At 37.0% G+C, this 118,395-nt stretch overlaps 2 protein-coding genes and 2 long non-coding RNA genes across 10 annotated transcripts; all 4 read left to right on the forward strand.

Annotated features, from left to right (window-relative positions):
• Positions 1–16,263: 16,263 nt before the first annotated feature.
• On the forward strand, positions 16,264–33,357 carry LOC106063915 (1-deoxyxylulose-5-phosphate synthase YajO-like). The gene is made up of 8 exons (XM_056006791.1): positions 16,264–16,428; positions 20,933–21,075; positions 22,487–22,640; positions 24,012–24,185; positions 25,536–25,633; positions 27,839–27,993; positions 28,801–28,940; positions 33,225–33,357. The coding sequence occupies exons 1-8, from the start codon at positions 16,264–16,266 to the stop codon at positions 33,333–33,335; spliced, it is 1,140 nt and encodes a 379-aa protein (XP_055862766.1). The 3' UTR covers positions 33,336–33,357.
• Positions 33,358–47,004: 13,647 nt separating this feature from the next.
• LOC129922170 (uncharacterized) lies at positions 47,005–80,218 on the forward strand. 7 transcript variants are annotated; one of them, XR_008774148.1, is made up of 10 exons: positions 47,005–47,189; positions 48,699–48,787; positions 51,223–51,428; positions 58,434–58,644; positions 62,103–62,171; positions 64,895–64,924; positions 69,736–72,630; positions 73,136–73,194; positions 78,208–78,518; positions 79,880–80,218. XR_008774148.1 is itself a non-coding variant. In XM_056007074.1 (9 exons), the coding sequence occupies exons 2-7, from the start codon at positions 48,739–48,741 to the stop codon at positions 69,801–69,803; spliced, it is 687 nt and encodes a 228-aa protein (XP_055863049.1). In that variant the 5' UTR covers positions 47,006–47,189; positions 48,699–48,738; the 3' UTR covers positions 69,804–72,630; positions 78,208–78,518; positions 79,880–80,218. The 7 variants fall into 7 exon arrangements, 4 of the variants coding, with proteins under 4 accessions (XP_055863049.1, XP_055863051.1, XP_055863052.1 ...); XR_008774149.1 differs by having other exon boundaries at positions 58,434–58,562; XR_008774150.1 differs by lacking the exon at positions 58,434–58,644.
• A 4,404-nt stretch (positions 80,219–84,622) lies between these two features.
• LOC106074198 (uncharacterized) lies at positions 84,623–89,124 on the forward strand. The gene is made up of 2 exons (XR_001218897.2): positions 84,623–85,022; positions 88,328–89,124. It is a non-coding gene; the product is annotated as an uncharacterized LOC106074198 (long non-coding RNA).
• A 20,159-nt stretch (positions 89,125–109,283) lies between these two features.
• On the forward strand, positions 109,284–113,874 carry LOC129922159 (uncharacterized). The gene is made up of 2 exons (XR_008774135.1): positions 109,284–109,840; positions 111,658–113,874. It is a non-coding gene; the product is annotated as an uncharacterized LOC129922159 (long non-coding RNA).
• Positions 113,875–118,395: the final 4,521 nt, after the last annotated feature.

Below are 118,395 nucleotides of genomic sequence, written 5' to 3' on the forward strand. Positions count from 1 at the left end.
TTTCCACAAAGCACAAGCGCTACAAAGTCAGTCAAAAGGACAAATATTAACAACACACGCAAAATCAAGAAGTAAGCAAAAGAAAAGTAATAAATATGCAAGTGGTAATATGATTTAACTAATTGATGACACCATTCTTAAACATTGAATGGGTTATCTAGCACCTAATAACATTTCAAGCCATCAACATAGCAACATACTATATGAGAATCGTGAGATTAATGTACTAATTTTATATTGTTACAACGTGAGATTTAACGAAAGTAAATAACTCACCGTGCTCTCAGGATCGCAGGTATCTCTCCGATTGCAGAAGCACAATCCAACTATGATCAATTAATATCCACGTTCAAAAGAAATAATATTACAATCTCCAAATCGAATTTACATGTCTCTATTCACTAGCTCAATAGAAAAAAAAAATACTCGATCCCGAAATCCAAACTCATAACTCCTCTGTTAACACATCATCACACCCCTCAGGTCAGTTTCCCTCCAAGCACAAACACAACTCAAACAAATTTTCACGTGAAAAAACAAAAGTTCAGTCGGGGGGGGGGGGGGGGATAAGTTTACAAAAATATATTAACATAACAATATAAAATTCTATAGCAAAATGTAACTTCAGAGAGAGCTTGAGAAAAGCTGCAGTAGTTAATGTGAGATTCTAATGGGCTTGCTGTCCTCAGATCGTCCTCATCTTTAGAAAGGCGACTTATAGCGGGCATGTTCTGTTCACGTCTTGTAGCGGGACTGTTCTGTTCACGTCTTGTAGCGGCTCTGTTCTGATCACGTCTTGTAGCGGGACTGTTCTGTTCACGTCTTGTAGCGGCTCTGTTCTGTTCACGTCTTGTAGCGGCTCTGTTCTGTTCACGTCTTGTAGCGCGACTGTTCTGTTCACGTCTTGTAGCGCGACTGTTCTGTTCACGTCTTGTAGCGGGACTGTTCTGTTCACGTCTTGTAGCGGGACTGTTCTGTTCACGTCTTGTAGCGGGACTGTTCTGTTCACGTCTTGTAGCGGGACTGTTCTGTTCACGTCTTGTAGCGGGACTGTTCTGTTCACGTCTTGTAGCGGGACTGTTCTGTTCACGTCTTGTAGCGGGACTGTTCTGTTCACGTCTTGTAGCGGGACTGTTCTGTTCACGTCTTGTAGCGGGACTGTTCTGTTCACGTCTTGTAGTGGGACTGTTCTGTTCACGTCTTGTAGCGGGACTGTTCTGTTCACGTCTTGTAGCGGGACTGTTCTGTTCACGTCTTGTAGCGGAACTGTTCTGTTCACGTCTTGTAGCGGAACTGTTCTGTTCACGTCTTGTAGCGGGACTGTCCTGTTCACGTCTTGTAGCGGGACTGTTCTGTTCACGTCTTATAGCGGGACTGTCCTGTTCACGTCTTGTAGCGGGACTGTTCTGTTCACGTCTTGTAGCGGGACTGTTCTGTTCACGTCTTGTAGCGGGACTGTTCTGTTCACGTCTTGTAGCGGGACTGTTCTGTTCACGTCTTGTAGCGGGACTGTTCTGTTCACGTTTTGTAGCGGGACTGTTCTGTTCACGTCTTGTAGCGGAACTGTTCTGTTCACGTCTTGTAGCGGGACTGTTCTGTTCACGTCTTGTAGCGGGACTGTTCTGTTCACGTCTTGTAGCGGGACTGTTCTGTTCACGTCTTGTAGCGGGACTGTTCTGTTCACGTCTTGTAGCGGAACTGTTCTGTTCACGTCTTGTAGCGGGACTGTTCTGTTCACGTCTTGTAGCGGAACTGTTCTGTTCACGTCTTGTAGCGGGACTGTTCTGTTCACGTCTTGTAGCGGGACTGTTCTGTTCACGTCTTGTAGCGGGACTGTTCTGTTCACGTCTTGTAGCGTGACTGTTCTGTTCACGTCTTGTAGCGGGACTGTTTTGTTTACGCAAACAAACACAAAAGTCAATATTACGATGGTACGTTATTCGAGAGAAGTTGGTTTGCACTGCTGTAAAAACTAGATAGACTCTAGATTCACGTTGGTTTCTTTAATAGAACTCGTTGAATCTGATTCAAACGTAGAAAAGGTCTAATATGACGATAAAACGACGTCACATAATTAATATTTTTAATTGGTCTTAAAATTTTTTAATGAAGGCTTTTTCTTCTAATTAATACTTAAATATAAAATCACTACAATGCAAATACAATCAATGTTTGTTCTTTAAAAAAAAACTGCCATTGCGTCCCACTTGTTATCACGTAAATTTTTGACATTTTTACCAATAAAAAGAAGAAAATATCTTATATATGTGTGTGTATATATATATATTGTTATAAACCTCTTGGTGGCACAGATGATGGTAGTGGTGTGTGTGTAGTCAGCGCTAGACGAGTGGTCAACCGTGACGAGTTACGACGGTCAGCCGAGACGAGTGTCAACATGAAGGTTCGAGTAGGATCGGCGTCGTGAACAGAGCTCAGGAGCGTCACGAGGGATGTAGTCATATGACCACCCAGAATGATCGAGCGACGTTCTGCCCGGTTCTAGAAGGCCAGCAGGGTCCCTATATAAAGAGCGAAGGTATCAGAGACGAGTTAGTTACAACATCCCGATCTACAGTTCGTTACTACGGCTCACTACAAGTCCGAGACAAGACAGAGAAACCAGAGCAAGAGTTGATACGGCGGCACGGCTATTAACAGGAAAGATATTTGTACAGTCTTGTGTTACGTGCTGCCAATTGTACAATATTGGCTGTTATTTTATTGACATTAAACTATTACGTTATTTGGAGCCCTGAGTTGTCAAGTTCTTTATGTTGATTGTGCATGGTGCCTGGATAGTGAGATTCGTAACAATATATATATATATATATATATATATATATATATATATATATATATATATATTTACGTCGCCCGACCTTGCAGGACATGCATCATGGATAGATAACACTTTTATTTAGATCACACTGAGTAGCAAGAATTACCAAAAGTATTAATCTATCTACGAAAATTGTTGACCTCAAGAAATTATTAATTAGTTTGAGGAAGCTTGTTTCACTAAATTCCACATATACGGGTAGTGCATAATGTCGTTTTTTTATCGCGCGTAGGATTGGCGTTTTTTCCATATTGAATGACAGCCTGAAATAACAATTTTGTCTATATTTCAGAAGATTTGTATGAGTTTTCAAAGTATTTAAGATACGATAAGATAAGATAATTTTTATTGATCCAATCAAATGGAAATTCAGTTTGACAATTGACAACCTCAGTGTAACTACTGTAACAATAAAATTATAGATGCAAATACGAACAACATTCACACACGAAACACCTACACACTCACAACCAGCGCTTTATGATTTTGACTTTTATGAACTTCTCGATGATGACAGATGATCTTGTAACACTCTGACCGACAGTTGGGTGAAGGAGTTTTTAAATCTTTCTGTTTTAGTTCTAAAGGAAAGGAGAGGACCACTTCGTTCAGATCTTATGTAACAGTGGTTTAATGGGTGAATGTTATCTTTAAGAATCGTGAGTGTTTTGGAAAGGCATCTTTCATGAAAAAGCTCTTCAAGAGATGAGATTTCCAGGACTTTTCATATACTTTTCAATTTCAGGAGATTTTCCGGAGCTCCTGGTAAACCACGAGGACGAGGATCAATATTACAATGTCATAAAATACTAAAAAAAAGGAACCTACTTTTAAAATTTATTGTTGCATTCAGTCTATTGATAGGTTATCTAGGTTTTTTTTTTTTTTTTTTTTTTTGTTTGTTACATAAATCTTAAGTAAATTATATCTTAGTTAATCCAAATTTATATTTAAGATATAGATCTTAAGAGTGAAAAATCAGAAAATTAGTTTAGGTAGATCTACATCCTTAATCTAGTTCAATTAAAATGAAAATGCCAATTGCTCTGTTAGTAACTGTGCTGGAACATTGAGCAGCCGTTGCCGAAGCTTGATACCTGTTCTTTTTTTTTTTTTTTTTTTTACAAATTAATTCCAAGAGATGATCTAAAATCGTTCGTCTGAACTATTTTACATATCCGGTAGTTGTCATGCAGTAATGTGTAATATATCTCTTTATCAATATTAGGCTATTAGTTTGTCATTAAGTTCAAATCAATGTCTGGTCGTGCAATTAGCTCGCTGGACTGATGATCTCGACTGTCCCGGTTTTATACATTGCTCGCTACCATAACCCGTCGACCAGCGGGAGGTTTTGACAAGGAAGTAAATTATCTTAAACTTTAAAGAAACATACAAAACATGTAAAACATTTTACAGAAAAAAAAATTTTCACAACGCCAAAAATATATTTGAAACATTATTACTTTTGACAAGCTAATCAAAATCACGTCTTGAATATTCCTTGCCAATAGGCGGAGCCGAAAGGGATCCGACTCTGACGGTGACGGCTCTGAGTTTGTGTGATAATACAAACTCTCTTTGTAATCTTGTTTTATATTGAAAATGTGGTTTTTAGCTTCAAACCCCGCTGGGGGAGGGTTTAAACTCAAAACTAGATATGGGAAACGAACCGAACCCGAACCGAACGAACCGAACTCGAACCTCACTTATGACCGAACCGAACCGAACCCGAACTTTGAAACTGCTTGGTACGAATCGAACCGAACGAACCCTTCTTTTCTTAACCGAACTAATTTTGCAATTTGTACATCCTTTTTTTATATTTTTGATTTTAAAAAATATAAAAAATTACTTAAATATTTTATTTAAATCCTAATGATTCCATTATACTTTGAAAACTTGGGAGGGGGGGGGTATTTTGAAAACTTTAAAAAGAAAAAAAAAGCGGCGCGCTAAGATTCCCATGGGTTTTTCCGTACGTGCCGACTCCCCCATGGCCTTGAATTTTCGCGGGCTGTTTTGCAGCATTGGTTTTGAGTCGAATAGGCGCCCTCTAATTAGATCTAGATCTAGACTCTAGTTACAGTCTAGTACCTAGTAAGTACAAAGTCAACATTAAAATATTGTCACTTTTATTTGAGATGGCTGTTAGTTGAGAGTAGAATAGTTTTTGCCGATTATAGAGTGTAGATATAAATCTACAATAAGTTCATTTCTGTTCTAGTTTAAAATAAATTTTAATTATCTTCTATTTAGTGATTTATTTTTATAAAATTGTGAAGTATTCCATATTGGAATATTATCAGTGGCGTAGCAAGGGTGGGGGAGGAGGAGGAGAAATGTAAAATCCCCCGGGCCCCCTTTTGAGGGATCCCCAAATGAGTGTTTTTTTACAATAAATATTCAATATTACGCAAAATGCAGGGGCCACCAAAGAGGTCCAGCCCCCAAATGATGAAAAATTCCTAGCTACGCCCCTGAATATTTTTACCATTATTCTGTTTTGCATTATTGATCATCAGTATTTTTAATGCAGCGTTTCTTAAACTTTGGGTCCTCCCCCGTGGGTGGGGATGGCGAGTACCTTGAATTGGGGGATGGGGAGACGCAACTTCCTGACAAAAAGGAGTGTCATAGAGTGTGTGTGTGTGTGTGTTTCCTGGTGGCGGTAAGAAGAGGTGTTTATGCATTGAGTATGATGAAATTAGCGTGCTGCAAATGTGAAACGGCAGACAATCTTGAGATATGTTTTGTGGTGACCTAGATTTCGTTTAAATATCAGTATATTTCATTAATATTACATCTCTATCTCAAGTTAAGTATGTAAATATTGTAATAACAGTTAGGCTATATTGAGTTGTTCACAATAATAATAATATTAAGTTTAAATATTATTATAAGGCTTGTCTTCGAGTCCGAAGATTAGTGAGGAATGCAGTTTTTCCCATGGCTGCGCAGTCCCAGCTGTGACCTACATATTTGCCACATCCAGGGCAAGCATAACCACTGTCTGCAGGTGGTCGATACATGCCCTGCCCAGCGTAACTGTCTTACCATAAGAAGTCCCTCTATACTTTCCTTACCGGTAAAAATATAAAACGCCTTTATTGGTTCAATTGTACTAGCTGTTTGTAAGCGACAAACCAATGACCAACTAACAAGGAGAGGGGGCGTCGAAAAAAATGCTTTATTTTCATTGCAACTTATCTGAATATTAGTATAAATACATGTTTAAAAATTAAAATATATTAAGTAGGAGATGTCATTTTATCTTCTAATAAGAGCTTGTCAACTGAAGTCTGCTTTTTGCGAGGCGCGTATGCACAATATGGGTCAAAACGTTTTGAAGTAAACATTTTAAAACATCTCCGCTATTGTGATTCTTCTGCATTTTTTTTTTGTCTCAGAATAGTCGAATTTCTTACGTATATTGCAATTTATTATAGTGACGACGTATGTGTGGAAAAAAAATCCTCGATAGAGACGTCTTTACACGAAGAATATTTGTTTAAAAAGATCACGCCCATTATAGAAGTACGTGCGCAATATGTAGGCCTACCTAGAATGTCCCTTGCATAATTCTATTGGCCAGGTCTGCCTCTTTATTATTAGATTTCATATGGCCCTCGACTTTTTTAAATTATGATGAATGGTGCTTTGTGAAAGAAAGCACATCGAAATTAGTCTTTTAAAAAAATAATATCAGGTGACCGAGCCTCGCTCGGATGAATAATTTGTGAAGGAAGGATATATACCCGAAGTCATTTTGGGAATATTGTTGTAATTACGAAAATGAACGATGGGTAAAGACTCAATCCGAAGAGTAGCTTTTTCGTTCTGTCAGTTCTCAATGTAATAGTACATGGCGATTTGAATAGAAAGTCCCCCCAACAGTAGGCCTATAGAAAACCACAGCTCACGTCTTAACGTTTTACATTGCTTCTTTCGCGTAAAACTATTGGGCTATTGTTGTAATTACGAAAATGAACGATCAGATAAAGACTACTAATCTGAAGAGTTGCTTTAGTGTTCTGTTAGTTCTAAATGTAATTGCACATGGCGATTAAATATAAAGTCTCTTAAGTCCTCCTATAGTCTAGACCAACCACATCTCACATCCGTCTTATAGTTTTACAATCCATCTTTTGCGTAAAACTATTGTAGGCCTACTATTATTGGCTTGGAAGAAAGTCTTTGCAGTGTTACTTCTCAGATGGTTACGTTCAGACATTTAATTATGGAATTAGTATACATTCATTATGGCTTTAGTACGAAACATCAAGTGGCGCAAATCTCTACGTTATAGGGTAAAATAGGCACTTTGTGACAAAGTAAAATGGCAAATTTTTTCTTAATAGGCTTAAATCATTGCATTAGTTTTCTAAAGAAACGTTTCCGTGGGGCACCTCTGTTACGCCGAAAAATATGTTCGTCCCCCATACGGGATACGTGCCCTGCCCAGCCTGACTGTGGGACTATAAGAAGTTCGCAAGTAAGGCGCAGAGAAGCTGTGTTATGACCATTTCCTTTGTTTTGGTACAGGACAGTAGACACCGAAGCATGAACACATGGTAATAATTCACCAGCAAAATAATAATAATAATAAGGCTTGTCTTCGAGTCCGAAAATTAATGAGGATTGCAGCTGTGACCTACATATTTTGCCACATACAGGGCAAGCATAACCATTGTCCGCGTTGATCGATTAAGATTTTCTTTTAGCGTCTGCGTCTGTCCTCGGCAGCAGATTTTATTTTGGTCTCAAATGTGTATCCGCGTCCTTTGTATAGATGGAATTCTTTAAGTCCGACAGTTACGCTGGACAGAGCAGTATCCTGTATGGGAGACGAATCTCAGACGAACGCATGCCAAAGGCAGTCTTTTTTGGTGAGCTAAAAAGTGGTCGACGTAACACCGTAACGCTTAAAAGACCAGTTTAGGCGCCAACTTGCCTTAGCTGACATAGAAGAGAGCACCTGGTTGCATGCGGCTTTAGGACGAGACAGCTGGAGGTCACCAGCAAAATAAACAACAATGTAAAAGGTATCTACACCACTCTACGCAATTAAAGAGTAAACAATTTATTAAGCACTTAAAACACAATAACTAATCATACATCGGCACATTTAATTTCATTACTTTTCTTTCATAGTTCTATAATAAATCAATCTACAGTAAGATGGTGCGCAAATGTTTAATTAGGTCTAATGGTTCTTTAAAACTTGTTCTTGTTTGCAAAGAAATATTTTAGTGTACTGCGATAAGCCTAGTTACGTAAGCAGCGTTTTTCCCGTTTACGTCATGGAAAATTTTCATTCATAAAACATTCTAGCCAAAATTAATTTTTCGATAATGAGGCATTTTCAAACCGATATAACGGTCGACCTCGAGTTTTCCCGATGTGGCCAATGAGTTGAGAATTTTTTTCTCACTATTATGCACATACCGTGAACTTTTAAAAAAAATCGTTAGAGCCGTTTTCGAAATAAAATTTATATATATATATAAATATAAATATATATACATACATACATACATACATACAAGAATTGCTCGCTTAAGAGTATAGGATATCATTCTTACTGAGAGAAAAAGGTTACAATACGCTTAGCGCTGAGTCACGCCCAAAATTAAACCACTTGCCGACTTGAGCGAAAACCTGCCGCATCTTCATTTCTATCTCCATGAAGAAATTTTTACAACGCTTAAAATGTATGTAGGCAACATTATTTTGGAAAAAGTATTGCCAATAGGCCTATTATATGTTGCAAAGTATTTGTTTAATTTGTTTTATGTAAAAATTCAAATGAAAGTGTTTTAACTGATAAATTGTATTAAACCTTATAACTTAATTTTGCTATTACATAATTTCATAACATCGAACCGAGCCGAACCCGAACCTTAGACCTGACCGAACCGAACCGAACCCGAACTTTGCTCGTCATTGAACCGAACCGAACTCGAACTTAAATCTGACCGAACCGAACCCGAACTTTAAAAGTTGGGTTCGATTCCCATCTCTACTCAAAACCCCCCTCATAGAATTTTTAGTGTATAATTTGCTTTTTTTTATATTGTAGATTTGGTTTTTAGCTTCAAACCTCTGTGGAGAGGAGTTTTAGATATAAAACCCCTCTTGGCTACATGGCTACGCTTTTAGAATCTGGTGACTGATTTTTTCTTTAGTATTATATTGAAGCGTGGTTTTTATCGTTAAAAAAATTTAAGGGGGGGGGGTAAATCTAAATTTCCCTTACCTATGATCTTGGAATTTGGAGACTGTCGTTTGCGTTATTTTTTTTTATGGTTTTGTTTTATAGAAGAGGGGGGTCTAACTACAAAATCCCCTAGAAGGTGATTTTAAACTCAACCTTCCCCCTGATTGCGCTGTTGCAAATTATGGTTTAATATTAATATCTACTTTAAAAAAAAAAATCAAAGCTAAAAATCTTTCTCCCCAAGAACTTTCCCCCTGGCTACGCAGATGGCACTTCGATAGATTTTGTGTAATGAAAGAAGCTAGCGATGAATGGGATAGAAAGTACATCAGAAAGTGTAAATTCAAAAATATAAGAAACGAAAAATCATATGTCATCAGATGGCAATATGTCAGAAAACTCTCTGAGGAATTGTTCAGCGTTGGTGTACTGTTCTTTCGACAAGATCGTTTTGACTTCTGTCAGAAGTTTAGTAACCTGCGGTTCACTGGACTCGAGTCATTCGTCGGGGTTTTCACTGCTACAGTTTCTTATCATCTCAAGAGCATGGCAGCCAGCGAAGGTGCTACCTTCCCGTAAATGTTTCTTAGGGATACTTTTGGTCTTTCCCAATCGTGACTAGTGTCTTTCCTACTGCTATCCCATTGTGGTTGGTGACCAAGCTTTCTACCAGCGCTGTTCTTGTCTTGGGATAGTCGTCCTTAATTTTCCCACCAAATGATCATTTTAGACTTAGCTAGCAATGTCGTATTTTCTACCAACTTAACCCTTCTGACACGGCCATCTTCTTCATTCTCATCACCAAGCAAGGGTATTTCATGGTCCTCCACATTGTAAAGTGTCTCCGCCGATATTCAAGGAAAAGCCATATTTCATCATGAAGTCGAGCCCTATTATGCAGTCATCTGTGACGTCAGCAATCAGGAATTCGTGTTTGAATGACTGATTCCCGATCTCGACTGTTATGTCGATCAGGCCTTTTATGAGCATCAGTTCTCCACTGGCTGTTTTCAACGAGTAGACCCTAACTGGGATTTTCTTGCTATTGTCCACTTTATCCGTCCGGATGACTGATCGTGAGGCACCAGTATCTAGGAGGAAGTGATAATTTTGACATCCAATTTTTCCGATGATTTTTAGACTCTTACTCTGTCCTAGCACGTTGACCGGGATGATGGTTGTAGGGGCTCTCATTGTCTGTGTCGCCGGGTTCCACCCCTTGAAGCCGGCGCGTGCTAGTTTCCCTGGTAGCCCCGGGAACTTGGTCGTGCATACCTTTCTGATCTGTGATGGGTTCCAGTTAGTGGAAATTTTCTAGTGCAGCTTCTTTGTATATGAACAAGTTCGCCACAATTCCAGCATCGTACAGGAGCCCTAGGTTGACTTTCTGGTATCTGGTTTGTTCATTGTTCATCTAGTGCCTCTATCACCATTCTAACAAGTTGTGCGAATTCACCCTCTTTGACTTTCAACTTTCGGCCTTGAGTGCTCCCAGATGCGTCTTTAGTGGCTTCATATGAGAGAACGTATACGAGGGCTTCGCTGGCATTAGACTACCACTAACTCTGGTGGCTTTCTTTAACTCGGGGTCTCAAAGCTCATCAATGAAGGCGTCTGTGATAATGACTTCCAGAAAATCTTGTGCGGCTGTTGAGTAGGCCAGATGTGCGAGGCGTTCGATGTCTGTCTCTAGTTCCTGTAGTGTTTCATCGGGGCGCATTTGTCGGGTCTTCAATTGCACTCGATAAACTTCTTGCAGATGTTCATCTCCGTATCGGAGTTCCATAGCCTGTACTAGAGCGGCGAAGTCTTGCTGGTTCGGTAAGGACTTTGGCAATTTGGAGGCTTTTCATCTTAGAGATAACACAAGGGCAGTTGCTTTCTCTTCCTCACTGTTCCATTTGTTAACTTTAGCCGCTGCGTCAAATTGTTTTTGTACACTTACCAGGACACGGAACCATCAAATACGGGGAGCTTTATTTTTCCGGAGACTTCAGGCACAAATGACGTCATATTAGCTTCCTGTGCATTAGTGTGCTTACTGTGAACTTGCGTTTTTATTTCTTCGATTGCCTTCTCCACTGCCTCGACCCTCTGATTCATCTACTCGTCAATGTTAGTGATTCTTTCCTCCACAGCTTGTATGCGTTGGTTCATGGCCAATAACTCTGTTTTGATTCCCGAGTCCTTGGCGTATATCTTGTCATTGATGTTTTCTAGCCCCGAGTTCATCTGTTCTCGCATAGAATTGATCTCATCACGAACAACTGCCAATATGCTCCTTTTTACTACTGGTGATCTCTTCTTGCATGGAACCAATCTCCTTACGAACAGCTGCCAACTGTTGTTGCATATCCAGTTCGACTTCAAAAAGATATGTGTCCGGATCTGCTTCTTCCTTCATCAGCTCTTCTCGAAGGCGTGCTTGTAAGATTTCTTTATCTCCGCGTGTCTTCAGATCTCGACCACGGAGTTCTTGCCCCAGTTCCTTCACAAGGAGTTGGTCTAGCGTTTTCGTAGTAGCCATAGCAGATCCCACATCTGACGCCAGTGTTGCGTTCTTCTCTATCAGGCCTCCTGCAAACACTGCTAAACACAACAGCACATCTAACACAAGAACTTGACAACAAGAGCTTCAATAAACAAGATGGCCGTTTATTTACAATTACAGAAAAAGCCAATACAACACAATTGACCACATCAAATTAAAAGGCTTTCTTGTACAATAGAACTGCCTACTAAACACTACAAGTCTTTTTCTGTCTACTTCTAGACTCGTACAGCTACATTTTCAAGGACTCACTTTGTAGCACACAGTCCTTACGGCTTGCTGTCCTGGACTCTACAGTCTATTGTTACACACTGTCGCTAGTCCGTGAAGGCTCTCGATAACATGACCACAACATGGGTCATATTTGCGTGAACTAGCAGTAATGTCGCTTGTTCAACAGCCCTTGACCTGTGTGATTGGCCTGAATCATGTGTCTCAGTAGGCCGCATACACATTAACCCTTTCAGTCCGCCACTAGGGTTATAACAATATGTATATATATATATGTATGTTTATATATGTAATATCGGAGTGACCTTATACAAGCTCAGTACAAAACATTAGACGGACTGACGGAGTTACCTGATACAAGCTCTATACAAAACAACAACAACAAAAAATAAATAAAAAATATCAATGTGCAAATTATTAAATAATTAATAAATAGAGAAAAAAAATTAACACTTAAGAAAAATTAACCGAATCTGATGCAACAAAAGATTTCATTTGACTGAAATAGATATAGAATCTGAACAATACACCTAAGAACAAGCTCTAGAACTAGAAGGAAACAGATATTCTAACCTTGCTGACGTTATTACACACGGCACAGTAGATGTTGTAGTAGATGACTTCTGTCTCATTGTCTACAGCTCTCATAAATGTGTCTGTCGTTGTTTCTGCTATCGAGACATCTTCCTCGCACAGTTTCTTGACTTCAATGTTTCCATACTCTTTGGGACACGATCGAATGCATATAAAATAATAATTGAGCAATGAAACCTCGTCACAGTATAGAGCTGGTGATGAGTGAGCGAGCGAAGATGTTGGACTAACGGAGATGTCTTCACAACAAATACCATAGATTTCACAAGCAGGTCTCTTGCATTCACATTCTAAGCATTTAATATTCAAGTTGCTTTTACTTCTAAATACTTTCACTCCATTGTCACATCTGTCAGCACAGACTTGTCCGTTGTAGTCCATGGCTGACGTTGTTGTCTTGTTCCAAATATAATGATAATTCAAGTCTGGGTTGTCGTGGTACAATAACTCTTTGTTGGGATCTCCAGGAGTTGCAAACGAAAGGTCACATGGCTGCCTCTTTTTTATATTATTAATGTCTGCCAAAGTGAGACTCAACAATAAAGTTATCTGGATTGTCAACAGAAATATCTTCTTTATGAATGGTGAACACATTTTGTATTTAAATATCTGTGGACCAAAAAAATGAATAATTGAGAAATATTTTAAAATGTATTTGAATCTATAAGTGCAATGATAACAATACACATATCGCTAGTTCTCCCACTTGTCGTGGACGAAAAAATAAGAAAATTGAACCTGTTACTATTTACCTTGGATCTAGAAAAAAAAAAAGATAAGTGGCCGATCTATTGTAGCATGCTCAAAAAAAAAGTAAGATTTGTCATTGGAATTAAAAAAAGGGGGCCTAAAGGTGTGAAAGCGCTTGTTTGTCTGTGACAGGGGGGTCCAGTTCAGGTCAAAGCAGCAGAGAATATTTCGATATTGAATTGAGATGTCGGAGAAAAATCAGCAATCATAAGTAGTACTAGCTTTGTTGTTATGGGGGGGGGGGCAGATGGAGGGGAAGAAGCGTCAAAGTAAAAGTGATATTAGAATTCACGGGCAAAGAACACACAAAGTGTGTGTGTTGGGGGGGGGGAGAGGATTATAAAGAGGGTCGTTCAAACCGAGAAATTGAGAGACAGAGAGGAGAAGGAGAAAGAGTTAAATTGTGACCCGTTTATTCAAAAAATACATGATGGGATGTTCCAGCAATAATTAGCTATAACGAGTTCATTGTGTAAAGGATGGATTGTAAATGTGTAATGCTAGTTGCTTTATAGTTTTTATACTTATAGTAATTATAGTTATTATAGTATTGCATAGTTTACATTAAAAAAAAATAAAACAGACAAAATGAATTTTTTTTAGAGTCAGAAAAATCACATATCCAATTAAGACTTTTTGATATGTAATCGGTTTTATACGCATTATATCTTCTCTGTAATAGATTGCATTAAAAACATATTTATAAGTCGCTCTATTACAACTTGTACATAATAGAAGAAATTTGAATACTTTGTAAAATTATAAATGCTATAGAAACTTTCAATTAATACAATTCAATGTTCACTGAAATAAAACAACTTTTTAAAATTATCAACTATATTCTCAGCTAGGAAATTGTTAGTATTGTTATAAACCTGGTGGTGAAACAGATGGGGTAAGCTGGGTGTGTTTTTAGGGTGACCGGTCACTTCATCCCCGATCACTTCATCCCGTTCATTTCATCCCCTGGTCATTTCATCCCCTGGTCACTTCATCCCCCGGTCACTTCATCCCCCAGTCATTTCATCCCCTGGTCAGTTCATCCCCCGGTCATTTCATCCCCTGATATTTTCATCATCTGATCATTTTATCTAACAAATTGTAATTTTAAAAAGCATTAAATGAGCAATATTTAATGTATTCCTTTTTTATTTAAATGACAAAATTGTAACACTTTAGATTAGAATAAAATTAAAATTAAATGCCATTAAAAAAATAAAAAAATTTAGCATGTAAAAATAAAGAGGTAATGTAAAAAAAGTGTTTTTGTGTTCATCTACATCAGTAAGATAGATAAGCTATCAATTGTAAGTACAGAAGACGATCCATCGATTCATATTGATGAACAATGTTTGTTATTCTCTTAGCCAGTGTTGCTGCATATTTCAAGACTAAAAATGATTTCGCCCATTTTCAAGAAAGAGCGATTGAAAAATAAAATAAAGTGAAACATGGTCGTACTTTCACCACACCTTGGCCTTTGATGATAAGTTAGCGGCACGGTCATAATTATTCTAATCGCACTTCAATCTCTCAAAAGATTTCCACTACTTGCACCACACCTTGGCCTTTGATGATAAATTTCCACTACTTGCACCACACCTTGGCCTTTGATGATAAGTTATCAGCGGCACGGTAATAATTATTCTAATCACACTTCTATCTCTCAAAAGATTCCCACTACTTGCACCACACCTTGGCCTTTAATCATTACGCTATAGATAAGTACACATCCAGATTAACCATATAATATTAGATTTCTCATTAAGAATACAAAGTGGAAGAGGAAACACCAAAAACGCATTAGTAATATTTCATAAAATATAAAAAAGAAAGCATTCTACATAATCATATTTGTATATAAAATATTTAATTGGGGATGAAATGACCGGGGGATGAAGTGACCGGGGGATGAAGTGACCAGGGGATGAAATGACCAGGGGATGAAATGACTGGGGATGAAGTGACTGGGGATGAAGTGACCGGGGATGAAATGACCGGGGATAAAGTAACCGGGGATGAAGTAACCGGGGATGAAGTGACCGGGAACCGTTTTTAGCCTACGCAAATCGCCCCAGTCCAGCGCTAGACAAGCGGTCAACTGTGACGAGTGACAGTACACGCCAGTTTGGCGAAGACCTGTGCCACGGCGAAATTGATCAACAAAAGTGGTCAAGCGACGTTCTATACGGTTTAAGAAAGCCTGTAGGGACCCTATATAATAGAGAATGTGTTGGAGTCAAAGGACCTTACGTTACCTCGCAATGTTTTATTTTAACAACGTGAAATGACTTTTGACATAAAGTAGGTCATAAGCTCAAGCATTAATTAAAAAAAAATGTTTATGACTATACACTTAGAAGTAAAAAAAAAGGCGTTTCTCCAAAGTGCTCAATTGTCTCCAAGTAATACAATCTAGATAAAATTTCAAAGGAAACCTCATTTTTTGATGATATTACTACATAAAAATAATGAAGACTTTAGAAAACTTACCAGACTTTAGAGTTGTCTTATGGCACGCCCTAAACTGTGTCAGCTCTCTATTGGTACGCGTATAAATAGGCCTAGGAAGCCCAGTATTTCGAATCTGTTTCTAGATTGTTCGATCTTGAACTCACTAGATTCGCCTGGCAATTAGTTTGCACTCTGATCTCATTAATATATTTTTTTTCTTTTCAAAACTCTTAACCCGGCGTGTGGACGTGTTTGTATGTGTGGGTATATATTTGTGTGTTTGTATATGTGTCTCTCTTACATTCTTTCTTTGTTGTACCGTAAATCTGTTGAAGATGATTCAACAAAAAATGTTAATGTCTTTAATGGCGCCCATCAGAAACTCACAGAGATGCACACGTACTACAAACGTTTTATAACAGTCTTTTTGTGGGCAATATTGTTAGTCATAAAAATGAATTGACGCATTTCTGAACAACTCATCTCCAAACTCCGCCTATGCAAGTCAATGCATTAAAAAAGAAACGTGCGGGGTGTGGGGAGGGTGTTGCCTAGGCGATTGTTTTTCCTTTGGCTGGCTGGATGATTATTGTCTGATCCAATATGAGCATGACTCAATAGATGGTTATTTGTCTGGTCCAGTATGAGCCTGGCATCAAAGATGATCATTGTCTAGTCCAGTATGAGACTGGCTCAAAAGATGAACATTGTCTGGTCCAGTATAAGCCTCGCATAAAATATGGTCATTGTCTGGTCCAGTGTGAGTCTGACTCAAATGGTGATAATGTTAATCCTGTTGAAGGTTAAACTATATAAACAAGAAAAAAATCCTTTTTAAAAAAACTTATATCTGTATAGCTTATATCACCACTTCAGTCTATTACAATTTCAATCCTTTGTTCCAAATACCAAACAAAATAATATAATACCAATAGTTAATTATTAATTGTGTTGTGTTTTTTTAAATCGATTCTTCTGTTGTCAGGTAAAAGAAATAATTGTGCTAAATTTCAGCTTGACCCGAGATTGGGTGTGGGAGAAAAAACGTCTACAAACTTTTTACTAGACAGACAGACAGACAGATAGACAGACAGACGGAAAGAGTGAAAGAGTAAGCTGATATAGCCTTTCTAAAAGTAAATAGCCAATCAGTCTTTAATGGCCTCTGGTTTAAGTTCTTCGCTTGGCTAAAATATCTGAATTTAGGAAATTTAGGCACCGGATATTTAGGCACCGCAAATTTACGGATAATTAGGCACAGGATATTTAGGCACCCGGAAATTTAGGCACCCGGATAATTAGGTACCCGGAAATTTAGGCAGCGAATAATTAGACACTTTTAAACAAGGCGGAAAATTAGGCACAGGAAAATTAGGCACTCTTTAATTAGAGACCTTACATTTGAAAATCATTTTAAAATGTTAACGTATATTTTATCCTTAGGCTATGGGCTATCAGTGACGTTATAATAAATAGCAACTATAACAATTCTAACTAAAGAAAAGCTGACAAAATGGGGAAAATGACAATCATGAGAATGTGTGGAAAAAAATGACTCCTGAGTCATTATATAATATAGACATTACAGGATTCAGGGGAGGTTAGGTAGAGATGATTCTCCGCTCATGCTTCCCTCCATCACCAACCCCTAAGGTTGACTGGTGAGTTTTTTTAATTGATGATTATGCAATTTGTGTAAATATTTAGTTACTAATGTAAATAGTTTAGATTAAAAAGTATAATAAAATATGTTTATAATGTCGGGGAGTGTTGGCGATAAATATAATCGCAATCGCCCTCTTCTTGTGGGAAAAGGAGGGGTCGTACATTTAAAACGGGTGGTGTTGGGGGGGGGGGGAGGCAAACACTCCCACTTAAAGGAAATGATTTCTCGCAGGTAGATGTAAACTTGGTCCGGGTGCCTAAGTATCCGGTGCCTAAATATCCGGTGCCTAAATTTCCAGATACCAAAGTATCTAAATGGCTTTTGCTAACCCTTATATATCATTAACCAAAATGTATGAACACTAAAACATTGCGTATTTATTCTTGCTTCAAGAATGTGATTAATATGTAGGCGAAGTACAAATTACGCTATTCCTTTTTTCAATCAAAAATAGCGAATTGTGTAAATGATTAGTTACTGATTTAACGGAAAAGGGCGGAAAGGCGACACTATTTCCCGTAGCCCCAAGCCTAACACCCTGAGATGCTAAAAAACACCAACATCTAGCGATTCCGCTTCAATAAAGAACTTTTCATTAGCGACACCCGTACAGAAAGATCAGCCTCCTTAATAAAACTATGTACTTATGTACCGTTAAAACGGGGAAATAGAAAACCAGCTAACCAGCTAACAAAAGAAGCTCGCTCCACTGAGGAAACTAAGGATGACGTACACACACACATACACAATAATCTAGACAACAAAACGCACCTAATGCAAACTACTTCCAATACTCTAAAACACAAATATTAAACTGTTGTGGGCTAATCTAGTCTGACTTCGCTTCTATCTCAATTATTACTTCACATTAGCCACAGAATATTACAAGTTAAAAATATACTTGATAGCAGCTTTCACTGTTTTAATTAAAATCACACCTTTATTTATCACTGGGAAGACGTCTAGTCTTCATAAACGTCGCTTTTACTAACATCCAAAACAAACTACTTCTACACTATTGCCATGTTGCTCTCTTGTTTGTCTGTTCTACTACGTCATTCGTTTGTCTTACTACGTCACTACTTTTACCGTCGCTAAAAACAGTACACAATATATTTTGTCAAACAAAATTAACATACTCTCTAAACTAGTACATAACAAAACGCAAAAGGAAAGCTTTGCGCGCGCACGACAAAGCCAACAATATTTGTTCTGTAAAGAAAGTTCGGCTGTTCTAAAAATAACATATAAAGGCATTATGAAACAAATATGACGGCATTCTTGGTTTGAGTCACCCCAAATCGCCCGGATCTCCGCCCAAAATAAAATATTGGAAAAAAAAGCCATGTTGAGGCATTTCTCTTCACAGTTAGGACTCTAGAGGTGTGCTGCAAGCCTCGAAAGTTGGGATTGGGGCAAACCCCCACGCCAAAAGCGTTTTCTTGCATTCTTCATTGCAGAAACGCATTCTCCTGACATCTACAGCTCATAATTCATCCTATTAAAAAGGGAACTTTTAAATAATGTTTTACTACATTGCAAATGCAACCTCTTGAATATAAATAAAAGCAAATTACTCACTCTTAAATCTATGAGCGTAGCCAAAGGGGTTTTGAGTTTAAACCCCCATTCAGAGGAGGTTGATGCTAAAAATACCTCTTCAATATAAAAAAAAAGCAAATTACACACTAAAATTATTTGAGCGTAGCCAAGCCAATCGGGGGTTTTGAGTTTAAACCCCTCTTCCACAGATGGCTTTTTTTTTAAAGTTTAAAACCCCTCCAGATGGTTTTGAGTTTAAAATCCTCCTACAGAGCATTTTGAGGTGGAAAACCCCCTACTTCTCTTTTCGATATAAAATCTAAAGCAAACTACAGTCACTTAATTCCAAGAGCGTATTCAAGAGAGGTTACACATTTTTACCAGTGGCAGGGCTCCATTAATAAACTGCAGAGAATAGTCATCTGCCGAAATTGAAAAACACAAAATGTGGCTCAACAAAGATGGCTAAGACAGATTTTAGGAGTCAGTTATAGAGATCGGGTTTAAATCAAGGAAATCCTATGCCGAACTGGGAGTCGACCCATTAGTAAGATTGTGAGAGAGCGATGCATAAGGTTTGCTGGACATGTTCTTCGACAAAATAAATTACGCATAAGAAGAGTTGCAATGATATCCTAGTACAACTTGACGCCACTCATTCATGGAGGTCCTCATGGCAGGTGGGAAGAGGCTCCAAACATTACCAGTGACAGATTTTTATGGAAACAGCTTGACGTCAAATGCTCTGAACGGCGCAGTAACAATAGCACATTAGGTTTTTGAAATAAAACTTTTTAATAGCAGGAAAATACAGTGTAGATACCTCAGAATATGCATTTTGTTGGCTTTCAATACCAGAATACCCCCGCGCTGGGGGAGCTCCTAGCGCTCCCCCAGACCCCCTTGCTAGTAATGGCGGGGAATCTACAATTTTATGGAAACAGCTTAACAGCAAATGCGCCGAACGGCGCGGGAGGGTCTAAGTCAGTAAGAATATCACATTAGGTTTTTGAAATAGAACTTGTTAATAGCAGGAAAATGCACTGTAGATACCTCAGAATATGCATTTTGTTGGTTTTCAATATCAGAAATAGTGCTTGGCGGCGGGGCTTCGCCCCGCGCTGGGGGAGCTCCTAGCGCTCATCCAGACCCCCTTGCTAGTAATGGCGGGGAATCTACAATTTTTCCACTAACTCATGGAAGAACCTATTCTAGGTCACAATAAACGTCTTCCGAAAGAATGAAGGGTCAGAATGTAATAAAAATTATGTACACACACACACACATAAATACATATAATTTTTGTTTTCGCGGGGGGAGGGGGGGGAAGAAAAAAATCCACCCCCCCAAACCCCCCCCCCCCCGAAAAAAAATCCTGGCTACGCCCATGATACCAGGAACAGTAGATTCGAAGCATTCTAAGCCTAGATCATATAATGTCAAAAGTGGAAATAAGGTCTACAGAAGAAACAGAAAACACATCAGAAAGTCTTCTGAGAAAGCAAACAGATTTGACAACAATTATGACTTTCCAGATGACATCTCAGAACAACCAGAACCACTAGATCTAGAGTATTCTAGAGAGTCCAAGATTACAAACTACGCTAGATGTAGAGCCGCCACTACACACTGCTTCTTCTAACACCTCTAGACCACATGAACCTTACGTAACACTCTCAGGCAGAATAGTTAACAAACCCAAGAGACTTGATTTGTGATTGGCTGAATTAATTGACTTTTTAGTTGACTAGTTTGTGAGTTATTCTGATAAATAGATTTTCTGCATTAAAGAAGAGAGATGTAACATATGTTCATTTGCACACTAGCGCGTCAGTGCAACACCGCTTGTGTTTACGTAATAAATGGAGTTCCTAATATGTCTTCCCTCTTAAACAGTAGTTTGTTATTTGTGTAATACGAATATTCTACAATACGAAAGATTTAGACATTTTATTTCCTAATAAAAAGAGAGATATAATTAGATATCTGCTGATAACGTATACGATATCTAACAGGTGAACTGTTGACACAGATGGAAGATGTTCAAATCATTTAATGTCATTGTGATGTATTTCATTGCAGTCGGGCAGACCTGGGCAGTGCGGCGAAGATTTATCCCACCAGATCATCAAACGCTTTGTCGAGTGTGGAGGCAACTTCTTTGACACGGCAGATGTTTACGGTCTAGGCGCAGCGGAGAATATTGTAGGGAAATGGCTGGAAAGGTAGAACCTTCTCTGCTGCACTTAAAAATACACCCATTGAGAATCTAGTTACAAAACAAAGATTACATCAGTGATTCCCAATGTGGTCAATATAGGCCCCCAGGGGTCTATGAAAGTGAAAAAATAAATTGGGGGTCTATGTGATGTCCACTGGGGTCTACCATAATAGATTTCACATAAGCAGGTCGTTACTTTATTTTTCACACCCCATTAATGTAATTATTTCATAAACTGCATTATGATCTGCACCTTAGTTAATCCTTTAAATATGTATTGTACTATTCAAATGAAAAATTGTATTTCATTTCAACAATTAATTAAATAGCTTAATTTTGTCCACATGTACCTAATATTTAACAAAAAGAAATGTAGATTGTACAGAGCTGATTATATACACTTTGGGATCAGCATCTTTACAGGCTCTGACAGAATGTAGCGCAGTCCTATAAAAACATAATGTACGTAGCAACGGATGATCAAACCTGTAAAAACAAACACTTCCAGTATGTTTGGTGATTCCAGTAATAAATATCAATTGTCATTTTAAGTGGTTGAAATTTAAATTTTATCCATAAAAAAAGATAGATCTCTATAGCTTGAAATGCATCTTAAAATTAGTTTTCACTCTTCGGCTCACTTCAGTTAGAAATTATGTTTAAAAAATTGCAAAAAAATACAATATAAGTTAAGCAGGAGGTGTACCGAAAACCAGAAAACATGGTAAGGGGTCTACGAGACAAAAAAGTTTGGGAACCATTGCTATAGACATTATGTTGTCTATTTCTGCAGTCTCTTTTTGATATATTGAATGCAAGCAGTAGCGTAGAGGAAAACACGTGCCAGCAAAAGGCTTCAGAGACAGCTGGATATCTCTTACAACGGCCACGTAGCATTAGAAAACTGTAGATCACATTGCGAGATCAGCACAGCCAACGTAGTAGAAATGACATCCTTCTTAATCATTGGTCTCGAATATCAACCATTTATGTTTCTAGCTAATTAGACCCGAAAATATTAAAATTTCAAGCAGTTATCGGTAGTGGTTACGGTGTAATATTATATGCCCTTAGAAAAAAATGATAAACATTAAACAAACACAATTCCATAAACAATTAAGTCTAAAATTCAGGATTGCAAGGTAAAAACGTGAATCTCACAATTTTATTACTATTTTAATGTTAAAGTATGTTTCTTTGTCAGAGAAATTGATTGCAGTTAGACAAGCGAAAGTAAAAGGTTAAAAAATAAACTCTTTCCTAATGCTCTCAATAACAATCAGCCAAGTCTAATCAGTTAAGAAGTGATGTTTTAAAAATTTCTCTGTTATCAAATTTGAATCATTTTGTATTTATTAAAGTATATTACAACATTTAGAATAGAGTTTGATAATAAGCGATGATGTTTTCTTAAGGCAATCGAGAGAGAAATTTATTATCGCCACCAAAGTTCGATTTAACATGGGCGATAACGTAGCCAACAATGTGGGCCTCAGCAGAAAACACATCACCTCCAGCATTGACGCCAGTTTAAGACGCCTTCGAACAGATTACGTGGACCTTTACCAGGCGAGTGTGTGCAAGTATCTCAATATATACTGTTGTAAATCTTAGGCAGGCAACCCAACGAGGTTCTACAGTCAATAAATACTGTGTTTATTCATCAGGACAAACACATAACAGCCTTCTAAATACAAAAAGTCTTGTTCCTAATTCTACCAGTCCTTTCTCCACCAAACCTGAATATGAACCAACTGCAGTCTTCCCCGCTCCGCTCCAGGTCCCTATTACAGTCTTCAGGCAACACAAAAGACGGCTCCTTAGTTCCTAACAATTCAGACACTTCCTAGTCACTTGATCCACTGTTTTGTTTTTCTCATACAGTCTTTTGTCCTCGTTCAATAGTGCGCTCATCCGCACCACAAGCACTGGTGCAAGGCAGGGTTATAAAAACACAAACTTAAAATTGTCTATTCCCATTGATAGACTTAATAAAAATTAGACCCTCTCGCACTTTTTGGCGCAGTGGGTGGCGTACTATCTCCAGAGACATCTGTCACCAGCAGTGTTTGTAGCCTCTTCCCAACTGGTGTCCACTACACTGAAATCCTCCAGGAAGATGCAGCACTATGTTAAGTGAGGGCATTTTGACTTTTATTCGGCCTCCAAGTTATTTCTCTCCTTGGTGCGAGCGATTCATTCAGTCGGAGAGCATGTCCCTCAAACCTCACGCTACGCACGACATCGCTAAATGATCGTTTCCCGTTGGGAATAGGATGTCTAAGTGACGGACCCTTATGAAATTGTAATGCAGATATAAACTACTGTTCTATTTTTACGTATTGTTATTTTCAATCTGTTATTTCCAATCTATTGTTTATTTTCGTATCATCCGAGTTCCACAATAGTTTAAGGAATTCACCTTTTTTATTAGTTGCGAGATAGATTTGTTAATTGGCTTAGACATCCTTCCACCCCAAACAGACATTTAATTACCTTTAACTTAAATCCTCCCTTGTCATTCGACCATTAAACAATATAATCTTCAGATGTTTAGTTTTCTATTTGACAACGTGCTTGTCTTATTGCCATACCGTGTTACTAATGTACGTCTGAAACTGACATGTTAACCCTTGACCTCAACTGGAGTCTTAGTTGGATTTACAACGTATTCCTGGATGTCTATAAGGTGGCCACTCCGGGCGGTGTGTACACATACTTTTTGTTTTCTTCCTATTTGGACCATATTACATACTTAAAACTGGTATCTCAAACATGAATAAATGTGAAATTAACAAGAAAATAAAAAACAAGACAACGTTGATGAAAATAATTTAGAAAGAAAAACAAATGTGAATACTAAACCACAGACTACATTTTGTGTTTTCATTTCCAACAAACTAGTGTCAATGTTTTACAATATATTTTCAACGTCTTCAGGCGCATGCCTTTGACGACGGAACTAGACTTGAAGAAACTTTACGTACTTTCGATGACCTGGTCCGTGCTGGTAAAGTTCGTTACATTGGTGTCAGCAATTTTACAGGGTGGCAGCTCCAGAAACTGGTGGATACTTCAGAGAGACTCGGACTGAACCCGATAGTTAGCTTACAGGTTATGTTTTATTATGAATTGTAGCTTACAGGCTGATATTTGCCTTATATATGATATTAAATATTTACCTAACAGTGATCTTCACATAAAAAAAAAATGTATATCTAATTTTCTTTTATACTATTTAAATAATGGGTATTTAGATGGCTGCATCCACAGAATGACTCTCGCTACGTCTACAATTCACATCACCCCCATTCCAAAAAAATAACTACTAAGCCCCACTGCCTTTCCTCTATGTTTGAGAATGTCGTTCCAGCCAAATAAATAAAAAGAAAATATAGATGTAATTGTTCTTTATTACAACAAAAACAAATAAACATAAGATTAAAATTGTTTTCTAAACCAAATAAATATTTTTTTTTCATTTTCAAGCCACCGACTAAGCCTGAAGTTTAAAACTTGATTATTGTTGTATCCGGTGCTTACTTTTTACAAAGCGTATTTAAACTCACCTTGTCTGTCTGTCTGTTCGAGTGGATTTTATTACAGGTTTTATCTCTGACTTACTTTTCTCGGATCAATTGAAATTTCGCATAATTATTCACAGTTGAAGACAATATATGAATCAATCAAAATATTAAACAATTAGGACATCCATTGGTTGTAATTAAGTTATTTTGATTTACATAGAAAAATGTGCGATAGACAATGTAGTATTGAAAGAAAAAGAGGTGATTTTGCGGTGCTTGCCCTGTATAAGTTTTGTTTACCAATAAAAAGTATATTTTGTATTTTGCTTAGTACTCTACACATATTGTATTTTGCTTAGTACTCTACACATAGTCTCCCAACCTTACCCTACAAATTTAACACACTATTTTACAAAACAATATATTATTATATAGCGCTACTTTCATGCTTATAGCATGCTCAGAGCGCTTTGGTCCAATCTCATTTGTGGACCGGTGGGGGGGGAGGGGGTATCTAGGAGTTGGTTTTCCGTGCTGCCTTTAGGCGCTTTTAATTTTCAGGCGTGGGAAGCGTGGTCGTGAGGCTAAGTGCGCTTGAACTTGGCTTGGCTACCTAGAAGGGGGCTCGAGGTTCGACACCCCACTCGGGCAGAGTTGTGTTTACTGAGCGCCTAAAGGCAGCACGGAAAACCAACTCCTGGATACCCCCTCCCTCCCACTGGTCCACAAATGAGATTGGACCAAAGCGCTCTGAGCATGCTATAAGCATGAAAGTAGCGCTATATAAAAGCTATAAATAAAAGCTATAACTAAACAAATAGACCTAGAGTGAATACATCAACATTGACATTCAAATTATGTTGCGGTGTGGACTTTTGTTTTTTTTACTATGTTGTGTCTTATTCAATTCAAGTTTACTTTTTTTTTCATTCAACAGCAGCAGTACAGCTTGCTGCACAGAGAGTCTGAGTTTGAACCTTTTCAAGTCTGTCAAACGTCAGGCCTAGGCGTGTTGCCATGGAGTCCGCTAAATGAGTATTTCCCTTTTTAAACATATTTTCTTTCATTTGAAGACATTTTCTTTCCTTTGCACTACCTATTTCTTTGACTTTTTGTCATTTTTATCTAATTTACTTGACATTAAATCTTTTTCCTTGAAAGGACATTTTTTTCCAGTGTCTTTCTCTCCTTTAACATTACATTTCTGTATTTGACCGAATTTCTCTTTTTAAAATAATTCTCGTCAAAATGTTTCTCTACTGTATAGTAAGTGTGGATAAGAAACAGTCAAATAGAATAACAAATTAACAAGTCATCTTTAAAAACAGTCAAATAGAATAACAAATTAGCAAGTCATCTTTAAAACAGTCAAATAGAATAACAAATTAGCAAGTCATCTTTAAAAACAGTCAAATTGAATACTTCATTCATTAGAACACTTCACGTGTTATTGATACAATACATCGAGATACATCGAGATACATCGAGATACAATACATCGAGATACATTGAGATACATTGAGATACAATACATCGAGATACATTGAGATACATTGAGATACAATACATCAAGATACATTGAGATACAATACATCGAGATACATTGAGATACATTGAGATACAATACATAGAGATACATTGAGATACAATACATCGAGATACATTGAGATACATTGAGATACAATACATCGAGATACATTGAGATACAATACATCGAGATACATCGAGATACATTGAGATACAATACATCGAGATACATTGAGATACATTGAGATACAATACATCGAGATACATTGAGATACATTGAGATACAATACATCAAGATACATTGAGATACAATACATCGAAATACATTGAGATACATTGAGATACAATACATCGAGATACATTGAGATACATTGAGATACAATACATCGAGATACATTGAGATACATTGAGATACATTGAGATACAATACATCGAGATACATTGAGATACATTGAGATACATTGAGATACAATACATCGAGATACATTGAGATACATCGAGATACATTGAGATACAATACATCGAGATACATCGAGATACATTGAGATACAATACATAGAGATACATTGAGATACATCGAGATACATTGACATACAATACATCGAGATACATTGAGATACAATACATCGAGATACATTGAGATACATCGAGATACATTGAGATACATCGAGATACATTGAGATACAATACATCGAGATACATCGAGATACATTGAGATACAATACATAGAGATACATTGAGATACATCGAGATACATTGAGATACAATACATCGAGATACATCGAGATACATTGAGATACAATACATCGAGATACATCGAGATACATTGAGATACAATACATAGAGATACATTGAGATACATCGAGATACACTGAGATACAATACGACACACACTATTATGGAAACTATTTTCCCAAATGGCAAACAGCAGTATGTGAAATTAAAAACTCTTGTAACACCCTTGATGTTTGAGCTATTTTGCAAACGCAACAACAGCATTCCAAAATAAATAAATAATTTATATATTTGGAAGCTACCAAGGAATTGACTTAGTAGCCTCTTGTAATTAGCCATAGAAAGTTGTCTCTCTGCTTGTTAAATTTTTTTAAAATCTAAATTCGATGTTCAAATTGTTCATCTTATCTTACAAATTACAGACGTTCTTTTAAACGATAAGATAATAGCGTTACTACACGAGTACCCATGAGTCGATCTATTCATGTATGTAAAAAGTGACAAACTCTGCTAAGTCATCGGTTCTCCTGGTTAATTCACTTGCTCTAATGACATTAGAGAAGAAGGAGCACGTGTACGAATTCGTCCTAGCTTATGAACAATGAAATGTGCTTTTATCTTTGTGTTATTTGGAAGATTTCACTAGCTTGTGTTTTTTTGTATTTGATTTGTACGTGTTTTTATATATTTCTACTTTACTTTTTCTTATTCTTCTTTTAAAAGATTTTACTGATGGTGTTTCTCTAGTCAAATGTTTGTTATAAATCTCACTGCTTTATTTTGCGTCTAGTTTCTTTATGTTTTCTTGAATTGAGAGTCACAAAGTGTGGCCGATTTGTTATTTAGGTTCTTCTTTGCTTTGTTAAAAGCATTTCAAAGAGTTCATTTTAAGTTTTGAAGTCGACGTTGCGTGTCAGTGTAGAAAAGAAACTGCTGAGCTGTTACATGAAATTAAATATTTTTTTTTTGTATATAAAGTGGTCTGCTGACAGGGAAGGTCAAGCGTGGCCAGATTCCAACAGAGGGACGACTAGGGTGGTCAGTTGCCATCACTAAAGCCAAAGCCAAATCATATTTAAATGATAGGACGTTTGATATCATTGAGACTGCTGAAGTCATTGGTCACAAATATGGTATGGAATAGAAGTGTTTTGTCTGTATAAACTACCTTATGTGATACTATACAGTTAATAGCTCTCTGTGTACTGTATATCTAGCGGTTCATTTTAAACATTATGATTTACTGTTTGATAGTTTTTAACTTGTTAATTTTATTAATTGTTGGGAGTCTTGAAAAGGTGAAATAAATTTTCGCTAAAAAATCATGATAACCACCCATCCCATAAATTTCAGAAGGAAAGCAAACTTAATATTTCTGTCATTGCGTTTCTAAAAGAGCATACAGTATAATGCAAGCCTTACTCGTCTGATATTAAAGTAAAGCTATATTTTAAAATAATTTAAATCCCCACCCCAAATTGTAATAGACCATATTGTGTACCTGGTCAGTACATTATCTCACAAGGCATCACTATTTAAAGAGACAGACAACCATCTCTAAGGGCAACAGCACCTTTGGTTGCCTCTAATGAGTGTATAGCGAAAGTGGTCTCACCGTCTATCAACAAAATAAAATATGTATATAAAACAGTAGAACCTACAACCGGTATGTTTGGCTCCAAGACCTGAGTGTGTCGTTGGAATCATCTAAGAATTATCTGACGATTAAATGCATCTTCTTAATCCGCTTATAAAATAGAGTGGTTATACTTTGTTTTGTTTTCGTACCAAATTTCTATTACAGAATTCGCTTCCTAAACCGTGGTTTTACTAATAGTCTACCAGAGTATGTTGTTCTTGACGTTAATTCTAGGAAAACAACAGTTTAAAGACTTTGTCCTAAGTCTAACTAATTGTGTTAATATCATCCTTTGTTACAGGTCGCAGTGTTGCTCAAGTGGCGTTACGTTGGCTGCTGCAGAAAGAAGTTGTCTCCTCTGTTATCATAGGGGCCAGAACTCTGGAGCAGCTTGAAGACAATTTGGGGGCCGGCAGTGGCTGGACTTTGTCACAGGAGGAGGTAAATTGTTGCAAAAATAAAACATCAAAAAAATAAAATTGTAAAGCCATAGAGCGATATTTATGCAAGCTATGAATTTTAAATGGTGGGTACCGGGGAAATAAAATACCCGGGGTGGACCAAAGTCAAACCTGCTGCCTTGCAAGAAGTGGACGGATCCTCAAAGGCTAGGGCACCTTATCTGAAAATAAAGGCAGCTATCTAGAGAGCTGAAAAAGGCAGCCCCCCCCCCCATACATCGAGACAACACAACACAACGGTCCAGATGGTTATGCGCAGGACTTACAACTCTGTCATATAAAAAAAACTTTTACGAAAGCTTCTACACACAAGAAAACCCGGACAGATCTCAACGGAAAACGACCTAGGCCTGGAAAAGGACATGATTTTTGTTTTGCGACATGTAACGTGCTAAGCCTTTATAGAGCAGGTGCGCTAGCCCAACTTACTGAAGTGTTAAAGTAATATAGGATACCCCTTGTAGCCCTACAGGAAATCAGGTGGAAAGACTCAGACATTCTCAGAACCAAGGAGTATATTATATTTTACAGTGGTGGAAGCACTAACAACTTAGGTACAGGTTTTGCTGTTAAAAAGGAAATGGTAGGTAATGTCATTGGATTTAAACCTGTAAGTGATAGACTCTGCTCACTACGTTTGAGAGGAAATTTCTTCAACATATCATTTATCAATGTCCATGCCCCTAGTGGAGATACAGATGATAACACAAAGAGGCCTTCTATAATAGAGTGCAAAGAATTTGAAGCACCAAAGGATGACATCAAAATAGTCCTACAAGATTTCAAAACAAAAATTTGAAAAAAAAAAATCATTTAGACCAACAATTTTCAAAGAAAGCTTACATGAAGAGTCAAAATTAATGGCATTAGATTAGTAGATTTTGCATCAGGAAAAGGAATGTCTATCTGCAGCACTAAATTTCAACATAAGAATATTCACAAGGTAACCTGGATCTCACTTGATGGCAACACCCAGAATCAAATAGATCACCTACTCATTGATAAGAGATATGGATCGGATGTACTAGATATCTGTAAGAAGTTTCAGAGGAGCTAATGCTGACTCAGACCACCTACTAGTAAAAGCTAAACTTAGACAAAGAATAAGTACCATTCACAATTACCAAAGTATAATAGCACAACAATATGATAGTCAAAAACTCACAAAGGATCCACAGGTGGCAGAAACTTATAGTATTGAACTCCAAACGCAACTAACAACATTAGAAAAGGACAGTGAAAATAACATAAATATCAAAAGAACAGCAGAAGAGGTGGTTGGATTTAAACAAACGAACGTGAAAATAGGGTGGTATGATGATGAATGCAGACAAACTATAGAAGAGAAGAACAATGCCCGAATGATAATGCTACAGAGAGAAACCAGGAACACTAGACAGCAATACAATGAAGCAAGAAGAAGGGCCACAAAAGTTGTGAGAAAGAAAAAACGGGAATGGGAAAAGTCCAAGATTATTCAAATTGAGGAACTAGCAAAGGAGGGAGACATGAGAGGAATGTATATGAAAATTAAAGATGAAAAGAACGGATTTCAAGCTAGATCACAGATGTGTGAGAACAAAGATAGTCAGCTCATTACAGAAAACAGCAGGGTCATTGAGAGATGGGCTGAATACTTTGAGGAGATCCTAAATACCACTGAAGATGGAGACAATGGAGAATATGAACTGCCACATTGGGGACCAGATCCCTTAGTGAACCCTCCAACACTCATTGAAACATCAGAAAAAAATAGAACCAAGAAGAATCACAAAGCGCCAGGACAGGACCAAATTACAGCAGAAGAAGAAGTAATACCAACAGAATGGGAAACAGCTCTTTTAACCCCAATACACAAAAAGGCTCCAAGCTAAAGTGCTGTAATTACAGAGGAATCTCTCTATATGACTTATAAGATCCTGTCTAGGCTTATAACTAATGGCTTATGACAGTATCAGAAGGAAATATCTATGTGACTCAGCAGGATTTTGGAATACCTAACATGACGTATACAACTGACATTAAACAACTCAAAAAGTAAAGTCATAATTCAAGAAGAACACTCACGAGAATTGAGGATTAAACGAGGATTAAGACAAGGAGACGCACTTTCCTGCATGCTTTTCAATTTGATACTGGAGAGATTTATAAGAAATATACACATACACACAAGGAGAACTATTACTAACTACTTCAGGAGAGAAAACATAGGTCCACAACCAACAGGGACTATATACAGCCAACCTCTACAATACCTTGCTTATGCCGATGACATTGCCTTATTGGGTAAAGAAACCGCTGACATTGCTAGAGCCTTCACACAACTAGAAGAAGCATCTCGACCAGCAGGACTTGAGGTCAATGACAGTAAAAAAAATTACATTGCAATGACAAGAGACAATCAAACAGAGGGACAATATATTATAATATATATATATATATATATATAATGAAAATGTCCAAACTTTCAAATATCTAGGAAGTACAATTGATTTCAAAAATGATTTACTAACAGAAATAAAGAAAAGAATAGCTGGAGGCAACAGAGCATTTTATAGCATCCATCATTTACATAAGAGCAAAACAATATCAAGGAAAACCAAGAAAATAATATACAAAACCATAATAAGACCAGCAGCAATGTATGCAAGTGAGACCTGGACATTGACAAAGACAACCGAAAATAATACTAACTACTTGGGAACGAAATATTCTTAGGAAAATCTATGGTGCTATACAGGATGAAACAGTGTGGAGGACACGCACTAACCATGAGATATATCAATTGAATGAAGACCCAACCGTTAGTGACAAAAATAAAAAAGAAAAGTTGAAGAGGTCAACTTGAAAAAATGTCAGATAATAGAGGAGCAAAAATTGTATACAGGCAAAAACCAAAAACACCAAAAGGCAGACCCCGAATGCGATGGATTGATGATATGGAGGCAGATCTGCATCAGCTTTAGGATTAAGGCGTGGAGACGAAAGGCACAGGAGAGATCTGAATGGGAGCATGTGTGTGAAGCAGGCTAAAACCCTCCCAGAGCTGTAGCGCCATTGGAATGGATAATTAGATAGATGTCATATATAAACAATTATTGCCAAACAGATTTGAATGGGAAGGAGGGTGTGAGTACTCCAAAATAGTGAACATTTGATCGCTTTGTTTTCACTTCAGAAATTAAGATTGTATACCTGTAAAGCAGATTGCAACGAGCAAGTGGTATGACAGTTCCAAGTGGTATGACAGTTCCAAGTGGTATGACAGTTCCAAGTGGTATGACAGTTCCAAGCACGACCAGACAACCATCCATCAGATATAAACTAAACCTATCCTAGATTTCTGCTTAGCCCTCATTCTCATTATTATGTTGGAGCATTCAGATGTTTAGACCAATACATGAGATAAACTGCGCAGCAGATTCCAGATGAGGAAGCTCTCCATATAGTTTTCTTTCTATTGTGGTGTTTTGGGGCCAGTGCATTGTTATGTCCTCTTGATAAAGAATGCAGTTTTGCAGGACATGGTCAGCTTTCTCTGGTGACATTCCACATTAGCAAATTTCACTAGTTCCAATTTTGAACTTCCAGAACATATGTTGTCTCATTCTGTTGTGTCGGTTCTGAGGCGAATGATTAGACGTTGGTCTTGTCTGGATAGCTTATTATAGGTGTCCGTTATCTAGCGTTTCGAATGAGAGCTTGTTGATTTATCATAGATTACGTTCACTATTACTTTCCTAATTTCTTTTGGATAGAATGCAATGTTTAATTGTGAGTTTGTTCTTCCACACTTGGCAAGTATGCCAGCCTCCTCATTTCCTTCTAATTCAATATGTGCTGGTATCCTGAACTAGATACATTTATAGATAATTTGTTTTCAAGTATTGTTTAGAAAACTTGTTTAAAAAAATGAACATAACTTAAATTAATAGAATGAACAGTTTGTTTATTCTTAACTGTGATCTCAATACAAACATTGATACCGTAACACATGTGGGTTGTGTAGCTGCCTGGCATAAGCAGCTTGGATTCTTATCAGGGGAAGGTAGAATTCGATCCCCAGCTTTAGCTGAGTTGTATTTGCTAATCGCTAAAGCCATCATAGAAACGGTGTCCAACATACCTCTCCCTCCCCGCAAAAGCCCTCAAAAATAGGACCTTCACACAATGAGCCTGCTATAGCATAAACTATGCACTATACGGAAGCAATGCAATAAATTATTGACTAATTGTCTTGTAATATTGTACCTTCACCATGTAGATGACAGTCCTGGATGACGTTTCCACACCGCCCAGTCATTACCCTTATGACTACCTTGTCCAGAGGAACCTAGACAGACAGAACAGACACATCCAAAGTCAACATGTTTGATAGTCTGATGTCTCTCAATGACTGAAATGCATGAAATGAAAACAATATTGTAGACTGTGTTCATTTTCTTGTAATACAAAAATAAATGTATATTTCTTTTAAAATATATATGTAAAGTATATTTCATTTAAAGTATATAGATAGATAACCACATATATTTTTTTAATTCAGACCATCATCGTTTATCTCCCTTATAAACTCCAGCTAATGTTATTGATGTATAAGATATAAATATAGAAATATATGAATGTAGCTCATCAATTGCTTTACCGTTTTTAGAGGCCCCCGAAAGGGGAAAAGACGTTATTAGTTTTGTGTGGCCTGTCTGTCCGTCCGTCCGTACCGTTTAGAGAAAATGAAAATCGGACATCATGATATTTTAGATCATTCAAAGTTCTGATGCAACAGCTACTTATTTCTTTTCCGAAAGTGAACCATCTAATTTTTAAAATTATCTATACAATCAGATTTTTCAAAAAAATATACCACTTTTAAATGAAAAACTTCAGGGGAGGTAGGTCTAGAAATATAAAATAGATAGAGCGATCATGATTAGGATTAGTAAGCCTACTAGTGGGTAATAATACACTATGCTGTTCGCATGGGAAACTGTTCAGTTGTGCGGGCTAATTTTTTTTTTATTTCCTAGTCCGCCTACTCCAGTATAATTATTGACATTGTTGGGGAGAGGTACGTAACTGGGAGCAGTAGCGTCACAAGAGGAGTGCGAAGGGTGAGGTCGCATCGGGTGAAACCATTTTGGGGATGACAACCAAGTTGAAAAATTATATCTTGGCATAAGCTGACACATCGGAAAAAATAATTATATTAAAATCTTTAGATATATGCCCAAACATGCCTAGACACGTCTAGATGGTAGTTTAAGTTTAAATGACATGGCACAATGTTATACCATTTCTGTCTTAAAGTATAACCAACGAAGCCTGTTCAGGTAATGTTTAGTCTATTTCTAATTTTATTAAATATCATAGTAAAATTTGCAAAAATATTTGAATAAATGTCATAAACAGTGGTATTTTATAATAGAATTGACGCTCATTTTACATTTGAGTAAAAATCAATAATAGTATGTAATCAGCTCACTGTATTTGTTCAACAAAAAGAACTAACAAGCAATAGTGTTTATTGTAACATATTTGAAGAAAGTTAATGGGAAGGGATGACACCCAAAGTTACCGCACCAGGTGCCACCGACACTGTCAGGAATGTTTCCATTTTATTTTTAGGTGATCAGTTGGATTTCTACTTTACTTTTCCAGAAGAGTTAGAAGAGTCTTATCAAAGACGAAGTGTTATCCTGTTTGCTTTTATGTAAAAAAAAGCGCAATGATTTTTTACAATTTCATTAATTTAAACGAACAAAACAAGATTATAGCTTAAATATTCCTGATCCATTGGTTACTTTTCTATGGGGGCCGCCTATGAGTTTGTGTGATAACACAAACTCTCATTGTAATCTTGTTTCTTTGCATGTATTTTTATAATATCTAGCATTAACCCACAGGCTACCCCTCTTGATGTGTTCCCTGGCTATATATTTGTTACTTTGCCATGTAAGCCGCCCTTTTTTCTTTTCTACCGTACTTTAAATAATAATAGATAATGATAAAAAAGGACCACAAGTACAATCTCCCACATAAATTCCTTAAGTAGCGATTTGACCAGCCCATATTGTCGAGTATCTATTCCCCCCCCCTCCCAACTTAGATAGATATAGATAGATAGATAGATAGATAGATAGATAGATAGATAGATAGATAGATAGATAGATAGATAGAGATGGATAGATAGATAGATAGATAGATAGATAGATAGATAGATAGATAGATAGATAGATAGACAGATAGATAGATAGATAGATAGATAGATAGATAGATAGATAGATAGATAGATAGATAGACAGATAGATAGATAGATAGATAGATAGATAGATAGATAGATAGACAGATAGACAGATAGACATATAGATAGATAGATAGATAGATAGATAGATAGATAGATAGACAGATAGATAGATAGATAGATAGATAGATAGATAGATAGATAGATAGAGATAGATAGATAGATAGATAGATAGATAGATAGATAGATAGATAGACAGATAGATAGATAGATAGATAGATAGATAGATAGATAGATAGATAGATAGATAGATAGATAGATACATAAATAGATAGACAGATAGACAGATAGATAGATAGATAGATAGATAGATAGATAGATAGATAGATAGATAGATAGATAGATAGATAGATAGAGATAGACAGATAGACAGATAGATAGATATATAGATAGATAGATAGATAGATAGATAGATAGATAGATAGATAGATAGACAGATAGACAGATAGATAGATAGATAGATAGATAGATAGATAGATAGATAGATAGATAGATAGATAGATAGATAGACAGATAGATAGATAGATAGATAGATAGATAGACAGATAGATAGATAGATAGATAGATAGATAGATAGATAGATAGATAGATAGATAGACAGATAGATAGATTGACAGATAGACAGATAGATAGATAGATAGATAGACAGATAGATAGATAGATAGATAGATAGATAGATAGATAGATAGATAGATAGATAGATAGATAGATAGATAGATAGATATTAAAATTCATAAAAAAAATTATTCTATAGTATTTGAACATGGGCGCTTCTCTCCCCTTATTTGAACATGGGCGCTTCTCTACCCTTATTTGATCATGGGCGCTTCTCTCCCCTTATTTGATCATAAAGCCAGTCGTCTATGGATGCAGGACTCTTTCATTCTGAATGTGGCCTGACTGCTTTATGGCCAAATAAGGGAAGGGAAGCGCCCACCAGGTGGACAAAAAAACAACAACGCTTTATTGACATCCTCAAAACTTCTCTGAAAGTTTTTAGCATTGACTCTGCCACCTGGGAGTCGGAAGCACATGACAGAGCATCATGAGGTCGCGTTGTGAAAACTGGCGCACAGATTGCAGAGAACAAGAGAACAGCGCTGGCAGAAGAAAAACGCCAGAGAAGACAAGCATGGCCAATGACACTAGCTGCAGATGGAATAACATGCCCATTGAGCAGTCGAAAATTCGGGGCTCACATAGGTCTCACCAGCCACCTGAGGAGACAGAAAACCCCAGTGCAAAGCCCTCAGCCCTCTGGATGCCCAAAGTGGTCATCAACGTACCACGATGGAGGAACACACACACACATATATATATGTAGGATAGATAAAAAATATGCATGTGTTGTTTTAAAAAACGTTGTGTTGAAGAACAATGAAGTGATAGATATTTAGCAAGCGCTTTTAATGTGGCTATAGCTGACCTTGTGAGTAGAACTTCTTGTTGACAACTTTAACATTTATTTTTATGAACTAAAAATTGTTTTGTATTTTTATGACACTTAATCTTTGTGATTTTTTGAAACTACAATACGAAACAAACGAAACAAAATAAATCTAACGTCAAAGGTCAAGTCGTTTTTTTTTATGATCTGGGACTTAAACCTAGACATAAACAAAGAGTTAAACTAATGACATCCTAGACAGTGGCGTAGCTACCATAACGCACAGGGGGCCCACAAGTACCGTTTACAGTAAGAATTGAAATGGATCAATTTTTTTATTTTACATAGCGTTCATGGTGTTATATATTTTAGTCATAAATATAACATTTGGGTGAAATAACAAACTAATGTGACAAGTTGGTTGCAATAGCGTATTATTTGATCGTTATTATAAGATATATACTATTATCTTATAAGTCATATACATTATTTTTAAAAATGTCTTAATTGTGAGATATTTGAACTCCAAAAATGATCTACATCTAGTGTTTCAAGAACTTCATCAACCATAAAAAAAAAGTTCAAACTACTTCTTTTACATAAAACGACGCAATAAATCTGTAAGTCGCTGTATTCATTGCTAAGAAAGGAATAAAAAAAAAGATGTAACTCAATTATTCAATAAATTGTTGACCAAACAAAAAGATTAGACTAATATTTGCCCACATGGCAAACAAAGACTCCTTTTAACGATATCGTATCGGAAAGGCCAAGAGTTGTGCAGACTATTTAAACAGACACACCTAGCAACGAGTTGTGCAGACTATTTAAACAGACACACCTAGCAACGAGTTGTGCAGACTATTTAAACAGACACACCTAGCAACGAGTTGTGCAGACTATTTAAACAGACACACCTAGCAACGAGTTGTGCAGACTATTTAAACAGACACACCTAGCAACGAGTTGTGCAGACTATTTAAACAGACACACCCAGCAACGAGTTGTGCAGACTATTTAAACAGACACACCTAGCAAATAAAAACAATTTTAAAATAAGGTGCAAACATTTAGCTATGACGTCGCCTTCATCACAAGCAAACAATGACCTTTGAAATTTGGGCATTACTTTTTAATAAAAGCAGACTTTTGTAGTATGTTAACTGTGCAAATCACAACTTTAAAATCACGTGGTCGATAAGCTGCAAGTTTCTTTGACTTGGTTCAAAATGTGCATATTCGTTTTATTTTTATTTTTATTTTTTTTTTGCTCACAGTATATTACGATGGGCGCTTCTGCAATTCAATAGAGAAAGTTGAACTTAGAATCAAGTCCTAAACTGTGAGTGCAATCAAAGTTAGACAAGCATGGTAGAGGCTCAGCGGCAAGTCGAATAGAAATTAACAACAAAATATTTATAATGAGTAAGTAGTTTGAGAAATGACTTTGAAAACGTAAAAATTAAAATTTTATAGATACCTCGAACATGGAGTGTTTATCTACACCAGTGTCTTCAATATACCTCGAACATGGAGTGTTTATCTACACCAGTGTCTTCAATATACCTCGAACATGGAGTGTTTATCCGCACCAATGTCTTCAATATACCTCAAACATGGAGTGTTTATCCACACCAGTGTCTTCAATATACCTCGAACATGGAGTATTTATCCGCACCAATGTCTTCAACATACCTCAAACATGGAGTATTTATCCACACCAATGTCTTCAATATACCTCGAACATGGAGTGTTTATCCACACCAATGTCTTCAATATTATTGACAACTTTTAAATATATATATACAGGGCTTTATTGTGACGGTACGTAGCACTATATAATCTATATATATATATACATACATACACAGAGAGAGAGAGAGAGAGAGAGAGAGAGAGAGAGAGAGATTTAGGGTTAGTATTTTCTGGAAAAGGGTTAGGCTTTAAAAAAAAAATGACCCCAACCACAGTAGGTCCGCTCCTGCCCTACTGGTGTCCTTATCTTTCTCCCACAATAGGTTAACTAAGTCCTTGAGTGCTATCAGTCAACATAAACAATTAGTCATCCAATTAGACATATAAATGAAAGCAAGTTTCGAACTGTAAACGTAAGCAGAGAGCGCCAAAACGTTCTCTCGTGTCGTCTGCACCGCCTTATAGTCATGGCTGCTGCTTTAAAGCTATGTTCTGCCCTGCTTGTTGTCGGCCTCATCATGTCTGATGTCGAGGCGGGATTTGGTGACTGTTACGAGACTTGGAGCAGATGCTCAGAGTAAAAATTAGTTGTTTTTATTTTTAATGTTTCTGCCTTTAATAGATAAGTATAAAAAATTATCACATTTCTAAAATTATGTGTAGATTTAAAGCATTAGCTTAGTCATTTTAAAAGTATACCTACAATTTTGTTGTTTTTTAGATCTGAAATTATAAATAAAGTTGAGAATTTTGTTTCAGAATCCGAACATTATTTTTTAAATATTCTAGAATGGATTACTTGCATTATTTTTTTTACAAAGCTATAATTAACTTACTCAATCTGTCTGTCTGTTTGGGTGGATTCCATAGACATAAATAAATATAGACTGGAAGTAGGAAGTTATTTTTATTTGGGGGAAGTCAAATATGTTTTATGTACTATATCTATGTGAAAAAAAATGGCGGCGATTGAGCTATAAATTCTAGGACTAACATTTCAGCCAATATATACCTTTGATCTTTAGTTTTGAAAAGTACAAAACTGCCATATTCCCAATATTTTGTATTTGTTTCATAATCATAGACATAGGCAAATATATATAGGTTTGTGATGTGGATCTACAAACTTATCTTTTCCCAAATATTTCCGATAATAATTTGTTCTTTATCGTCCAGTCTATATATATATATGTCTATGGTGGATTCTTTTACACGTTTTTATGTGTGATGCAAATCTTGTACACGTTATTTCTACCTTTTCCCATTGACGGATCAGGTTGAAACTTTGCACAAATATTCATTGTCGATACCAATACAAGAATCAAGAGAAAAAAAACAATTAATAAGTTAATTTAGTTTAATACAGAAAAGGGGAGATACATCTCGTAGTAATAAGAAATATCGTATTAATTGGGCGGTTCCTTTATATAAGTTTAATTTTTTTATATACGTTTTTTTTTAATCTAGCTAGTTTGTTTTTAATATGTTGTTCCTGCGTTGTTTTTTATCTAGCTAGTTTGTTTTTAATATGTTGTTCCTGCGTTGTTTTTTATCTAGCTAGTTTGTTTTTAATATGTTGTTCCTGCGTTGTTTTTTATCTAGCTAGTTTGTTTTTAATATGTTGTTCCTGCGTTGTTTTTTATCTAGCTAGTTTGTTTTTAATATGTTGTTCCTGCGTTGTTTTTTATCTAGCTAGTTTGTTTTTAATATGTTGTTCCTGCGTTGTTTTTTATCTAGCTAGTTTGTTTTTAATATGTTGTTGCTGCGTTGTTTTTTATCTAGCTAGTTTGTTTTTAATATGTTGTTCCTGCGTTGTTTTTTATCTAGCTAGTTTGTTTTTAATATGTTGTTCCTGCGTTGTTTTTTATCTAGCTAGTTTGCTTTTAATATGTTGTTCCTGCGAAACGCTTTATGGATATTGTTAACTTTATTTATAGTTATGTTCAACAGGTGTATATTATCACACTTAAACGTTAAGTAAAGATGTAATTCCTTTATCAGGTGGAGCAGCGGACTGACAGGTGTTCTATGGTTGTCTTGTGATGACAGGTGTAAAGAACTCAACCATAGTGGCGGCCGTTGTGTCTTGACACATTCAGATTGTCCGCTTTCAAGCGAGGCCTACCAATGTCAGTGCTATTGATTAAACAATTTGTTTGAATTACACAAACCTAACAAAAATTAAAAAATAAAAGGTTCTACAAGATAATACATCCATAGAATACACTTAAATATGTGCCATTAATTTATATAAAGATCAATTAAAACAGAAATACTATTATGTATTTATATATTAGTTTTCTTTTTGATACAAAGATTTGATACTACATTCTTAGTCAACTTTCTTTCTGTTTTTGTCTATAATGAATTAAAAAAAAATATGAATGACAGTGACACATAGACTCGCTTTTTGGGGAAGTTTTTTACAAAGAAACCACTAAAAATATGTCAAGAATATTTGTTACAACATTCACTTCTAGAGCTAACTGTGCATTGCGAAATACGTACTGCAATACAGAGGACTCTTTAATAGTATTAGAACTGACAATACCAGTCATTGCTTTGATTGATTAGATTTCAGTCTCTCAATGTTACCTTATATGTAACCCTAAATGAAATTTCTAATCTTATTTTTCTAGTTTCACAAATTCTAAAATCATTCATTTAAACATCAATTAATACGTTTTTGAGCCAATATTGAAGTCATATTTTAATCAGTTTAGTTTACATTTTCCCCACTCAATGTTTGTGTGACAACACAATCTAATCATAACTTGCGGGTCATATTGACACATTTGATACAACAGATTTCTCAACTCTAAGAGCGGCCCGCATTTGGTTACATAATCTTTAGCAGCAGAATTTGGAGAAAATAACTATATTGACCAAACAGTCTTGTTGTTTTACAAAGATTATATGTATTCACTCTGTCTGTCTGTTAGGTCAAAAGTTACCTGACAACACAAGAATAAAAAAAAAATAATAAAATAAAACAATGTAAAAAACATAACCAATTAGTTAATTAACTATTGGTTAGTACTTATTTTGTTTGGTATCTTGAATAAGGGAAAGAAAACGTACTTGATAGATGTGGTGGTATAAACTGAATTAGTCCCATTGAGCCCTGAGTGAACATTTTTTATGCATCTATCAATACATATAATTCTCTTCATGGCTCAAGAGTTTGGACACCAAGTAATGGAAAGATTGGAAAGATCACTCTTTTATTTCTGCAAGTCGGACGAACTAGAGTTACCCTACGTAATTTTAGAGGTGAAAAAAAAAAGGGGGGGGGGGATAACAAGTAGTATTCACCCGTCACTAAATAGCAGGGCCTGACTTAACCATTGTGACAAAGAAGTCATTAAAAAGGGAAGAGGTAATCTACTCTGTATTCAACCGTTACTAAATAGCGGGGCCTGACTGAACCATTGTGGAGCCCAATGCAAAACGGATTTCGCGGGTCCAGTTGATTATGATATTATCCCTGGTCTATCAGACCATGAGATCATAAAAATACACAGTCAGATAAAAGCAGTAGCCAATACAAAACCCAAAAGAAAAATCTTACTCTGGAATAAATGTAACCTAACACAACTACACCAAGCTGCATTAAACTTTCAACAAACATTCTTATTAGAAAAAGACATTAACCAACCAGTCGATGACCTCTGGAATTTCATTAAAAACCATCTTAAAAGCATTATAGAAAATCAAATACCAACTAAATACACATCAAACAAAATAAATAAATGCTGGTTTAATAATAGACTAAAAAAGCTTTGTAAACAGAAGGAAAACCTATATAGAAAATTTAAAGAAACTAATGCAGAAAGAGTTTACAAAAAGTATATAAAAATTAAACACTTAACCCAAAAAGTAAGCAGACAGCTGCAGAGTGAATACATAAACAATGTAATATCTAAAGACAACAACAAAAACCTATGGTCATACATTAAATCTAAAAAAATGGAAACAACAGGCGTAGCGCCATTAAAAGATGAACATAACATAATACATAATGATAATGAAACTAAAGCAAACATTCTAAACAAATACTTTGCATCAGCATTCTCAGCCCCAGGAGACAAAGACATATTACTGAATTTGAACCAAGTAGACAACATAGAAGATATAGTAGTACAAGAAAATGGAATTCAAAAACTATTAGCCAACACCAAACCAAATAAAGCTTCTGGACCTGATGGTATTCCAGCTAGATTACTCAAAGAACTAAGTAATGAGCTAGCCCCAGTGTTCAAAATACTCTTTCAGGCTTCACTTAACCAGGGCAGAGTACCAAAGGACTGGAAAGAAGCTAATGTCACCCCCCTATTTAAAAAAGGAGAAAAATCTGACCCAGGAAACTACAGACCAGTATCACTTACCAGCATCACATGTAAAATCCTAGAACACATAATATGTAGCAACATCATAAACCACTTAGACAAACATAATGTCCTCACACCATACCAACATGGCTTTAGGAAATATAGATCATGTGAAACACAACTAATAGGACTAATTGATGATTTTTCAAAAGGTTTAGATAATAGTGAACAAATAGATGCTATCTTACTAGATTTTTCTAAGGCTTTTGACAAAGTTCACCACCATAGTTTGCTTAAAAAATTAAAATATTTCGGCATTAATGGTCCACTGCATCAGTGGATTAAAGACTTTCTGATAGGGAGAGAACAAACTGTAATAATAAATGGCTCTAAATCAACACCGATAACAGTAAACTCAGGTGTACCTCAAGGAACAGTCTTGGGTCCACTACTATTTTTAATTTACATAAATGATTTACCAAATTGCATTACTTCAGGAACAAAAGTCAGATTATTTGCAGATGATTGCATAATATATAGAACAATAAAAACAACACAAGACACAGATATTTTACAAAGAGAATTAGATGAATTACAGAAATGGGAATCAAATTGGAGCATGTCTTTCCACCCAGAAAAATGTCAGTTGTTAAGAGTAACAAAAAAACTAAAACAAATTAATTCCACTTATCTTATTCATGGCAAACCAGTAACACAGACTAAAAACGCAAAATACCTAGGTGTTATAATAAATGAAAAACTGTCATGGAATCCACATATTGATGAAACTACAAAAAAATCAAACAGAGCATTAGGATTTATTAAAAGAAATTTCTATAAATCAAATAAGAACATAAAACTAAAATGTTATTTAACCTTGGTTAGGCCAATAATAGAATATGCATCCTCTGTTTGGGACCCCTCAACTCAAGAAAACATTAAGAAACTAGAACAGACACAAAATAGAGCAGTGCGATTCATAACAAACGAATATTCACATTTGACTAGAGTAACACCTTTAGTAAAATCACTAAATTTAGAAAGCCTTCAGGACAGAAGACTCAAAAGTAAAGTAGCAATAATACATAAAACACTGAACCATAATCTTCAAATACAAAAACAAAATTTAATAAAATACTCTGAAAGACACAAAGATAAAGGCACATTCCTCATCCCATATGCTAGGACAAATTTGTACAAATACTCCTTCTTCCCTAGTGCTATTAGAGCATGGAATGGGTTGCCTGAGCTAGCCAGGAAAACCAGTGACTTGGCAGAATTTAAGTCATTGGTTAATATGCATGACTAAATGCATGACGCGTAGGACGTAATCATCTTCTTTTTTGAAGTAACGTCTGTATTATATAAGATAAGAAGATAAGAATTTCATCAAGGCATTCCACAAACCGTTCCAGAACGTGACCTCGGCTTAGCCAACGTACGTTGTTGTACATTAATAAGCCAGAGTAACTGGACTGAACTTCATTTAGCAGCTGTTCAAATTTTCTCTTATTCAAAGCACGGGCAGTAATGAAGTTTACGGTTTTTGTTACACATTTCATAATGTCTTCAAGTTCCTTTAAGCCGTTTTTTGAACATAGGGCTTGTTGGTGCACAATGCAGTGAAAAGTTATTAGTGGGTGTCCAACATGTCCTGTAAACAAAGTAACGAAACCTGTATCTTTTCCAGTCATACTTGGAGCACCATCAGTTGTAATAGAAACTATTTTTTTGATATCTACACCTGCATTTCTGAGTTCAGTCACAACAGTTTGACATATATCTGCACCTGTTGTTGTCGTTGGTAAAGTTGCTAATTTTATTAGTTCTTCGTGTATTTCATTTCCTTTGCTATATTTGGCAATGATGGCCAGTCTAGCGGACGATGTCACATCAGTACTTTCATCAAGGCAAATAGAATAGGCTGGACATGCATTAATATCTTTCTTTACTTGGTCTTGAATATTAACGTGCAATTTCATAACTCTCGCTTTAACCGTGTTTCGGCTTATTGGCAAATCCTTTATTCTCTGAATGACTTTATCCTTGTTTTGAAAGTCTTCAAACAAACAAGACGCATATTCTAACATTGCTTCCTTGATATAATCACCGTCACTTAAAGGTTTTCCATGCTTAGCTATAATTTTTGAAACTTCAAAACTTGCAGCCACTAAGTTAGAAGAACTTTTAACAAAGTTTACAAAAGAACTGGATTGTGAAATCGCTTTTTTTAACTCACGCGATACATGTTCTTTTTGCTCATCCTCGCTTTTGTCTACAAGCCAGCTGTGATTGGACTCATAATGACGTTTTACTGATGATGTCCGACAAACAACACTTTCAAAACACATGGCACATAAGGCCTTGTTTTCTCTGTGAATCATTCCATATCTTTCAGTCCACCAGTCTTGAAAAGGTCTGCCACTTCCTTCTTCTTCATTAAGTTTTCTTTTTTTTATTTTTGAGAATGACATGTTATGGTAATTATTCTGATAAAAATTTATTGATGGTAACGCTAGCAATCGATGTAAGACCGACACGTTTTCAATATCAACAAAATGGCGGAAGCTAAGGAGATCTCGTTCAAATACGAGATTTGTCTTGAAAAAAAATTATTATGCCCTACGCTCCCCAAATGAAACACAGTCATATGAAAATAATTATATGGGATATGATCCACTAGCGCTTCTTCCATATTATGTACAGTTCTCGGAAATAATTGAACGTTATTAATTATGGTAATTTGAGATATCCGTGTTTTTTCTAAAAAACACATTTCTTAATATCATCGTCGTCGCGTGCCACACAAAATCGTTTCGCGTGCCACCTTGGGCACGCGTGCCATAGGTTCGCCAGCCCTGATCTAGGTAAATGTCTCCGTGCTACCTTTAGGCGCTCAACGAACAACAACTAAGCTCGAGCCTGGTTTCGAGCTTATAGTCTCCCCTTGATATGTATCCAAACGATTTATGTGATATATACATTGAAGTTACAAAGCAGATAGGATTTTCAATTGAAAACTGTTGATGATGTTTAGATGGCCAACACAAGAGAGAACAAGGTACTCTCAAGAGATCTTTTAAAGATTGCTCAATTGAATGAGAAACGCTACCTCATGTTTGCTATTCAGGGTGCAAAGTCATGAGGGTAGATTTTTCGAGCTACCAGGAAACGACGATCACAACGCGACCCTTAGCGCGATGTCATCGTAATGCTGTCTGTTCGCTAAGTAATAATATACGTTTCCATTAGAAGATACATAAGCCTAACGTTTCTTATTATTTAAAGATGTGGGTGGGTGCTGTAAGATGGGTAGAAAAGAGAGATACAACTGATGGGCAGAAGTTTTTGTACATACTCTATATTTAAAGGTTGCGGGACGTTCAATTTAAAGATGAGACAAAACAAAGCACCTGGAAAAAATGTGTTGTCAGTCGAAAGCGTTGTAATGTGGGCCGTTTTCTTGACTGGTTACAAAAAAGTGATCCGCGCCAAATAAACTCATACCAACCATTTCGTGCACGAGTATCGGCTCGTATATATATATATATACACAGACTCGACATGTTACACACAGTTGATATGCTACACATACGCTACATCTTTTAAAGAGATTGTTACACTAAAAGTGAGTTTTTCAAATGTCCACCTACATCTTTAAACAATAGATTAAGAGAGAAACAGAAGATCAATTGAAATGAAAAAAATGAGATGTCAATTAAATTAAACCTACAAAAAAACAAAATAAAAAGAGAAGGGTCGGGAAAGATTTTTGTAATAAATAAAAGAAACAATGTCTAGGATGCCATATTGAAAGATTCCTTGCTGTCAACTCCATCATTATACTTCCGTATTCTGTACACCGGATAGACCACAAGCTGCCTGGTATTTAGATATGTACCGTAACCTCTATGTTTCATTTAGATATGTACCGTAACCTCTATGTTTCATTTAGATATGTACCGTAACCTCTATGTTTCATTTAGATATGTACCGTAACCTCTATGTTTCATTTAGATATGTACCGTAACCTCAATGTTTCATTTAGATATGTACCGTAACCTCTATGTTTCATTTAGATATGTACCGAACCTCTATGTATGAAACTCGACAAACTTGAACGGATCCTACTAATTAATCCCTTAGGTCTTTAAGCGCTCAGTCAACACAACTCAGCTCAAGAGTGGGACTAGAAAACTTCCTACTTGATACGTAACCATGTAGTTAATTCCATTTAACCCATAGACTATATGTATACACCGTACATCTTTGTGACTTGCGCACCATCAAAATACTGTGAGGAAAATACAATATGTGTGTGCGAGTGTTGAACTTGACATGCTTGTTTTTTGTTTCCACGTCTAGAGTTTCTCCAGACATTCACCTGGCCTATAAACATCTTGATTTAGAAATGTTAAGGATATCATCAAACACATGGACTAGACTTTCGCCAAGACCTCATGGTGGCCAGTTTGTTCAGTAACATACGTGAATATAGTAAACTAAAAATATGATAGGGTAAGAGATAGTGACAATGAACTAGATCTAAACCAGATCTAGAGATGTTCAAATCTTAGTCTAGATTAGACTTATGTTATTATAATTATTATATTATAGAGTAACTGAGAGTTTAGAGTAGAACTCTACTACTCTAGACTAGATCTATCATCTAGATCACAGAGTCAGGCCAAGACAAGACAACTTCATCGATTCTTATGGGAAATGTGTTTTGAATATAACGACTCTTTTTTACAAACCTTATATAAATTCACTCTGTCTGTCTGTCTGTCTGTCTGGTCCAAATTGTGAACTCATTATTTATTCCACAGCCATTGTCGGATCAAGTTGAAATCCCACATATTTAGTCAAATCTTTAAATACTAAATGACGAATTTCCCTTGTTAGTATAAAAAAAAATAATTAATTACCAGTAATCAATTCAGAAATTGGTTAATGTTTATTATTGAGTCATGATTTGTTAGGTATAACAAATAATTGTGTAAATGTTCAACTTAATCAGAGAATGGGTTTGGGAGAAATAACGCGTTTAACATTTTTATCAAACAGAGAGTGAGTTAATATAAGCTTTGTAAAGAAATAACGCTCCTCACACACATTAAAGGATATCTACCAATGTGACCAGATCGTAGCTTCAGGCTAGCTAACAATATCATCAACTTGGCTCATACAATGACCAACACCTGACTCAAACACTAACTTTGACCTAGCTCAAATACTAACCAAGGCATGACTCAAACACTGATTTGGACCTGACTCAAACTCCTTGTAAACATATAGTCAAACGAAGATCTAGCGATACCGCTGCACTTATAACTTTGGTGACGACGCGCATAACAACTTATCGCCCATGTTTATTTAAAGTGCTCCTGTTTACCTTTCAAAAAGGGGAGGTGGGGCACGACGCTGCTTCTATGAAGAGATTCGAGAAACTAAGGCATAATGTTTACTCTAAAAAACTTAGCAACTAACCGAGGATTGTGGGATTGTGTACTTCCTAGTCTGTGCTGTTCCTACTAAAGCCAATTAAAGGTGGGACTGGTCAAATCTCAAAAGTGAGAGACATTCGTAGAACATTGAAATAGTCTCTTTAAAATGCATTACTAGTAAATCTTTTCTTTGGTAGTTCTCGCGAAAACAGTTTAAGCCCCTTTCATGAAACGACCCCACAGTTGGAAAAAAATACATACCTAGTTGTTTATACATGATTTCTCATGCCCTGCAAGAGCCACCATGTTACTCGTGGTAGAAAAAGTTAACTTTTTCATGAGGTCCGTCTCTAGCCTGGTCTTAATCTACTTAGATCTATGTATTTTTTTTGTCTGGCTTTGAGCATGTCAACTTCTCCATTTGAACAGTATCCCATTCGTTGCAAGTATAATATGTGACAGGCGAATAACTACATGGGTTTAAACACCCAGACTATGTATTTGGTCATTATGTTTCTATCAGTACTTCTTTAACTTTAATATGGGCGTATTAAAAATAAATGCATTATCTCCCTTATAGGCATGCTTGCTAAGATGCACGTGTTCATTCACTGTAAAAGATGGTGTGTGCATTTATTATGTTGGAGTATTTACTACTGTGCTTAACCAGTAAGTTTTGACCTCATCTTTATGGTATACAGTAAGCAATGGTCAATTGATAAATTCACGATAGCAGCATAGACATAACAATAGTATAATTGTTTCCATTCTGAAGCCATGACTGCAATTTAGTTATGATTAAATGTAGTTAAAACATATTTATTAACATAACATCACAATATAATACTGACAAAGTAGCAAGTAAAATAATACTTCCATGTCAATTTTATACATTGATTACGACTCTATCAGCGTACTGTGCGGCAAAATATGTAGGTTACAGCTGGGTCTTTGTAGCCATGAAGAATAATACTGCGCTGTTACTTTTCTGGCTAGACAACAATGTTTTGTTCTCTTACGCTTAGAATAATAAAGGAACAAATGAAGGCTCGTGAGAATAATAGGAGATGTGACAAGGGCGGAAAAAAAGCTGAATTTTTGTATTCAAATAGTTTCGAAAATATACTTTCTCAAAGAATGACGGAGATAAACTGATGTCTAGTACATGTCTAGTAAATGTCTATGGAGTGACCTCTCCGTGTATTGTACATGTTTAGTAAATGCTCAGTTCTAGCATTGCCTGAATGGTAAAGCTCTTAACTTCCGACCCGGAGGGTCCTGGTTTCGAATCCTAGTGATGACTGGGATTTTTATCTCTCCATCTTTGGGGCGTCTCTAAGTCGAATCGTCTTTACGTTGTGCTGGTCACATGACACCCTCGTTAACAGTGGGCTACAGAAATTTGCCCTATAGACCGCATGGTCTCGAAAAAGGAAACTTTACTTTTTGTAAAACGTTTTTAGTAAATGTCCATGTGTTTTACGTGTTCTATACAACATACATATTAAAAAGAACAGTAAGTATTAAATGTAATGTGATTGTGACAGGTTAGCAAAAGTGACGTGTGTTTGGCATGTTTAATGTCTAGGGGATGATTATTTTTGAAATTATCACACACCAACCCGTCAGCATATAAATCGGGAGCAGGCACGCAACGAAACAAGCAATGAAAGAGAGATACAAAGTTAAAAATTGAAGAATATTTATTTACATAAATATTTACATAGAAGAATGAAAAGGGGGAGGGTTTGCTTCTATCTCTAATCAATACTATATTTAATCATCACTCTTGCACTTAATAAGAGAGTATGTCACTTTGTCTTCTGAACTTAGCTGTTTGTCCTGCTTGGGTTGCAGCTGGCTGTGTCCTGGCTTGAGGTTCTGCAGCTGGAGGTGGCGCTCTAGCGGGTAGAGGGACGCCGGTGATACAGTTCTTGTGGAGTCTCAACCCAAAGTTCTGATATCTGTAGTGGGCACAGTAGGGCGGGTGGCCGGCTACCATGGGCAAAAGTGTACTGCGGGCAGAGCTGATCTGCCGTGGGCAGCGTAGTTAACAGGATAAGTCCAGTGAGTTGCGGAGGGTTTGGCGTAGCTATGACGTCTCGCACAGACTCTGGGTCGTCGTACCTAATAAGTTGACAAGTGGACTGTCCAATAGGCAGGCAAGTAGAGCCGATAGCACCAAGTAAAAGAGTTGAGTAGATCCACGTAGGCAGTAGATGATTCTCAATAGCAAGTAGGCAGTTGACTAGGCAGACAATGACAAATAAATAGGCAGACACCTGAGGGAGGCACCAGGTATTCCTCTAAGAGTAAGAATAAATGAAGTAGTCCAGACTCAATTGCTCAGCTAGGATGGTTTGAATTAGTTTACCTTTTAAAGGCCTGGGAGAGACGGGTGGAAACAGGAAATGTCCTAGGCTTAAGATTATCTCTCACGTGGGTGAATTTGACTCGAGATGGGAGTCGCACCTTTGAGTGTCGAGAGGCGTGTTGACCCGAGTTATCTCTTTGATCAAAGAGAGACGTGGGAGGGGGGGGGAGAAAGATTGGCTTGCATTCCACCCAAGATGGAGTCAACTGGCCGGTAAGACCAAAGAGACTGTGTGTTTATCTTTCCCCGATCAAGGGAGATAAGTGAAAGCCTTGGTCTAGTTGTCCCAAGGTGGTCGACTAAGTCTAGCCTGGAGAAGAAAAGGTGGGGCGGGCGAAGAAATTGGGGATAGAAAGGGGAAATAATTAAAATAAAATAAGCAAATAATAATAAATAATAATTAATGCTGTGATAAATTTGAGTGACTCTGACAGCAAGCTTTTGAATTGTCACAGTGATGCAACACAATAGTTTAATTAATATAACATAGATAGAGAATACTGTGATATAAAGGCGCCATTGGAATATAAACGATATTCAACAAAACTAATAAAGTTGTCTAGTCTAGATAAGTTTTGAATAAAAGCAGTCGAACACATTCCAGAAAAGATAATTCTTCTAACTCACAGAACATTATTTAAAAGATTATTCTTCTAACTCACAGAACCTTGTTTAAAAGATTATTCTTCTAACTCACAGAACCTTGTTTAAAAGATCTTTCTACTCACAGCACATTATTCTCAGGCTAAGATTGGATTGGCCACATACCTTCGGACCTACCGGTGGAGGCAGTATTCAACGACCTGCTCCGATGCGTTAGTAGAGGACGTGGATCCTATTATTCTTTCGGGTCAAGTTGACACTAACAGACGTCCGAACTGGTATTTGGGCAGCCATGTTGGCTTTTGTGTGAGAAACGTGACATCCTGCAAAATGGTTAGTTATAGTGTCGTTGGTTAGATTTAGTCACGTGATTTTTCCATGTACAACATTTGTTTATGTAATATTGCAACAACAAACATACATATAGGTAACCCTGCCAGGCCAAGTAAAAAATAAAGGACGTGTGGGCCACCAGGCCGTCATCAGCTACAAAACAAACCAAAAAGACAAACATAAACAAAAAAAATTAGTTATTTGTACAATGTTCTTCTCTATCACCTCACTTTCTATAAAAGTGTGTTCTTTTTTAATCTAGTGAGGTTTAATGGTGCCTGCCAAGATTTGATGGTGCCTACCAAAGGTGGATTGTGTCTGCCAATGGTGGATGGTGCATGCCAAGGGTTAATTGTGTCTGCCAAGGGTGGATGGTGCCTGCAAACGGTGGATGGTGACTGCCAAGGGTGGATGGTGACTGCCAAAGATGGATGGTGACTGCCAAGGGTGGTTGATGACTGCTAACGTGGATGGTGACTGCCAAGGGTGGATGATGGCTGCTAACGGTGGATGATGACTGCTAACGGTGGATGGTGACTGTCAAGGGTGGATGGTGACTGCTAACGGTGGATGGTTACTGCCAAGGGTGGATGGTGACTGCTAAGGGTGGATGATGACTGCTAACGGTGGATGATGACTGCCAAGGGAGGATGGGGACTGTCAAGGGTAGATGGTGACTGCTAACGGTGGATGGTGACTGCTAACGGTGGATGGTGACTGCCAAGGGTGGATGATGATTGCTAACGGTTGATGGTGACTGCCAAGGGTGGATGATGACTGCTAAGGGAGGATGGTGCCTGCTAACGGTGGATGGTGACTGCCAAGATTGGATGATGACTGCTAACGTGGATGGTGACTGCCAAGATTGGATGATGACTGCTAACGTGGATGGTGACTGCCAAGATTGGATGGTGCCTGCTAACGGTTGATGGTGACTGCCAAGGGTGGATGATGACTGCTAAGGGAGGATGGTGACTGCTAACGGTGGATGGTGACTGCCAAGATTGGATGATGACTGCTAACGTGGATGGTGACTGCCAAGGGTGGATGATGGCTGCTAACGGTGGATGATGACTGCTAACGGTGGATGGTGGCTGCCAAGGGAGGATGGTGACTGCCAAGGGTGGATGATGGCTGCTAACGGTGGATGATGACTGCTAACGGTGGATGGTGGCTGCCAAGGGAGGATGGTGACTGTCAAGGGTGGATAGTGACTGCCAAGGGTGGATGGTGACTGCCAAGGGTAGATGATGAATGCTAACGGTGGATGGTGACTGCCAAGGGTGGATGATGACTGCCAAGGGAGGATGGTGACTATCAAGGGTGGATGATGACTGCCAAGGGAAGAAGATGACTGTCAAAGGTGGATGGTGACTGCTAACGGTGGATGGTGACTGCCAAGGGTGGATGATGACTGCCAAGGGAGGATAGTGACTGCTAAGGGTGGATGATGACTGCTAACGGTGGATGTTGACTGCTAAGGGTGGATGGTGACTGCTAACGGTGGATGGTGACTGCTAACGGTGGATTGTGACTGCTAAGGGTGGATGGTGACTGCTAACGGTGGATGGTGACTGCTAAGGGTGGATGGTGACTGCCAAGGGTGGATGATGACTGCTAAGGGAGGATGGTGACTGCTAACGGTGGATGGTGACTGCCAAGATTGGATGATGACTGCTAACGTGGATGGTGACTGCCAAGGGTGGATGATGGCTGCTAACGGTGGATGATGACTGCTAACGGTGGATGGTGGCTGACAAGGGAGGATGGTGACTGCCAAGGGTGGATGATGGCTGCTAACGGTGGATGATGACTGCTAACGGTGGATGGTGGCTGCCAAGGGAGGATGGTGACTGTCAAGGGTGGATAGTGACTGCCAAGGGAGGATGGTGACTGCTAAGGGTGGATGATGACTTCTAACTGTGGATGGTGACTGCCAAGGGTGGATGGTTGCTGCCAAGGGAGGATGGTGACTGTCAAGGGTAGATGGTGACTGCTAACGGTGGATGGTGACTGCCAAGGGAGGATGGTGACTGTCAAGGGTGGATGGTGACTGCTAACGGTGGATGGTGACTGCCAAGGGTGGATGGTGACTGCTAACGGTGGATGGTGACTGCTAACGGTGGATGATGACTGCCAAGGGAGGATGGTGACTGTCAAGGGTAGATGGTGACTGCTAACGGTGGATGGTGACTGCCAAGGGTGGATGATGACTGCTAAGGGAGGATGGTGCCTGCTAACGGTGGATGGTGACTGCCAAGGGTGGATGATGACTGCTAACGTGGATGGTGACTGCCAAGGGTGGATGATGGCTGCTAACGGTGGATGATGACTGCTAACGGTAAATGGTGGCTGCCAAGGGAGGATGGTGACTGCCAAGGGTGGATGATGGCTGCTAACGGTGGATGATGACTGCTAACGGTGGATGGTGGCTGCCAAGGGAGGATGGTGACTGTCAAGGGTGGATGGTGACTGCCAAGGGTGGATGGTGACTGCCAAGGGTAGATGATGAATGCTAACGGTGGATGGTGACTGCCAAGGGTGGATGATGACTGCCAAGGGAGGATGGTGACTGTCAAGGGTGGATGATGACTGCCAAGGGAAGATGGTGACTGTCAAAGGTGGATGGTGACTGCTAACGGTGGATGGTGACTGCCAAGGGTGGATGATGACTGCCAAGGGAGGATAGTGACTGCTAAGGGTGGATGATGACTGCTAATGGTGGATGTTGACTGCTAAGGGTGGATGGTGACTGCTAACGGTGGATGGTGACTGCTAACGGTGGATTGTGACTGCTAAGTGTGGATGGTGACTGCTAACGGTGGATGGTGACTGCTAAGGGTGGATGGTGACTGCTAACGGTGGATGGTGACTGCTAAGGGTGGATGATGACTGCTAATGGTGGATGGTGACAGCCAAGGGTGGATGATGACTGCTAACGGTGGATGGTGACTGCCAAAGGTGGATGATGACTGTTAACGGTGGATGGTGACTGCCAAGGGTGGATGATGACTGCTAACGGTGGATGGTGACTGCTAAGGGTGGATGATGACTGCTAATGGTGAATGGTGACAGCCAAGGGTGGATGATGACTGCTAACTGGTGGATGGTGACTGCCAAGGGTGGATGATGACTGTTAACGGTGGATGGTGACTGCCAAGGGTGGATGATGACTGCTAACGGTGGATGGTGACTGCCAAAGGTGGATGATGACTGCCAAGGGAGGATGGTGACTGCTAAGGGTGGATGATGACTTCTAACTGTGGATGGTGACTGCCAAGGGTGGATGGTTGCTGCCAAGGGAGGATGGTGACTGCCAAGGGTAGATGGTGACTGCTAACGGTGGATGGTGACTGCTAAGGGTGGATGATGACTGCTAACGGTGGATGGTGACTGCCAAGGGTGGATGATGGCTGCCAAGGGAGGATGGTGACTTTTAAGGGTGGATGGGGACTGGTAACGGTGGATGGTGACTGCCAAGGGTGGATGATGACTGCTAACGGTGAATGGTGACTGCCAAGGGTGGATGGTGGCTGCCAAGGGAGGATGGTGACTGTCAAGGATGGATGGTGACTGCCAAGGGTGGATGCTGACTGCTAAGGGTGGATGGTGACTGTCAAGGGTGGATGGTGACTGCCAAGGGTGGATGATGGCTGCTAACGGTGCATGATGACTGCTAACGGTGGATGGTGGCTGCCAAGGGAGGATGGTGACTGTCAAGGGTGGATGGTGACTGCCAAGTGTGGATGGTGACTGCCAAGGGTAGATGATGAATGCTAACGGTGGATGGTGACTGCCAAGGGTGGATGATGACTGCCAAGGGAGGATGGTGACTGTCAATGGTGGATGATGACTGCCAAGGGAAGATGGTGACTGTCAAAGGTGGATGGTGACTGCTAACGGTGGATGGTGACTGCCAAGGGTGGATGATGACTGCCAAGGGAGGATAGTGACTGCTAAGGGTGGATGATGACTGCTAACGGTGGATGTTGACTGCTAAGGGTGGATTCTGCTTGCTAACGGTGGATGGTGACTGCTAACGGTGGATTGTGACTGCTAAGGGTGGATGGTGACTGCTAACGGTGGATGGTGACTGCTAAGGGTGGATGGTGACTGCTAACGGTGGATGTTGACTGCTAAGGGTGGATGATGACTGCTAATGGTGGATGGTAACAGCCAAGGGTGGATGATGACTGCTAACGGTGGATGGTGACTGCCAAGGGTGGATGATGACTGTTAACGGTGGATGGTGACTTCCAAGGGTGGATGATGACTGCTAACGGTGGATGGTGACTGCTAAGGGTGGATGATGACTGCTAACGGTGAATGGTGACTGCCAAGGGTGGATGGTGGCTGCCAAGGGAGGATGGTGACTGTCAAGGATGGATGGTGACTGCCAAGGGTGGATGCTGACTGCTAAGGGTGGATGGTGACTGTCAAGGGTGGATGGTGACTGCCAAGGGTGGATGATGACTGCTAACGGTGGATGGTGACTGCCAAGGGTGGATGATGACTACTAACGGTGGATGGTGACTGCCAAGGGTGGATGATGACTGTCAAGGGTGGATGGTGACTGCTAACGGTGGATGGTGACTGTCAAGGGTGGATGGTGACTGCCAAAGGTGGATGGTGACTGCTAATGGTGGATGGTGACTGCCAAGGGTGGATGGTGTCTGTCAAGGGATGATGGTGGCTGCCAAGAATGGATGGTGGCTGCTAAGGGAGGATGGTGGCTGCCAAGGGTGGATGGTGACTGCCAAGGCTGGATTGTGCCTGCTAACGGTGGATGGTGACTGCCAAGGGTGGATGATGACTGTTAACGGTGGATGGTGACTGCCAAGGGTGGATGATGACTGCTAACGGTGGATGGTGACTGCCAAAGGTGGATGATGACTGCCAACGGAGGATGGTGACTGCTAAGTGTGGATGATGACTTATAACTGTGGATGGTGACTGCCAAGGGTGGATGGTTGCTGCCAAGGGAGGATGGTGACTGTCAAGGGTAGATGGTGACTGCTAACGGTGGATGGTGACTGCTAAGGGTGGATGATGACTGCTAACGGTGGATGGTGACTGCCAAGGATGGATGGTGGCTGCCAAGGGAGGATGGTGACTTTTAAGGGTGGATGGGGACTGGTAACGGTGGATGGTGACTGCCAAGGGTAAATGATGACTGCTAACGGTGAATGGTGACTGCCAAGGGTGGATGGTGGCTGCCAAGGGAGGATGGTGACTGTCAAGGGTGGATGGTGACTGCCAAGGGTGGATGGTGACTGCCAAGGGTGGATGGTGACTGCCAAGGGTGGATGCTGACTGCTAAGGGTGGATGGTGACTGTCAAGGGTGGATGGTGACTGCCAAGGGTGGATGATGACTGCTAACGGTGGATGGTGACTGCCAAGGGTGGATGATGACTACTAACGGTGGATGGTGACTGCCAAGGGTGGATGATTACTGTCAAGGGTGGATGGTGACTGCTAACGGTGGATGGTGACTGTCAAGGGTGGATGGTGACTGCCAAAGGTGGATGGTGACTGCTAATGGTGGATGGTGACTGCCAAGGGTGGATGGTGTCTGTCAAGGGAGGATGGTGGCTGCCAAGAATGGATGGTGGCTGCTAAGGGTGGATGGTGGCTGCCAAGGGTGGATGGTGACTGCCAAGGCTGGATTGTGCCTGCTAAAGGTGGATGGTGACTGTCAAGGCTGACATGTAAATAAGTGTATTTTCCATCTGCAGACGGGTTTATTTGTCATTGCATTGTTGAACAGCAGTGATGAGGAGATCAGCTATTGAAATGAACCGAAATGGACTTATTTGTAAGATTTTGAATATCTTAGGGTGTTCTTGCTTGTGTTTCTAATGCAAAGGATTTGGTACACTGTAACGACTCTCAGTTCCCAGGCTCTTTGCAAACTGCACCACTTGACACTACCAACTCAAAAAACTTAACAACTCAGAGCTCCAAAATAACGTAACGCTTTAATGTCTAAGAATTTTCAGTTAAAAATGTACTATTGGTAACAAAATAACACAGACTTTACAAATGTTTCAAGGAAGATGACTATACTGCTTTACACACTTCGTACTCCGGCAGTAAACTCTACTGGTTAAGCTCTACCATTTTCAATCATTAGAACATTTTTTCTTTCTTTTTCCTAAGCCATCATGAATTGGATAGGCGTACATTGTGACTTTGTTTGAATCATAGAATGAAACGAATCTCTCTGTAGTAGCCACGCTTTGCGTTCAGTCGAAATGTAGCTGTATCAAACAGGACAACCATTTTGAAAACCCTTTAAAACAAAACTGTTTTTTTTTAATCTACTGTTCAAAAATATAAGCATTGTTTTCTAGATAGTTGGAATCTTTTGGTAGACTCATTCAAAATGTGGAAGATATTTATGCCTGATTCTGTAAACATATATTTCGATGCCCACCCTGCTTACAATAAAAGAGTAAATAGAATAGGTCAATCTAACCAAAGTTGCTACATCTAGAATTCAAAAGCTGTAAAGAGCATAGTGAGTGGTAGTATATTTGGACGCTGCAAAAATGTAGGGTTTGCCATTGTAATAAAAAGTGCCAAAAAAATGAAAGCCGGTGTGTGTTTGTGTGTGTGTGTGTGGAGGTGTGTAATATAGAGTATATTCAATATTTCCATGTTGAATAGAGAAGCCGAGGGAAACTCTAAGAATGTACATTAGAAAAACTTTTTTTTGTTCAGTAGGATGGATACAAGTGATACTGGAATTCATGGGCCAAACGTGTGTGCGTGTGTTCTAATCGTTATAAAGTGGTTTATTCCAATTCAAAGTCAAATATCTATGTCAGAGAGAGAGGGTCATACTGTCTTTGGGCGATCACAAAACTCAAACCAAGCTGTGATTTGAACTCAAACCCCTTTGTTAGGAAGCCAATCGATTTTGTGACTGAGCCACACATATTAGACTTAATATAAATGTCCCCTCAGTCCGTCTGAAACTAGTCGCAACTTTTTACTTTCAGGTGTGCTATTTCAATCTGAACGAGTTGCCCTGTGGGCGTAAGGAAGAAGGCAGTAACGTGTGCTACTGCCTGAGAAATCTCACTGGGGTCTTAAAAGTCTTCCTTGAAAGCGCGTCGAAAAGAAAAATGGTGAATCAATATTATTGTCTCTTCTGGGGCTCCCCGGAGATAGAGCAAAGCAATGGAATTAAGATATCAGCAAATATCATAGGTATGATTAGAACTACAAAGCCAAGAACCAACGCTAAGCTGTTGATCAACTATCAACGTTGGTCTGGAGGAAGGGGAAGGATATAGGTGTATCACGTGATTGTTTATTTTGTTTGGTGAAGAGAAGATAAATGTTGACAGGGAAGATGTGGTCCGTCAAAAACCTTAAGGCAGGCTCCCCAACGGCAGACCACGAATACAGTGGCTTGATGGTGTAGGGGTAAATCTGCAGTCCGGGCATGGAGACGTCATGCCCAGGATAGATCAGATTAGAAATATGTGCTAGAGCAAGTCAGATCGTTGTTCGTATGGTCTAAATATCTGCCCATAAACATAGGAATAAATTGAACAAGTATGAAGACTTTCAAATCTTAGCTTTGTGTGTGTTTAAATTACTGTGACGATACGAAACTTGCATGCAAAAGCTCATTCGAGTTTTTCCCAGCAAACCGTGAGAAACTTTAATTTTTAACTTAAAACAATTATTTTCTTGTCCACCCACAGCTAATTTCTTGTAGGATTTATCCCCCCTCGCACGGTTTCTCAAGGGACGAATCTCGACGTAAAACATTAACTAGCTTCTCTAGGGCTAACTTTTAATTATTGACCGCTGGACAGGTGACCAACACACAATAAGTCGCTCCGCGGCCTAATAACTTTTCACACCTATCCCCCCCCCCCCCCCCCGCAGGATACACATCGCTCTAAGAATAGCATTGCACTCAGGCTGGACAGATACATATTCGCTTAAGACTTTACTCTCACGGTAGGCAACGAATATTGACCATAAATCTGACCTGACGCCTGACATCTCCGGTACATCGATACATGTGAGAAAATCAGCTAGCTTTCTTCCCCACCCGTGAAACGAAAAGTCCCATCTATATATAGAGAGAGACCCAAACATTCTAAGTTAGGCCCGCTAGGATTCATACAGTCTCCTCTGTTAGGAAGTTCAGTTGTGAGGTTTCATTAGGGACAAACAGGTAAGTGTAAACATTTTACTATGCTTATTTTATATTATAGGAATGTGTGAGTACACATTAGTACACAACCACGTTCCCCATCATTACATTATGACTTGATTATGTATGTAGCTTGTACTATTTTATGTCAATGCTATATCTTCACATAGTATTATTAATGCCGCTATGGTTGTCTACATTTAAAACTATAGTCATTATATTTAATTTGTTATGTTTCATCCATTCCTGTATTTTAGTGATTGATGTAAACAATACCCTTTAAGTGAATCTAAGTACTGTCTAAGAACTTAGATCGCAGTGCTCTAAACTTACAGAGCCCATGTGAAATTAGTTATTTCACATTTCTGTTGTATATCCCTCATACATGTTATTATGTCTCCCACCCTTGTGAACTTATAGTTCCTTGGATGAATGTAATTTTGATTAACTATATCAAACCCTTATTACTGTAGCCCTATCCCTAATATTATATTTTCATCTTATCCTTTAGTATATAATATGCTCATTCCCCATTTTACTGTAACTGATTACTTATCGTCGTAATCAAATTTAATGGATGAATCTTGACTAGTATCATCCTACATTGTATGATAACACGTGTATTGCGGTTATCTTACTTGAATTTTGTTTGTTATTGAGTTATATGCATGCTTTAAGATTTTATACTTAATTGTCTTAAATGCCTATTGGGATTGATACCAATGCCTACATCTGATTGATTGCAAGGCATATGGGAATCCCTGCTCAATGCCTTTAGGAGGTTCCTAATTGTCTGTCTTATCCCCAGCCTGGTTGCTACCCCTGATTGCTACCCCTGGTTGCTACACCCGACTGCTATAACTACCAGATCTCCATAGAAAGCTGTAACCGGAGCAGACCACACCAGATACCCCCCCCCCCCAATTACATACCTGTTAGCAAGAAGGCATTGCCTAGTGTCCCTGGCCTTAACATATTGCCCAGTGTCCACAGTGCCCTATACTGCCCAGTATCATCTGCCCAGTGCCCGGCCCAAACTGTCCACTGCCCAATAGCTATTGCCTAATGCTTCGCAACAGAAGATAAACTGGTGTTGAGTTAGCACGGCTCTCTGCGAGATAGAGATCACAGCTGAGAGATCGTCCAACTTAGTCTACAGCACCAACCCTCTCTACTGCTAAACAGGCAGTGGCGTCACCCTAGAGCCAGCTTGCCTACCGCATAGAGAATACCCCGAGCCGACGTCCTAAGACAGAGCCGGATGACTCATCCTTCTGAGTGCCAGTCCTACGACCGCCAGAAGACGACCCAAGGGCTAGCAGCTAAGAAAAATAAGTAGCAGACATAGGAACATTCTTCTCCTCCAATCACTCAATAATTAGCAATCCATGATGAGCAGTTATTTTAGATATTAGCACCTTCATTTCATTTCCTAATTATAATTTTATTTGATCATTTATCTTGTGTAATTTTTCATTTATTAAATTATATTTATTTATAAACGTATAATATTGGTCTGTTCTTACTGTTAGTTGCGGTGTGCCTGTACAAAATCTTATATGTGAGCGGGATAAAATTAATCAAATTTCCCCTAGACTTAAACAAACAAGCCATATATTAACTAATTAACATCTCGTCACAATAACTATAAGACAAATAACAAAATCCTTCAGATGGTGAATGCTTATCTCAACCTCTGTTTCTCTTCGTGTCTTCCACAGCAAGATTTTTTTAATTGTATGAAATAATAACAACATCAAGATTTTAATACAGACTTGATATTTAAGCTTATTTATATATATATATTTTACCTTGAAGTATGACTTTTGACAGTGAGTCATGTCTTACAATATGACTGAACCAGCTCAGCTTTCTTCTCTTCACAGTACTAAGGAATTTCTCCTTTTTACCAGCCAGAGTGTTGACTTGTAAACGTACAAAGCGAATTTTGTGTGTTTCCTGGTAGACTTCATTTTTCTAGTGCGTTTACGCTGAAAGACTTCAATTCCCATTGGTCCTTGAGATTAATCTAAAGATATTTTCCTATTTAAAAATATGTTTTAATATTACGTCTTTCCTCGTCTTCATAGAAAGTCTTTCTCAAAAAGGGGGGGGGGCAATCTGACTCAAAGAGGAGCTCATTGTGTTTCTCATAACTTTAAAATCAGGCTTTCAAAAAATTAAACTCCAAGTTAGTAAAGATATCATCCAGTTTTTTTATATAAAATAAGTAAATCGTAATAATTCTACATCAATGACCCAATTTTTCTTTTTCTTTTCTTTTACTTTTTAAAGCATTAAATTATTAATTTAAACTCCTTTAAATTTTTTTTATCAGTCCGTTTGGATTAAAACTATTTTAACTTTCAGTAGTAGTCGCACGTAGGACTGCACATATTGAAGATGTTATTCAATATTTAAAAGTTCCATATCTAATTAGGCTCTCTAGTCCACTTCTTGACTTGTATGCTATGTCCAAGTGTTCTATCAACAGCCAGAGATAGTGAGGAGTATAAAGAGTGTCAAAAGAGTGAAAGAAACATAGACACATCCAGAAATGGAGGTCAGTCTTTTTTTACTTATGATAGCCATTAGTACAAAGTCAATTTCAGAGGCAAAGATGGACTGTTTTTATATAGTAGACCAGTCGGTTCAGAAACCTAAGGCTTCAAAACTCAGTCAACTCGACTTTTGTAAATTGTATTTATAATAGCATTGCTTTTATTAGCACATTGTAGAGAGATGTGGTAGAAAGACATGATAGAGAGACGTTATAGAGAGACGTTATAGAGAGACGTGATATAAAAACGTGGTAGAGAGACGTGATATAAAGACGTGGTAGAGAGACGTGATATAAAGACGTGGTAGAGAGACGTGATATAAAGACGTGGTAGAGAGACGTGATATAAAGACGTGGTAGAGAGACGTTATAGAGAGACGTGATATAAAGACGTGGTAGAGAGACGTGATAGAGAGACGTGTTCGAGAGAGGTAATAGAGAGAGGTAATAGATAGACGTTATAGAGAGACGTGATAGAGAGACGTGATAGAGAGACGTGATATAAAGACGTGGTAGAGAGACGTGATAGAGAGACGTGATAGAGAGACGTGATAGAGAGACGTGATATAAAGACGTGGTAGAGAGACGTGATAGAGAGACGTGTTCGAGAGAGGTAATAGAGAGAGGTAATAGATAGACGTTATAGAGAGACGTGATAGATAGACGTTATAGAGAGACGTGATATAAAGACGTGGTAGAGAGACGTGATAGAGAGACTTGATAGAGAGACGTGATATAAAGACGTGGTAGAGAGACGTGATAGAGAGACGTGTTCGAGAGAGGTAATAGAGAGAGGTAATAGATAGACGTTATAGAGAGACGTGATAGAGAGACGTGATAGAGAGACGTGATATAAAGACGTGGTAGAAAGATGTGATAGAGAGACGTGAAATAAAGACGTGGTTGAGAGACGTGATATAAAGACGTGATAGAGAGACGTGATAGAGAGACGTGATATAAAGACGTGGTAGAGAGACGTGATATAAAGACGTGATAGAAAGACGTGGTAGAGAGACGTGGTAGAGAGACGTGATATAAAGACGTGATAGAGAAACGTGATATAAAGACGTTGTTGGGGAGAGACGTGATATAAAGACGTGATAGAAAGACGTGATATAAAGACGTGGTAGTGAGACGTGATATAAAAACGTGATAGAGAGACGTGATATAAAGACGTGGTAGAGAGACATGATATAAAGACGTGATAGAGAGACGTGATATAAAGACGTGATAGAGAGACGTGATATAAATACGTGGTAGATACACGTGATATAAAGACGTTATAGAGAGACGTGATATAAAGACGTGATAGAGAGACGTGATATAAAGACGTGATAGAGAGACGTGATTTAAAAACGTGATAGAGAGGCGTGATATAAAGACGTGGTAGAGAGACGTGATATTAAGACGTGATAGAGAGATGTGATATAAAGACGTGGTAGAGAGACGTGGTCGAGAGACGTGATAAAGAGACGTTGTAGAGAGACGTGGTAGAGAGAGGTGATAAAGAGACGTTGTAGAGAGACGTGGTCGAGAGAGGTGATAGAGAGAGGTGATTGAGAGACGTGGTAGAGAGAGGTGATGGAGAGAGGTGATAGAGAGAGGTGATAGAAAGAAGTGATAGAGAGAGGTGATAGAGAGAGGTGATAGAGAGACATGGTAGAGAGAAGTGATAGAGAGAGGTGATAGAGAGAGGTGATAGAGAGAGGTGATAGAGAGACGTAATAGAGAGACGTGATTGAGATATACGTGATATAAAGACGTGGTCGAGAGACGTAGTAGACAGACGTGATAAAGAGACGTTGTAGAGAGACGTTATAGAAAGACGTGATAGAGAGAGGTGATAGAGAGAGGTGATAGAGAGAGGTGATAGAGAGATGTTGTAGAGAGAGGTAATAGAGAGAGGTGATAGAGAGACGTGATAGAGTCATGTGATAGAGAGAGGTGATAGAGAGACGTGGTAGAGAGACGTGGTAGAGAAACTCGATAGATAGAGGTGATAGAGAGAGGTGATAGAGAGACGTGATATAAAGACGTGCTAGAGAGACGTGGTAGAGAGACGTGATAGAGAGAGGTGATAGAGAGAGGTGATAGATAGACGTGATAGACAGACGTGGTAAAGAGACTTGGTAGAGAGAGTTGATAGAGAGACGTGGTAGAGAGACGTGGTAGAGAGAGGTGATAGAGAGACGTGATATAAAGACGTGGTAGAGAGACGTGATAGAGAGAGGTGATAGAGAGACGTGATATAAAGACGTGGTAGAGAGACGTGATAGAGAGAGGTGATAGAGAGAGGTGATAGAGAGACGTGTTAGAGAGACGTGGTAGAGAGACCTGATAGAGAGAGGTGATAGAGAGAGGTGATAGATAGGTAGAGAGACTTGGTAGTTGTGTATAAGTAGCCCAAGTGTAAAGTAGCCCTAGATGTGTTTGAGTAGCCCTAGTTGTGTATAAGTAGCCGTAGTTGTATATAAGTAGCCATAGTAGCCATAGTAGTATTAAGTAGCCCTATATGTGTATAATTGGCCTAATAGTGCATAAGCAGCCTTAGTTGTATATAAGTAGCCATAGTTGAAATAAGTAGCCCTAGTTTTGTGTAAGTAGCCCTAGTAGTGTATAAGTACCCATAGTTGTAATGAGAAGCCATAGCTTTATTAATTTAGCATCGAGGAGAACTAAGATAGTTGTTAACATTGTAATAGCTGTGTGTATTTTCTTTCCACCAGTGTCTGGACCAGTTTCTGTAATGAAACCAGGTAAATAAAAAGACATGGTGTAATTGTTAATGTAGGCCAGTGATTCATAAACCTAATTTTTTTTTTTTTTACAAATCATATGTGTGCTTACATTAATTTTATTTTTTCCATTAATTGGCGAATAAAATTTAAGTCTCAACCTTTTAAAATAAGATCCATTATCAGAAGTCTATTTTTATCTCATATTGATATTCTACTTTCTTTAATTTACAATCTATATGTATGACCTACATTAATATTTATATCCTATATTATAACAATAATCATATGTACAGCCCATTTACAGGCTACCTTCACATATATGTCCTACATTTATTTTATTTTCTACATTCATATTTATGGTGTACATTCATATTTATACCCTTCATTTATATTTATGGCTTAGATTCATATTTATTGCATACTTTCAATTTTATTGCCTACATTCACATTTATAACGTAACTTCATGTTCATGGGTGTCGGAATTTAGTGACTGATTTTTTGCTTTGATTTTGTTTATTTTAGGTGAGATTTTAATACTAAACTATCACTTGCCCTAGCACAGCAAAGGAGGTTTTGAGTTTAAAACCCCTACCACGGGGGTTTTGAGTTACAAAACCCCTACAGGGGGGGGGGGTTCGAGTTTAAAACCCCCTACCAGGGGGGGTTTGAGTTTAACTCCCCCCTCAGGGGTTTTCGAAGTTAAATTCCCCTGTTCTATAACACAAAACAAAAAAAATGCAAACGACAATCCCCCAAACTTCATAAGCACAGTTAAGTTAACCGCCTCCAAAATTTACGATAAACCCCTCTTCAATATAAAAAAAGCTCTGGAGACCATTAATACCTTCAAACCCAGTGCTATTTTTGCATACACTGATTGGTCGGCATCAATAGATTCTGGAAGAGCATGCTATGGACCCTACATCGACTTTCTTGGCTCTCACACAGTCAAAATCTTTGGACCATGTGGTAGTGTTTGCAGTTTTAATGCGGAGACCATGGCAGTCTGTGAAGCCTTAAAAGTCATTGACTCTCAATTCGGCGAGGGACATTTGAGGGCAACACAGATTGTTGTGGTAGCTGACTCAAAATCTGTACTACAGGCTTTGCAAAGCCCCGGACCATGCCCCCCCCCTATCAACACTGTCATCATGGCTTCACATAACATTAAACAACGCTATGGCACCCCTGTAATTATGCAGTGGGTCCGAGTCAAATAGGTGTGACTGGCAAACCAATTGCAGACTCTTTGGCCCACCAGGGAGGGCAAATTCCACCCACTGAAGCTTTCATCAAGCCCTGGCTATAATACAAAAATCAGAAATGGAAAAGTGGTTTGAGTGCTGGGACAAGTCCCAAAAAGCCCGTGGAGTCTGGGAGCGCATGAGGCGCCCTGACCGCACTTCCCCGTGGTGGAGGCTGTCCAGGCCTGAGCAAGCTATTATAGCACAGTGCAGGACAGGCCACTGTCCTGTTGGCTCATATTTCTCGCGGCTATGGCCAAAATTTGATTCATGGTGCCCCTGCTGCGGGGAAGAATAGGAAACAGTGCCTCATATTCTGTTTGACTGCCCCAGACTTGCTGATCTCCGTCAGGGAAACCCAAAATTCTCGACCTGTATGGCGACATTTATGCACTACGCAAGACAGTAGGGTTTGAGCCTCTCAAGCCCTCACGCTAATGGAGTTTGATGGTGATGATGATGATATAAAAAAAAAATTACAGCGTAACAAAGGGATTTTGAGTTAACCCCCAGCCCCTCTTTAGTAGGGTTTGAAGCTAAAAATTTCTCTTCAATATCCGGTATAAAAATTACGCACTCAAAATTTTATGAGCGTAGCTAAATGGGTTTTGACTCAGTTTTGAGTTTAAACTTCCCTACAGAGGGGTTTGAAGGTAAAAAAAATACCTCTTCAATATAACAAAAAGAAAATTACAAACTCAGAAATCTATGAGCTTAGCCAACGGGATTTCAAGCTAAAAAAATACATCATCAATGTAAGAAAAAAGCAAACTACGCACTCAAAATGCTATGAGCGTTTAAACCCCCCTTCATACTGGTTTGATGCTAAAAAATTCCTCTTCAATATAAAAAAAAGCAAATTACACACTAAAATTATTTGAGCGTAGCCAAGACAATTGAGGGTTTTGAGTTTAAATCCCTCTCCTACAGATGGCTTTTTAAAAAATCCCCCTACAGAGCGTTTTGAGGTGGACAACCTCTATCTTCAATATTATTCTAAAACAAACTACAGTTACTAAATTCTATGACCGTAGCTAAATGGGGTTTTGAATTTAAAAAAAAACACATAAATCCAGAGATTTTTTTAGTATAAAACCCCCAACAGATGATTTTGACGATAAAACTTCACTTTTCGATATAAAATCTAAAGCAAACTACAGTCACTTAATTCCAAGAGCGTATTCAAGAGAGGTTACACATTTCTACCCTTGGCGGGGCTTATTTAATAAAGTGCAGTGAATAGCCATCTGCCGAAATTGAAAAACACTAAATGTGGCTCAACAAAGATGGCTAAGACAGATTTTAGGAGTCAGTTACAGAGATCGGGTTTAAATCAAGGAAATCCTTTGCCGAACTGGGAGTCGATCCTTTAGTAAGATTGTGAGAGAGCATCGCATGAGGTTTGCGGGACATGTTCTCCAACAAAATGAATTAGGCATAAGAAGAGTTGCGATGACACCCTAGTATAATTTAGCGCCACACATTCATGGAGGTCCTCAGAGCAGGTGGGAAGAGGCCTCAGACATTACCAAAGACAGATTTTTGCGGAAACAGCTTGACGGCGAATGCGCCGAACGGCGCGGTAGGGTCTAAGTCAGTAAGAATAGCACATTAGGTTTTTGAAATAAAACTTTTTAATAGCAGGAAAATGTACTGTAGGTACCTCAGAATATGCATTTTGTTGACTTTCAATATCAGAAATAGAGCTTGGCAACGGGGCTCCGCCCCGCGCTGGGGGAGCTTAGGACCCCCTTGCTGGCAATATCGGGGAGTCTACATTTTCCCACTAACTCCAGGAAGAACCTATTCTAGGGCACAATAAGTGTCTTCCTAAAGAATGAAGGGTCAGAATGTAATAAAGATTATATACACACACTCACATACATACATATAAATATTTTTTTTCCGGGGGGGGGGGGGGGGGAGGGGGGCCACCCCCCCCCCACCCCGAAAAAAAATCCAGGCTAGCCCATGATATGTCTAGACTACATTTATATTTAGTAGTAACAATAATAATGCTAATAATATTTATCCTTGAGAAAAATTGATGTAAAATTGTGCAAACTCAATTGAAATGTTTATTGATTGCATTGGGAATCTCCTACCACAAAGTGAAGGGAGTCACCAATTATTTTTAAACAAATCTTTTATGTAACCTTTTATGAGTCACTGTTGCTATAAGGTCTACGGTGTAGGATGTCTGTGTAGGATGTCTGTGTAGGATGTCTGTCTAGGAAGTCTGTGTAGGATGTCTGTGTAGGATGTCTGTGTAGGATGTGTATGTAGGATGTCTGTGTAGGATGTCTGTGTAGGATGTGTGTGTAGGATGTGTGTGTAGGATGTCTGTGTAGGATGTCTGTGTAGGATGTGTGTGTAGGATGTCTGTGTAGGATGTCTGTGTAGGATGTCTGTGTAGGATGTGTGTGTAGGATGTCTGTGTAGGATGTCCGTGTAGGATGTCTGTGTAGGATGTCTGTCTAGGATGTGTGTGTAGGATGTGTGTGTAGGATGTCTGTGTAGGATGTCTGTGTAGGATGTCTGTGTAGGATGTGTGGTTAAATGACTCTAGTCACATGTAGTAAGGGGGTATGAGTTTTAATTACGAATCGAGCAGAGTTATGCTTGCTGAGCGCCTAAAGGCAGCACGTCAACTTGCACCCAAATACCCCACCCCCACCCCCAACCGTCGCGCCAAAAAGATTGGAGTATAATCTACTCACACATTTTGTCTCCCTTGATGTATTTATGTAGTTGTTCTTTAAATCACATAGGAGCATTGCAGTTGATGTTTTATTATACGAGAAATACTCTCAATCTCTTTTATATATTGTTTACACTTTAATTGCAGGGAACTTCTACTTTGGTAACTAGGTTAATATAATATTAGAGCCTGCAATAAGATGGTACTCAAATGATTAATAAGTCTATTGATTCATTAAAACGTGCTCATGTTTGCAAAGAAATGGTTTAGTCTAGTACTCTAAGCCAAGTGACGTAAGCGGTGTCAAGTGGTTGTTTTTTTCCGTTGATGTGAGGTGGAAACTTTTTATTCACAAAATAAAAAAAAAACATAAATTGCGATAATGAAAGATTTATAACAATATAACAGTCCAGTTTTCTTTCATAAACTTATATAGACTTCGAACTTCAATGTTAGCAAAGAAATAAAAAAGAATTAAGCTATAATTTTAACACTATTCTAATGCATGATGTTACGACACAAGACTCTTCACAAATAATAAGACACTCTCAGGTTTGAATCTAAAAATACTTTAATATTATCACAAATTACATAAACATCATATTTTCAACTCGCTTCATGTTCATCTTTTTCTAGCTTCCACTTTATAATCTAACTTCCATTCATTATCCAAATTCGCACCATTTTCATTCACACCATGCTGCGCTACGACTGTAACACATGTGTGTTGGTCTACATATAACCACTAGTTAGCTGCTCATTCATTTTTAATATCGTTTAAATTCCTACGTCCAGTGCTTCTTGAACATTGCTTTGTGTTCGAGACGGACAAACTAGTTTATTTCACATTGAAAGCTGTTTTTTTTACATTCATGTTTTCCAGGCCACATTTTAGCACCACTGATTGCTTTCTGGCTCTTGAAACATACCGCAGAAACTGCTTGGAAATAAAGTCTGAAATAGAAGATTGGCGACACACAAACATACCGCAGAAACTGCTTGGAAATAAAGTCTGAAATAGAACATTGGCGACACACAAACATACCGTAGAAACTGATTGGATCTAACGTGTGTGATAGAACATTGGCGACACACAAACACACCACAAAAACTATTTGGATCTAACGTTTTTGATAGAACTTTGGCGACTCACAAAAATACCCTTGTATGAATCTTTGAAAAGAATTTTTGAATGTATATATATATATATATATATATATGAGCTTTTGTTTATAAATGTGCAAATTTACTAAACCACCATTTTTTTCACCAAAAACGTAGAGTTTACATTTGCTTTTCGACACTATTTATATACATATATACTGATAGCATGACACACCCGCTACGCCTGTTGATGTGTTCCCACTGCCGGAACCTCCCAACCTTTTTGTTTTTTTTGTGCCACGTCTGAACGTTTTCCCTGGATAATTGTATCTGTTACAACAAAACGAAACAGACCCCTCACTTTTCTTCTCTCTCTCTCTAGAACCTCCATTTTTTAATTATTTTTTTTTCAACCATCGCATTTCATTTTTTTCCACAAACTTTTGAATTGATTTGGGATATACATCCGAGAAAAATAAAAAAATAAAGATCTTTATTTTTTTTATAGCAGTGTTTCTCAACTTTGGGGGAAAAGGAGCAGTTAATTACGTTGGACCCCTAACTCCAAGCGTTTTCTTGCATTCTTAACTGCAGAAATGCATTTTCCTGACATCTACAGCTCATAATTCATCCTATTAAAAACAAAGAAAGTTCAAATTAAATTAAATAAAGTGTGGGCAAGGGCCGATACTAAAAAATGAGTCACAATCTAGGCACAAGTAACGTAAGTATAGCTTTATAAGGTGTAATTATCGTAATATTATATTTGTAATAAGCGAGACCTTTTGTACTAGGCATAGTTTGGTCAGACAAAAAGGCCAACTGATTGATGGTGAAACGCTCTCTGGATATTTGTCCGTTCTGACCGTCACGAAATGCCTAATTTTTAATAATCTTTTGAATAATGTTTTGCTTTAAAAAAAATTCTAATTTGAATTTATAGAACCTAACTACATTGTAAGTTCAAACGATTCGTTCCTTGAAAGGAAAATAGTTTACTTTGATTTAGGCTTTGATGGTGGCAGCCAAAAATTAACAAAAAAATATCTTCCAAAAATAATATTTGAAAAAGAGGTTCATTTATAAGTGATCAAATGTTGTTCAATACGCCTGATTTTAGCTTCGTTTTGTTACAGTCAATATGAAGTCAACCAATTAGATTCTACTCTAAATTTTTATTTTATTTTTTAGGATTCATGTATCAATTGGGAGTTACAGTCTCAAAATTATTAATGCAATAAAAATATCTCAGATTGAGTAAAGGTCGGGAAAATGAGACTGGGAAAAATATTTTATAAATATTGCTAATAATTGCATTTAAAATTAAAGAATATGCGGCGACTCAATATTTAATTTAATATATAGCATAGAAAACTTGTATTACTGAAAGATTGTTTGTAAAGAAAAAAAATAATTGTTCAATAAAATACAAAAGTAAGCCGTCTGCTGCCTCTACATCGTTTCGGGTTCATTTCAATTCATTGAGTTGTTTCATCAAAGTACTCCAGCCGTAGGAAAGATGGTCATTAAGAAGATGTGCTGGCCGACATTCGACTGTGACTTGTTCTTTTTCACTGGTACCGGTCACACTCTTGCATTTTTTATTAACTAAAGATTTAAATTTGAGATTAGACTGCGGTGTGACATATTATATCAAATGAGTTCAATTATCAATACGTAGCTAATTATATAAATATTCAATTAATTATGTTCGCAAACTATGATTTCTGCATACAAATTTGACCGCCCCCAACTTAAAGGGTTAGGTTGGGGAGAGCAGAAGATGCGATCGCCCCCCTCCACCCACCCCTCCGAATCGGCCAACATACTAGAGGGGGCTGCAAAATAAACAAATTTTTTAAAATTTCAATAAATAGTATATATTATTAACATAAGTAAAGAATTTATATACAGATTGCGTGATTTCTCTACTAAAATTCACCCCCCAACAAGGGGAGGGCAGGCGAGTTGATGGGACATCCCCCCTACCGTCTCCCCCCCCCTCCACACCATTAGATCTGCCAGTGTCTCTCAGTGTCCTAGAGTCTCTTCTTCTAATCTTTCCATTTTGTCCTTGTCTTGTTGAAAGAAACAACATGGCTGTCAGTACCGTTCTTTACACGCACATTTCAAGTTCCTCCAAGCAAGTGGTGACTGAATGTGAGCTCTGCCGCGCTTTAGATGTTTTTCAGATATTTTTAAAGTGGAAAACAGAGCGATTCTTTTACATTTGATTGCTTTAGACAATCAAAACAAAAACATGGCTTGAATATTTCTTGTGAATAGGCGAATCAGGTGGGGACCGACTCTTCGGTTTGTGTTATCACACATTTTGTAATGTAATGTTTCTTTTTTCTTTTCTTCCAGTATTCCCGTAGTATTTTTTTACGAAAAAATAATAAGTGTTACCAGTGGTTAATAAACAAAATGTAATTCTTTTTTTTTTTAGTATTACACAAGACTTAGTAGCTCTTTTTATTTGCTCTTGCAAACAGGATATAAAGAAATTCCTTTCTAGCTAAAAAGAGAGAATAAAGCATGTAACCTTGACATGTAAAAATTAAGGATGTTAATAACTTCTCAATTTCCCTAGGTAAATATAAAGCTATGTTTGGAAAGCCCTGCCATGACATAAGCAACAATGTCACGTATATGTCACAGACATAACTGTCAGGTAATTACGACTTGATACAGTCAAGAATGTTTAAACTACAAACTTGTTTATTTATAAGAGTTTATATCTATTATGTCTTCACTTTCCTGCAGCATGGGGAGTGTCGAGAAGTGAGTTATTTCTTATCTTATATAATACAGACGTCACTTCAAAAAAGAAGATGATTACGTCCTTCGTGTCATACATCTAGCCATGCATGTTAACCAATGACTTCAATTCTGCCACGTCATTGGTTTTCCGGGCTAGCTCAGGCAACCCATTCCATGCTTTAATAGCACTAGAGAAGAAGGAGCTTTTATACAAATTTGTCCTAGCATATGAAACGAGGACCGATGCGGTCTCAATACAAGACTTTTCTCTTAACATATAGATAATCTTACGATAAATATACCAAATGCAGACATATTTATGCTAGATGTGCCTCAATAGTCACTCAGACTTCAGGGTCGCTCCGTTTCCCCACCTTAATGTTTTGGCTTTATTTGACCTGCCTTTGTTTTTATAGGATGAACAGACATAGAAGTCAGGAGAATGTATTTAGACGCATAGCTGTCGAAGAAGAAGGTACCAATACATTTTTTTCGCTGAAGTTTGAAAAACACTGCTTTATATATATTTATTTATATGTCTATGTGTGTGTGTGTGTGTGTACATACCTAGGGTTAGTGCATACATGGGGGTTAGGGTTTGAAAAAAAAAATCGCCCTCCCCTCAAATGTTCTGGATCCTTTTACGTCCGAGAATGAGAAGTGTAAGAGCTAAGTTGTAAAAGATTCCATCCAGGTAAACAGTGTGAGGAGTTGATCAAAGCGTAGTAATAAACAAGCAAAATTTAAAATAAGATGATAATTCCTTATTTACAATAATATATTTCTTTATAGTGTAAGATTTATTTCCCTTTCAAGTTTCATTAATTATCAACATTTCTTTAATTAATTGTTTACTTTTTTTTTTTATAATTCGTTTTATTTTTATTGATTCGTCTTTTGTTAGGAACAATGGAATAATGGTGCGACGTTTTAACTTGATCCAAGTGTATGGGCAGCGGGCAATGATAGCGTGCCCAATGTTTGTACCAGACAGACAGAGATACAAAGTGGGTTGATATAATCTTGGTCAAGAAGTCATGAAATAAACGTCCAAAGTCACGTTGTTGGTGTTTTTCTATGGCCCCCCTGATCCTAAACAAACAGTTTAATGACATCCTGTTTGATTCTGCGAACTTGTCAACTCCCTCTCTCTCCTTTGTAATTACTTATCTCTTCTACCTGAACTAAAGCAGGTCAAGCCAGGCCGGGAGTTCCAGCTGTCAACATAAACAATTATTTCTCAAATTGCACTTGGCACAACGGCTATAAATCAAAGCACGCTTCCAATAGTGAACGTTAAACGAGCGCGCCAAAACTTTCTCTCGTGTCGTCTGCTTTGTAAGCCACGACTGCTGCTGTCAAAGTATTGTCTGCCCTGCTTGTGGTCATCTTCTTGTCCACAGTGGATGCTGGATGGGACGATTGCTATGAGACTTGAAGAAGATGCTCAGAGTAAAGATTACTTCTCCAATTTCTGAAAACATGTATAGGTTATAGACTAGTGCCTAGCAATTTGAAAAGTATATGTAGTATATCTTTTAAAAAACATCTGAAAGTATAAAATAAGTCAAGGTATTTTTCTAGCTATCTGATTATCATGTTCTGTACTATTCTAGAATGGGCACTTGCATTTTTACTATCGAAGCTTCAAAAGTCTATGTGATAGTGGACTGAGTTCCAGGATTGTAACTAATTTTAAATTGGTACCAGACTGAACAGGAATACAAGAGAAACAAAAAACATTTTCTTCTACTGAAAATATTTTCCATATTTTTTTAACTCCAATTTTTTTTTTCAAACATGTAGATGGAAAAAAGAAACAAACATTAAAACTATGTATTAGATATCAGAAAGTGAGTTTTGAAATCTCAGCCATAATGTAGTTTTAGTTATCTTTGTACACACCCAAGTAAAGTCTTATTCATTTTTGCACTAAAGCAATTTGATTTTTGATGGGACTTCTAAACAAGACAAAGCTTAGTATATGTTTTAGACGTTTCTAAGACGGAGTCTAATATATGTTTTAGACGGTAAGTGACGCATCCTTTACATGTTTTGGACGAAAAGTGATGTGTCATCCACCTGTTTTAGACGATAATTAGTGTGTCATTTACATGTTTTAGACGGTAAGTGATACATTTTTAAATAGTGATTGATGAGTATATACACTTTGAAGGTATTAACCGATGCATCCTTTCATTGTTGTGTACAGTCAGTTATCTGGTGTATTTTGTTAATGTTTCATACAGCGGGAGTGATGTATATTACCATTGTGGATGGGAGAGTAAGATGTATTATTAAGAAAAATGATTTTATTTATGCTTCCTTGTGATTTAAATTTCTTCTATTCTTAAACATTTAGTCTTTCTGCCCATGAATGGAATCATTGAAAAAGTAATTTATCCATTTGTTTCTGTAGCCATATTCCAGATAAACGTCGATTCTAGAACTGTTCAGGCATACGTGGTTATCCGGCGTAAAGATTGAAGAACATTTGTTTGGGTGAAAGAGATAAAGGAGAGAAATAAAAAGATACCATTGCGCGTCCTGCTCGTAGTGTTTAATGACCATCGGCTGGAGTACTTTGATGAAACAACTCAATGAATTGAAATGAACCCGAAACGATGTAGAGGCAGCACACTCTATAAGCTTATGAGAAAGAAATTGATATTCAAGATCTTGTTTAGACGATGAAACACCATCTCGAACATAAAATATATTAATTTGTATTACTTATATTCAAACCTGGATGTATAGGTACCAACTGAAAAGTAAATTAACCAACCTCCCTCTCCTTTACACCCCCCCCGCACCTCACAATTTTAGGAAGAGGGAGCCCCCCCATTTTGATGGCACCAGAACACAGTCGCCGCCGCTGTAGTTGAGTTCTTTCACGTTGTCGCAAGACTTCCACAGAATACTAGTCATTGGACCCTCAAAATGCGTGGGGCCACGATCGTGGCTTGGTGTAAACAGAAATTATAAGGCGTTAAGAAGATGTGCTGGCTGACATTCGACTTTGACTTGTTCTTTTTCACTTTCTTCTCTCTCTCTCTCTCTCTCTCTTTCTCTCCCCATCTCTCTCTCTCTTTCTCTCCCCATCTCTCTCTCTCTCAACTCTTTTCTGACTTCACGCTCTTTTTTCCCCTACTTTTTCTCCCATTTTCCCGCAGTATGGCTAGTGGAAGCAGCGCTCCTTGAGGTCAAAGGTCGCCAGTCGCTTCTATTCAAGACAAAAAGACACAGAGAGCAATGGAGAACGTTGACCAATTCTGTTGTGGTGCAACAACACTTCAACAGACTAAGTCCATAAGGGAAAGGGAAGCGAACATGGCCCCCTCCAGGATACCCTGGCTGGGGATGAAACAAACAACCCAACCCCTGGTCGTGCGGTTTGCGCGCTGGACTGTTGTTTGGATTTATAGATGGTTCCCGGTTCAAACCCTGCCCGCTTCCATCCCCTGTCGTCCTACGGGAGGTTTGGACTAGAAAGTAAACTATCTTCAACTCTGAAGGAACATCCGAAACTTGTAGTAAAACATTTAAAAAACATTATTACAAACATTATTACAAACATTATTACAAACATTATTACAAACAAGTCCAAACATTCTGCAACATCGTTCTACACAAGGAGCCGACATCATAGACCCGTGGCCGACATCATAGACCCGTGGCTGACATCATAGACCCGTGGCCGACATCATAGACCCGTGGCCGACATCATAGACCCGTGGCTGACATCATAGACCCGTGGCTGACATCATAGACCCGTGGCCGACATCATAGACCCGTGGCCGACATCATAGACCCGTGGCTGACATCATAGACCCGTGGCTGGAGTGACTATCCCTACACGGAAAGTAGCGGTTACAGTATAGGAAGATGAGATGAATTCCCCATGGTTAGCGTTGCCTTCGGCCACTTACAGAGAGTGGACCCAAGACCGAGGCGCCTTGCACGCGGCACTGGCAGATCTAGGGGGCCCGTAGGGGTGATCGCCCCCCCCCTCAGTTTCAAATCTAATATCAAAGAAGGAGAGGGGGTGGATTTAATTATTTATTTTACTATTTGTTACAAAAGAGGGGAGAGGGGATCTGAATATAAGTTACGTAACTAATCAAAACTAATTCAAATGAAACGGCAGGTACAGTGGTCCCTTGAGTCTGACCTACGCGGGAGGGCTATACCACGGTTTTTTTAAAAATGTAGATGGAAAAATACTCGGCGATTCTTTTGAACACCACGAGCTTTCTAACACTTTCCGTTGGCCGCCTGATGCATGTTTACAGCCTTAAAGAAAAAAAACAACTGAAGATTTGATGTCAGTGATAAAGACGTCAATAGTTTTCTCAACCATTTCTATCGGATGACAAATGTAATTTGGGAACATGAGAGTTCATAAATAAGTCTTATGTACATTTCTAAAAAAAAAAAAAAAAGTTTATGATTTAATACTTGTGAATTATGATAACTTACAAATAAAAACATTAAAAAAAAGCCCACAAAAGAGGCAAGATGGCCCATAAAAGAGGCACATAAAGCCCAAAAAAGAGGCAAAGAAAAGAGGCCTACGGCCCAAGGATTTCTATGATGATAAAGCTAAAACTGAATAGCGCAAATTCTGTGGTTTCCTTTTAAAAAAAAAAAAAAAAATGATAAGTTATGGAAAATGTGTACTTTCTAAAATGTGTTGTTTGTTTTTTAAACATTTAGGTTAGACACACTTTCGTTCAACCTATAGGTTACAAAAAAAAAAAAAGAAAAAAACATCCTTTTCAACTAGAAACTGATTCATGAAATGTTCACGTATCATATTTGATATGAAATTATCATTACAACAAAAATTAATTTGAAAAAAACAAACAAAAAACGCAAAAACAACTATTACATATTGAGCCATGGATAAGATAATTTGGATAATTTCCCCTTGCCCTTGCATACATTGCTTTGTATACTTTGACAGAATCAACTAGTAACAGTGACTCTCAAACTGCTGCCCGCGGGCTAGATCTGGTCCTTGACGCGTCGCTCCATCTAAAATTCTGCCCAAGGTGCATGTTAAACCTGCAGGTGATCTGTACCAATAGACTTCAAGAATTTTTGGCGTCGATGTGACCCGTGACTCGCGTGTTCAATCTTGACCTGACCCCGATTGCGAACAACGCTGTGAACCGTTGGCCTAGAATGTTGTACTAGCGACGTCGTACAAGTCCTTGACTCACTCTGAACATGGACAGAGTAACTGCGTGTGGTGTGATACAAACACATACTTGAGAGACCTTGAATGCTTGTGCGTTTCTAATACTACTATCTCGCTCTAGAAATTTCTCACCAACTTCTTCGCAATTAGACCGAAAAAAAAAAGCCTGAACAAAAACAACTCAATACAACATTTCGCCTGTACAGCTAATTATAAAAGTTTATATTCATACAAAATAAACTTATGAACACGTGACCTGATATGTCTTATATAAATGTCGCCTAGGAGCTCAAGTAAAAGATTAAGAGAAGTCATCTGAATGTGTTCTGATAGAGACACAGTGAACACTACACAGTAGAGACACAGTGAATATTACACACAGGAGACACAGTGAATATTACACACAGGAGACACAGTGAATATTACACACAGGAGACACAGTGAACACTACACAGAGGAGACACAGTGAACACTACACAGTCAACTATGAAGCTACCACTGCTCTTGTTGATCATTGTCTGTCTTGGGGTGATTGGCTCAAGGGCTGAGAGTCCCTATATTGGCGAATGCAGGTCGACAGAAAAGAAATGCTCCAGGTGGGTATGGTCAGCCTGGTTAGTGTAGAAACACCTATGGTTTTCATTCCAAGTGATTCCCTCAGCGTATAGTTCGAAATAACAGTAAATGTACACGTCTGTAATAGGCCAACTGAGTGTTTAACTTTAAAGTTCGGCTAGTTACCGAAAGAAACCTTGTCTAGTTTAAAAAAACACATGGAATAAAGTATTACGTATTCTTCATTGCGAACGAAATGTTGAACTCACTTTGGCGGTTGAAAGTGATGTAACCAAAATAGTCTGTGTTGATGCAGGCTTTATGTTTACATCGCAGATTATATTTTATGTTTCTAAATTGACTAAATACAGTTAGAGTACCGGAGACTATTTCAATTAATGTGACTATTATTTTCTTAGTGAATAACTTAATATTTCATGACATTTTGTTTTCAAAGGGACAGCTAAGTTATGCATACTTTCGTAAGTAATAGATAGACTTTTTGGTGCTGTTCAGAGGAACCCATCTAAATTGGCGTCATTTAACAGGTGTAAGAAAGTTTAAAATTGGATTTCTTTCCAGCCTTGGCATGGCCTGATTTACAACAATGCTGTCTTCTAGGGTCTCACCTTCAAGAGGGAGACTTCACAAACAAACGTAGAACTTTGTACCGCTTGCATGTTTAATATTTAAAAAAAAAAACTTCCACGCCCAAAAGTGCTGCAGTATTTCTGTAATAATATAAATTAATGTTTTCGTATATTATATCTGTAGTAAAATACAATTGCATCAATGATATACAAGAGGGAGTGCAGACTGTGGAAACGTTTAGCGTTTGTACAATATATTCATAAGATTTCTTATGCAACATGTAAAATAAAATAATGAAATATATTTAGGGCATTAATTTATGCTTTGTTATTATGTGAGTACAGTTATGTATTATACTATTATTAGGACTAAAAATATTATGATCAATGAAAAAAAAAAGGTATATATAAATATGCATATATAGCCTCATCGTTTTTAGCAAAAACTGTAAGCTACATTTCCTTGTACACCTTCACGTTCATAATAATTGTACATTTCTTATGGGATTTTATATAACTAGCTGCATTTAGCAATTGGTGACCTAAGCGAGTGAAGGGCAGAGGTAGTCTCGAGTTAGGATTTAGTTTACAGCTTCGATTCTTTATTTAAAATGTCAAGACGTCTCCAAAGCCCATTATTTATTTATTTCACTCCATTCCCTAAACATTGAAACTGCTTACACCAACTATATACATGGACTAATATGACTTTTTTTTCTTTAAAACGAATGAATAACACTACATATCTCTAGAATGTCTTTCAACAAATGTTGGTACTTATTATGATTGTTATTATTGTGTTCTTTCTCCAGTTGGAACATCTGGGGACCGAGCCTTCTGTGGAAGACTTGTGATGGTCGCTGCAAACAGTTGACGTTCAATCGAGGAGTCTGTGAAGTATCTCCAGTCAACTGCCCACTAAGTAGCCACCCCTACCAGTGTCACTGTTATTTGAACTCGCGGTGAGAGTGCGCGAGAGAGAGAGAGAGAGAGATGGGTTAGCCAATGTGTTCTAACAGACATTTGCTATGTAGAATTGTATATCTTTATATACGACGTTTCTGATATGTATTTTCACTATAGACATTTACATTTTCATTGTTCTCTAGATTAAAATGTTGTACAATAAAGATACATTTTATAAAACCAAATATGTTTCTTTCATTTTATGTAATATAACTTCTATATTGTTGTTTTATCCATTTTGTATCATGCTTGATATACAAAAGAGTTCACAACTCAGCAGCAAAAAGCTGACTAGAAGAAAAATATCAGGCTTAAACACATGAACCCGATTGCTTCGAGCATGACGACCACTCTATCTCCCAATATTTTAAGTACCACTAAAGTACCCTTTTCAAACCTTACGATCTATAGGGCAGAAGATATAAAGATCATCTTTTTCTGTAGTCTATGGTTAACGAGGGTGACATGTGGCCAGCACAAGAACCAAACGCATTTAATTTACCCATTACTCAGAGATCCCGAAGTTAAAAATCCAAGGCTTCACCAGGATTCAAACCATGGACCTAGGTTGGAAGCCAAACTCTTTACCTCTCAGCCACCGCGCCTCTTACTCTTTATTAAGTAATACACTTCATATTTGGAGAACGTTTTAGTTCAAATAATTCTGTGTGTGTTGTGATCTTCTTTTCATTTGAGTAACAATGTGTACACAACACTGTACACCTTATAGTGCTTCACTTTTTGTTCCAATTAATAAAGCTCTACAGTGGAACCAGGATTTCAACATTACTTCTGATAGTCAACTAGTTGTAGGACTAGATTGGTATACAGACACCAGTAGAACGTAGTTTACTTCTCTTCAGGAGTCAACGTTGGACATCTATAAGATAAGAAGCTAAGAGGATTGTGAATTATTTTGAAATAAATAACATTCTCTAAACACATTTCACAGTGCTACAAAGGCTCACACATTACCGTCAACATTGTCAAAGACATTAGCAACACTTCCTATTATCAGGACACCGGCTATACTATACAAATATAGGTACTTCTAGTTATCCACATTGAATGGAAATGTATCATGTATAAAGAAAAACACAATACAAATATTCATGTTTCAGTCTATGTAGATGTAATGTAGATGTAATGTAGATGTAATGCTAAGTACATGTAATGATGTCTTTTTGTGATGTATACATCCTTCATGCCGGTTCCCAAGCAGTTGTGAGTTGTCACATTATCAACACTGACCTAGAATCCTGGAAGTAGTACTATCTTCCTCCCTTTATAATTTAAAAACAAAACAAAACAAAAAAACAGAATAAATATTGAAGGATAAAAAAAAAAACTCAGAATGTAACGCACTAGGTTCACAGTTTGTGTAAAGTGTCCACAGCGCTACAAAGACGTGTCTTTACTCAACTGGGTTATCAAGTGCTTTCGTTCTGCGTGTCTTGTTTCAGTCCGCGTTTCTAGTTCAGATTTGTCCGCTCTCTATAGCCTGTAGACATCTATGTACAGCTCAGCAGAAACTTGAGTTTATTTATAGATTACACTATTCTTACATTTGGTATGCTGTCTCCATTCCGGGAGGACTATATACATTCTATTCATACGCATTCTACTCAAACTAGATGTATACATACTTGCATACTTGCACGCATAAGCGTAGCCAGAAATTATTTCGGGGAGGGGAAAAATTCATATGTGTGTGTGCGTGTGTGTGTACATAATAAATCCCTTCATTCTTTCGGAAGACGCTTATTGTACCATAGAATAGGCTCTTTCTGGAGTTAGAGGAAAAATTGTATACTCCCCGCCATTGCCAGCAAGGGAGGGGGGGGGTGAGCTCCCCCACGTCATGCATTTAGTCATGCTTATTAACCAATGACCTAAATTCTTCCAGTCACTAGTTTTCCTGGCTAGCTCAGGATAATGGATAGCAGGATAATGCACTGTAGATACCTCAGAATATGCATTTTTGTTGGTTTTCAATTCGGAAATAGTACTTGGCGCCGGGGCTTTGCCCCGCGCTGGGGGAGGTCGCATCGCTTTCCTAGACTCCAGGAAGAAACTATTTTTAGGTAGAGTAAACATCTTCCGAAAGAATGAAAGGGTCAGAATTCAGAATGTATTAAAGATTAATAATACACACACACAGAAACATATATATATATATATATATATATATATATATATATATATATATATATATATATATATATATTTAAAATTATATAATTATTTTCTTTTTGGCGGGGGAGGGGAGAAAAAAAATCCCCTCCCCGAAAAAAAATCATGGCTGCGCCTATGCTATGTGATGTATGCAGGTGCTAGCGGTAAACTTAAAAAGAGTAATCTTCTCTTGGTTAATACATTAATTTCTTTTTAGGTCCAGCTTACATGCATAAATACTTAACTTCAGTCACCTAGAGTCGGGGTCGGCAACCTGCGACTCGCGAGCCACATGCAGCTCTTTGGATGTGAAGCTGCGGCTCTTTAGTTCCATACACAAATATTAGTTATTTTATCGAAATATTTTTTAAAATAGTTCTGAATCGTTCAACGAGTATAAGCCACCGATCTATCTCTCAGACACTTGTACTCGCTTTTCATTACACACTTCCCCATTACGCGTCGTCACTGTTGTCTGTCCGTTGGAAGCTCTCAGCCGTCGTCAGATGTTTCTAGGTAGGTTTTAATTCTCATTTGACGCAATACTAATTATCTTGACCACTCGCTTTGGCTGCGACGTTTAGTTTATTGTTTCATCTAAAGAACCGTTTCGTGGTTTCAAAAACAAACCAGAAATCTTGGGAAAAATCAAAGATTTGCCACTATCCGCTAAATCAGTACAAGATAGAATAGCTAAAATTTCCTCAAATGTAACATATTTGCAGGTGGAAGAGATTCAACTTTATTCTGTCTTATCACTTGCTATAGACGAGTCTTGCAACATAAAGACATGGCACAAGTTGCCCATTTTGTCAGGTATATGTTTTCCCAAGGGCTAAAAGAAGAACTTCTAGGATTGAAACCGCTCTCGTGACTAACTAGAGGAGAAGATAGAATGCCGTGCAAAAATATCTTGAAGACAATCGTTTAAATAGTTACTGATGGAGCCAGAATTATGACAGGAAAAATAAATGAGCAACAACAATTCGTCGGAGCAAAGTAAACCGCGAAATTCTTACGTTTCACTGAATTATACACCAAGAAGTGCCCAAAACATTTCTGGCCGAAATATAGTTGAAGTAATGAGTTAGGTAATCAAGGCTTTTAACAGCGAAATGTTACTTTGTGGTGGATATAACAGAGAAATTAAAGAAGATAAATCTAAAACTGCAAGAAAAGGAAAACCCAGCCTATGTTTTTGGTAGAACAATCGGTTGGTTTTGAAGAAAAATTTATTCTTTTTTGCAGAATATATTCAGAGCGGTAAGTTACTTCATTTTCAATGTCTAAAACAGTATCACGATAAAGTCAGTGCAACTTTTGACACGAATTACTTCAGTACAGTTATAAACAAATCAGAATGAATTCCATGATAGATTTGAGCTATTCAAAACCAACAAAACCATTCTAGCATTCTTAGTTAATCGTCTCAACACAAATAGTAACGAAATCCATATTAAGACTAAGACTGCTTTATTGATCCTTACGGAAATTTGTTGTGATTACAAGGACTCGTTTCTCATATAAAGACAACACAACAGAAAAATACACATAAATACAACAGACAACATAAAGAGTTCATTCAGCGACTACACACAGTTTCATGTTCCCTGATCAATGAGTGTCTGTGATAGAGTCTGACCGAGTAAGGTACGAACGAGTTTTTGTACGTTCTTGTTTTGATACATTAGGAATTAATTCTGGATCTCTAGAAATGCAATTAATCGATTTAAAAAGTAAAGTGTTGTGGAGTGTAAAATTTACAGATTTGAAAAGCTAGGTGGAAATGTTGGAGGTCCAGAACTGTATGTACGTAACGCAACAAGAGTGGACAGCTTTAAAAGGAATGCCGCGAGTTAATTCGGCGCATGGAATAATTTTCCAGAATACTAGTCAGGTGAAGAAGTTGGCATTTGGATTGATTTGACTATCTTTGGATCAACATATTTGCGCGAGCAAGCGTTCTCTTGCAGGAATAGAATGAAAAGTAAAGTAAGAAACCAACTAACAAATGAAAATTTAGAGTCGTGTTTGAAACTTAAAACAAGCTATGAGTCAAATTTATCCCAACTTTCTAAAACCAAAGCCATCGCTCCAATTGAATTGGTTTTGCTCAATTGTTTGTTATTAAAGTTAGTGTTGTAAGTAAATTTTAAACTTCTTTATTTGTTACCGAAATAAAAAAAAACAACTTTTTGACAGTGACATATATCTAATTTGTTGTTAAAAACACTACTTATATTTGAATTAAATTATATGTAGTTGTTGTTGTATTTTTTTCATAAAAAAATAAATTGTGTGCGTACTATTTATTTTTGGCAAGGAAAAAATGTTGTGGCTCTTTAAAAAATTTACATTTTGTAAATTATAATTTTGGCTCTTCCGACTCAAAAGGTTGCCGACCCCTGACCTAGAGAAACTAAACGAGAACACGTGTCTGGATGTATTTCCAAACTAATAGATTATTTCCATTTTCTTAGAAATTGTCTATTACAACTAATTAGCTGAACAAGGAAATAAACCAAAAGGACTAAAAATACATTTCTAAAAACAATTAATAAAAAAAAAAAAAGAAAAGGGCCCGGCTATAATCATGTGACTAAAGTGACATGTGTATATAAAGATTGATTAGAGTATTGTTGACAGATTCAGCCCTACTGTAAACTAAGGTAACAGACTGAACCGAGCTCTTAACGTCATAATGAAGTCACTGTTAATGTGTACATTCTTCCTCCTGTGCATTGGCCAGTTAATGACACCTACCGATGGAAGTGTTATTGGCAGGTGTTGGGACACCTGGAGCCGATGTTCAACGTAAAGTATAGATCTTTTTTTTTCTATGTATTTTTATGACAATGTTCCAAAATTCAGTTCGCTGGTCAAGAGTGCAGACAAGTCTACTTTTGGGAAGTCTATCGCACAATCTAACTCTAACTTCAAGTTGGGTGTTAAATAGTTTAAAGCTAATGGACTCATTGTGCATGGCCATAGACATAAATAAATATAGACTGGCCGATAAAAGAGTTTTATGAAACGAAAATTTGTGACTTGCAATTTTGTGTACTTTATTATACAGCAGTATAGTTTTGTTTAATCTCTAAGACTGAAGATCATGCAACTTTTCAGAATTTGGAAATCCGACAACAATAGATATACATGTTTTCAAGTTACATGAAGTTATTTCCTTTTTCCAGTCTATATTTATATATGTCTATGTGCATGACATTTTATCAGCAGATAACTCTGCTACTCAAAAGGGAGATACTAAAATAAAGTATTAATCTTGAGATGTCATCATCATCATCATCAAACTCCATTTGAGTGAGGGCTTGAGAGGCTCAAATCCTCTCTTGCAAAAGCCCTGGACAGAAACCCTGCTGTCTTGCGTAGTACATAAATGTCGCCATACAGGTCGAGAATTTCGGGTTTCCCAGACCTGTCGAGACGGAGATCAGCAAGTCTGGGTCAGTCAAACAGAATATGAGGCACGGTTTCCTCTTCTTCCCCGCAGCGGGGACACCGTGAATCAAAATTTGGCCATAGTAGCAAGAAATGTGAGCCAACAGGACAATGGTCTGTCTTCCACTGTGCTATAATAGCTTGCTCAGGCCTGGACAGCCTGCACCACGGGGAAGTGCGGACAGGGCGCCTCATGCGCTCCCAGACTCCACGGGCTTTTTGGGACTTGTCCCAGCACTAAAACCACTTTTCCATTTTTGATTTATGGATGATAGCCAGGGCTTGATGAAAGCTTACAGCCTGTTCAATGGGTGGAATTTGCCCGCACTGGTGGGCCAAGGAGTCAGCAATAGTGTTGCCAGTCACACCTTTGTGACTCGGTACCCACTGCATTATTACAGGGGTGCCATAGCGTTGTTTGATGTTATGTGAAGCGATGATGACAGTGTTGATATTGGGGGGGAATGGTCCGGGGCTTTGCAAAGCCTGTAGTACAGAATTTGAGTCAGTGACCACAACAATCTGTGTTGCCCTCAAATGTCCCTCGCCGAGTTGAGAGTCAATGACTTTTAAGGCTTCACAGACTGCCATGGTCTCCGCATCAAAACTGCAAACACTACCACATGGTCCAAAGATTTTGACTGAGTAAGAGCCAAGAAAGTCTATGCAGGCTCCATAGCATGCTCTTCCAGAATCTATTGATGCCGACCCATCAGTATATGCAAAAATAGCACTGGGCTTGAAGGTATTAATGGTCTTCAGAGCTAGGATTTGAAGGTTGTTAGATGAACGACTTAGCTTAGTGGCATTAGAGTCTACTAGTTTCAAGCGTATGTCTGGGGTCGTTGGGCGACACCAAGGGGGAAGGGGATAAAAGCGTTGAATGTTTTGTCGGTTGGTGGAGAGGCCAGCTTTATCAGATAAGTCTAGTGGCATGATGCATAAAAGACTGCATTTGGATACGTCTTCTGCATCTTCAACCATCCACTAGTGTTCTAGCAGGGAGGTATTCATCTTGAGATGTAGAGATTTTCAGTTATGTAAGAAAAAAAAAGTAAAATAGCTATCTTTTTGGCGTATCCGGTGTACAAAGTAAATGAAGGGTTGACAAGCTAAGTGTTTTTTCTTTTATTTTCTCAACGTGTTCTCCCAGCGGAATCAAACCTTTCTGAGCTCTGCGTTTTTTGTAGCACAAAATCATTTCTATATGGAACAAAACTTTGAATTATAACTTATTTCTTCTTTACAAACAACGAGCAACTAGCTAGCGATAATAAAGGTGAGTTAGTCTAGTACGTAGATCACTTGCCACGTACTGAGATAGAGTTAAAAGTAGAGCTCAGTTCTTTTTTTATTTATTAGGTAACCCTGAAGTTATATTTAGCGTCCTTGACATTGATTAAATTATTGCAAGTTTCCAATATTCTGGTTTTATTCAGCTCGTACATCAACTCCAATGATAAGTGTTTCGATAGGTGGCCTAAGATAAATGTTTTGATAGGTGGCCTATGATAAGTGTTTTGATATATGACCAATGACAAGTGTTTTGATAGGTGACCTATGATAAGTGTTTTGATAGGTGACCAATGATATGTGCTTTGATAGGTGGCCTATGATAAGTGTTTTGATAGGTGACCAATGATATGTGCTTTGATAGGTGGTCTATGATAAGTGTTTTGATAGGTGGCCTATGATAAGTGCTTTGATAGGTGGCCTATGATAAGTGTTTTAATAGGAGGTCAATCATTGTGGGTTTGATTAGAGAAATATGAAATTTTAGAAATCTCAAGTTCAAGTTCTCAAAGCTGTAATGAACATGATATTAAACCTGAGGACTTCCTTTTATTTTCAGCTGTTTTGTAAAATCAATAACAGCTCATGCATTACACAAGGGATTCGAAAAGAATTAGAATATTTGTAAACCAAAATGTTTTTTTGAAGTATTTGTAACGAATGTGATTCAGGTAGAAATGTACGTGTCACTTAATGTGTCAGTGTGACTTACCCTTATGGCTCGCCTACGAGTTTGTTACACAAACTCCTTTTGTTTAATTTATTTGAGTAGGAAATAAAGGAAATGTAATCTTTGAATATTAAATACAATCTTAAGGATATTCTACGCATCTCTGTTTAATTTATCGTAGCATCCATCCATTTCAGAGGCCTACAACCCTTGGAGGGCTTTGGTCTGCCTCAACACATCACTCCATTCAGTCTTTCCTCTCCATGTCATTTCTCATAGCACAGTGTTATATTTTGTTGGTCGAAATTTAGAAGTTCATCTTTAAACCAGATCCCAGAAGAAATAGTTTCAAATATCTCTTGAAGAACAAAAGCAGTTTCGACTTAAGGTTTAAAAGTTTGTTTTTCTTTCTTTATATTTATGTCGAATTTTTTTTTTTTTTTTTACAATTAATGATTATTATATCCCGAAAAGCCCCCCAACCTCGCCTCCTTTGCAGGATGGCAGCGGGCAGGGTTCGAACCGGAGACCCTCGAGACAACAATCCAGAGCACAAACCACACGTCAGTGATGATAAACTCGGGTAACAACGTAATTTCGTTCATTGCGCGAGCTTTCTCTCCTGAATGACTTTCCCTTCAAATGTTCAAATGTGATGACATGTATAAATTGTGTCCATCTTTGTTTTGACATGTAGGTGGAGCAGGTGGTTTACAGGTCGAGTCTGGCTTACGTGTGACGGAAAGTGCCGAGAACTGGGCAAGAGAGGTGGCAACTGTGTGATGACTCCATCTACTTGCCCTCTGTCAAGCGAAGCCTTCCAATGTCAGTGTTACGCATGACCTGCACTCACGTGACTTTTCTCTAATAGAAAGGAGAAACGCATGACACTTCATTTCTATTGATCAAAGACACTACAGTTTTTGTTTTTACATTTTAATCTTACAAAGTATATACACTACTAAATCTTTGGATGATTGTTTATATCTAATGGAATGTTGAAATTAATATATTTCCATTAATCTATGAGTTTGAATAGTATGTATTTTTTATATTGTATATGTAACATTCTAAATGTATATTACTAACCAATATCAGAATAGCTTTTAGACACAATGGAGATAGGCTTAAAAAAACTTGATCTTCTTTTTGCTTATTTTTAAAGAACTCGTTTTCTATTCCCTGGACTTTCCGTAGTGGAGAATTTCTTATCCTGTGGTCAGAGAGGTCAAGGTTGTAGTAACACATTTTGTAACAGTATTTCATTGATCGGAGTCATCAACCAACGTACTGTTTCTTCAGTATTGTCTAATAGAACTAAAAATTATCTTGAGATAAATATGCATTGGAATGTATTCATCAAGCTTCTTTGTAAAGCGCCAATATGCTCCACTAGATGTCACATTGTGTCTGTTATGTATATTCTTCTAATATTATTTAATTCAACGTTCCATATAATAAGCACAAGAATAGTAAAAGACGTTTTGTTCATTGTATCTGTCGTTGTTTCTTTGTCACCTCTTAGAGCTGGTAGTTTTAAATGAATTTAATTTATTTTGATGTAGTGAAAAGAAAAAAGGTTTAATATTATTACTGCAATAAGTAGGAAGCTTAATGAATCGACATAACCAATTATTATGAAGCAAAATAAAAAAAAAAAAAATCCAACAATATTATCTATGAAGTATTTAATAGCATTCCTGCAACAAAGTGTAGTAATAGATCTAGCTTCACCCGCTCTCCCTTCGTGGAGGGGGGGGGGGGGGTCGGCCGAGTGGGGTGGGGGCAATCGCCCCTACTAGTTCCCCCCCCCCCCCCGGATCCGCCAGTGGCTTCACCCAGTTATTGTAACTGTCGATATAATATCTGAATATATCTGAGAAATATATGAGTAGAAAACTTCTAAATAAAAAAAATATCTGGGTTTACTCTTGTCTGCACCTATGCTCCTGTCAATTAAAAGTATGAAATGATTGGGTAGACTAACAATGATATATAGCTGACAAGCAAGACTTTAGTTCTCCACTATTCTCAAAAGAAGAATGGAGTAATTAAATGTAATAATTGACTGCCTCAAAGTGTAGCCAATAAGAAAATTGATTAAAAAAAAAGAAATATGAATGTCTTTGATATGAAAATGTGTCAAACATGAAAGTGTTAATAAACAAATAACAATAGTGTTGTAACTCCTCTCCCGAGCCACACTGATGGTGCACATTACAGCAGTAGAAGACATGTTTAGACAGGAAGAAGGACTGTTGTGGATCCGGCTAAAGTAATGGAAGTCTGTCTTGACTCGAGAGAACGTCCTTTGTGCTATCTATCAACTGTGTTGAGGACCTGGGGCGGCACTGGCAAGTGTGTCGGTTGTCTGTATTGGTATGTAGGTAGGAAAGGACTGGTGTCACTTGAGATAGGACACTCTGGGACTTGATGGCTGAAGTCCATGCCTGTTTGTACTGTAAATAAATACCTAGTTTAGTGTTACCTCCTGTCTTTCGTTGAGTGCCTGCCTTAGAGTTACAACAATTGGTGTCGAAGTGGGATTTGGGCAGCTCAACGAAAGGACAGAATGACAACGCTTAGGAAGCTAGATGAACTTAGCTGTAAACAGTTAAAAGAGGAGCTCCGAGCCAGAGAGCTGATGATCTTCTGCGCCAAAGAAAAGATGAGAGCCAGTCTTCGACAGAACCTGGTTGATGAAGGGGAGGATGCCGAAACCTACCTGTTTGAGGTAGAATCAGATATCGGCGAGCTTCTGAAAACCATGAAAGACTCACTAAAAGACATGTACGACTCGATGCGTGAAGAAATGAATCATTCTATGGACAAACTGATACGTAAAGTGCAAGGCCAGATCAATCCTTTAAGAGAGAGAAGTCCAACATCATTCAACAACAATTCATAACTGTACTGATAGTTACAACGAATGAGTCTATCTTAACAAGAAGCACACAGATGAACAGAAAGAGACAGTAGAAGCAATAGAAGAAGTCTGCCGAAGCAGGACGTTTTGGCGCCGCCGTTTTGGCGCGAAATACATTATGTACGTTTATTGTATTATTTCTTTTAAAAGAATTATTCATATCTATGTTTTGCATGAGTGTTTGTGTTAAGACATATTTTTCACGTACTAATTGTAAATGTGTGTTTGTGTTTCACATCATTTTCATTTTGGCTTGTTTATGTGTGTTTATTAAGAGGCACACTTTTATTTCAAAAAGGTTTTTTAAGATATTACTTTAAAATAAAAAAAAAATAAAAATAAAAAAATGAAACGATGAAAGACTAAAAATTGATGCAATTATTTGTTTGCATTAACATTGGTTTGTTTAATGACTGTATGATATCTCCAGCTATACATACCAAACACTTGCTAATAAAAAAAATTTGCTGAACGGTGTTAGAATTCATACTATACATACAATATTATGGTAGAGTGAAATAAACATTGTTATAAAAGCTACGTGCTTATTAAATTATCGTCAAATGATATATCGCGCCAAAACGTCCCGTCGCCAAAACGGCTCGCGCCAAAGCGTCCAGTCGCAAAACGGCGGCGCCAAAACGGCGGCGCCAAAACGTCACGTACCGGAAGTCTGCTATGCGACTGAAACTTTTGCTGTACCTGCTTTGAGTACCACAACGAACTAGACAGATCAAAGACAACTTTGGGCCTGTGTCCAAGCCTGTCGCTTTGGATCTTAAAGGCCTCAGTCTATCGTCCAGTGTCTATGAAGAGACCTCGAAGCTTGATAACTGCTACCAGGAGTTAAACAAGAAGTAGACATGCGGTGCTTCACGAATAGAATGCAAATGTCAAGAAACCCATCTGTCAGGTTTAGGAGTTATTTGTGTTGTTATCTAGCTGTACACAATTAAGCTCCCGGGATTCAACCTGACATAGACATCACTCACACACAGTCGTACATAGAGTAACCAACTATGTGGATAGTTTAAATAACAAAAAAAAATGAATTTAATTGTATGATACTGATATATGTATATGTACATTCTTATGATAAAATAATGAATAGATAATAGATATATATAATATATATTGTTGTAACTCTCTAAGGCAGGCACTCAACTCAACATATAGTAATAGTTACTAGTTAGACTTGGACGTCTGCTATAAAGTCACAGGGAGTAATATGTCTTAAGTTCTAAGAGTCCTACTTCATACCAGAACACAGAACAGACCACCGACACACTTCCCAGTGTCGCTCCAGGTCTCCCACACAGTTTCCTAGTATCACACAGGACAGCACTCAGCACCAGACTGTTCAGACTCCCATGACTTTTAGCCGGCTCACAACAGTCCTTCTTCCTGTCTCAATATGTCTTTCACTAGTCGTGTTCAGTAGTGCTCAGATGCGCACCATTAGTGTAGCGCGGGAGCGGGGTTACAACAATATATATATAGATAGATATTAATCAATAATTCACATAAGCACCTTGCTACTGCTAGCAACTGACATCACAATACTGCCAACATCGGCAATAATAAAGTTATACCTCAGATGATCCCAACTGATAACAATGATGCGTAGCGGCCTGACACCCAAAGCCGTCAATGATCGCCGATCTGACAATAACACTCAAGACTGTAATATATATATATATATATTTCTAAGACGACAAGCAACGCCCACACTGGCATAGGATCAAGCTCAGCACCTACAACTCCAACACGAAAAAAACACAAAACTCAACTTCTACTCTCAAACTACAAATAGTGACAACATCATACAACGTACAATAAGAGATATCACACTCGAAGTAACTCACTCTAAACAGGGGTCCAAAAATCCTACTGAATATTAAGTCCAAGGAACTAGTACAGAGTCCAGACTATTAATCATTTACGGTTACGGACCAACACACCGTCCGTTACAACCAAATTCAGAGAGTGAACTGCCTCATGACAAAGAATGACCAATAAATGTCACAGGACTTTGTTTAGTAAACAGAGTTGGGAGAAAGCAAAAGTCACTTGTCTGAACTAGTAAACAGAGTTGGTTGGGAGAAAGCAAAAGTCACTTGTCTGAACTAGTAAACAGAGTTGGGAGAAAGCAAAAGTCACTTGTCTGAACTAGTAAACAGAGTTGGTTGGGAGAAAGCAAAAGTCACTTGTCTGAACTAGTAAACAGAGTTGGGAGAAAGCAAAAGTCACTTGTCTGAACTAGTAAACAGAGTTGGGAGAAAGCAAAAGTCACTTGTCTGAACTAGTAAACAGAGTTGGGAGAAAGCAAAAGTCACTTGTCTGAACTAGTAAACAGAGTTGGGAGAAAGCAAAAGTCACTTGTCTGAACTAGTAAACAGAGTTGGTTGGGAGAAAGCAAAAGTCACTTGTCTGAACTAGTAAACAGAGTTGGTTGGGAGAAAGCAAAAGTCACTTGTCTGAACTAGTAAACAGAGTTGGGAGAAAGCAAAAGTCACTTGTCTGAACTAGTAAACAGAGTTGGGAGAAAGCAAAAGTCACTTGTCTGAACTAGTAAACAGAGTTGGGAGAAAGCAAAAGTCACTTGTCTGAACTAGTAAACAGAGTTGGGAGAAAGCAAAAGTCACTTGTCTGAACTAGTAAACAGAGTTGGGAGAAAGCAAAAGTCACTTGTCTGAACTAGTAAACAGAGTTGGGAGAAAGCAAAAGTCACTTGTCTGAACTAGTAAACAGAGTTGGGAGAAAGCAAAAGTCACTTGTCTGAACTAGTAAACAGAGTTGGGAGAAAGCAAAAGTCACTTGTCTGAACTAGTAAACAGAGTTGGTTGGGAGAAAGCAAAAGTCACTTGTCTGAACTAGTAAACAGAGTTGGGAGAAAGCAAAAGTCACTTGTCTGAACTAGTAAACAGAGTTGGTTGGGAGAAAGCAAAAGTCACTTGTCTGAACTAGTAAACAGAGTTGGGAGAAAGCAAAAGTCACTTGTCTGAACTAGTAAACAGAGTTGGGAGAAAGCAAAAGTCACTTGTCTGAACTAGTAAACAGAGTTGGGAGAAAGCAAAAGTCACTTGTCTGAACTAGTAAACAGAGTTGGGAGAAAGCAAAAGTCACTTGTCTGAACTAGTAAACAGAGTTGGGAGAAAGCAAAAGTCACTTGAAAATTTTGAGGGATCTGATTAGTACTGTCTTGCCGCTACTTGTTACGCTGGTGCACAAAAGTCGCTGCAGAAAAAAGTCCATTTAATAAATGTGCGTAATATTTACATACAACTGCATTATTAGACTTTATAATTCAACATTCATGTTTTCTTTTAATTTTACCAGTCAGTTGACCAGAAAAAAAAATCTGTAACTTATATTTATATTTCTTTTGAACATTTCTTGTACATTTTATAAATATTGTAATAACTGAAGTTGGGCAACTCAACGAGGACATAGATGTTTATTTACACGAGGACATCACAAACACAAAGGACATCTGCCTTGAGCACAGCATCTCCATATTGGCTCTTTCCTTGTGCGGAAATCGTTTGTCTCCTAATGTCAACACCGACTTGTTTAGTCACAGATAGTGCGCACCTTCTTTCTGCACTATCTTGGATGGCGGTGCGCATGGCAAAGTCATAACAATATATTTTACTTAGTAATAATTTTTTTCAAATATGTGTGCCAGTCATTTTAATCTAGTTATCTCTATTATGTCTCTGTGTAAGTCCATTTTTTTTACTGTGTCTGTATCTCTATAATGTCTATATATAATTCATTTTGTTTTCTAATATGTCTGTATCTCTATTATGTCTATCTGTAAGTCCAATTTTTTTCTAATTTGTCTGTCAGTCTAATCTAGTTATCTCTATTATGTCTATCTGTAAGTCCATTTTTTTTTCTAATGTTTGTGTCTGTCATTTAAAATCTAGTTATCTCTATTATGTCTATCTGTAAGTCCATTTTTTTCCTAATGTGTCTGTCAGTCTAATCTAGTTATCTCTATTATGTCTTTTTGTAAGTCCTTTTTTTCTAATCTGTGTGTCAGTCATTTAAAATCTAATTATCTCTATTATGTCTATCTGTAAGTCCATTTGTTTTCTAATGTGTGTCAGTCATTTAAAATCTAGTTATCTATATTATGTCTATCTGTAAGTCCATTTTGTTTCTAATATGTCTGTCAGTCTAATCAAGTTATCTATATTATGTCTATCTGTAAGTCCATTTTGTTTCTAATATGTCTGTCAGTCTAATCTAGTTATCTCTATTATGTCTATCTGTAAGTCCATTTTTTTCTAATGTGTCTGTATCTCTATAATGTCTATCTGTAAGTCAATTTTGTTTCTAATATGTCTGTCAGTCTAATCTAGTTATCTATATTATGTCTATCTGTAAGTCAATTTTGTTTCTAATATGTCTGTCAGTCTAATCTAGTTATCTCTATTATGTCTATCTGTAAGTCCATTTGTTTTCTAATGTGTCTGTCAGTCTAATCTAGTTATCTCTATTATGTCTTTCTGTAAGTCCATTTGTTTTCTAATGTGTCTGTCAGTCTAATCTAGTTATCTCTATTATGTCTATCTGTGAGTCCATTTGTTTTCTAATGTGTCTGTCAGTCTAATCTAGTTATCTCTATTATGTCTTTCTGTAAGTCCATTTGTTTTCTAATGTCTGTGTCAGTCATTTAAAATCTAGTTATCTCTATTATGTCTATCTGTAAGTCCATTTGTTTTCTAAAGTCTGTGTCAGTCATTTAAAATCTAGTTATCTCTATTATGTCTATCTGTAAGTCCATTTGTTTTCTAATGTCTGTGTCAGTCATTTAAAATCTAGTTATCTCTATTATGTCTATCTGTAAGTCCATTTGTTTTCTAATGTCTGTGTCAGTCATTTAAAATCTAGTTATCTTTATTATGTCTATTTGTAAGTCCATTTGTTTTCTAAAGTCTGTGTCAGTCATTTAAAATCTAGTTATCTCTATTATGTATATCTGTAAGTCCATTTTGTTTCTAATATGTCTGTCAGTCTAATCTAGTTATCTCTATTATGTCTATCTGTAAGTCCATTTGTTTTCTAATGTGTGTGTCAGTCATTTAAAATCTAGTTATCTCTATTATGTCTATCTGTAAGTCCATTTGTTTTCTAATGTGTGTGTCAGTCATTTAAAATCTAGTTATCTTTATTATGTCTATCTGTAATTGCATTTTTTTCTAATGTGTCTGTATCTCTATAATATCTATTCGTAAGTCCATTTTTTTTCTAATGAGTCTGTCTGTCATTTTAATCTAGTTATCTCTATTATGTCTATCTGTAAGGTTGCTCGAACCTCCAAGACGTCTTCATTTTCTAATGTGTGTGTCAGTCATTTAAAATCTAGTTATCTCTATTATGTCTATCTGTAAGTCCATTTTCTTTTCTAATGTGTGTGTCAGTCATTTTAATCTAGTTATGTCTTCTGTAAGTTTTTTTTATTCTAAGTCTTTTTCTTTGTCAATGATAATGTTTATAATATTTTAGTAGACCTAATTTTGTACTGCTGACTGCTTATGGGCTCCTAGAGTAGTTTATTATGTTCTGATGCTAAAAAAAAAAATAAAAACACGATACGCGCACACAGGCGGTGACTGTGCTGTCTGCATCTGGACTCTGTGGTGTGGCGCTTGCAAGGTATAAGTGATAGGTATGTCTTTAATTTTTTTTTTTTTAATATGTTTTTATTTGTAAGTTATCATAATTCACAAGTATTAAATCATAAACAATTGAAAAGTGATTAACCTAAAAATATAATAACAGTAATAGAATTATTTTTTAATATCAAAGACATACTACCTAACCAATGAACCCCCTAAAGACAGAAAAATGATACAAGTATACTCTACTCCAGAACAATCAACACAATATCAGATATCCCTGACCCCCAACACCCTATTTCTGAAAAACTACATGAGCATTATACAGGTATATGAAAATCAAACTAGATAATTCTCTACCCTAAAGTCCATTATTTTCCTAAATGTTAATTCCAAGTGATTAGGATCAAACACCTTATTATTATGTAGACATTTGAGCCAGGTAGCCCAAACAAGATTCCTGTATTCGAAAACAATAATCAAGTTAAAGTTATGTATCATTTTATTTTTTAGTTTTGGCAGCTTGTTTAAAATAATAGACAAGTTAACATTTACATAATTGCCACAGTTTGCTTCCAATAGGTCCATTACAGTACTTCTATATGTCTTTTATAGTATTTTGGTTTGAAAGCACCGTTGGTTTCCCTCCACCCCTGTTTTGCTTTCAGTTTCGCCTTCTTAAATAAGGTCGCTCGAACCTCTAAGACGTCTTCATTTTCTATTCATTGTTGAATTTTTCATTCGCCTTAAAACTTTTCGTTTAATTAGTTTAAACAAAAAGGAATTCGTTTCTTATAATTTTACGGATATTTAGTTCAGGGGAGTGAGTTCGAACAGCACTTCTGTTAAAGTGCTGATTACGGATAGACTGCCTTATGTTTCACCAAGACAAATAATTTGACATAAACGTAAACACGACTGGGATTGTATCCGCAATGTTCACAGAATGCGACAACATATGTTCCGGAAGCTAAAAATCAGCACTAGCAAAACCTGTCTTCGAGGAGCATCACCAGAGAATGCCGATAATGTCCTTTAAATCTACATATTCGAACAAGACACTAGTCAAGAAGCACTTCTATACTTCTATAGTAGAAATTCTATATGGAGAACTACCTGATCTGGAAACCAGAATATGTTTACCAAGGGACATCATATCAGGTATACGCTAAAAAGCGTATATTAGTTGCGCTAAAAACCTGCATTTTAACCTCTGTAGTGCGCGCTTGATGTTTTCATTTAATGTTCAATAGTTGTATCGAAATGTATAGAAAGTAGTTTGAATTGGGTGTATTTCGTTGTCAAGAATATTGTGTGTGTTTAGGTCACGCTTAGTTTCCGTATTGCTTTGCAGTGGAGAGAGCCTTTAAGCTTCTTACGCAACAGTCATCTGTTTATCCGTTTTAACTGCATGTAATGACATAGCTTTAGGAAATAGGTTGATCTTTCGGTACGGGGGTCGCTAATGAAAATTTCCTTGATGTAGCGGTATAGCTAGATCTATGTTTTCTTTAAGGAGGAATAGTGTTGTTTTCTCGTGATTGTGTCTAGAGTTGTTCGTTGTATCCGAAGCTGTCAATCCGTAGGACAGAGATAGGGTGTCCGTGTACATGTGTGTTATTTGCGTAAGTACTAGTGCAATCTTTAATATCCGTGATTCAGTGATTCCTCCTATGTGAAACCATTTGTTATTTGTACTTGACTTATTATTAAATATTGTGCTAGTTGAACAATTGTTGATTACTCATTAACTGTTCCGTTTGAATGATCTTCTATTCGATGTTCAGTTTCATGCAACTAGATATGCTGTTACTCGCAATCAAATCTATAGCGTGTGTGCTATGATGTGTGTGTGTGTGAATGTGTGTGTTTATATGGAGACTGTGATAGGTGGTATTGTGGTTACTTGGTCTTAGTTAGGGGAGACAACTCCAAAAACGTGAGACTGAAAAGAAGTGTTAGATTTTGTCAAATTTTTTTTTTTTTACTAACTTGATTTTGTTTATATTATAAAAAAGATTATTATTGCACACAAGGAAGCTAGTCCAGATATTTGTAGTCTAGTGGTGAAGAGATATTACGCCTACAACGTTGTAGTTGTCATGAGGCTAAGTAGGCCTACGCTTGAACTGGGTTTGCACGGAAAACCTTTTCTTAGATACCCTCTCCCCCACTGGTCCACAAAGTAGATTGGACCAAAGCGCTCTGAGCATGCTATAAGCATGAAAGTAGCGCTATATATAAGCTATAATTTATTTGACCAGTAACACCATTGTGCACTAGAAATAAAACGTATGCACCGAATACAATACTGCATTTGAGTGTTATAGTCAATATATCATTCAACTATAGGAGAGTCATACACTCAATATTACTTCCAGTAGTCTTCTCATTGTTTACAGTTTGAGTGTTAAGTTTCAATAAAAAAAAAATAGAATAACAGAATACAATAACATAGAATAAAACATATCAAACCCCGCTGGTAGGGGTTTAAACTAAAAACTCCTTTGGCTATGCTCATAGCTTTTTGAGTGCGTAATGCTTTTTTTTATATTGAAGATGTATTTTTAGCTTCAAACCCAGCTGAAGAGGGGTTTAAACTCAAAACTCCTTTGGCTACGCTCACACAATTTTAAATATGTAATTTGCTTTTGATATTGAAGAGGGGTTTATCGTAAATTTTGGAGAGGGGTTTAAAATCAAAATCTTCCTTGGAATTTTTGGATTGTAGTTTGCATTTTTTTGTTTTATAGAAGAGGGGGATTTAAATTCGAAACCCCTGGTAGGGTTTCAAACTCAAAACCCCTGGTAGGGGGTTTCAAAATTCAAACCCCTGGTAGGGGTTTTCAAACTCAAAACCCCCTGGTATGAGGTTTTAAACTCAAAACCCCTTGGTAGGGGGTTTTAAACTCAAAATCCCCTTGGCTGTGTTTGGGCAAGTGATGGTTTAGTATTAAAATTTCCCCTAAAATAAACAAAATTAAAGCAAAAGATCAGTCACTAAACTCCGACACCCCCCCCCCCGCTTCTCGTTTAATGTTCTGTCTACTTGTAGTGATTACACGAGGTCTGAGTGTGCTGTGTTACTTTCTTTCACAAGATGTATGTCAGTGAGAAAGTAGATTCAAAGATTTACTTGAAGTAGAACAATAACAAGTTTGGAATTAGACGTTTAGTGTACGCATTGAAAGGAAGTCAATAGTGAGAATGTTATAGTGACATTATAATTATTAGTTTATAAAAAATACGTTTAGCAATTTTTATCGGTATAGTTTTTAACTCCAAATCGAAAATAATATTCCTCCGAAGTGACTTATCTTTCAGAACTGAAGAAGTGCGTTGTCAGGGTATACTGTTCGAAGCAGTAGGATATAGTTGTTGATTTTTATTTGATATTTTATAAATTGGATCCAAAAAGTTGGTTTAAACAGAAACTTACAGGACTATTATGGATGAGAGCCCAGTTCGAAGTTTTTCGAAGCTTGGTAGTAAACAGATATAAGACGACATATATTCTTACTGCAGACTAGATATAGATCTCTATTATTTTGATAAAGGAAGTTTTAATAATCTTGTACATCTCTTTTTGAAGCATTTGTGTAACCTGGTTTGTTATTCTGATGAATCTCCATTGAAAACAAACAAATAACAACATAAGTATAGACCATTCCAAGTTTTGTCAATCCTAAACATTACCTAAACATTGATTGTTGACTGACTTCTAGGAAGTCACAGTTCTAGACCTTACCTAAACATTGATTGTTGACTGACTTCTAGGAAGTCACAGTTCTAGACCTTACCTAAACATTGATTGTTGACTGACTTCTAGGAAGTCACAGTTCTAGACCTTACCTAAACATTGATTGTTGACTAACTTCTAGGAAGTCACAGTTCTAGACCTTACCTAAACATTGATTGTTGACTGACTTCTAGGAAGTCACAGTTCTAGACCTTACCTAAACATTGATTGTTGACTAACTTCTAGGAAGTCACAGTTCTAGATCTTCTGTGGAATATTTATGGAAAATAAACAGTGACGACAAAAACAATTACAAGTGGCTGAAATTAGGTCAACTAAAAATAACAAATGTGTTTGTGTTAACAGTAATAGAGTAGGTAACTCTTCATGCGTAATAGCCGTTGTCTACTAGGTGAGTTCCTTTTAACACTTACTCAAATGATACATGCATTAGTGAGCTATTAAAGTTAAACTTAATTTGCATGCAAATACCTAAGCAAATAAAGAGCGTTTTATTAAGGGGCTCTCGATACAAGCTATGAATGACGACGTCATTCAATCAGAAATTACAAATGTTAGGGTCATCCTTCAATTATTTTTTTTTAAATAACTGTGCAAAAAAAATTACATTCATTACTTTAATTTTGGTGTCTGCTTTGGGAGATGTTTTCAACTAAATCTAAATCTTAATCTTCTAGCTTTTACATGAACAGTAGAATTTTAAAAATGTCCACAATACCAGAGTTCAAGTTTAATCATGAATGATTAAAACAAAGAGCTGCATGAATCATAACTTCATACAGTACCAAGTATAACTTGATTTTACTGCGTGAATACAACTTTATTTACTTTCTGAGTTATAACTCTACACACATGTTATAGAGATTCAACTAAGAGTTTTTGTTCACGTTTATTCTATGTTTCATAACTCCATCGCTCTCATTTCCTTTCCTACTATATTTCTAGAAACTAAGACAAGAAAAATGTTCAAACATGTGAGCCTAGAAACTGAGCGTAATCTACATCCTAGCTTAAAGTCCAAACACCAAGGCGTAGAAATCAATGAAATGATTATATGAGATTTTCACCAGACTTGTAAACATTGACCACTCAGATAGTTAGCTGAATACTTAACATAATCCTACAAAGTAGGTCAAGGTCAAGTCTTGTAAACTACAAAACACTCACCTCAAGTGGATACTCTAGCTAACTGGTGTATAGGGAAACGCGCAGACTGTACTATTTACTTCGCTATTGTTGTGTAAATAACAAATACTACTCTTCTAATTGTTGTGTAAATAACAATTACTACTCTTCTAATTGTTGTATAAATAACAAATACTACTCTTCTAATTGTTGTATAAATAACAGATACTACTCTTCTAATTGTTGTGTAAATAACAAATACTACTCTTCTAATTGTTGTATAAATAACAAATACTACTCTTCTAATTGTTGTATAAATAACAAATACTACTCTTCTAATTGTTGTATAAATAACAGATACTACTCTTCTAATTGTTGTGTAAATAACAATTACTACTCTTCTAATTGTTGTATAAATAACAAATACTACTCTTCTAATTGTTGAATAAATAACAGATACTACTCTTCTAATTGTTGTATAAATAACAGATACTACTCTTCTAATTGTTGTGTAAATAACAAATACTACTCTTCTAATACACTTTCAAAGTGATTTGATTATGCCATACGTCTCCTTCATCAATAAACTGACAAATATCAAATAGACATTCAGAGGAAATTCCAATTATATTATAGCATTACAGAGTCCCAGGAAGACAAACAAATATATTAATACTTTCAATTAGTCACTCATAAGGCATTCAGTCTGTTTGGACCACTGGGGCACTTGTTTTATCCATTGGTCTGTGTCCTCTCGCTACAGTCTGGATAGGCCTTCGTTTCTAGCTACACTACTTGTACGATTATGTGTTACGTTGTGTGATCAAAATGGTTGTTAATAACACCAACAATAATAGCCTCAGCAAGTAATCTAAACGATCTTTAATCATATGAGACGTTCGTAAAAATGTGTTTAAGAGACTTTAAAAAAGTATTTACCGCTTTTAAAAGACATTTGAAAATAAAGAACTGCCTATTGAATTATCTTGTTACTGCTATTGAATTATCTTGTTACTGCTACTATTGAAGTATACCCTAATAGTTCATATCTCTTTTTTTTTTATAATTGTGGAATAAAAAGAAAATAGTGACATCTGCGGCGTAGCTAGCCATGTGCGTGTGGTGCGGGCCCCACGGGGCATCAAGTGATGAGGGGCTTCAAACTGATGACAACATTTTTCAATAAAAACTGCACTTTTTGTACATACATGTATTAACATTAAGTAACTTTTGATTAAAAATTGTAATTATTTGGCCATTATGTTAATATTATGGGCGTTGCTCACGATTGATAAGTCAAGCTGGCGCTCATACGAAGAAGTAGTCTTCTCTAATTAAAATGGTTGAGGGGCAGGGATCAAAGGGTCCTAAAGGTACAAATCTGATAACGAAAAGAATCTTGGCTATCAGTCCTTTCTCTCAAAGCAGAATCTGGCCCTCCCTGGGCATCACGAACGAGTTGAAGAAGGATTGTAAAGTCAAAATCTCTTAAAGTAGGCGGATTGTTAGTTGCTATGCAGTTTTAATTTTAATTGTCTTACCTATTTTGGATTAATGGCCCCTGAATTAACTGAAATAAAGGGCGGGTAGGCCTAACTTCAAAAACAATGATCGTCAATTTGAGATTGCACACTTAAATGGAAAACATTAAAAATATCAATAACTACTAGTCGGAAGGACAACGCTGAAGCTATTATCACTGTCACCAAAAGTTTGTGCTCTGATCTGAGGATTAGTGCAGAACACCAAAGACGTATTGACCACGAGAAGCCAAGCGAAAAAGGTGAAGTTTCTGTAAATATAGGCTACATAAGATCGAGCTTCGGATTGAGACTTATTCTTCCTTGGACGTGATAGTTAAAGAAATTATCCCCTAATATTATCATATTGGTAGGTAAATATGATTTTTTTGCTATCCCAACTATTGAATCCTTATAGCGACATTGACAAAAACACGTTTCGTCAGGAGCGAAAGAGGCGTTAACAGTTTGTCGCATTTGTTGTTCTGAAGCCTTTGAGCTTCTCCACCAAGGACCTGTTTGAAATCTTGAGTTCAACAAATCAATAGAAAGATATCAGCTAGAATGCCCCCTAAATGATTCAGTTCTAAATATTGTCTAAATCTTCTACATTGAATCATTCTAAATTGAGTGTCAGATTCTGATTTGAGAGAAAACGAATGATGTCCAAGATTCTCTTCATGTAGCATTATCAGATTTTTACATATTTCTGACAATAAAATGTGGCTATATGCGCACGAAGGTTTTTTCAGACTTAATTAAGTTGATCAATAACTAATACCAATCAATTTCACTAAGTAGGCAATTGTTGGAAAACATATTTCGATAAGATTATTGTATTTGCGACCAAGAAAGATCATACTATTTTTATTTGTTGTATATTTGATTCACGTAAAATAACGTATTTTCGCTGTTTTATATCCGAGGGGGGGGGGACATCATTAGGAGATGCCTCACTTCACATCAAACACCCTAACTACGCCACTGAGTGACGTATAGAACTTTTATAAGGTCGAGAGTTTGTAAATTCTCTTCTAAGAATTATAAATTTCTCAAAGCAAAGATACAAATTTTAAACTAAAAACAAAAATAAAAAAAAAATGCATTTTTAATTGTCACTTTTTACTTCAATTTAAAAGAGGCCAGATTCCATAATTAACTTTATATACATGTCTGTAAACTCTTTGCTTTCCAAAGTGTTTCCACTATATGGTAAATCTTAACAATCTAGTGATAGTATCACAGAGACCGTTTTAAAAGGTTTAAATGTCAGCCTGAGTCTAGTGACTAAGTCTACGTCGACTCTAAATTATATCTGTGTCCTTGAAAGTCATTACATTTCAAAGGGTGCATCTAGATCTATTTCCGTGTTAGAAATACAATGCTATCACGTGATTCTAACACGATGATATAAGTGACTGTTGTAAATGCTTCAGAGTAGTCACAATACAATTTGTAAAACGTTTCAATAGAAAAAGGTAAAGATGAACTATATGGTGAGGTCTGCCATCACTTTGCTGTGTGCTGGGTTACTCAGTGCACCACCCAGTCAAGCCAATGTTATCACAGCGTGCTGGAGTCGATGTTCAAGGTCGTATAGTGACGTTTTATGAACTTAAATTGATGTGTGTGTCTATACGTTTTCTTTAATGTATGAATATACTTTTAGCTTTGGTTGGGTATTTGACTGATGTAATCATCAACGTTTTTTTTACCAAGCTCCGTCAGTCTGTCTGTCTCGTTATTTCTGGCACTTCCCATTCTCGGATTTAGTTGAAACTTTGCACAATTATAAATTGTCACTAACAAAACATGAATTAATCAAAAGATAATGTTAGTGGTAATTAATTAATTTTATTTGATGTACAGAGGGAAACAAATCTTACAGTTTTGAGAGATATTTTTGTAAATATGCAGTGTTGTCTCTTATATAAGATTTTTTTAAAGTATATATTTTCTTTATTATTCCACATGAGCTTTTAATGTGCTGTTTAACGTCTGGCTCTTATAGTAGTTGGCACTGATTTTTTAACAAGTAACACTTATTTCCATTCACAATTTAGACTGCTTTCCATTTAACAGTTTAGACTGCTTTCCATTAACAATTTAGACTGCTTTCCATTAACAGTTTAGACTGCTTTCCATTAACAGTTTAGACTGCTTTCCATTAACAATTTAGACTGCTTTCCATTAACAGTTTAGACTGCTTTCCATTAACAATTTAGACTGCTTTCCATTAACAGTTTAGACTGCTTTCCATTAACAGTTTAGACTGCTTTCCATTAACAGTTTAGACTGCTTTCCATTAACAGTTTAGACTGCTTTCCATTAACAATTTAGACTGCTTTCCATTAACAGTTTAGACTGATTTCCATTTAACAGTTTAGACTGATTTCCATTTAACAGTTTAGACTGATTTCCCGTTTCATTGTTTTAGTGGCAGTCCAACAATGTTAGCAGTGCGTCTGTAAATCTAGTTTAGAGATCTACACATTGAAGTGCTTTGCGCTCATTAGCACTTTCAAATTATACTTTTTTTGTGTGCATTAGGTTTTAAAAAATAAATTCAAAACATTATGTTGGACCTGTTACCACACTACGTCAGCATAAATATGTACTCTAAAAATTGCATATTGTGACAAAGAATGTGTATACAATGCCAATATATTAATAATATTTTATAGAACAACAAAATATACTAATTATAATAATTATACTACATCTTCTTTTAATAATATAATAACTTTAATCCTGACTTCTCAGGTGGAGCAGTTGGTTTACTGGAAAACTATGGCTGACATGTTACGACAAGTGCAGAAGACTGGGCAAGTCCAGGGGCAGGTGCGTTTTGACTCCTACCGCCTGCCCACTAGCTCGAGAAGCTTATCAGTGTCAATGTTCGTAATCCTTGCAAGTGTCAATATTTGTCCATGTTATCATTTTCAATGATTGTATTTATAAAAGTGAACTTTTCCAGTTAATAAGTTATTTGACGAATAATTTAGTCGACTTTCAAGAACACTTGTATATAGATCTATTTAACTAAGACATTTTACATTATTTTTCGGACACCGTTGATCTTAGTTGACAAGTCAATTAAAAAACTTTCATAAATAACTCATCTTTGTTTGTGAGTGTTTGTGTGTATGTGTCGGCTTTGGTAAAATATAAAAAAAAGTACATCTAAGGTTATTTTTAACCTCGTAAAATGGAACATTTGTTCTCAATCACTGAATCATAGACATTTAGACAGAACAACTTTCACAGTCCTGAAAAATAGTGATACACACATTTGATAAAAAATTGTTGAGTTCTTCTATAGTTAAAAGTAATAAGACTCTTTTAAATCTTTAAAGAGCGAACAAAAGAAAGATAAAATCTTTAATTTAAATTAACAAAAACAATAAAATAAAGAAGGAAAAGTTTTAGCTGAAGTTCATTACAAGCTGCCAGGTTCCTTTTGTCTATGTACTTCACAACCTTGACCTTTTCTTTGACTGTCTTTTGAGCCACACAATATGTCAACTCTCAAAGGTCTCTTTCTGCTGCTGATTACGCCAGAGCTGAACCTATTGAACAACGGAGTCAACAAATAAACTAGTTGTGGCATGAATACCCCTCCGCCTTGAGTACTGCAGTGCCGTGCTAGCAGGCATACCGGATGATCAAATCGTTAAGCTAAAGCGAATTCAGAACCACGCCGCACGAGTAGTACTACGTCATAGAAGACGAGATTCTGCTGCTACTCTCTTGCGCACACTCCATTGGCTTCCTGTGAATGCAAGAATTAACTTCGAGGTGGCCACACTTTTGTCAACAGTGTATTTGCAACAAAAAAATATTCTAGTAACTTAATGGACTGATCATTTCATATGTCCATCCGAGAGACATGCGCTCCATGGCAGTCCACTGATGCAACACTTCTAAGCCTGCCACGTTTCTCCCTCCCTCAAAAGCTAAGTTTGCGGGCTTATCACGGCATGGACCAAGGTCTAGGGCTCCCTCCCAGTTGATCTCAGACTAACAACATGCTACACAACATTTCAAGAAAAACTTGATCACATATCTGTTTTAAACCTTTGTAGATGAGTTTGTCATTTTGTTTTGATCATAGCGCCTTAAGCCTACATCATGTTTCTTAACAGCTCGTTATGAATTGAATTATTTTTATTATCATTATTGTTATTAAAGAGAAAGTATTGATCATTAATAAAAAAAAAAACATATGTGCGGTGGCTGAGTGGTGAAGCGCTTGGCTTCCGAAAAGGAGGTACCTCAAAGGCGTAGTGAGCAAGGGTCTTTATAGGCGCCACATCCCTCCTTTTATATTACATCACATAGAAATATAGGTTGATAAATGAAATAAATTTAATAATTAATAATATTCTACAAAAAAAACAACTTTGAATGTATTACGTAACTAAAATATAAATAATAGATTTTTCTTCTACAAAACACTCTACTGTTTTATGTAATAAAAAGAACTCTAATACCCCGTAGTGTTTCTGAAATTTTTAAATCGGTTTTTCTAAAACTTAATCATGAATCGGTAGCAAAAATTATTGCAACTAATATTGTTCTTCATAAGGTATATGATACTACTCATTCTATACATGTGTCACTTCTATCTATTCATTTTTTATGCCATGATAAAGCCAAGAACTTATCATACCTATAACCATTATGTCAAAATGAGTTTGTTCATCTTCTAGGATCCACAAAGAAAATCTACTACTAATTAAAAACGAATACAAGTAGGAACTTTATTTGACTTAACTTTTGTTTTATCTCATCAAGAGCCAATGTCGAAAGTTTGTAGCTATGTGTAGATCCAGCTTTTACCAACAGTATGTTTTCATGAAGAAATCGTTTTTGGAAACTTTATTGACATACACGGATCAAATGTTTCCTCAATATTAGACAAAAATAATCTCCGCTCACAATGGCAATGTCTTCGTTTAAAAAGATTAATAATGAGTACAGTGTTTCACATGGCTACACAGACCCAGTTGCGACCTGCACATTTTCCTGCATCAGATGTAGGGGTTATAAGTTCTACAGTCATTTGTTCTAACTTCGTGCCCCGTTGTCACCACCCTTGTAAGTCTGGGGGGGGGGGGGTCTCCCCACAGTTTGAGAAACGCTGGCCTCAAAATCTGAACAGCTCACATAAAAAGGAGGACATGCATTATTCTAATCTGACAAAAAATAAATTTAGTTGATCTAGATGTATCAAAAAAAAATATTTTTAGTGAATCTGTTATTACAATGTCACATACTGTTCACTGCACTATCATCTTTAATCAGATTTGTTTTAGTAGAAGATTGAATATTTTTTGTTTTATTGAAAACGTGATTATTCTTAAAGATGCCCTTTGGCATATAGTCATAAACACAGCTCATCGTATCCAACATGTCAAATAATCAAATTTAATGCGAGTGGAAGTCTCTTGTACGATTAAACAATGGATATCGGTCATTTATAAAACAGATAAATTTGTTTGGTGTAAAGAACAAATTGTAAGACAAATTTCCTTACGGATAATAAAGATTATTATTATTATTATTATTATTATTATTATTATTATTAATTATTGAAATAAGTAATTTTTTTTTTAATGAAAATGTTTGTTAGTTTCAATAATTTTTTAAATTGATAATTTCCAGGAAATCATGTTTGGTTTTTATTTTTATTTTTGTTGTTTTTTTTTTGCGCCCTTCTGCTTTTCTGAGGGTGGCGCCCGGAGCAAAACACCCTCGTTGACCGTAGGCCATAGAAACCTATGACCAATGCATCATCTATCCCATAGATTGCAAGGTCTGTAAGTAGGAACTTTTATTTATGTGTATTTTGTCTTCAAAGTTCTATTTGGTATATGTTCACAAAGAAGTGACTCAAGTTATTTCTAGTCGTACAAGTTCAACTAGACTACACTTACAGTGGTTTAGTTGTCTACCAGCAGTTCAAAACTACAAGTCAACGATCGCCAATAACAATAACCCAGTTGTTCTTAAATAAAAGTTGAATTTACAACAAGAAAAAAAAATCTTTAAATAAATTTATTTTTCAGCTTGTGATGAATTTTCTTAATCAATCGCAGGACCATGTACGTAATTAAATTGAATACAAATTGAACAGTGGCTAGTATTTCAGATCAATTAGAATTAAATTATGTATTCGAATACTTTTTGACTATGGAATTATGGACTAAATGTTTTGACTACCATCCAGACTGCATTGCTTTTACGACTATGGGCTGTAATATTGTCTTTGTACATATTGCAATTGTCTCATTCAAAAATCAACTATTACTTTATTTTAAAGGAAAATGAAATGTTTACATTTGAATACTACATGTTTTATCTCCTCTTGATGTCACGTTCTCTCTATGCAGTTCAATTTTGTAAGTATGCCAATCAATTTAAACCATGGGATGCGAAGAAAGGTAATTTGGTGACTATAGCTTGCGTTATTAAAAACATAAATCAAAACTACGATCTCAAAGTCTCTGAGAGTAGCCGAGGGTTTTGAGGTTTAATAATGCAATAAAAAAAAATTAAACTACAGTCACCAAACTTCCATTATAGTAACCAAGAAAAGACGTTCCCCCCCCCTTACCCCGACTATAAACAAGGCTAAGCAAAACTACAGAGACCTATTTCCCTGAGCATAGCTAATGGTAGGTGGGAGGTTGAGTTTAAAACCCCCCTCCAATAAAACACTACAGTCACAGTAGCCAATGAGGTTTTAGAGGTTAAAACTCTTCCCTCCAATAAAATTGAAAGCCCTTTCATTTCAATGGAAAATGTGCAAGTTTCACTTTAAACAAACCAATCCTCTATTTGTTTACATTTTCATTTTTGTTAAACATCTTATTTACATCCTTTCATAACATAATATACAGTGACCTAAAAATAAAAAGCGGTCGTCTGCATTTTGTTCAACTAAACTATTGGATTATTTCCCTTTACTTACAATTGCGTCCCATTTGCAGAGCAGGAAATAAACAAACTTTGTAAAAGTACATTCCGAAAACACTCTACCATAGCCTATATCATAACAGTGTATCGGCATCTACATATAAACAAGGATTAATGCTTTTCATTTCAGAGTATGCTAATATTTTAAAGTTACCATGAAGTCACTGTTAGTGTGTAGTCTCCTGTTAGTGAGCGTTGGTCTGTTGATGACACCTACCTATGGAGATTTTATTGGCAGGTGTTATGAAACCTGGAGTCGATGTTCAACGTAATGTATAGATTTATATTCTATTACTAATTAGGATAGTGTTCCTCAAATTCCGTTCGCTGTTCAAGAATGTAGAAAAGGTTACTTTAGCGACTACTATATGAGATTTTAACCCAAAATCTAACACTAGCTTTGAGTTGCGTGAAAAAATATCAGAATGGTATAAAGTTACTGGACTATTTTGTTTTTACTATTTTAACAGTCGATAATTCCTACGTAAACGGAAATACTAAGATAATTACTAATTATGGTCTTTATGTGATATAATTCAATTTGTAAATTTACTTCAATGATAACTGTATTGTTATGTGTCAAACGATATAGCGGACAATGAGTTAATTGTGACGGTCTTTGGTCACAACAAGTCTGTGTTGATAGAAATGTCCCAAGTTTCTCTTTTTTTTTTTTAAGTTATGGACATGAAATCGATCCTTCGAAATCTTTCCTTTGTCAAAGCTTCATTAGATCAAATCTTTGACAATAAGGAAAATGGTTTTAAATTATCTTTTTAAACATAAAAAGAGTTCTTATAACAAAGCTCACATCAATTCACATCAATTCTCATCAACTCACGTTAGTTCATGTCAACTCACGTCAACCCACATAAACACACATCACGTCAATTTTCATTAACTCAAGTCAACTTTCATCAACTCACGTAAACTTTCAGCAACTCACATCAGCTATCATCAACTCAAATCAAATCACATCAACGCTTATCAAATCACCTTAACTCAAGTCAACTCATGTCAACTCACATCAATTCACGTCTACTTACATAAACTCACATAAACACTCATTAACTCACATCATCGCTCATCAACTCATATTTTATCAGATCAACTCTTATCAACTCACATCAACTCTCATTAACTCGCATCATCTCTCGTCAACTCATATTTACTCAGGTCAACTCTCATCAACTCACAAATGAACTCACATTTACTCAGGTCAACTCTAATCAACTCTCACTGTCTGGTACAAATTTTGTCAACATTACTTCTCCACATCAATTTTCATCATTTCACATCAATTTACGTCAGCTCTTATTTACTCGCATTAACTGACGTCAACTCATGTCAACTCTCATTAACTCACGTCAACTCATGTCAACTCTCATTAACTCACGTCAACTCACGTCAACTTACGTCTACTTTCATTAACTAACAATAACTCACGTCAACCCTCATCAATTCACGCCAACTCTCATCAATTCACGCCAACTCTCATCAATTCACGTCAACTCTCATCAATTCACGCCAACTCTCATCAATTCACGCCAACTCTCATCAATTCACGCCAACTCTCATCGATTCAAGCCAACTCTCATCAATTCACGTCAATTCTCATCAAATTTTTATAATATTTTTTTTCTAGTGAAAAAAAATCTAATTCCATTGCAAGAATTGAGTATATACTGATGATTCGACTTGTTCCTCGGAAAGCCTTATTCTCCAAGCTGCTAGTTGTTTTTCTCTCAAAAGTATTTTTCATACATGGAATGAAAATGTCGAACCCATTAATGTCTGACAAACTACAAGTTTTACTCCAGTCAAGAAGATTGAGACTTACATTTGAAAACTATTTACATTACTTTTTAATTTTAAATATCGCGTCGTGTTTATTATTTTCTGAAGCCAAAAATTTGTTAACTGCTCTATATAAATAAAATTAATATTTTAATAAAAATTACCACAGTGGACTATCGGTAACAATTGTTTTATCTAGTAATCGAGTGTAAGAATCTCGAAATTTCATGTCTTGAGATTTTTTTTCAAATGTTGTGTCATCTATGATTGTTGTATATCCATTCTTAGGTGGAGCCGGCGGTATACAGGTCGGGTCTGGCTCACATGTGAAGGCAAGTGCCGTATGTTGGGCAAGAATGGGGGCAGCTGTCGCCTAACTCGATCGAAATGTCCACTTTCTAGGTATGCCTACCAGTGCCAGTGTTACTAGACAGTTGGTCACGTGATCTGTATTATTTTTTTATGATATATTTTTTCAAGGGCGTTTTTCTAAAGCTTCCACATAAAGGACAGTAGACCATCAGCCGCTTGCTAATTTATTTGTAATGATCAAAGTGTATGTAGATTATTGCAGACTGTAAAGTATTTACAATACTAAATCTGTGCATGTTTATATGATATGTTGAAATGTCAAAACAAAAATCATTTTCATTAAACCATTATTTTATATTTATTTTATTTTATCTATTATATATACGAAATGTCCCTATATATCTATATATGTTCAAATGTGTATGTACATATATATTGTACTAGACATATATTACCAGCGGCCCGCGGGTTTTTTTTTGGCATATAACTGTCGATGAGTCACTTTGTAAACAATTAAACGAAATGAAATAATAATGTTATAAGTAAAGCGAATGCGTAAAAATAGTTTGAGTGAATGGTGCTTTCAAAATAGCTAATAAACTTAAATTCATTTTTTTTCAAATAAAATCATTTGCTTGTAGGCCTACATATATTTGATTAAAATTAAATGAATAGACTTAATTGTGTATGTTCATGTGTTACATAATAAAGTAGATCTTGAGGTAGACATAGATCTAAATCTAGAGTAATCTAGAGTTACATATTGGCTTGGATAGAATTCATTTTTCACGTGGGCATGCTTGACCTTGTTAATTAGATGTACGCGAATGAACTATTAGAATATATCTTAACACGGCTTCGCAGCTTTAGCGAACGAATGCATGAAAAAAGCTTTAGAAAAAACAAATTTGAGTGTTAATTTGATTAAAATATGAAATGAATGGACTATAATTAGTATGTTCATGTGTTAAAGTATAAAACTATCTTTGCGAAGATAAGTTATAATATCTTACAGTTGAATTAGAGTTTTAGACCTAGGAATAGAAAAAATTGTAACATTACGGTATTGTCTAATGAAAGAATGCTCATCAGGAATTCTACATTCGCTGATATAAGGAACGAATTTATGTAAAAAATGCTCTTGAAACACAAATTTAAAGGTTAATTTTATTAAAAAATGAAATTAAGGACTTTATTTTGCATTTTCATGTGTCAAAGTAAAAAAAAAATCTGCACAAAGTGTAGTTATTAAAATTAGATCTAGATCTAGATTTTTTCTATCTTTTGTCATGTAAACATGACCTAGATGGATGAAGTTATAATGCTTTCATAGAGTTTGTCTAGATCTAAATCCTTTCGTTCTTTTGTCATGTCAACATTGTAAACAAAGCCTAGATCCATATAATACTATAGCTTTAATAGAGTCGGTCAACTTTTTTTTTGAGGGTCTTAAGTTTAAGGGCTACAATACATACACTACTGTCTAAGTTGGTACCCAATTAACATTTCTGCCAAGTTTTATCAAGATCGGTCACACGATTTTGATTTCTATGCGGGGACATACATACATACATGCATACATGCATACATACATACATACACCTTACTTTCTACTTTATATATTAGATAAGTATAGTTTCCTCTATATCAATTAATATATCGTACTGTTTCATTTATTGTGTAATATTTGTAGTGGTATTATATACAAGTATTAGATAAGTATCTAAAAAAGACTTGGTATGCGATAGTTACAGAAGTGTAGATGTTATTTATCATTTCAGAACACTATTAGGCTATAGTCACGGAAGTGTAGATGTTATTTATCATTTCAGAACACTATTAGGCTATAGTCACGGAAGTGTAGATGTTATTTTTCATTTCAGAACACTATTAGGCTATAGTCACGGAAGTGTAGATGTTATTTTTCATTTCAGAACACTATTAGGCTATAGTCACGGAAGTGTAGATGTTATTTTTCATTTCAGAACATGAACATTCACGCTTTTCATTAGCAATATCCAATACAATGAAATTATTTTTCGTTTCTAAAGTTCTTTTCGAAATGTATTTTTGTGTAAATCTCTTTGCTTTTTTTCTCTATGTTGCATTTACTTAATGCCTACCTTTATACGGAGTGTATGTAATGTCTGCAAAATAACTAAAGAAGGAAGAAAGACAGCTATATTCAAACATTTTTAACAATTATTGTGGTTTTTAATTTAGTAAGCTGCTGTTGTTGTTGTTGTTTTGTCTACTATTTTTGATATATCAAACTATTTTAGCTTGAGAAAATAAAGTTCTCAACTTGTAACTTCAAAACATCAAATGCTAAATGTGCACACTAACCAATTATCATGAGAAAGAAAAAAAAAGAGAGATATCTTTAACAAGGAAAAGGAAAAGATTCAAGGGCAGTTTGACAAGAGAGCGTAGTATTGAAATCTAGTCTTACCCAGTTACTGTAAATCTTTCTAAAATATCTGGGTATCTGAAAAATATCTGATTGAAAAAAAATCTAGAAAGAAAAATCTGGTTGCAAAAAGGTTTGTAATTAAGATGAAAAAAACAAACAAAGAAATAATTGTGGTGTCTAACTTGTTGACAACCCCATATGTATTTTTCCATTACACACTAAAGAAAAAAAATGACTTTGATAAATTATAGCCTTAAAGTGCATCCAATGATAAAACTAATATGGGAATAAAAGAAATATGAATGTCCTTGATAAAAAAAATGTGTCAACCATAAAAGTGTTGAAAACCAATAAGACAATGAATACTTTTGTGGAGAGGTCAATTAGACCTATGTCTTTGGTGAGAAATGTTATCCAACATTAAAGTGTTGAAAAGAAACAAAATAAAAAGTTTATAAGTAACTTTGATAACATTTTGGCTGTGTATTGTTACATGTACCCATCTTGAGCTTAACTTGCTAACCCCCCCCCCCCTCTGTTGACCATCAGGAGATAGCAGAAGAAAAGACACATACTAAATGGAAAAGTGGCCAAACATTTGTTTCGTTTTATTTCTTTGAGAAGTTTTTTTTTGTCTGTATTAAAATTATAGAGAGTTTCTGCTTATAGTTTTTAATACGTTACTAAGTTTCTTGTTGCTACCTTAAATAAAGTTCACGTGTTTGTTTGTTTTGTTTTGATATTTGTGTTGCTTAGGAGTGCCCTAGATCTCTTTGTTCTGTTAAACATTTCTTTCTCAAGCTCAGAGTGTGAATGTTGGTTATAAGTTTAGTGTTGGCTTAAGGAAGAAACAACTCTGGAATGAAACGATTAACATTAGTATTTGCCAATAGTAAATATCAAGGCTGTTAAAGGCTGTTATAAGGCTGTTATAAGGCTGTTATAAGGCGGTTATAAGGCTGTTAAAGGCTGTTATAAGGCTGTTAAAGGCTGTTATATGGCGGTTATAAGGCTGTTATAAGGCTGTTAAAAGCTGTTATAAGGCTGTTAAAAGCTGTTATAAGGCTGTTATAGGGCTGTTATAAGGCTGTTATAAGGCTGGATTTTTCCCTTTGTGATCAATTAAAAATATAATAAAATTATATAGGTGGTCAATAAGCCAGTATTTTTTTTCTAAAAAGATATACACAAACTATCAAAATTTCTAGAAAAATTGTGAAAGCCTCTTTCAAGGTAAGTTACCAGAGTCAAGGTTTAAACTTTTTGATTCCTGAACCCCATTAAGAGTTATCAAGCTGATATGAGAAATTGTAAAGAAAGAAATAAAAAGGTAAATGAAGTTTACAAAAACACTTTTTTAAGTAACTATTAGTACAGTTCCAAGCTATCCCTCCATCAGCATGGTGTAATTGAATAGACAGTCTCAGCGATGCTAGTGATGTGAATCTCAGCTATTTGTCTTCTGGCCACTAAATGGCGGTATTATTGAAAAAAAACAACAGTTTGAGCATTCAAACCTACTCATTAAGGCTTTGTGGTGTTTCTTTATTTGTGTCAGCACTTCTCAATCTTCAAAAACCTTTCTGACAGTGAAGCTATCGCTTTGAAGAACTAGTCAACTAAATCTTTTATAGCCAACTAGTATATTTCTTCTTTCATGAGTTTGCTTTTGATGTCAAGTTGAAATTTCACATTTAGAAGAGATCTACATTTATACATTAAAGCATACAAAACAGAATCAGAAAGAACTAAGAAGGGTGAAAGTGTTACGGCGTCTGGTGATTACATCTGCCCAACATGTGACCGAAGCTGTGTATCAAGAATTGGTCTCTTTAGTCCTACAAGAAGCTGCAATGTAAAAAGATCATCCCTCGTGTCGTTAAAGTAATGCAATGATGTAGACAATAGGAGCCAGTTTCCTTGAGACTAGACAATTCACCTCATTATAAGGCGTAAACAATGTCAAAGAAAAACAAATTAAAACCAACAGCGAGCAAGTCTTCAACATGGACATCAGACTTGGAGGTGAAACATTGACAAGTTTTTAAGTGTCCTACGTTTTAAAAACCTTCGAGTTGTTTTCTCAGATGTAGTAAGACTAGACGTGAACTAGTGGCCAGAACTGTTGAGTCTACTGCAGCACTTGTAAAGCGCATAACTATTTGGAAAGACAAAAACATAGCCCTCGACAATAAATCAGATTGATGCGTTAATTAGTTTGGGACTTTCTTGTAAGCTTGTGGATCATTGAGTCTTTGCTGCAGAATTAGAGACGAGGAACCTAACAATGAAATTGAGAAGCAAGCAGTACACCTGCTATTGGATTTGTTCCAAAGCTGTATAGTGTTTATTTTGGACGGAAAAAAAACATTATCTTTTCTTTTCTGAATTTTAAGAAACGGACCACATATGTACGATCTACCTTACATTTAGAGTGTGAATAAGTGTATGTGTTACAAAATAATATATATATATATATATATATATATATATATATATATATATATATATATATATATATATATATAAAGATAGATAGATAGATATAGATATAGATATATGTGTGTGTGTGTGTGTGTGCAGAGCTTCAATTAGATCCGAGAATGGGAAGTGGGGGAGATGACGTGTTCAAAATGTGTATTAGAGCGAGTTGATACAAGTTATGTAAGAAAAAGGGGAAGACAGGGGTGCATCACTGACTGGAGTGCAAGGCATGACCATGTTCGAAATGTTTGTTCAGCATTGTTAGCTTTAACGACTGTAGCGACAATTAAATAGAAAATATCCAAACCATTTTCAGCTTAATGACAGATTCTACATTAGTTGATCAATTTGTTGGGATGAAAAAAAAAGGTCATGAATGTAATTTGGTAAAAAAAACAAACAAAGATAATGATTTGAGTAAAGGCTATTATTTTTTATTGCGCATCTTTATGATACGTTAGTGCTCTAAGACGACTGGATCTAATTTCTTTTGTGGACATAAGAAGGGGAATCTGTGAGAAAAATTCTAATGCTGCCTTTAATAGTTTAGCAAAAACAACACATCTCTAGACTATAGATAGATAGATAGATAGATAGATAGATAGATAGATAGATAGATAGATAGATAGATAGATAGATAGATAGATAGATAGATAGATAGATAGATAGATAGATAGATAGTCGGAAAAAACAAAACAAACAAGCCTCATTTCAAAGAGATAAAAAAAACTAATACGCAAAAAAACGTTGCGAATAAAAGGGCAGACTAAAAGATATTGTCAATTTTATCGACTGCAATTTAAAAGAGAAACGTTCGCAATCCCCTGACGGAGCCTGTCTACATCGACGCTTACGTCATTGTTTAGTATGGCAGGAAGTGAAGGACGTGTGTCAGGGTAACGAAGTGAAATTGATGGAGTTTAAAGTTTCGTGTAAACTTCTGTCTTGTAATGGCTACTTGATGTCCTAGAGACATTACATTATAGATTGTTGTCTTTCTTTTTTTTTCTTTTGTCATTATGAAATACATCCATATGTTAGATTCAGCAGATATTATCAACCTATAACAAAATAAAAACAAAACAAGCGAAAGACAAAAACAAACAAAAAAAAAACAACAATAAGCTGTAAAACCGCAAAAACATTTCCATATCTCTCAATAATGCAAAGATTAGTTCCCAAGTCCCAAATAAAACAAAATTAAATAAATTACCAATAATGGATTAACTATTTGGTTCATCACAATTTATATAGGTATTGTCATTGAGTAACTTTTCCAAACTCTAACTTGAAAGTGCAAAAGAAACACTCAGTTTTCTAAAACTCAAGGAACTAAAAACAGTCTCTATACGTTTTACATAAGGGTAACGATAGATGGAATCAAAAGAAGAAAAGGTGGATTGGATTTCCTATTTGGAAATAGCATGGGTGTAGCCAGAATTTTTGTTCGAAGTGGGATTCCCCCCCCCCCCCAAATATATATAAATAAACGGAATTAATATTCAAGACATCAAGATAACTTTTTTTTAGGACGTCTTCAGTAGCCTAGACTAGACTCTTCCTCAAAATGTAGGTCCTATAACCAATCTGCTATTCACTTTATTAATTGAGCCCAACAAAATAAAGTAGTCAAAGAAGTCAACGCCTGCTAACTATTTAAAAGACAGTTCAAAACCTTCTCATTGTGACGATACGAAACTTGCATGCAAAAGTTCATTTGAGTTTTTCCCAGCAAACCGTGAGAAACTTTAATTTTTAACATAAAACAATTATTTTCTTGTCCACCCATAACTAATTTATTGTAGGATTTATCCCCC

This window comes from Biomphalaria glabrata, chromosome 12 (assembly GCF_947242115.1).
Source record: "Biomphalaria glabrata chromosome 12, xgBioGlab47.1, whole genome shotgun sequence".
Classification (NCBI taxonomy): domain Eukaryota; kingdom Metazoa; phylum Mollusca; class Gastropoda; family Planorbidae; genus Biomphalaria; species Biomphalaria glabrata.

Bases quoted from the DNA above. Each gene is read 5' to 3' on its own strand.
- LOC106063915 (XM_056006791.1), top strand. From the start codon at position 16,264: ATGGTTATTTGTCTGGTCCAGTATGAGCCTGGCATCAAAGATGATCAT. The intron at 16,429-20,932 runs GTTAATCCTGTT...ATTTCATTGCAG, and splicing joins CTGACTCAAATGGTGATAAT to TCGGGCAGACCTGGGCAGTG. The intron at 22,641-24,011 runs GCGAGTGTGTGC...CAACGTCTTCAG, and splicing joins ATTACGTGGACCTTTACCAG to GCGCATGCCTTTGACGACGG.
- LOC129922170 (XM_056007074.1), top strand. From the start codon at position 48,739: ATGGTGTGTGCATTTATTATGTTGGAGTATTTACTACTGTGCTTAACC. The intron at 48,788-51,222 runs GTAAGTTTTGAC...TTCTACTCACAG, and splicing joins TTTACTACTGTGCTTAACCA to CACATTATTCTCAGGCTAAG. The intron at 62,172-64,894 runs GTCAGTCTTTTT...TCTTTCCACCAG, and splicing joins AGACACATCCAGAAATGGAG to TGTCTGGACCAGTTTCTGTA.